General features: G+C 38.3%; 17 protein-coding genes across 20 annotated transcripts; 10 read left to right on the top strand and 7 right to left on the bottom strand.

Moving 5' to 3' along the window:
• The first annotated feature begins 21,640 nt into the window (after positions 1-21,640).
• On the top strand, positions 21,641-22,692 carry LOC123037804. Its single transcript, XM_044460297.1, has 2 exons — positions 21,641-21,800; positions 22,381-22,692. The coding sequence occupies exons 1-2, from the start codon at positions 21,684-21,686 to the stop codon at positions 22,645-22,647; spliced, it is 384 nt and encodes a 127-aa protein (XP_044316232.1). The 5' UTR covers positions 21,641-21,683; the 3' UTR covers positions 22,648-22,692.
• A 7,037-nt stretch (positions 22,693-29,729) lies between these two features.
• LOC108041469 lies at positions 29,730-30,259 on the bottom strand. Its single transcript, XM_017119406.2, has one exon. The coding sequence runs from the start codon at positions 30,212-30,214 to the stop codon at positions 29,828-29,830; it is 387 nt and encodes a 128-aa protein (XP_016974895.2). The 5' UTR covers positions 30,215-30,259; the 3' UTR covers positions 29,730-29,827.
• Positions 30,260-30,629: 370 nt separating this feature from the next.
• Positions 30,630-32,075, top strand: LOC108037434 (glucose-fructose oxidoreductase domain-containing protein 1). Its single transcript, XM_017113990.2, has one exon. The coding sequence runs from the start codon at positions 30,732-30,734 to the stop codon at positions 31,881-31,883; it is 1,152 nt and encodes a 383-aa protein (XP_016969479.1). The 5' UTR covers positions 30,630-30,731; the 3' UTR covers positions 31,884-32,075.
• A 224-nt stretch (positions 32,076-32,299) lies between these two features.
• LOC108037435 (ATP-binding cassette sub-family G member 1) lies at positions 32,300-53,324 on the bottom strand. Of its 2 annotated transcripts, none has more exons than XM_044459695.1 (12): positions 53,267-53,324; positions 41,858-42,274; positions 41,670-41,787; positions 40,388-40,583; positions 39,974-40,119; positions 38,494-38,732; positions 38,283-38,423; positions 37,520-37,824; positions 35,371-35,539; positions 34,107-34,207; positions 33,253-33,411; positions 32,300-33,190 (listed from the first exon to the last, which is right to left on the bottom strand). In XM_044459695.1, the coding sequence occupies exons 2-12, from the start codon at positions 42,231-42,233 to the stop codon at positions 32,846-32,848; spliced, it is 2,295 nt and encodes a 764-aa protein (XP_044315630.1). In that variant the 5' UTR covers positions 42,234-42,274; positions 53,267-53,324; the 3' UTR covers positions 32,300-32,845. The 2 variants fall into 2 exon arrangements, with proteins under 2 accessions (XP_044315630.1, XP_044315629.1); XM_044459694.1 differs by lacking the exon at positions 53,267-53,324 and adding an exon at positions 46,462-47,016.
• Positions 53,325-53,520: 196 nt separating this feature from the next.
• Positions 53,521-54,672, top strand: LOC108040353 (rRNA-processing protein UTP23 homolog). The gene is made up of 3 exons (XM_017117809.2): positions 53,521-53,707; positions 53,763-53,963; positions 54,219-54,672. Exons 1-3 carry the CDS (start codon positions 53,588-53,590, stop codon positions 54,630-54,632), a joined length of 735 nt encoding a protein of 244 aa, XP_016973298.1. The 5' UTR covers positions 53,521-53,587; the 3' UTR covers positions 54,633-54,672.
• A 307-nt stretch (positions 54,673-54,979) lies between these two features.
• On the bottom strand, positions 54,980-56,210 carry LOC108040354 (dehydrogenase/reductase SDR family member 7). The gene has a single exon (XM_017117810.2). The coding sequence runs from the start codon at positions 56,096-56,098 to the stop codon at positions 55,133-55,135; it is 966 nt and encodes a 321-aa protein (XP_016973299.1). The 5' UTR covers positions 56,099-56,210; the 3' UTR covers positions 54,980-55,132.
• Positions 56,211-56,457: 247 nt separating this feature from the next.
• On the bottom strand, positions 56,458-57,603 carry LOC108040351 (exosome complex component RRP40). Its single transcript, XM_044459725.1, has one exon. It carries the CDS (start codon positions 57,498-57,500, stop codon positions 56,802-56,804), a length of 699 nt encoding a protein of 232 aa, XP_044315660.1. The 5' UTR covers positions 57,501-57,603; the 3' UTR covers positions 56,458-56,801.
• A 1,360-nt stretch (positions 57,604-58,963) lies between these two features.
• LOC108040352 (enolase) lies at positions 58,964-62,080 on the top strand. Its single transcript, XM_017117806.2, has 2 exons — positions 58,964-59,096; positions 60,499-62,080. Exon 2 carries the CDS (start codon positions 60,512-60,514, stop codon positions 61,811-61,813), a length of 1,302 nt encoding a protein of 433 aa, XP_016973295.1. The 5' UTR covers positions 58,964-59,096; positions 60,499-60,511; the 3' UTR covers positions 61,814-62,080.
• A 1,112-nt stretch (positions 62,081-63,192) lies between these two features.
• Positions 63,193-76,058, top strand: LOC108043070 (mitochondrial carrier protein Rim2). 3 transcript variants are annotated; one of them, XM_044459907.1, is made up of 7 exons: positions 63,193-63,741; positions 71,227-71,452; positions 71,653-71,723; positions 71,784-71,915; positions 72,222-72,495; positions 72,565-72,782; positions 74,994-76,058. In XM_044459907.1, the coding sequence occupies exons 1-7, from the start codon at positions 63,695-63,697 to the stop codon at positions 75,118-75,120; spliced, it is 1,095 nt and encodes a 364-aa protein (XP_044315842.1). In that variant the 5' UTR covers positions 63,193-63,694; the 3' UTR covers positions 75,121-76,058. The 3 variants fall into 3 exon arrangements, with proteins under 3 accessions (XP_044315842.1, XP_044315843.1, XP_016977102.1); XM_044459908.1 differs by having other exon boundaries at positions 71,227-71,431; XM_017121613.2 differs by lacking the exon at positions 63,193-63,741 and having other exon boundaries at positions 71,232-71,387.
• Positions 76,059-77,788: 1,730 nt separating this feature from the next.
• On the top strand, positions 77,789-79,503 carry LOC108047770. Its single transcript, XM_044460083.1, has 4 exons — positions 77,789-78,105; positions 78,411-78,710; positions 78,960-79,208; positions 79,305-79,503. Exons 1-4 carry the CDS (start codon positions 77,901-77,903, stop codon positions 79,334-79,336), a joined length of 786 nt encoding a protein of 261 aa, XP_044316018.1. The 5' UTR covers positions 77,789-77,900; the 3' UTR covers positions 79,337-79,503.
• Positions 79,504-82,598: 3,095 nt separating this feature from the next.
• Positions 82,599-84,602, top strand: LOC108047768. The gene is made up of 4 exons (XM_044459720.1): positions 82,599-82,912; positions 83,363-83,662; positions 83,911-84,159; positions 84,256-84,602. The coding sequence occupies exons 1-4, from the start codon at positions 82,708-82,710 to the stop codon at positions 84,327-84,329; spliced, it is 828 nt and encodes a 275-aa protein (XP_044315655.1). The 5' UTR covers positions 82,599-82,707; the 3' UTR covers positions 84,330-84,602.
• Positions 84,603-86,621: 2,019 nt separating this feature from the next.
• On the top strand, positions 86,622-102,593 carry LOC108039097. Its single transcript, XM_044459409.1, has 4 exons — positions 86,622-86,908; positions 87,309-87,608; positions 87,922-88,143; positions 102,520-102,593. Exons 1-4 carry the CDS (start codon positions 86,704-86,706, stop codon positions 102,591-102,593), a joined length of 801 nt encoding a protein of 266 aa, XP_044315344.1. The 5' UTR covers positions 86,622-86,703.
• On the bottom strand, positions 88,632-90,891 carry LOC108039088 (the record flags this gene model as incomplete). Its single annotated transcript, XM_044459721.1, has 3 exons — positions 88,632-88,911; positions 88,970-89,146; positions 90,856-90,891. Coding segments are annotated over 3 exons (390 nt in total), but the record flags the coding sequence as incomplete, so codon positions are not given.
• Positions 102,594-103,758: 1,165 nt separating the features above from the next.
• On the top strand, positions 103,759-108,353 carry LOC108047161 (WD repeat-containing and planar cell polarity effector protein fritz). The gene is made up of 7 exons (XM_017127259.2): positions 103,759-104,491; positions 105,461-105,761; positions 105,813-106,763; positions 106,823-107,331; positions 107,389-107,786; positions 107,845-108,004; positions 108,060-108,353. Exons 1-7 carry the CDS (start codon positions 104,077-104,079, stop codon positions 108,173-108,175), a joined length of 2,850 nt encoding a protein of 949 aa, XP_016982748.2. The 5' UTR covers positions 103,759-104,076; the 3' UTR covers positions 108,176-108,353.
• LOC108047163 (39S ribosomal protein L48, mitochondrial) lies at positions 108,270-109,434 on the bottom strand. Its single transcript, XM_017127261.2, has 3 exons — positions 109,322-109,434; positions 109,162-109,260; positions 108,270-108,797 (listed from the first exon to the last, which is right to left on the bottom strand). The coding sequence occupies exons 1-3, from the start codon at positions 109,331-109,333 to the stop codon at positions 108,363-108,365; spliced, it is 546 nt and encodes a 181-aa protein (XP_016982750.1). The 5' UTR covers positions 109,334-109,434; the 3' UTR covers positions 108,270-108,362.
• A 6-nt stretch (positions 109,435-109,440) lies between these two features.
• On the top strand, positions 109,441-112,938 carry LOC108047162 (transmembrane protein 87A). Its single transcript, XM_017127260.2, has 10 exons — positions 109,441-109,657; positions 109,732-109,792; positions 109,876-109,961; positions 110,016-110,201; positions 110,666-110,824; positions 110,886-111,169; positions 111,409-111,624; positions 111,684-111,804; positions 111,874-112,027; positions 112,094-112,938. Exons 1-10 carry the CDS (start codon positions 109,550-109,552, stop codon positions 112,318-112,320), a joined length of 1,602 nt encoding a protein of 533 aa, XP_016982749.2. The 5' UTR covers positions 109,441-109,549; the 3' UTR covers positions 112,321-112,938.
• Positions 112,939-113,233: 295 nt separating this feature from the next.
• Positions 113,234-115,330, bottom strand: LOC108047164 (F-actin-capping protein subunit beta). Its single transcript, XM_017127262.2, has 2 exons — positions 115,101-115,330; positions 113,234-114,833 (listed from the first exon to the last, which is right to left on the bottom strand). Exons 1-2 carry the CDS (start codon positions 115,101-115,103, stop codon positions 114,006-114,008), a joined length of 831 nt encoding a protein of 276 aa, XP_016982751.1. The 5' UTR covers positions 115,104-115,330; the 3' UTR covers positions 113,234-114,005.
• Between the last annotated feature and the right edge of the window lie 1,875 nt (positions 115,331-117,205).

The following is a 117,205-nucleotide window of genomic DNA, read 5'->3' on the forward strand; positions in this document are numbered from 1 at the left end:
TAACTGGGGGTGTGGCTGATTGCAGTTGAAACTAAAGGAGAGAAAAACATAGAGGGCAAAGGATTTAAATATTTCCCAAGCTGCAGTTCCCTTCCTTTTACTTTGTTGCATTTCCTTTTCTGCAAAGAAAACTTTCATTGTTTTTGCAACAAATTGCGGCAGTTCGGCATGTTCTCTGCATTTGCTTTGCTTGCTTTTCTGCCCTTTTTCTTATATTTTCCTCCGTCTCATTTGGCAAAGCTCAACCGGTTTTTCCTATGCAAAGTTTGCCACAATTTCATTCAGAGCACAGAATCAAAAAAGTTCCATGTTGAAATAAAACATATTGATAATTGACAGCTTAATTTTGCACTTATGATTGTTCAGATTTCCCTTGTTAACTTTGTTTATATTTCCCAGTAATTTCATTTGGTTTCCTCTTAATTGTCTAAAACCATATTGATTGTGTTCGATTTGAATGCCTCATTAGCCCAAAAAAAAAATTTTACATTGTCTGATATTGAAATGAAAAGACTTGAATCTCTCTCTCTACATACTATTATACACCTTCAACCTGTCATAATATTAACTGCACTTCACTCTCAATAAAAGCTTGTGCCATAATATTCGACTTCGTAATACAAAATTTGGATTTATTTACTGAACAACTGCAATCGGATGATGTCCTTTGCACTTCCTGCTCTTTCCTCCATTTTCTACCAACTCCCACTTCCGGTCTGAAGTTGTGTGTTATCTGAGCCTTCTCATTTCCTTAGTTTTCCATCCCATTTCCACACATCCCTGTCGAGAGTGTTTATCATTAGTTCACATGACTTGCCATCCTCGGATTCCCACCAGGAACTCCATTCTGAATTCTCTTCATTTGCGTAGTCATACAAAATTAATTAGGAACCGCTTCACACATTAGCAAGTGAAAACTGAAACTTAGAAGGGAATTTAACATGGCACTCGAAGTAATGAGAAATAAGATCGGATTAAAATTACTCATACGCCACCGGCTCCCATTGATTTCGTTAATGAATCACTCTCTTCAGCGCCTGCAGATAAGACTACAATTTCACTTTGGACATTAGTTTCATTAAGCATTCCCGTGAATTATTTCTTTGAAAGTGATGAAAATGAGAAAAAGGTGATCTGGAAAGGAATTTTTATTGGAAGATGCCATTACGGGATTTTTTAGGGGCACACTCCTGATTTGTTGAAGTCACTAAAGGTAATTCGTACCTCAAAGGAAAAAGGTCAAGAAATTCCAAAGTAAATCAAAGGGAGAACATAAAAGAAAATGCAATTTACAATGAAAATCAAGTAGAGTTATTAACTCTGTGCAACTTTTCCCCTTCTTGCCTCTTTTGCTACCCACTTTAAGTACTCCAACAGTGGTCCGTTGAAAACTTTCAACTTGCGCTGAAATTGCATTTAATTAACATTCAGCCACAAGTTATGGAAGGAGGAATCCCGATCCCAAGGATGATTTTATTGCAACAGTTGGTCTTCTGGGTTTTCCCCTCACTTACACACTCATCCACTTTACCCTTTCACCTTGAGTAAATCGAAACTTTTATTTCTTCATTATGGCAGCTCAGATCGATTCCCCACTGCCGCCATGGAATATCCTTCCTGTTTTTCATCACGGATGACATTTCAGTTTACATATCCTTACTCCTCGCCAATTAAATTTCCTTCATTTCTGGCGACGTGTTTTCGGTTTATTTTGTTTTCCTCTTTTAATTGAACGAAGCGAAGATTTAAACGAATTTATTGATGGCAGGATGGCATCGCCCAGGATCGAACACCCCTTTCCGTAAAGAGGGCATGGTCGGTTGCCTGTAACATATTTTATGCATGCCTCAATGGGCGCCCACTGAACAATGTGGCTGGGTTGGTTGGGTGTATGGCAGATGTCTCTATCGAATGGCCCGGATTGTTGAGCGGAGGGTCGCGACAAGTAGCTCACTGGAGAATCGGAGGAAGGGAAGAGAGCTGTGTTATCCGTATGCAAATGATGACTCCTTCGAGTTGGTTGCCCTCTTCCAGTTCGCTATTGTTAACCACCTGCAACATAAACAGCAGCAGCAAGTGCATCTCCTCCACCTCTGAACCCTTCCTTTATCTGCATTCTCATCCTCATCCTCATCCGTCCATAAATCATGCAACACCTTCGAACCATTTCCGAGTGTTCAACTGTCGCACAATTGAGAGTGTATAACAGAGGAGGTGGCTGTGACTTGACTTTCCTTCTGGCCCTCGGTTAACCTCTCTGTTCCCGACAACTTAGATATTCGTGTTCCCCGCAGCATTAGCATCTCAAACAAGGCGAAACATTCAAATTGAAGTGACCCAAGATGAAGGGGAGTGAGTTTATCTCCATTTGGGTGAAGAGAAGAACCTCAACTTGTGATGCATTGGGGTCAGGAGAAGATCGTGAGGAAACTCTTTATTGCCCGGCAAAACAGCGGCTTGGAGTGGGTGAAATAGCTCAAGAATTTTTCACTTTATCCGAGTGTTTCCATTTGCATTTGTAGGTCAAAAGGAATTCCGAAATTTAAACAAGGCAAAGAAATGTGTTAAAGGAAGGATTAGCAAGTGGTGGAATGCCCTCATTTCAGAGCAAAGAGGAAACAAAATGCCTTAGTTTCTCATTGCGGCTTCCATTCGAGTTTCTTCATGTGTAAGTTCAAGGTCAGAAAGAAACCTTGACCGGCTTAAAAGTAAAGGGAAAACATTTCTATAATCTGTGTCCGAACTTGTCTCGCACTGTGAACTCATTAAAAATTCTGAAAGCGGAACTAAAAGCATTTCCCCTGTCGGATAAAAAAGACAAGCGGAGGAGACGAGAGCGAACAACGCTGCGTATGAGTAATGGAATTTTAAGCAGGGAAGGAGATGGGAAATACTATTTAAAGAGGAGCTGAGAGTCTGAAATTTTTGTGAAAATGAAATAGGGCAAAAAAAGAGAAATTTGTAAAGTCAGTAACAAATTGTAAGTTGTTACATGACTTATTTAAATTGTAATTGATATTGATTTTTAATCTTCTTTATTACACAACATAGTAAGTTGATTTAAAATTTCAATAAATTTATCCAAGTCGCTATGGCAATTTTAAGAAATTACCTTGAACTAACTTAATCAAGTAAGTACATCCTTAAATTCCTCTGGCGAGGCAGAGCCTTGCAATTGCTTTAGCCCTCTCAGATTTCATCTCCATTTAGTTGCCCTTCACCGCATATCGGAAAATGACTGAAAACACTTGAAAAATGCTTTGTTTGCTGCCTCATCGGAACTTTAGCGAGTAGCGTGGAAAAATGCTCTCCAATCAACTGAACTCAGCTGCACGGCCACGCCCCCTCGCTATCCTCCTCCCTTTTACCTCTTTTGGGTCCAAAATGCGGGCAATAATGAAAGTGCTGACAATGTAAACCGAACCGAGCCCCAAATTGCAACTGCACCTGGCTTTCCCCCCACTCCCCCGATTTGAAGCCCTGTTGCTCCGCCCATGGCAACCGCAACGCGTTGCTGAAGGACGACGCCAGGAGCAGGACCACAGTTGGGATGAGGAGCAGGGGCAAGGGGATTGGGATCCAAGCTGAAGTCCTGCGTGAGCGGAATTTTAAACGGGTGCCAGGCACAGAATCAGGCAGCATCATCTATCAAAAAAGGAGGTTGCGATGATCGGGGTTAGGTGGAGAAAAGGGTGGAAAAAGGGGCAGAAGGGGAATGCATGCACTTTGACCTGCATCCGCTCATTAATTTTTGGCTTTGTTCGCAGAATTCCATCCAATTTCCTCCCATGCCAAAACAAATAAATTTTGTGGGCCCTGCATTCAAGTGGGCGTGGCATGTCAGTAGTTCCAAATGGAAATGTGCAACCATCACAAATTGCCAGTGAAAACTTTGTGTCAAGGCCTTTAAACCAATTAAGTGTTTGTCGTGTGGGCCAAGTTCGTAATTGGTTTAAAGAGCGGCATATGGTTGCCCCCTTTGAAGTTGAATGTCTGTGGTTACGTGAGGGGAACCTCGAAAAGTGTCACCAACAAACACGAACAGATGGGCAAAATAGGCAACCCGAAAGCAATTGACCCAGAAATTCATCTGCCACCCACCCTCCGATTCTTTCTCGTTTTCCAACCTCAAATCGAAGCCAAAACAGAACGAGAAATCAATAAAAAGGGAGAAGTGAAGGGAGAGCCAAAGGACGAAGGATGCTGCCTGTTTTCCTCGTCATCAAATGTTGCCAGACTTTGTCAACATGTTGCCAGTAACACACTCTCAATGTTGGGATGCAAACTCCAGATAATTCTCGGGGAAAGCTCTCGCTCTCGCTTTTCCTTCGCCATTTCCCACACTCTGTTGCCATAATTTCGAGTCCAACATCCTTTGAGAGCCACAATTTGGGGGAGGTCAGTAGTCCTTAGTCCGCAGTTCGTAGACAGTCCTCCGTGCGTGGTCGAAATTCTGATTATCCATGTCAACGACTCACACATTTAAAATGCGAGGAAAAGTGGGAGGTAATCCACCCAGGACACCCGAATTTAAATTTATTTGGTTTGGGGGCTGGCAAACTTCTTGGAGTTTGTTTGCCTTGCGGAAGCTGGAAACAAAAGTCTCAATTTAAATATCAATTAGAAATGTTTATCGGGGAATAAGGATGAGCCGATCTGAGCCTGTCATCAATCAATGCTCGAATTGCAATTAAATATATATGTAGGAGATGCTTGAATAACATCCTGATTCATGGGTGCAGATCCCTCTTCTGGAAAAAAGAGATTCCCTTTAAAGTCTGATGAAGATGGAAGATTGAAGAGCTTTGTGTGAGCGTTGGCAAACTTTTAATTGATTTGTGTGGCAGGAAAACTTTTCTCTCCATCTATCTCTCGAAGAACATTGTACAACATTTCTGTTAATTTGTTTACCACAGAATAGGAGAGACAACGAAGAAGATGAATCAACAGATAAGCAGAAGGGAAAACTGCGCCATTTTCAAATATATTTCCCTAGGAAATGCGTTTGGCAAAAGTAGGAAAACCGCGGGGAAAACTGCTCAACAAACAAACCGTTGCGGTTCCAGGAATCCGCAAAGCAAACGGAATATTCGATTGAAATATCTGAACAAACAAAGGGATATAAAGAATTCAGGATTAGTTGGTCTAAAAACATTTCGATTTATTGGCAAACTTCTGATTTTTAGTTGGTTTTATCTTTGCTTGTTTGGGCTCAAACTTTGCTAACTTTTTAATTGTTTTTCAAGTCCTGCAGTCATGTAAATTAATTTGGTAATTGTATTTAATATTTTGGCTTATCCTTTTCCTTCGTAAAAAGTTTGGTATTTGGCTTGCCCAAAAAAATTAGTAACTTTTAGTTTGATTGTAAGCCAAAGTTTTCGGTCCTTCACTGAGTTGTTCGTAAATAAATATTTTCATTTGCCTGGCATCATATTTTCAGCATTGTGAGATGACTGAAGTTTTTCAGGAAATTAAATTTATTTTTAGTTTAAGTATTTGTTTGTGTTTAATTGCAGAAGTGGATCAAATTGGAGGGGGCAAACGCTTAAAAATGTTTATTTTTAGAATTTGTATATCTCAACGTAAATAAAATTTGAAGCACCTTTGAGAAATTGCCTTAAATTTCCAAAGACTTCTTTTGATTCTTCGCTAAGCAGCTTAGATCCGAGTTCAGTTTTGTTTTGCTTCTGGGTCACTTGTCATGATTTGTATCGCTTTCCCTCATTTCCCACGCAAGACACAAAGAAAAGGACTCGGAGACAAGGAAAGACTGCAGCTTAGATGGGGGAAAAAAAGAAAAGTTCGCGATAAATGAAAACAAAGTCGGCAGTAAATTTTGCCCACTTCCATTCCGATTTATTTTAACTTTTTTAAATGGGTTTTCCTCCCCTCCGATTTGAGGCCGTGTCACAGTTTTCCCAGGCAACAGATTTGTGGCAGTTCCCCAAATAAAAAGGAAAACTTCCACTTCTGTTTAATTATGAAATGCAGGCAGAGTGAATGAGTGAAACAGGGGGGAGAAGGGCAGCAGTTTTCCATTGTTTGCATTGGCGAGACTTTCCCCTTCCCTTTTCCCAGCTTTCAGTTTAACCACAATTCTGGCGAGGAAAACTTCCGTAGGTCCTGCAGTGATTTTCCTCTTGCTTTGACATATTGAAGCGACTGAAGGGGCGGGAAAAGGAGAAAAGGGGGCGGGGCATCTGTCAATCCCTTGACTTTGTGTCTCGCGTTTTCCGAGTGAGAGGGGAAAGGGGAAAGCGAGGAGCTGGGACGTAGGACCCATTTAAGGCCTCAGTCAGTGGAGCACCCATCGTAATTGCTTTTGTATGCTGTGCGTTTGGCTTACAGCGATGGAAGTGAGACAAGGGAACTAAGCTGGGGAGAAAAAGACAGGGAGATCGGGGTAAAAGAGAGGGCGATATGGGGAGATTCTCCCTTGTTCCCTTTGACTTATTTTCAACCACCGAATAATTTGAAAGCACCAAAAAAGCCACAAAAAAGGAAGCTAAAATTTCCGCCAAGAGGAAAGTAACACACATTAAAACACACACACATATTAACACAAAATGAAAGAGATGGACGAAGAGATAGAAAGAGAGGGGGAGATGCCACAGAAAAAGTTGTATTAAATTATGAGTCTGTGGCGAAATAAATTTGAAAGAATAAAAATTTAAATAATGCGAGGCGCATTTAGCCTAAATACGCAAGATTAGTAAATACGCAACAAAAAGAATAATAAATATCAATTTTAGGCGGATCATAATATATTTCAATAAAACAAAATAGGATATTTTCCCGGTGCATAATGTACTTTAATGCGGAAGGTATTCAAAATATGCTGCTCACTCACCAGAAATTGTTGCCATTTACACGATACTTGAGCAGCCCTCTATAGAGAAGCCCTCTTCCTCACTTCCCAGCTGTCCATCTCCCTCGCTCTCTCCACTTCTCTGTTGGTAATTTCTCTTCTCTATGAATGTGACTGCAAACGGAGAATGTCGAATGTCTCTGTGGACCAACTTTGCTCATCAGTCCGCGTAATTTCGCGGTGCAAGTTTCAAATTTGTCAGTTGTCCAGGAATTATGTGGCTCACTTCCACTTCCACTTCCTCCGTTCTCCTCACATAACTTAAGGAATCCCAATCCTGAGCAACTGCCTCCGGCCGAAACAATCTGTTCAGGTGAAAAGGGAAGGAGGAACTTATGGGGGAAGTTAAAATAGTCTGTCTTCTTTTAGGATCCAAATTAGTTTTTACTTTGGTTTCACTACCATTTTAGTTTTCTGTACTTCGGGTAAAAGTTTTCAAATGAACTTAAGTGAAACCTTTGTACCTTTTTAATGGAATGCGTGAGGCAAGAAACTAGGGTGTTGACCACGGCTTTTGGGTGCGGATATTGTAGTTTCATGCATTTCATATGGCCTAGTAGAATAAAGACAGGCCTGTAATACATTCTAAGATGCCAGAAAATCAAGTTTTCCGCTTCTGTTTAATAGGAATTAGTTCATGGGCTTATAAATATGAAACTGACTTTTGAATTATTGGCATTTTCCCTTATTTGATTCTTAATTCGCTTGACTTCCCATTCGTATTCGAATTTGTATTTGAATGTTTCCATATTCCATATTAATTTTATCCCCTCAAACTCCGTCATCCCACCCGATTTGCTCTACTTTTTCTTGGCCAAGTTTTCCTCCCCATCTTCTCTCGTTGCCCCAATAAATATTGTAAATGATTTTGGCCACAAGCCAGAAAACTGGCAAATTTGGAATTCAGAAACGAATTAAATTGGCAAGCTCGATGGTTTCTCGTTTTCTGACTTTTCCTAAGGACATTCTTAGCATTTTGCCTTCTTTTAATTTCGTTGAAATGTCGCGTGCATCTCAATTCTGGTCTGCTTTCTCCATCGTCGCAATATTTCCCTCAAAAAAGAATTGCCCGAAATAAAGTCGCCTTTCTCCTTGGGTGGAAAAGGGGAGGAGGCCTAGAGGGGGCGTGGTCCTGGCATCTCTCATCTCCCATGCAAAATTTGTAGTTCATGCTTTGTCTCGTCTTCGCTTTTTATCGTTTTTTCGCTTTTGGCCTCGAAATGGTTTACGGTTACGTGAGAAGAGAATTCGGGAAAAGCCAACATGTGTGTGTCTGTCTCTTTCCCTTTGTTATCCCCATCTCTTTCTCTGCCTTAGCATATTGACAGTGGGATTGGAAAGTACGCATGCAAAATACGAAAGCGACACAAAATATTCACTTGGCGAATTGACTTAAGACCCTCTCTTTCACTCGCTTTTCTCCTATACCCGTCTCGCTCTTCTCTTATCCTGCTCACGATTTCTCCGCTTGTGTTTGTTGACATTTCCCGACTCCTTTGTTTTCCCAGCGAAGGATTGGGGGAAATCGAGGAGAAGGGGAGTGTGTGGCATTGGGTCACGTGCGAATTCATCGATGAGGATGGTGATGATCAAGGGGATGATGGAGATGGTTGAGATGATGGGCATCCTTGGAATCCCTAAGAATTCGTGGATTGAGATGCCGACTGCCCTAAGAAAATTATTCAAAGCTTAAAGAGAAATTCGTAACCTTCGCTTAGAGATAAAGAATAAGACCTCATTAGTATCGAAAGTTGTAATTCTGCCAATGAGCATGAAAATATTATAAAATCATTGTGAAATTAATGAGGTCTCTCTTCAATTTATTCTCCTATTTTTTCTTCGTTTGATCAGCTCAGACCACATAATAATCGATAGCAAAGCAAACAAAACCCGCAGCCAAATTGGGAAATCGGCTAAAAGAATTTTGACAGAAAATTCTGTGAAAAGCATTGGTAAAGCGACAGAAAAATCTATCTGAAAAGTTGCCAAATATGCCGAAACGAAATTCGAGTCGTGACAACGAAATCGATCAAATTAAATTGAAAGGCCTGGGGCACAATATGCGCTTCGTTTTCATTTGTATCCATCACCAGAACTTCATCACAGGATTCACTATTATCAGCGAAATTAAAGCTGTCATTTCTATTTTCCACGTTGTCATTTTCAATTGTCATTGCCCAATGCCACGCCCCCACCCGCTTCAGCCGCCCACATTGTTTGCCTGTATAATTTGTTGATTAAATAGCTCAGTTCTGGAAATTGGGGTAACAGATATTTCATCAGGGAAAGGGGGGAATTCGGGGTGGAAGTGGTTACTGCAGCAGCTATAAATTATTTACCGATGACCGCAAATTAAATGTTCCTTTCCCCTGATACTCCTCTTATTTCTGTTAGTTTTGCGTATTTTCCAATTAATTCGGAAATTATTTTCCTAACTGGTAATATGTATATGTATATGTACACCCTTTTCCGATTGTATCGTTACTTTACAAATAATAATATTCGACTGCAATTTGTTTTACAAATATAGCATTACAACGTGTAAGTTTTTAAGCTCGTAAATAATAATGTACTTTATTAAGCGGTTAGCGGACTTACCCATGTAAAAATTTAACCCATACCAACATACCTGGCCACTATTTTCTTCTTTTTTATAGCAATTCAGATTATGAATAACTCCACTCACCTATCAAAGAATACCAGACATTTATCCACACACTTTTCACCATCCCCCCTTCCTTTCCTTGGAATTACATTCTCGTCTGCTTCCATTCCATTTAACTTTGGTCTTCTTGCCAATTACAAATTCATAGACTCAAAAGTTGATTGCCCCACAGGCAGAGTTTCCCCACCTTTCACACCTTTCACACCTGTCCTGCCTTTTGTCTTTTTGGCTACCCATGAATAATTCGAGGCTGTCCGCTGACAAATTGTTTGGCTCGTTAAACGGTGGCCACAAAATTCGCAACGAATTATGCAAATCGCAATGAAATGGACAAAACGATCCTGAAGATTCGCAAACTCTTGGCAGATAATTCATAATTCTGAGAAGCCTTTCTTGTTATACCATATTTGAAGGGCGAGACAGGCGAAGACAGACATTAATTCTGTTTAAATTGTATCCTTGGCTTCCTGTTATCCCTGCCTTGGCCCACATAAATAATTTTTAATGATGTGAAAATGTGTTCCCAGGCACTTTTCCTATAATTAATGTTAACTTCCTGCTAAGGAACCAGGGGGAGAGAAAAGGAAGATAAAAAGCCCAACGGCAAACCGCAAAGAAAATTTAAGTGGAAAGGCTAGTGAAAGGTGAGGAGCTACATGTGTTTGAAATCTTTTCCGGAAATGAAAGATATTCCGGAGAAAAGCTTCTCTCATTCTTTCTTTCACCTTTTCAAATTTTGTTTTCCCACCTGTTTGTATTTTTCGATTTCTCGACACCAATTCAATTTGAGGCTTCACTGCAATATTTCCTGACTTCTCCCAACATTCAACTTCCTTTCCACTTTTTAAATTTCTTTGACATTTTTCCATTTTCTTTGCTCTGCAGTTTTTATTTAGAAATAATTTCCGCTGCATTTTCCGCAAAGAAAGCAAATAATAAGAGAATGGAAAAAGAGGTCCAAGAAAGGTGGAAAACTCGCAAGAATAATGTACTTTACTTTGTAGTCAGAACTCAGGAGAAAATGGTGAGAAGTTTCCTTTTGGTCTGCGAACATAATTTAATGAAGTTCAAAAGGCAATTTCAAAGGACGAAAGTTATTCAAGCGAATTGGGAGGCGAGATTCTTTCTCGGACCTTGAACTTCAGTGGAACCCTTCACATTTCTCTTCTAAATTAACAACTCTCTGAGCTGCAATAATTTATCAAATGAACCCAAAGAGGATTCCAAGTCGGAGTCCAGATCCAGATCCGCATCCACATCCACGTCCTTATCCTGTTTCCATTAAGCATCCCCCGAAGAGGAAAAGACCGCAATGCAGTTCGTGTCCGAGTTCCGTTTTTATGGCAGCCGGAAAAGGCGGAAAAGTGGGTGGAAAAGCAGAGGGTGGCTTAGGAGGGGTAGGGAGAAGAGGGGAGGAAAAGCGGAGGTGATGGAACCTGCACATAGGTAAATTTGTCCAGCAGCGAACTAAATTCCAAACGGAAGTGACACTCTAATTGAGAGCAACGAGCCAACTGGGAGGTGTTTTTGGGTGGTAAAGAGTGGAGGAAGGGGGTTCAGAAAAGAGTGGAAAGGTTGGGAGAAAGTGGGGAAAGTGGTGAGAGGAGTGGAGAAGGATATGTCCACTTGATGCGGGCACTGGGAGTAGCACTAAAAAAAGTAAACTCGTTAATTGCTAAGTGCAAAACCATAAAACGGCTGTGAAGAGAAAAAAAGAGGAAAGAAGAGGGGAAAGGAAAATGGGTGGAGGGAAAACAGTTTGGTTTTTGGATAAATCCGACAATATAAAATGCGAGGAAGGGAAATTAGATGGTAGAATGAATTATAATGCGGGTTTTAAAAGGAGAAACTAAACAGAACCTTCAAATAGTTTTTACAATGGACACTAGGATTGCATATACATTTGAAATGCTAGAGAAGCTATCCACATCCCCAATTACATTATATTATGACAAACATAATCCCATTAATGGATATCCCTTTCCAACTGACTTCGTCCGATTTGCATAGCCCAAGGACTCAGTAAATATCAGGAAAATGTCTTTCATTTTTTCCAAAGCCAAAGAGTGTTCAATGTCAAGCTCACCTTCGCAGGATATTCTTGAATGACTAAATGTATTCGCATTTTCCCTGGCCTGTCATTGGTTTTAGGCGAATATTCCACACAACCTAAACCCAGATGGAAATGCGTTGCATATTTATGAATAATTCAGCAGGGAAGAGTTTTCATCTTGCTTTTCCTATTTGTTTTCCACAAATTGTCAGAATGTTGCCGGGATGACATTGGCACCACGTGTAAACCACCAAGTTCCCAGGAACTCCCTCCGCAGGCCACAAAGTTTGTCCAAAATTGGCCATTCGAATTTATTCATGTGGTTGGTGGAAGGGAAGTATCATCATGCAAATCACTCACTCACATCTTTTCATTCTGCTCTTTTCCTCATTTCCCACCTTAAAGCTTTCCCAGTGGTCAGTTCGCAGCTGGAAAAACTTCGCCCGGCGACAGCTGAAAAAATGACTTCCATTTCATAATTATCGTGGGAGGTTGCCCTGGTCCTTGGGGAAATTGAAAACGAGAGCGAGAAGGTCCTTTCGCACAGCTCAGCTGTGACATTTTTATTAAATTTCCGCCACTTTTCTCCTCTCAGCGGGATGTGAGTTTTCTGGGCTTTAATTAAAGAAATAATCAAGGGGAGTTTTCCCCTAGTAATATATCAAAATTTCCTTCTGCTCCGATTGAACTTTGGGGAGTGACGAGTGTGGAAAAGAGGGATGAGGAGTTGATTAATGAATAGGAAAAAGTGGCCAAAAGGTTACCAAAATATTTGGAGGAGAAAACCGAAGAGAAAAATTAAAACAGCAAAATATTGTACACTTAGAAAACCCTTATTCTCTAAACTTTATTTAATCTGGTAAATTTCACTTAGATTTAAAATATTACGTCCTGGGAAACTCTTTTTTTCATTTCATAAATATCAAAATGGAATTCGTGTTTTCCCCGTTTTTATGTTTGTCTTTCGGAAGTTTATGACTCATCTTGTGATTTCACTGCGGTTCCCGAGTTGATTTACAATTTATGACAAAATATAAAGGAAAATCCTGTTTCAAGGCTGCCAGAATCAGGAATTCAAGGAGGGAGGAAAAGAAAGGACTGCCCTTGGCCAAATCATTTTCATGTTTAAGCATTGACTGAATCTTTAAAGAGTTCATCAGCTGAGTGCAAACAGTTTGAAAATATTTTCCTTTGGCAAGCGAAATGCAGCTGCAAAAAGACAATTAACCAAACAGAACCACAAAAACACAGCCAAAAGAAAACGGAGAGGAAAAGCAGAAGAAGAGGAAATTAATTAACAATTGGGAGTATGAAAATGCAATAAAAATGGATGAAAAACAGTCTGCAGATGCGTTTCTTTTCGCTCCTCACAACAAACAGCAATCAAAGAACACTTTATTGGCACCAAAAATGTTTTCTGGGGATAGAAAAAGTTAAAAAAGGATAAAACGAATTCCCCCTGCTTAATTTATGATATTTTAATAGGAAACCAAGAACTTGAGGGCGGCCCTAATGGGGCGTGGCAGATTTCGTTGTCCGTTCTTGACGCAATTACTGAATCAGGGAAATTTAATTGCTGGTGCAGTGGAGCGAAGAGAGAGGTCCTTGAAGGAGGAGGAGATTGGTCGGTGGACTCTGCGGCTGTTTACCAGTTGATTATCGTCCTTGTCGGCTGTCTGCGCTGTTTGTCCTGCTCCTGTTTGTGACGTGAATAGCTCGTGGTTGCCTTGGCAGGATGTCCTGCATCGTCCTCTCCTCTTGTGGCGACTGCAGATTGAAAACTGTGCTTTGTTCGGTAGCTTCTCCTTCACTCAATAAAGATTACTTCGCTTCAATTGACATTTTAAATCCCTTTACCTACCATCGCTTTAATTACCATGTCTGACCAACATTGATAGGGATTAAACACACTTTTAAGGAGGTAAAGTATTTTTCAAAATTTAAAAACCATATCACCTTGCTACCAGGTAAACAGTTCTGCTGGTAAAACCATTACTGCCCTCCTAAAACCCTTGCTATTTCACCTTTTATCTGATTCCAATTTAAATGCAAGCCCGCATGATATCTCATATGTGCTGCCTCATATGAAGGCCTTAATCCTTTGGCCCTGCTGTTTGCCCGTCCGACAAAATTGGCAAACAGCAGGGCCAAAAATAGAGCAGCTGACCAAATGAAATTCCCATGCACCGCTTTCCTCCACACTTTTCCCTATTAAACCACCTGCTAATTCCCATAGCCGTGATTTGCACACACTTTAAATATGCCAAAGAGTGCGAAAACAGGAATCAGTTGGGGATACTTGCTCTCTATAAATTCCAGAACGCATTTCCCCCCTTTAATCCTCATGTGGTTGGTGGGCAAATTAATGCCGGGCATTCAAGGAAGCACTCACATTCATAACTGCTTCAATATTTGCATTTTTGCGGAATATGTTGGACTTCCCCCTTTTTCAGAACCAAGTTCCACATCGAAGTGATTTCTTTGATATCAATAATTTATTCATTTGTGCAAGTGCAAGAGGAAAAGGGAGGAAAAGCCCGACTACACTGCCTTTTCATTAACAATACACCAGGAACAGCAACTGGCCACGCCCCCAATTTGTGCAGTAGGCGCAATATCCTTCCGTTTTCGAGGTTGGCCAATTGAACCGGAAGTGCAATTGCAGGGGAATGGAGGAAATTTGCGGTTGAGCAGCGATTAAAGCGCCTCAAATGCAATCGAGTGTTGATCCCAGCTCATAATGGGAGATAATTAATTGGAGGGGAGGGTCAATTAGGGGGATATGTTCTCAGTTCGATCCATAACCTCAACTATTATGTTATATTTGCCTTGGCCTACAATGGAAATATTAAGCAAACTTTATGCACTCCTCCAACATTTTCCATCCCATTTGCCGCTTCCGTTCGCTCTCTAGGAACTCAATCCTCCAAACAGGTCAAGTGAAATGCGCTCTATAAACTTTCCACTTTCGCACAACCTACCATTTTCCCACTTTTCTTGTCCCACACATAACACATCAAACGGGGAACACAAAGGAGCTCCAAGTCAAGGGAAAGTGGAACTTGCGACCTGATTCCTGGGCTTCTCCTACTTGGACACGTTCTGGTGCAGATGTATTTGTCTAAGGACTTATGCCACACACACTTTGCCTTCGATTTGAGCCCAACCACCTCTCTAGAATTTATGCAGAATTTACCAGCCACATAGCTGTGAAATTTTTTGATAAATGCTGCCAATTAAGGGAAAGCTTGACAGGAATCGGATTTCCCAGGAAACAGAAAAATAGGAAGAAGGGAGGGGTGGAATACAAGGCTCATATATCGATTCCGATTCGGATTCGGACTCTGGATGAAGTTAGCCATGGGGATTTGGCTTTAAATGCTCCTCATTTATTTTAACACCCAGCGAGAGTCGAAAGCCCAAAGCTCAAATGTAATGGAAGTACACAGAGAGAAATACACATATGTGTATACTATTTTGTTTAATAAAAGTACTACCTCATCATATTGCTGCCTATACGCATAAAAAGCGAAATAAAGTGTTCTTTGTAATATTTAATGTATGTAATAACTACAAGGGTATATAAACTTCGGTTTGGCAATTGAATGTATTGCTTTCACTTAAATATTTCCCATAAAAATAACATTTTTTAAAGCAACTAGACATTTTTATTTTTTAAAACGAATACTTTATTTCACTTAAATATTTAATTTTCAGAAATTAGCTAATATACAACCATTTTGTTTTATTATGGTGTAAGGAATGTGTTTGGCTGGACATTTTTCTACTTTGAGCCACCGCCTGTGGCGAAAATACTGAATAGGGTCCTGCCCACAAGAACTCCTCCTCATTTTCCTACTCAATTTTTTCCTTTTCTTGGGAGGCAAACAAAGGCACAAAGAAAATGGTGAAAATAATCTTGGGCAACATCTGGAGGAAAAGCGGGGGAAATCAGGAGTCGACTGCTCCCTTTACGATTGAGGGCAAGGTTAAGCATTCGGCAGTAAAATGGCAACTTATTGTTCGAAATTGCCACGAAAACAAAGAAAAGGTGGGTGGAGCTTCATTCCTGAGGTTTTCCTTTGGGAAATTCAGTTAGGCGAGGGACAAAACTGCTGTTTTCAGGAAATATTGAAAATGTTTGACCAATCACATAGATTATTCTGGCTATAACCTGGACAATTAGTTGCCTTGTTGATATCTGTGGCTTGCTCTTGGGTCCGCACTGTCATCTCCAATTCTCCTTTAGTTTTCCTGCTCACCAACAGATCCACTTGACCTGCTCCTGTTTTCAGCATCCTCATGAACTGATGTGGTTGCTGTGGTCATCCTGCCATTTCACTTCCATTCCTGACACTCCACTTCAGTTGGACTCCTTGTAATTGTCCTTGTCTGCGTCAGTGAGTTGCTTCTTTGTGTGGTTTTCTAATAACTGATGGAAATAATTGCCTCATATTATGCATGTGGTTGATACATCAAAGGGAACTATTTAATTTATTTAAACGAAGCTCCAAATTAGGAAATTTAATTTGACCATGGCTAAAGAGGTCATTTTGTGCAATTAGTTGAACATTTTTATTGATTTGATTTTATTGTTTTAATATTATAACCATAACAAGTTTTTATACAATAAATAAAGCCACAAAAGCCATAATTTAATTTATAAATTCACATTTAATTAGCTTTTTATCTTTGCCTGAAAATAGGAGTATAGTTTAACATTTACTGCTTTAATCAACATAAGTGATAAAAAAAACTATTACTCTATATTTATAATATCGTATTTAATTTGCGATTATTTACTCATTTAATTAAAAAAGAATTTTAACATTCTGGATTAATAATACATAATTTTTTATACTTAATCATAAGCTTGAATATTTATTCATACTTACAAATTCCATTTTCTAAAAATAAATGCCAGAGAAGCTAATTTCCCAGGGATGACATTTATTACTTTTTAATGAGCAATTTTCCTCGAAGAAAATGCCCCACGTGGCTGTCATTAAGTTGGCCCCGAAAACCTGGCCCAAGACTCAGTAAAACTTGCAACACTTGCACCAACTTTTCAACAACTTCGAAATGAACTCGATAAAATGGCCAAATCATGGCGGAATTTGAGGACATCCTTGGCACGATTACCACAGCAGTCATAAAGGCAAATGATAGCCAAATAAAAATGGTAAACTACAGTTGCCAACTCATGCAAACGTCTTGTCCTGTCTGCGTTTAAATTACTCCTCCACTTGGGCCTGAGGTCAGCGGTCCTCGGATCGGAGGACTTCCAGGATGAGCAAGTGCCACATGGCCACAGAGTGGGCTCAAAGTCGGGCTGTGGTCGCCCCTCGAGCCACTTGAGCCCCAGACCCAAGACAAACTCAAACTTCGGGAAAACTTCGGTTTGGGCTAACATGTTGCGGCTGGGAAAATGTCGCCAGCAGGAAAAGTTGGCCAAAATGCTTAGTTGCATTTGGCTTAAATGCTGGGCAAAATAATCACACCTAACGAAGATTTAAATACCGTCATCAAAGTTGTCGAATGTTAAGTTTTTAAAGTTAGTATGCTCTTGTAAGTATTTTCATTTACTGATAAAATATATTTATTTTTAAATATATATTTTTTTAAGTCACCTTTAAACCAATTTGTATAAAATAAACACACATCAAAATATGAATCATTAATGAACTTCAATGCAGTAAACAAACTTTAAAAAAGCAAGTGAACTTACTATTCTTCAGTTTAAAAATCAATTTGAAATCAACAGGAAATCCCTTCACAAAAATGTTATTTTGCAATTTTCAATAACTAAAATCCGTTTGGATGAAAATTTTGCCATTGACAAAATCCCTGTGATTTCGGATATTCTACGCTCAACCAAACAAAAAAGTTTTGTCTGTCAATTTTCTATTTTCCTATGAAAATAGAAATTTCATATTTTTTTTATATTTTCCATTTAGATAAAAGTGTTTCCGAATCCTTTGTGCATACTCAAAGCAATCTAAACTAATTTCTTGTATGTTTTTTAAGCTTTTAGTTTCGAGCAGGGATTGACAGAGAGTGGTGCTTAAGATAAGTCGCTAAATAAATCAGTTTATGCAACTACAAATGGAGTTTGTAATGCAAATCCTTACGCCAAGCAAAAAGGATTTTCCTGCAGCATTTCGGGGCGGGCTTATCCTTCACTTTTCTCCCAATTCAAGCATTTCGAAGCGCTAAAGAGACCGTGGGGAGAAATTAAGACAATTGTCGAACCGCTTGAACACTTTGGGCACTTGAAGAGCAGCTTGTTGGCGCAGCCGGAAAAATCTTTTCCCATTTTCCCAGCCAAGACTTTGACATCTCCACTTGCATGCGAAATTGCTTTTTGTTAATTGGCGGATAGACAAACTTAAGTCTTACCAATGAGATTAGCTTAGTTCTGAGTTTTAAGTTGCTTTTTGGGTTGCAGCAACTTTTAAGCCGAACTTTGAGCTTATTGCAGAAGCTTACATTTTTTATACAGCATAAAATGTTCATAAGTTAGTTTGAGAGGGTAGAAATTGTTTGAGAAAAAGCGGTTAGCAAATTTTAGTTGCAAAAGTGTTCAAGTGCGAACTTTAGAAAAACAAAGAAATTATTCTCAAAGAAGTTATGTGTTTCTATAAATTCGCCCCCATTTTTCTAAGTCTGCTTTATATTGTTTTTTAGTTTGAGTAAATGCGAATTGCATTCAGGAATCTTTACAATGCTTTCAAATTGTACTTTACACTTCGCAATTATTGGCATTACAACTTTATTTTACCAATAATTTCTGATCACAGGCATAAGTAAGATTATATTAAAGAATAATGTATATTATTTATATACTTTTAATATATACTATATTATAAAGTATTATATAAAGTATATTATTTATACTTTTTTAAATGTTATAATGTATTTTCCCTTTTTCTGAATAGCAAGACTAATCATCAACATTTAACCATTTATTAATGAATTTAAGCAACAGGTTTTAAAAGTGAGTTTTAATCCAAGGACCTCCTGAACTACCAAAGTCGTTTGTCTCCCTTTTTACCTCTTCTGAAGGATGTAAAAATCTCCGTTTTTTTATCCTTTGAAATCTCGGAGGATATGCCAATATTGCCATAGCAAGAGAAATGCACAGCGAATGGCATCGAGTGACTGAATCCTCTTCAAGCCCGCAGGCTGTCATCGCAACTAATCCAATAAGTTCCACTGGCACTATCCTAATGAGCCATTCTATTTGCTCGAGCCCCAGTTGGGCTTGATCCTCCTCCTGCTAGTTCCTCCAGCTCCGCATCCTGTTGCTGGAGGATAAACTTTGCCACGCCGCCTTCCGACGGAGGCAAAAGTTACATTTAATGAACCATCAGGCCACACCACTCCGGGCATCCTGCAGATCCTGGAAGACGAAGGGGGAAGACAATCCCCAGAAGTTAACTTGCAATTTTGCATGTCGCGCAATTAGGCAAAAGTTAAATTGCTTGTCATAAATGTAAAATTTGCTACACAAAAATTGACTTAAGTGAGTGCAGGAGCTTCAGCTCGAAATAAATTTAAGCGGCTTTTGAATTTAAATTGCACTCATAACCGTCGTAACTCCTTGAGCTGTAAAAAGCGCTGAGCCACGCCCCCGGGCAACCCGCCCATAAAGATTATGAAAAGTCGTAAAAGGCCAAAAATATGAATGCGATAGTCATAGTCTGAGCTGGTTCCCAAAAATGGCTCAAATAAAATAAAACAGCAGACTCATGCAGAAAAGTCAGCGCCGCCAACATTTTGTGACATTTTCCGCTGTCAGCACGCGGAAAATTCTGGAGAGGCGAACGGGGTTTTTGATGGGTGTTACACTCAACGAACAAATATCAGTGCACTCGGAAATCACATACATTTCCTTAAATTTTAATTCTTAAGGCTTATAAATAAGTTCATTAAATTTCAAGATAATATTTGAAAATGAATTTTTTCGGATTCCTTAAATTTACAATTCTTTATAAATCTATTTTTAGAAAAGTTATGTTTTCGAAAAGGACTCCTTCAAAAAAATGGTTTTCTGATTTTGAATTTAGTCTAAGACTTTTTTAAGTGTCCTTGTGGTACTGGTAGTTGCTAAGCTCTGGAGAAAGGCCTAAAATATGCGCCGCTGGCTCAACATTTTGTCATATTTTCCAGCTTAGCCGCTGCAAGAAGCTGGCTTCATTATAGAGCAGCTTGAATCTCTCTGCATAAAGTATGAAATTAAAATGCTGGCAACCAAAAAAAAAACAAGAAGTGACAGCAAAAGTTGGAAAGCGTCGACAAAAGCGGAAAATAGAAACCAGCAGAGAGCAACAATTTTTGTTGACTTGTTGGTGGCTCTGGTTTGGTGTATGTTTTGGTGTGCATTAGAGTTCAGTGGTGAGGGGTAATGGGTGTTTGTGTGTGTGTGTGTGTGTGGGGGGGGGGGGCGGATGCTTAGGTCACACCTGTGTCAGTGTGTTAGTGTTGTGTTAAAGTTGAAACTTAATGTGTACAGCTTGTCCGGGGCATTTTGCAGCCCCAAAGTCATGGTTAGTTGAACTTTTCATTGTTGCCATGAACAGTGGCTTTACTGTGGGAATTGTAGGTCCCAAACTTTTCAAGCAGGTACACAAAGAATATTAAATCATTTAAAAATAAATAGTTTTGTAGACGGAAATGCTCTACAGACTAAATAAACTCAGCATTCCGTGGCAATAACAAATGGGGGGCAGATTTAGTTTCTAATTCAAAATACAAGAATTTAACAATTGGTGGAAGATTTAGTTTCCAATTGAAAATATATACATTTTACCAATTAAATAGTATTGGATACGTTTAAAGTGAATTGAAAACAAATTATCTTTATTAAGTGTATATATTTCCCAAATAAAATACCTCAGGTTTAATGTCTCCAATTGATCAACCAAATTTGAGGATATTGCGAAAGAATGGTTTTTTGGGGAAACCCTTTAGAATTATTATTACCACCAAATCCAATTGTTTTAAGTATTATAGTTTAAATATAAACCAACTTGATCATTGGCTACTTCGTCAAACAATTTTTATTTACAAATTTAAAGGCCCCACCATTAAAGTTTACATCCTTGCATCCATGGTAAATAATTCTTTGTTTTTATACCCCTTTTCTGTGGCCGTAATTTATGTTGACATCTCTGACCTCCGAAATATTCCGGTGTTTTTTCTTGAAGACAAATAAACTTACGCAACGAATATGCAAGCGACACAGACCAGAGGTGGCAATAAAATTCGAGAAGGTAAAAACAATAAGGCGAAACATCAACAAACTCGGTCAGCTCGAATATCGGATGGTTTACAGTCTTTGTTTATTTATGATGGCAACAGGGAACCTACCATTTCGGGACACCACTCAAATTAAAGGACCCACAAAAAATGAGATTTTCGAAACGAAATTCCCGGGCTGGCAGGAAAAGCTTTCACCTGCAATTTACCCGCTTGCACTTGCCATAAAACGAAAATTTCATTAGGCCTACCCAAAAAAAGAGCCTGGAAAATAATAGAGCAAAGAGTCTTTTCCTACGATTAGGGCTCCCGCCCATTTCACATTTTTTGTAGTACTTGTTGGGCGAGTATTTTGCCGTAAATTCCGAACCATTTCCATTTTGCACAAAACGTGACTGAGTTTTCCGAACCCGGCCCCTTTTGGAAAAATCCCCGCCCACTGGCTTCCGTTTTTCCGCAGCCTCCGGCTAGGGGAAACTGTAAATAAATTTTATTTTTCGGTCCGCCAGCAAAGTGCATAGAAAGGTCCGGGTTTGGATTCCCGGATAGAAAAGTGCGGGCCGAACCCTTAAAAACGAAACTTTATCTGCATTTAGTACATAAATAATCGAGGTCCTCGCTGCGAGGATTTTAGGGAGGTGAAAAGGCTTTTAGTTGCACTCGGGATGAGTGGACCTTGCTAATTTGTTTTGGATTGATGGACATGCATTTTGCATGAGTTTGGCAATCCTATTAATCTAAATCCCTCAGCAGGCTTTGGATTTACAGTCCGGTATTTTGACGTGCCTGTAATATAATTCAAGGAGAAGCAGTCTGCAAAATCATCTCAAAATAAAATGAAGCATTTTGTGGATATCCATTTTCTTGAAGATTTCTTGGTTATAGAAAAGCACTACGATGCTCGAAACCAACCTTTGCGCGATTCTATTCCGGTCAGCCTACAGAACATTAAGGTGCGTATAATTATATATTTTTCCATATGAAATTTGTAATTTTTTGAACCCGCCTACACATTAAAAACCATTCAGATGGCAATCAGAAATATTTGTATTAAACAAACGCTTGCTCTAGAAACCTTTGTAATAAAATGCATAAATCATATATACGTGAATATACACATGTAATTAAGTATTCAAATTCCCTTGTCTTTAATTATTTTTTTCACTTAATATGTGCAGTTGCATATGCATTATATTTATTTAATGTGTTTTATTTTTTCCCGGATTTTCCTACTAACTGCAATAATTATAACTTATTAAAATTTCAATTTCTGCGGCTTAAAATAATAATGTTTTTTTCTGGTTAAACAAATGGGTATACACATATATCATTTGTAACTTTTTCATTGCCAAAACAGGAAGCTGAAATGTGGCTTAAAATGATTTTTGTTAGGCAGAACAATTGAGCAAATACTTTAAATATTTAATTTCAGAGCTCTTTAAAAAACTTTCTAACATGTGGTATTCATGGTATTTTGAATGTCGGTTTTTTTTTTAAATTTTGCTTTATTTTTTAACTGTGGCTTTTTTACAGGAGCAAAATAACAGCGGACTGTATGAACCATCTTATAGCTCTGGTTTTCTAGATTTTCCCGATCTGAGTCAACCACTGCCGAATGTTTCCATTCGCGAGCAACTGCGTCTGACGTCAGTGAACCGCAGAAAAGTCCTCGATTGGCAGCGCAATCACCAAAAACGTCTCGAGGAAATTTGGCACTCTCAATCTTCTGGAGATCCAAATAGAGACCTGAGTCTAGTTGAGACTAAGTGTGTTAGTCCTGAAAATATATTTTTCCAGTAGGAAGAGCCACTTTCCAACCCTGAAAACGTTGATTGATGGCCATGAAGGAACCTCCTCCTCCTTTTAATATGTGCACCATTGAACAAAACTAATAAAACATTAGTAAACTCAAAGACATGTTTTTTTGTAGCCACAAATCATAGAAAATATTTTTATCAAGCTAAGTTAATAACAGCAAATGAAATGGAAGCGTAGCGCCCAAAAAATGCTTAAACACATGGAATATTTAAACCCATTTTCATAAATATTATAATTAAAATACAATGGCCAACTTAGTGTTGTCCCGATGCTGACTAATTGTTAACAGGTGAGTGCCAAACGTAATTGCAATTTGCGCAGCGTCATTGGGATAATTAAGTGAGTTTTAACTTGTGCACACACAATATTACCATGTCATATTGGCAAAGGCAATGAAGCACTTTAAATGCAAAACTCACAATTGTTCAGTCGAGCCTGCTGAAATCATTTAACGAGCTTGCCAAATTGCCTTATGGAAAATGTTGGGAAAGCGGGGGGGAAATGCATTTCCACAGTCGAATGTCAGGATGTTCAGCTTGTGTCAGGATACATTGATTTATGTCCAGCAGGAGTCGAGAAAGGGAGAGGAAAACAACATGAATCTTCATTTCTGAATCACATTTTATATGGCAGTCCTGTCTGACATTTAGTCAAGTATATGTGCGTGCAAACACAAACAAGGACTTACAGACGCGGTCGAAATAATAGTAATAATAACACAACCTCTTACTTAAATAAGACTTTAATTTATAACATTTATATTCAAAATGGAATAGAATTCATAGACCAAATTCTTCAAGGTTTATGATTAAAGTTTATTAAATAGCATAAAAATCATTTTGAATAAAATGTACCAACAGTAATTTATATTTTTAAATTAACTTTACAAAATGTTTGTTAATAGTTTGTTTTTTCCTATCCTGTTGACCATATCTGTGTTCGAGTGGATCCTTTCATATACATATGTTTCAATTAGTGCATTGCATTCTGACTCTTCATTCAGCTCCACAAAAGGGATCCCACCTTCAAGCTTAATTAAGGCAAGTGACCAGCTTTATGTTCAGCTTTATTTATATATACACTCGCCTGCAAATGCAAATGCGTGTTTTTGTGTGCAATTGTGGGGTTTGTTCAGGGCAACTTCATTTGCAGGACGAGATCCCTGCTAATGGAATTCCCCCAGACAATCCGGAATTCATTCGACTGCGAAATTTCTTGTTTTGATATGTTTGTGTGTCTCTGTGTAAATGGAATTTTATAGTTGCCAGGAGAAGACACTGTATTTTGGCATAAATATTGGTTTCCGTACACTTCCTCTTCTACTCTCTCTTAATTATTTAATGGATCTGTCTGCAGGAAAATTGTTTTACAAAATGTAATCAAATTTGCCTTGTTGGAGGGGATTTAAATCTTATAGGATTGCCGGGGGTTTTTATTAGAAGTGCATTTTTACAAGAGATAAAAAATAAATACATTATTTCTAACCAAAAAAAGGTTTTGGTACCTCAAAACGGCTGAGAAAAGAGTATTATAATTATATTAAAAATTCCTTATTTACTGAGATACAAAAATACGAATTCAAATGTAATATATTTAATTAAATATTTAAGTTTAATGAATGCTCTTATTTATTACAAGAAAAACCCTTCATAAGAAATAATTTAAGAAAATAATTATAAACTGCTATTCCAGTCAAAAATAGCTTAAAGTCTCGAAGAAATTTCCCTGCAGTTAACTGTTAAGGTAACGTCTTCATAACTTCGTGTTATTTGCTTAATGAAATTCCCCCGTCAGCAGAGTACTGCCTGTGCCCCTCACCACTCACCCCTCGTCCTTATCCTCATCCAAGGCTGAGCTTTAGCTTATTGAAATGCTGAACATCGGGGACCTCGGCCACCCACTCCTTGAAGCCTTTCCACCCACCCAATCCACCCCAGGCCCACTTAAGTCATCCCCTTTTCAGCTACAACAATGCAAATATTATTCCTTGACACCAGCTGTAGAAGAGGCGACTTGCCAGCTGCTGTCACAGGATCCCCTTGGTTATATATATATATGTATATATATATGTATATATCTGGGTTGGTTGAGGGCCCTTTTCCCCCGCCCCCTTGGCATTTCCATTTCGTTGCTAATAACTTGTTGCATAACGTGAAATCCCCAATGTCTGCCATAAAGCACTTAATCAAGTTAATAAAAATTGATGGCTGGAGCGCAAACGATTTGTATTTTTACTGCCGGCAGAATACTTTAGCTAGTCGGGCCCTGTGCAATGTGTCAATTTAAAATAAGTGACGAGTTTATACCATCTTGCTCTTCTAGCAATTTAAGTTAATTTTTTTAATATTATTATCTTTGATTAATGTTGCTGCCCAGCAAGAAGTTCGATGTCTGATCTTCAAAGGTATGTTGACCTGGAAAAGAGTAAAAGAATATGAAATATGGTAATTTTCTTATAGTAAATATCTGTATACTTTTTCCAACAGTTGAATATTTTCGCATAGCTGCGCAGTCACCACAATTTTCAGTTTCAGCTTTGCGGACTCTTTAAGGTTAACTACAGCATGGATTTTCAAATGACCATCATCAGTTTCCTAACTTGGTTCGTTTAGTTCAGTTTGACTATATGAATTTGTAAGATGTCTCATACCCTTTTAAATAAATAGTTTATTAAAGGCATTCGAAACTGCACTGAACTCCCTTAAAATACATTTCTCCAACTTCTTAAACTACTCCATGACAATTTCCCATTGGGCTGATGAATGGCATTGTGATTTTCCTGCCAGAAACGTGACATCCGCGTGACTGCCGCGACATATACTTTCCCCAATTCGTGAGTGATACGTGATTGGAAATAATTTAAGCTGCTGCGATAAACCAATTTGCGCAAATTTAAGATGAAAGAGGCGACAGACGGGCAACAGCCACGGAAACGCACACATAAAATGGAAGCATTTTCACAACTGTCATTGAAATGTCAACATAAATCTACTGACATCCAGAGCCAGGTTCTCGTACACTCTCTCTCGTCCTGCTGCTTTCTCCTTTCTCATTTTCTCCATTTCTCCGCCGCTTTCCCCAGCGACTTTTGCGCGCTGCGTGACGTAAATGCTGATGAATATTTCTCATCTGTTGGCTGTGGTTCTCTGGCTGAAGTGGATGGAGAATGAGCTGGCTGGTTTCCCTGCAGTTTTGTATATGTCCTGGATATCCAAAGTTTGCTTCCAGCTCATCTGCACTTGGAAAAATGTGTTGAAACCTAGAAAAAACTAACATGAAAATGGGTCAAAAATTTGACTAACGCTAAAATGAAAATTTTGAATACAGATTTTTAGAGAATCAAACCACAAGTCTTAGGAGGTATGTCACTTTGAAATCGGATTAAATTTGGTAAAGTTATGAACTCTAGAAGTCCAATTTTAAGTCACCCTTTTGCAAGCCGTCGGAAACTTAGAAATAACTAACATGAAAATGGGTGAAAAATTTGACTAACGCTAAAATGAAAATTTTGAATGCAGATTTTTAGAGAATCAAATCACAAGTCTTAGGAGGTATGTCACTTTGAAATCGGATTAAATTTGGAAAAGTTATGAGCTCCAGAAGTCCAATTATAGGTCACCCTCTTACAACTTGTCGGAAACATAGAAATAACTAACATGAAACTGGGTCAAAAATTTGACTAACGCTAAAATGAAAATTTTGAATGCAGATTTTTAGAGAATCAAACCACAAGTCTTAGGAGGTATGTCACTTTGAAATCGGATTAAATTTGGTAAAGTTAAGAACTCTAGAAGTCCAATTTTAAGTCACCCTTTTGCAAGCCGTCGGAAACTTAGAAATAACTAACATGAAAATGGGTCAAAAATTTGACTAACGCTAAAATGAAAATTTTGAATGCAGATTTTTAGAGAATCAAATCACAAGTCTTAGGAGGTATGTCACTTTGAAATCGGATTAAATTTGGAAAAGTTATGAGCTCCAGAAGTCCAATTATAGGTCACCCTCTTACAACTTGTCGGAAACTTAGAAATAACTAACATGAAAATGGGTCAAAAATTTGACTAACGCTAAAATGAAAATTTTGAATGCAGATTTTTAGAGAATCAAACCACAAGTCTTAGGAGGTATGTCACTTTGAAATCGGATTAAATTTGGAAAAGTTATGAGCTCCAGAAGTCCAATTGTAGGTCACCCTTTTACAACTTGTCGGAAACATAGAAATAACTAACATGAAACTGGGTCAAAAATTTGACTAACGCTAAAATGAAAATTTTGAATGCAGATTTTTAGAGAATCAAACCACAAGTCTTAGGAGGTATGTCACTTTGAAATCGGATTAAATTTGGTAAAGTTAAGAACTCTAGAAGTCCAATTTTAAGTCACCCTTTTGCAAGCCGTCGGAAACTTAGAAATAACTAACATAAAAATGGGTCAAAAATTTGACTAACGCTAAAATGAAAATTTTGAATGCAGATTTTTAGAGAATCAAAACACAAGTCTTAGGAGGTATGTCACTTTGAAATCGGATTAAATTTGGAAAAGTTATGAGCTCCAGAAGTCCAATTGTAGGTCACCCTTTTGCAAGTCGTCGGAAACTTAGAAAAAACTAACATGAAAATGGGTCAAAAATTTGACTAACGCTAAAATGAAAATTTTGAATGCAGATTTTTAGAGAATCAAACCACAAGTCTTAGGAGGTATGTCACTTTGAAATCGGATTAAATTTGGTAAAGTTATGACCTCCAGAAGTCCAATTGTAGGTCACCCTTTTGAAATAAATAAAAATATATAAATTAGTGCAGTTGTTATTTCTTTTTAAATAGTTTAATATAATACATTTAATCGCAAAATACAATTCATACCAAACGGTTGCAAACTAAAACGTCCTAAAAGATGCCTGTCAGAGACATTTTCCATTTTTTTTCTGGGCTTGAAAAAGGCTCAGCATAGGTATATGAAATTTGTACATATTATCTTAACTTTTTTTTGGGCAGTGTAAAAGACGAGCCAAGAAGAGAAAGCGGGCTGCGACTCCCAACAGCGAAATGGGCTTGTCAGTTTTGATGAACTATCTTTGGCTGCTCCGCTGGTCCTGTTTCGCTGCTAATGCTAATGCCTCTGACAGAGATCTATGTGCGGTCTGATTCATTCGAGTCCCAAGCCCCGAGTCCCAGTCTCAGTCTCAGTTCCAGACTCATCCTGTCTTGGTGCTCCAGACCTCAAGATGAGGTCACGTACAACTGCGTCGACGTCCGCTTGTTTGGCTTATTAAATGTTTAGTTGTCCTGCCTCCAATTGCAGACATTTTCGGTCTCGTCCAGACCCTGCATTTAGTATTAATCTGGCTTAAATGTGATTAATGTCTGGTTTGCAGAAAGGTTACTGCTTCCCTCAAGAGTCGTGCGGTCTGGCAAAGTCGGAGATAAACTAATCCGGGATCAGCAAGTGTAATCAATATTGCCATTAACATTCAGAATTCAATTAGGAGCTGTGTCTGTGGAGCTTTTGGTCATTTGGGTGTTGTTTCTGATACATTTTAATTGGGTTAGTGAAAACTAGTTTGCGGCAGCTACTTAAAATCATTTATTCTTATCTTGCTGCTGGAGAAACTTGAAACCAGCGTGTCTTTGCAAAATGAAAATCAATTTAATTAGGTTTTATTTATCCACTTTGGAGATTTTAATGATTGAGTTTGGCTCTTAAGGAATTTGTATGCCAACTTCTGAAAATTGAATTTTGGTTTGGGGCTTGTAAAATCTAGTGTTTATCGTTTGGTTAAATTTTAAACGGATATCTAGCATTAATAGATTTTGTACTGAAAACCCATATTAAATGGTTCTCCCAGGCAACCTATCCCCTATTGTAACTAACCCAATTGCTGTCTCAATATCCAGTTCTTCGCTGCAGGGAGTTTGCCCTCCAATCCCCGACATCCCATTTAAGGGAAACCCCCTTCGATTGCACCTTTGATGGCGCCATAACTTAGTGGCTATATGCCCTGAGGTCACAAAGAGCAACATTCATTAGCTGTTTGCTTGAGCCGCTGGGTTTGCCTTAAAGTTGATTGTTTGCCATCTGCTGCTGTGCACTTTGTGGTTTAATTAAAGCCCAAGAATGGGGCTCACACACATGCATGTGGGATGCGGGGAGTGTGGGGAGATGGCAGACAGGCGGCAGCTGCCTTAAACCAAATTACACTAATTGGGTTACCATATGACAGGGCAATGCTTCGACTGTGACATTTGTTTGCCATGGCTTGCCAATGCTTGCATTATGTCCGCCCACATCCTTCGCCCAGACAAACACAAACACACAACAACCCGCAGAAATGGGTGGTGTTGGTGTACACTCAGCATAAAAATCTAGTTTAAAGTTCTGACGAGGATGGTACTCTTTCTATCTGAACTAAATTGTACATTGTACTTCTGTTTCTACCATTCACAATCCTAAATAAAAAAATTTATTGCATACTTTTAAAAAATCAATCTTGGTTTTTCTATTAAAAATTCTATTGTTAAAAACTACAATTTCTAAAATCAAGTTATTCTAGCTGATGATTTGATAGCTTTTTTAACTTTATACCAAAACTTTGTTTTCAAGTGTACCATAAGCCCGGTCGCCAGTAAGTCCTTCACTCCACTGAGCGTTTGCATTCGCAGTTGCCAGCTTGTAATAAGCTGCAGAATCATTTTCCGCATGCCGGCTGCTTTGACAGCTGCAATACCACACATGGCTCAAAGGACCGAAAAGGGGGTAAAGGCGGGTGAGGCGGGGTGAAAGGGCACAGTGAGATGGATAACTGGTGTAGACCGCACTCGAAATGGAGCCCAACGGAATCCGGCTTAGTTAATTGAGTGGACAGTAGTCAGGTCTTTAAAAGTCATATTACACTTAATTTAGAATGATTTGTTAAGCTGTTATCCTAGATCGGATGTACGCCCATTTTTTAACAATGCCAAAATCATTTTAATAATTCAGTTAAGCCGAAAACATTTACATTTACTTTTAAATTTACAAGATTAAGAGTGCTTAATTTTAATTTGAGATAAAAATATAAATAATCATTTGTTGACTACAAAGTGTAATAATTTGTCTTCTTATAAAAGCGCAACAATTTAATGGGACAAATGTAACTTGAATTTAATCGGCTCAAAAGAATAGCTTATACTTCAACGGCAGGCTCCATGGCCAAGGACCTGCTGTTCCCATTTCCCACGGGGTCCATGATGTCCTCCAACATTCGATCAAGGGATTCGGAACCCAATGAATACTCCTGTTTGCGGGCACTGCGATTGTGCATTGCATCTATATAAACGGGGGAGGACTTCCGCTCACTGCTGAAAATGTGCTGTAGGAGACTGCTGATCTGTTCGGATCCCAGGATCTTCGGTTCCTCCGCGGCTGATACATCTATTGCCGCCGTTTCCCGCTGATTTGACATCCTGGCCGGCGATTCCTTTTCGTTTGCAGTCTTAAAATAACGAATCGCCTGCGAGGTGGCTAAGAATCCAGCTGACAAAGAGGTCAGCCACTGAGCAATCGAAATCATTGAATTTGTGTTCGTCTTTGATTTTGAATCGAAACTGAATTTGGATAGTTCGAACTCGATTTTCGATTGCTTTGTTTTTTATTTTTTTTGTATTCTGAAAGAATATTTTTAGCAGTCATAGTTTTTTAAATTTTTTGCGGGTAAATATTGGCGTTAACCAATACTTACTTTTTTACCAAATGGCTAACTCTTTTTGAGCAATGTTGCCACTCAGTCACATCAATTTATAAAATACCAAGTGAATTAAGTTATATTAATTTTCCTTAACATTATTTCTTACTTTTATGTACGTGATATTTAGTCCAAGTATTTTTGTAAGATATATATACATTATATATATTATGGCTATAAGAACAAGTATACATATCGGTGAATAACTCCCACCTCCAGCCAGCTGTTAACGCCCATAGTTTGATCGATGTGGCAGCCCTGGTCGGCCACCAAATAAAAACATTTTGGCTTAAATTTTAGAAGTTACCATTAATATTATTAATTAATTTGATAAATTCGAAAAGCAATGCCGGGCGTAGGAGTGTTCGGGACCGGAGAGATAGCCAATGTTCTGGTGCCGCTGCTGCGAGAAAAGGGATTCGAAGTGCGGGCCATTTGGGGCAGGACCCTAAAGGAGGCCAAGGAGACGGCGGCCACGCAGAATGTGCAGTTCCATACGAACGTCATCGATGATGTCCTGCTGCGCAAGGACGTGGACCTGGTGTTCATCGTGTGCCAGCCCTTTCTGCACGCGGAGATCTCGGTGAAGGCTCTGGGCATCGGGAAGCATGTGGTGTGCGACAAGCCAGCGGGCTTGCACCAGCAGGACGCCCTCAAAATGGTGCGGGCCTCACAGTATTATCCCACTCTGATTTCCCTGGTCAATCATCCGTTGAGGTTCCTGCCCGCCTTCACCCACATGCGTCGCTGTCTGCAGGAGGAGCTGATCGGCTCCATTGGCGACGTGGTCCTCATGGATGTGCGCGTTCAGATGGGCACTCTCTTCCCGGAGAAATACAACTGGATGTGCGATGCCCAAATGGGCGGAGGTGCCCTGAATCTCGTGGGTTCTGTGGTGGATTTGGTCACCTTCCTGCTGCAACAGCAGGCCATCAGGGTTCATGGAGTCCTGCGATCTTACACCAAAACCACGTCGGCCATCAATGGCATACGACAAATCACGGCTCCCGACTTCTGTAACTTCCAAATGGAACTGTCCACCGGAACTCTGGTGACCGTAGCGCTCCATAGTCACACAGTGCCTGCAAAAGCCTTCTCCCAAGAGGTACTCATTTATGGCAGCAAGGGTCACCTGGTCGTTCGTGGCGGCGATCTGTTTGTCCTCAAGGAGGGACAACCCAAAGAGGAAGCTGTCTATGTGGACGTCCAGGATCTGCACTTCGCCACCAATAACTCTTTGTTGCCACGACCCTATATCAAAGGGCTCTGCAAGATGGTGGGCGCTCTAAAAGAAGCCTTTGGCAGCAAGGAGTCCTCCTGGGTAAAAGCTCCCGTTTCCACAGCGGCCACCTTTGAAGATGGCCTCTATGTCCAGGCTGTGGTGGAGGCCATCCGAAAGTCCAACGAAACCAGGCAGTGGCAAAGGGTTCAACTGTCCACTGATAGCCCGCTGAACCACGATCAAATCATTCGATATGCACGCATGTCCACTATGTAAGGGAATCGGTGTAATGTGCAATATCTCCAAGATTCCAATATATATTTTTATATATTTTTTGTGTTAGTCTTTAAGCATTTAAATGATCGGGGCTTTTAAGCCTGCATCACCTCCATCAATGTAGTTAACTTATTTGTATGGCATCAGCATTTTGAACAAATAAAATTGATTTAATTGTTAGACAAATCTAAAGTAAAAAGTTTATTTGATTAATGCTTTACTTTTATTTACATTTTATCCATTTTTTTACCCTGAACCACCTGCTGTAGTTTTGTACCATCCTTTTAAGCTTATTATATATTTTTGTTCAAACATATTTGAACTAAAAGTTCAGGAACTATATGTAATTTACCTAGGAACCTTTATTTTAAATTTCTGCAAAATAAATCTCCCCAAATCATAATAGTAAGCATAAATGATCAATCTACCAAACAATTTATTACAAAATCAAAATAATCTAAAACATTTGCTACAAAAACTAAACATACATATGCCATATACAAATAATTCGAACTTAGGAATAAGATTAAAACTATGCACTAAAGAGACAAAACAAAATGTTGATCACAAATGAATCTTTGTTGCGAACCTAATGTATAATGTAGATGAATATTCAAGATTTGGCATAGCTTGAATTCCTTGCGGGAAACCCAGCTCAGTTGATGAAGTTTACAGGGCAAGATGGAAAGTGGGGTATTTAAATTGTGTTATGATTGATCTTCCTTTTTTTTTTGGTATATCAGCACTTAAACTGGAATAAGCTACCCTAAAGCCTTCTCGCATACAATTTCAAAGAAAAATAAAATAAATAATTAAGCTAGTCGATCAATTAAAACAAACACAAAAAGGAAAAATTATAAATTCAGTTTCGAACTTAAAACAAGAAGAGATTTAAAGACACCCGACTATGTACAGTAGGATTAAAACTGGGGCTTAGCCTTGAGAACAAGATCACAGACATCCTATCGTCTGTTAAGCTTGTGCCAAAGAGTTAGGAGGGTCAGCACGTGCATGACTGCAATCACGGTTCCCATGAGGATCAGACAGTCGGACATGTGCACATCCGATATCATCATGTACTTGAGGAACACCTTTGGACTGCGGAAGTGGCAGTACATCGCAGTCTCCGGACATTCCAGAAAAGGTCGATCCATCCCGTAGATGGCATTCAACGCCCCATGGAACCCAGCTCGGAAATAGCTCAAGTGCCACATCCATCGGAAAAGGGGCGTGATGTCAATATAGCGTGTGCAGAATCCAAAAACGGAGAACATCACCGCCAGAATGGGTCCGAGAAATACGGCAAGCTAAGGTAGAATGATCATTATTTATTTATTTCGGAAATTTAATAATAGAGTGTAACACCCACCTTAGTTGGCAGCGTGGCTCCCACGAAAAAGCCCCAGGCCTGGGCACTTAATGAGGCCATTATCCCGAGCAACATAAAGTAGTAGATCCGGAATGATTCCACAGCATCATTGCCAGTTAGATGTACGCTTATGATGATGTACATGGCGGTACAGAGGCTCTATAATATGAGGGGAATCAAATTAGAAAGTTAGTATGAGAACTCAGGAAAAAAATCGGGATATGGATTTGATAAATGGAATTTTCAAGGAATTTACATTGTGATTATTTAAATTATTATTAATTGTATTTATATTGGATATGAATAGCTTCAATCATATTTCTATTGATTAATGACAGTTCATAGTTATTTTGATCTCACTACCCTATCTAGAATTTATAGAAGTATCATAAAACAGTTTTATTTCTCAATTAACTCAACAGTAAATTTTGTTTATTCGAAAGTTTCATAACAAAGAAAGTGAACAAATTACCCATGCCTTTGGAATTTGAGCTTTCATAATTTCACAGAATTTACAGAGAAATGTTTCGCTTTCATAACTCAATTTTCAAAGACAAACAAAAGAATTTCTTTGTATTAGGCACACGAAAACATTAAATAGTTCTGTATAGATGGAAACTAGAATTTTAACACAATCGCTGCAAAATTACAGGTAGCTTACGCGATTCTGTCACGCAAATGAAACTCAAACTCGAACATCAGCGATTCCACATCGTTAATTTGACTAATGACCGAACCGCAATTCATTAAACCGCAGCCATTTATGACAACTTAGTTTTAAATGATGATTAATGATGCCTGCTTTCGATTCTGATCGGTTTATATAGTTATTTGTGGGCTGAAGTAAGGCCTACCTGGAAGGGTATTTCGAAGGAGATCAGTGAGAGGAAGTAGGGGCCCAGTTTGTACCAGCGATTGAAGTGCTCCCGTGTCAACATGTCAATTTCCAGCGGAACTGCAAATAAAATTAATTGATTAATGCGATTAATATTAATTTCGATGCGATGCGAAGTGTGAGCACGAAGGTGAGTTCATTATATACATATGTAGGTCAGGTCAGTAAACCGAAACCGGTAAAGATCGACTACCCCAGCTCCTCCGATATCTCCTGTCTGCAGCAATTTATTGTAAAATGCTACGAGAATCGCTGGCCAACCGGTTTTATTATACAATAATCGCGAGCTTGTGTCGCTTGTCCATATTTCTTCTGTTTATTAATTATTTGCTCAGGATCGCATTTTTTCGGGGGTAATTGGTGTGAGATATTCAGTAACTTACATGGAAATTATAATTGACAAAGTGGCTTGACTAAGATCTTTTATCGCAAATTTAAACTGGCCTCGTTGGCAAGGTTAATGTTCCTTATCATTTTGTTTGATTAAGTAAATTAGGATGGAAAGGGGCAGAATATAAATTAAAAAAAGGTTCACGTATATAAAGTCGGTAATATTTTTGATGCGAATGGCTTAGCCGCTGAATCGTTAACCTTAATCTTCCTCGCTTTAAAACTTAAATTTTAATTAGTTCATTCACAAAACCACTTTTAATATACCCATTTTGTATATAAATAATGTGAGATTAAGATCTTAACCGCTTTGCAAATTTTTAATTTAATCTGCTTCATGTGTTTTATCATCATTTTTTCTAACTCAAAAATCTCGCCAAACCGTTAAAGTTGTTCAAATCGCAAAGCTTTAATCTTTCGATTTATACCAGCTAATTATCCACTATCTAAGCTAATAATCTTGTTGCCTTTTGGCCAATTAAGACCCACAAAGCTTTTGTGCAAATGACAAAAAAAAAATTATTGGCCAATCGGCATTCCTACAAAATTAAATAAATCGACAAAAATAAAACCGTTGGCAGTTTAGAATGCAGCAAGTCGGAGACAAAGTAAAGTTGCCAAAATAAATGCGCATTGCACAAGAGCAGCTGCAGTCTTTTCTGCCAAATTTGGCGACAAATTTTTTGCATAATTTTGTTAGCCACGAAAGCTATTGAATGGAAACTAGGAGTGGTCAAGTCGGAGGCACTCGAAAACACTCGAGAACCACTTGGAAAAAAGCAATGGGAGGATAAGTATCTTGGAGATAAAAGAGGTATCCAGCAGCTACTTACATGTCAAGACCACAGCCATTTTGCCGGTGTAGACCAAGAGCAGAGTGGATCCATAGAGATACACGTAATTTCCCAGCACACTCTGTGCATTGTTGCCCACGTTCATGTACAGATATCCAAAGACGACTCCAATGAAAATGTGCGAAAAGATGCGGGCCAGCAGAAGAAACTGAAAGAGATACGAGGCATTTAGATATATGACAAACACCTGTGGTAACTTTGATAATTGATTTCAACTAAAGTAAGCTGACTTCCCCACCCTTATCGTATTTACAATTTGATTTTTTATTTGTCTAACGTGTATTAAAATAACTAATTTGTTTGGAAACTTTGTAAAGCCTTTAAGAGTGTTTCTTTAGTTTTAGTTATCCGCTTTAAATATATCATGCTTTTTAATGTCCCTGTTAAAAGTCTTTATCTTCATAGTAACACAAAGATAAATGGTTTCACTTTAAAAGACATTTTAAGAGCCGGTTTCTCAATGTGTTGTTAATAGTGGTCATGTCGATAAACTGACAAATGTCAGTAAATAGTCGATTTTTATCTAACTTAAAGTAAACGATAGCCTATCCTTAACTAAAAGAGAAGAAAGTTGAACATATTGGCTTAGATTGAAATATTGGTAAACATATATTAAATTGTGCTATTTCTATGTAATAATTTCAAGGCTTAAATATTGTGTGGCTATTATTTTGACCTCAACTGTACCTTCGAGTGGCGGCAATAGGCAAACAATCGCTCGTGCAGTCGTGGATGTTGGTCATTAGAACACTCTAAAACCAAATCTATGTGAAGGCTGAGCGGTGGCATTACTTTTTGAGTTACGACCCGCTCGAGTGGGTCCGAGATTCTAGATGGCGCTGTTTGGCCAGTTTGTGTGACACTGACAAGTCAATATCGACGCAGAGGTGCTAAAAGATCTAGTACCCGGGTGCAGTCTCATATGCAGATCCACATTAATCTTGTGCAGGCACATAAAGATGACTTAACTTGCTAATTGGTCGTCTCACAAATTGTTCAATTCCTTATTTCAAACATATGCCAAGTGCTAATTGTGCACATTCAAATGATAAACGTCAGCCATCAATCTCAGTGGCATTTCTGATTCCAAAGTAATTTATTTATTTATGTATTTATTATGGTAAATATTTGAGCCTTTGCCCTGAGTCATTTTCATGCTGGTGGTGCCAACAGGTAAATAAATATTTGGAACGAGCTGGAAAACGTGTCAATTATAAAATAACACAGTTAAAATAATATTTGCTAAGCTAAAATACTTAGTAATTGCCTGGGGAAATCTTACCCAGTTGTGAAAAATTCATTCAAACAATTGTGTTTAGTTTTGTAATGGGACAAGTTCAGAGCAACCAAAAAACACTGTTCATGAATAACTTATAAAGACGCAACTCACAATTAAAAACCTTACTTATGCCCTACATAACACTTTTTATAATGATTATATGTTTAAGCATAAAGCTTTGGAAACCTTCAGCCATATTAATTTGAAATTTTAATAAGAGCCCTATTATCCACCACATGCATGATCTTATATCACCATTAAAAGCATGCATAAGTCCCATTTTCTTTTGATCTTATTTTTTTTTGCAAAATCCGAAAGCGTGGCAAAGTGGCCAACCTCCCAGAAAAAGTTATACTACTTAATGTACACTAAGGCAACAAAGCTCAGCCGTAATTACTCACAAAAAAATGAAAAAAAAATAAAAAGCGGTTATTTAGCCATTAAGAATTGCGCAGAAAACGAGATCAGCAGTAACTGGATTCAGTTTTTTGGAGGACGCCGCACCAATTACCAAATCAACTTGACAGCCCATCAACGTTTAACGCCACTGCCCTAAACCCGGCTTATAAAACAAATTTTTACACATTTAATTCATTCAAATAATTTGAGTAAAGCTGTTATAAGTTTAATTTTTGGGTAATATGAAAAAATTGACTACCATTTGCATTGAATTAATTAAATATTTTAGGAATAACTTAAGCTCGGGACTTTGAAAATTGAAATTTAAATAAAGGTGAATGCCTTATTTAAATTGAGTATTTATGTGCTCACTTTCATTTATAATTTTTTTTTAAATCAATAAATGAAATATATCTTTTATTTTCTTATTATATTTTTCGGTTTACTTACATAGCTTCGTTTGGCACAGATCAGGATGCGCTGCATCAGGAGAAGATATTGCATGAGGAAGGAGGCCGATCTGACTGCACTGGATGGCTTGGCAAGCTCCTTGGCATTGGCAAGTGGCTGCTGTGGATGGTGTTTCTCCAGGCGATCCTGGTCCACAATCTCCGTGGGACCACTGAGTGCCTTGATCTCCTCCAGCGCCAGTTCCTGCGGCGAAGCTTTCACATAATCGAAGCTGGAGAATTGCGCCAGCGCAACTCCCGGCAACTCTGGACTGGATTTTCCCAGCGTCTTGCCGCCAATCTTGTCTGCAATTTCGGGGAGCAGCGGAAGCGGAGGTTAGAGAAAGTATATAATAGTAGTAGACTGGTCTAATAGAGGGAAATTTCTGCACTATTTCGCTGGGAGTAATTGGCTCTTTCCCTGTAGTTATGTGCTTTCTGTATTTGTTGTGAAAGTGTTAATTCAATATGCAAATAGTATTTCTATTAAAGGGTAGCTTGACAAAATGAAAACATTTGTTTATACACATTTGTAGTATCTAGTTTAAATCACTCAAGTAATCAAAAAACTGCACTTAGAAATTAACCAAAACACCTAAACTTTAACAACCAAAACTTTAATGAGACAGTAAAAAGTGTGGCCAAATAAAGATTACTATCTGCTTTTGGGCTATAAAAATATTCCCATAAAGTTTCATTTAAAACTTAAAGTAAAGATCTAGGGAACTATATTACCTGTGGCATGGCAACAGATCAAAACTCACCTTTAATTGTTGCCACGAGGCGTGACATATCGGCACTGTTCATATAGCGATAGCGATCGACATCCTCGTAATACTTTTTATTGGCCGCATGGATTAGTTCATTCAGATCACGTTGATGCTCGCCCACGGCCACTTCCAGCACTTAAATTCAACAGTTGAACCATAGATATAGAAGATATATATATATAAATAATATTTAATCTGCACTTACGGTAGTCGGCTGGATTGTGGTAGCTGGGACAGACGAGCTGCTGATCGGCCAGGAAGGGAACCAGTTCCCTCACAGGTCCCTGGTACATGCAGTGACCATCCACCACCGTGTACAGCTTGTCGAACATCTCGAAGATCAGGGCACTCGGCTGGTGGATAGTGCAGACTATCGTATGACCCTGCGATGCCAGCTTCTTCAGCAAAGCCACACAAGAACTACACGATGAGCTGTCCAAACCCCTGAAATACCAGACAAGAACGACCCACAAAAAATGAGTTAAACTTTCAGAATGACTCAACATGGTTTAAGTGCTGCTGACCTAACCTTTGGAAAGCTCACGAAACAAAAACCCCCATTAAATAATGAGAAAAAGGTAGGAATGACAAAACAGAACATTAAGCAATTGGGCAATCTCAAACTTTAATGGTAGGTGAGATTGCGGCTTGAACTTGAAATTAAACAAATGAAATGAAAGTAACAAACGTGTTTGTTCCCAAAACCCATTAACCGATGCAAGTCAAGCGGCTTTGTACAATTTGATTGACTTACAGTATACAATTTATTAGGCAGGGTCAACAATCGAGTTTATTTAAGTGTTATTAACGCCTAAAGATTTTTTTGAATCGTGTATATACCTAAAATTTAACTTTACAGGTCGTTTAATTACTGAAAAGTGCATTTACAATGTTTTTGATAATGAGAGTCTGAGCTTACTAAATGTCATTCAAGTGATACAAACTAAGCTCTAGGGCTAAAAACAAACATGTTAATAGTCGAATTTACCTAAAAATAGTTATAGTTTCAAGAATTAAAATGATATCTGAGTGATGTGTAAATAGAACTCAGTAATTCTCAGTCATTCTCAGTTGATCTCGTTATATTTGTTGTATTGCTAATTTCCTTTGTTTAAAATATCAAGTCATGAGCTTCATTTAAGGTTTATGGGGTGCTTATTCATATTGCTTTCAAAGGTTTTACCTTGTCATTCTGGGTGAAAAAAGATTTTTTATCTCCACCCAGACGATGTAAGCTATAAATAACAAGCCCTTAATTGCCGTTTAAAACCGATTAAACTCAATCTTTTCGTTCTCCCATCCATTCCTATCAAAGTAATTCCCGACTAATGAACAATTCAATTAATTGCTGGATTATTTGCAAGATAATACAGTAATTAGAAGAATAATCAATATACAAAAATTTAAATAAAAAACCGCTTTCTGCTTATTGAACACCACCAATCAAATCAAATCAAAACTATTAAACGGAATATATAAAAAATATATAGACAATTGATAAGACCTAAAGCCATTAAGACGTTGACAAACTTGACTTGTGGGTCAGCCATGGGATTGCTATTACTTTTCGCTGAATTTCCGCTAGGCAAAGTTTCCTCATCATCATCATCATCATCGCAATAATAACAACGATCATTATCATGGCTACTCTAATTACATAAGTGTGTTCATATAGTGTCACTCACGTCGTCGGCTCATCCAGATATAGTACGGGAGGATTACTTATCAGCTCCAGGGCAATCGCAAGTCGCTTCTTCTGTCCCCCCGAAAGCTTCCCCGTCGGCACATTGTAGCGATGGTCCAGACCCAAAAGCGATAGGATCTGTTTGATCTAGAGAAGATAGCAAAATGTTTTAGATAAGATTGTGGGGAAAAATGTTTGTCAACAGATCTTAAAAATATATTTTTATAAGAAAAAGGAAATTCCAATACCAAAGTTTGTTTTCTAGAGATTTAATTGTTTTTTCTAGTCAAAGTTAATGCTTAACAAAGCATTTCTTTGAATGCTTTTAAAAGTGTATTGTTTTAAATAAAATACAATCCCTTTGATTTTTTTATTAGAATTTATATTATAATTTTAATTAGAAATGATATCTTACCAGATCCATTTTGTAGGCTTTGGTGACCTTGAAGCCCAACTTCAGGTGGGCTGCGAGTAGCATTATCTCCCCCACCAATAACTGAGGTCGCAGCAGATCATCCTGATGGATGTAGCACAACATTTGGCGGAATCTCTCCGAACTGGGAGCCATTGGCTTTCCATTTACCCGTATATTGCCCGACACTCCAGTGGAACTGTAGAGAATGCGAAAAAAAGGAGGGAAATAAAGAGTGAAAATGTGTCGAAGAAATCTCAACAGATAATAAGCAAGCACAGCAATTAAAATAATTATTATAATGTACACGAGCTCAGCATATACCGAGACTGAGACTGGGACTGGGAAAAAAGCCGTATAAACGTCTGAAGCGGACAAGTGAACCGAACTATGTATACGTACCCGACTTTCAAGTTCATAGTTTAGTGACCGATAACGTTTAGCAATGGAAACTCGTGTACCGCTTGGGGCCTACATATTGCCATTACTTTAATCATGATAATTACACAGAAGCAGCAATTTGCAAGTTTTATTTCACAAACATGATTGAAAAGATTTAACCCTACACGTGCGGCGTATATAAAAACTATTTGATTACTAAAATGTTTATATACAAAAGAAAATGCTGTAATAACTGTCAGTTGGCCATCAAAAAAACGATGCGATTAAACATCGATTTCCTTCAAGATACGTCAATTGGCGGCCAATGACTCAGAGATTAGAAACGATCTTAGTCTGAAGTCCTAATTATGCAACTGGCGAGAACTTGAACTGCGGGAGGAAGTGATGGAGATTATGTCCGGGATGGAATGCAAATCAAACAAGCACTTGCTTCTATTCGTCAATTAAATCATACGATTGTGATTTATATTTTAGCATTCATATTTCAGCATTTATATCATATTACTTAAAGATCGCATCCTTCCATCTTCATATTCGTAAGTGCATTTAAGCTTTAACAATCTCTTCTTAAAAGGGGTATTTATTGTATAAACAGCCAATTTAGAATTAAGAAAAAAATTCCATAAATAATGACCACTTGAAAACCCTTTAATCTTTTGCCCTCTATATACAAATTCAATTATATAGTAAGCCAATGCAGCTGTTTTGCCGTCACTTGAACAATGTGTTGATTGATTGAACGATGGCAGTTTATATGCATACCCGATGTTCAATGTGTAATTAAACTGCATGAAACCAGCTTAAATATTGAGCGATATAACCATAAATTAAATGCAAATCTGTGCAGTCTGTGATATTTCAAGTTAAACAGTGGGCCACTCACCAAAAACCGGACATCACATTCAAAAGCGTACTTTTGCCGGCACCCGAAGGACCCATTATGGCAGTCAGTTCGCCAGAGCGAAAGCTGCCATTGAGACCATGGAGGATTTCCTTGGTGACTGTTGGAAGATATAGAAATTAAGATGTTATTAAATATAATTAGTAGCATAATTTATTTTTAAAACCTACCGAATTTCCTTTCCGGAAAGGAGAACTTCCGCACTGTGTATCGCACATCGGAGAACTCAATGTCCACCGGATCGCAGTGATCGAAATTGGCATGCGCCACTGCCTGGTGATAGTTTGGCTTCTGGAATCCATTCAGATCATTGGTTACCTTGCTGGCCAAGTCTGCTCCCGATCCTCTGGACGAGGTCGACGAGGTCTCATCGATGGACAACTCCGAGCTGGCTGCTGTGGTGCAACAATTGATGCCCAGGCAGCCACTGTCGTGATTGCCATGATGACCTTTGTGGCTGCCACCGGAGCTACTACTCGCATCACTGTTTTCCCCACCAACACAGCAGGCGGCATCTGAAGCCTTGATATCTGGCAAGAGTGTCATATTTTCAGGTAATTCCTATGTTTTCTAGTCAGGAAAAAAGGCTGAAAATAAAGACGGAGAAATACATATTTTTAAATGCATTGCAAAACGAAAAAAAGTTCAAGAAACAAGGAAGATTAGGCTTATCATCGCAGAATTGTTTAAATATAATAAGTACGTGTTTAAAAGTCATCCTATTTTAAAAGCAAAGGCGGAGGCTTGTATTTTGTATTATTTTATTTGCTGCTGATGTCTCGATATGTTTAATCACAGCTCTTACTGGCCTAATATCTGCGTATATGTTTGTAAATTTGAAAATTTTCCCCGTAATTATTTCATATATCTGTAATCAGATTGTGCATTCATAATTAAGGGCCTCTCAACAATTTCCCCCACATGTAGAGAATAATAATAGTAGCTCTAGAACTAACGACCTGTTTGCTCGTTGGGGCGTTAACTTCATTTATTGTTGATATCTAACTAACAAATTTGTTGCAGGCAAATTAATTTTTTGGGGGCGTATACACTTTGTTTGCACAACTTAGCCGGACACTCATACAAAGTACTTACATAGTAGAGTCCTATCGCAAAAATTGACAAATGAGTCATTAAATATTCTCTATATATCTCATACATATATTTGTTTTGTTTTCTGGGCTTTTGTTTAAGCCTGATTCGAACAAAGAAAGTTTTTGTAATGTGAAAAGCATATTTGAAAGATGAGTGCGCTTCATTAAGTAAAGTCTGTCAGGCTGATGGATAGACAATATGTTGAAGATTACTTATATCAGATGAATTTCTTGTAGAGTCCATTAAACTTTGAATAACGCCTAGGCTTTTCTATCGGGAATATTTATCAATCGGGTTCCAAAAATAAAGGCATGTAACAAAGTTCTGTTTGTCATCTTTCCTGAAATTTCTCTTTTTTTCAATGACTCGACATTATGCAAAAATAACTATTCACAAAAGAAATCAAATTCAAAACAAATCAAATAAAATCACGGTGCTAACAACAAATATTAAAGTCTTAGTTAAAATTAAATTAGAATTAATTAATAGTTGATTATTCTCCAGTTAGCTAATGTTTGCTAATTTTATGTACCCTTGACTTAGGTCAGTATTTTTCTGCCCGATTTAAGGTTGTCAATTAGTTATATAAACAAATAAACCCGGAGGAAGCGCCTAGAACCTTGTTTTGATATTAATAGATCTATAAATGTTGGTAAATGTTTAAGGTAATAATAACTATCTTAATGCCTTCAACCTTCAACTCAAGAATAAGTATCTGGGCTATGGGGTTTCACACATATTTGCCAACATGCAAATTAGCTTTACTAAGTTCTTACAATTCGGTCAGACTTCCAATACGTTTTTCCGTTTACAACATTAACTTTGGGCGGCTCTTTTTTTAGTCAAGTTGTCTATACATGGATTTTTTGTTTATGTTTGGCCAACAAGTTTCGAGTAGTTAACTGATATTGACTTTGATGTAAAGAGTTTGTGTCTGGCTTGTTAACTGAATGACAAGCCAAACAAACCATCGAAACCATAAGAAACCCGTTTTACAAAAAGAACGGGGTATAAAAACTGCAAAATCATTTTCAATATTTCTTGCAGATTTAAATTAGCCAAAAGTAAAGCGGATCATGTCTAGAGGTGCAATCTGATCTTGGTGCGAAATAGAAGTTCAACTGGTTTTATCTTGAGTGCATTTCTAGTGCAGTTTCATTGAGTTGACAATTTTCATTGATTGGGAGCCGGTCGAACAGACAATTGAGTTCAGCATATGGTCGACTAATTTATGATATTGGGCGAATGACATAATTATATATGTACACATTTTTAGACTGGGTATGTCTATGCATATTAAATTCGATTCGTTTTTGGCTGGTGGAAAAATTGTAGTAGGCACTGAGCTGCGGTCATTCATAATTGTAAACTTTTTAATACTTTATTTTCACTTGTGTTTTTGCTTAGATTGTAAAAAATTGTGAATATAAATATTTTTATAAATATAATTCACATTATTTCTTTTGATTATTGTTTGTTTGACTCAGGGTTCAATGTAAAAATGGTCTTTGCGGTTTAAGTTAAGATAATACTTATATAAAAATGTCTTATATCTCAAAAACTTCAATTCAGCTTACTTTAATGACTCAAACAATAATTGTTTATGCACTTTAAGCTACAAAGATCGTGACATACGTTTATAAGTGGTTCAGAAACACCGAAACGAAACTATGGGAATCCGGGTTTTCATTTTAATTTGGAAAGCTCTCGGCGCAAAGGTCGTTGGGACCTTTAGACATTTCGGTCTGTTCATAACTCAGACAATGCAAATTGCTGATTTGCCGGCTCGTATGGCAAACACATATGTAAAATACGAACAAAAATCGAAAAACGCTCGCCATTTCAATTAAAGTCACGAAACTGAGAGATCATGAACAACTTCAGCAGAAAAATAAAAGTATAAGAGAACTACAATAGAATGAGGCAATTGATCGTTTCGGTTTGGGTACTGCACAGCCACGATAAAAAACTAAAAAAAAAAAAAACTAAGCCGCGCATTACGTATACGACCCCTGGAACCACTATTCGCCTTGCGATAAAGAAAAGTGACATCGCCAAGGCCAGCACGTGGCAAGCTAAATAATGTTAATGGATCAGGGTTTATCTCAGAAAGCCATACTGCGATTCTGTTCTGCCAAACAAATATGCACAAGAACGTCGCAGTAGCCGGCACAATAATAAGTTTGTTTTGATTTCCAATATTTGCCTTTGCCTTTTTCGAGCGTCTGTTTTTTTTCTCGTTTCGAGAGTCGGTCAGCCAATGACCGCTATATTTGGTTTGCTTATAATTTACGAGTGCATTTGTTGGCCATTTGCTTTCATTTGTTCATGCCATCTTTTATATTGTTTTGCTCAGGTATTGAGCAAATTTAAGATGATTGAATCTGAATTTTAGGGGAAAAGCTTTCATAATAAACTTTAACTGAGATATAAATCAGCCTCCCGATCGATACAAATTTCTCCAGCTGTGTTCCAAACAAATTAGAAACACATGCTAGATTAGATACAGAAGTGAATAAATTAGCATAGCACAATCACCGCATCTCCAAATGCAACGACTTAAAATTCAATGCACAAGTCATGAATAAGTTAGCCGAATCACGAATGATATAACTAGAAATGCTGTAAGTGGTAGGATCGCATAATCAAGTGGGAGTGGGTCGCACGATAAAGAAAACCCACCGATTAAGTCGATTCTCAGGCGATGGCCTACATTTTCCAGTTTCAAGTTCCGACTGCGGCGATAGAGAAGGGAATCGAATCGAAAAGACAAACATAGAGTCTGAACGGGAATGCTTTTCGTCTATGAAGGGAAACAAAATTGTGCAGCTGTTAGCCATACACTAAGAATATTAACAATTTCAAGTTCTAAAAAATTATACACCATAAAGAAATTTGAATTATTCATTTTTTCAAATAGTTCCCATTTGCATTAGTTTACCTAATGGTCGTTATTAGTTTACCTAATGGTCGTTATTAGCTTACCATCCTGTTTTTATATAATTATTCTGGTTTCTCTTGCATCTTTATTATAAGTACAAATGTAAAATTTTTTTTACAAATTAAAAAATATTTATTATCTAATAAACAATGCGGAACCAATTAGGCGAACTCTGAAAACTACTTGTTGAAGTGAACGAATTATAACCACTTTAGAACCCGATTTAACTTAAATTATTTTTTAATTTATTATTTTCCCACAAAAGCTAACTTATTTGGTTTTTCTGCTATGTATTTTTCATTTTCCTTTCTATTAAAGGTATAGTTAGTAATTGTTTTTAAATCAAACAAATTTATTTTTGAAGGATTTTTTATTTAAATTTGTTGAAAGTTAAAAGTTTATGGAAGTAGGACATGGAAAACATGTTCAAATGTAGACCTTAATAAATTGTAATTTAAGTTCATAAGATATTAAGAGTTAAACGATTCTTAAAAGCAAATTGAATTCTTTGTTAGCCACAAGAAAATATGTATTCCTTAATTCAATTTTCAATAATTTTAGATTTTTATTTATATCTCTATTTTTTCCAGTGGCGAAGAGGCAATTAGTATTCCTCTGTTCTTTGTCTACACAATTCTTCTGGTGATTCAACTCGCTCCTGCACTCCACTCTTCCGAAAGCTTTCTTTCTTTACTCTTTTAGTGGGTCAAAAGGTAATAATCAGCGGTGCTAACGAACCTGTTCGCTGCAAGTTCTTCAGCTGTTCTTTCCTCGGATTTGGATTATTTTGAGCTCCGTTTATTTCTTTCCTCGGTTATAAAATTTACAAATATTTTCGGTTATTCTTGTGAATCGGGACGTAAAACTTGTCACAGAATGTAATTTATGAATGGAATACACATAATCACAAAGAGTTTTTTGGTAAAGTCAATCCAACTGCAACTCGGAATAATTGCAGTCTCTTTAATTAACCTTTGATTAACATTTGTGCGGACGAACACGCGATGATTGTTTTATTATATTGTTGTTAGGCGCACTTCTTCGGTTTGATTTCTTGATTTCTTAATTCGATTTTGTTGCACTTTCTTCACACTTTTCTCCTCGGCTTGTGGGCTTTGCTTTTGCTTCGTCTTCCATTGAACTTATGCAGATGGGTAGCGACGCGTAAATTAATTTCAATTGCGTGTGTTATACATAATGTGCTTCGATTTTCTGTCTTGCCTGTCTCGATTTTCCCCCGATTCTCGACTATATATATATATATATATATATAATCCGCTGCACGTGCGTTCGCTACGCTCGCTGCCGATCAACTAAACAGCAAAGCGCTCTCCACGAGGCCTTTATATGGGGGACCCACAGTCCGAACCCGACTCAGCTGCTCTGCTCCACCGTACCAGCTGTTGATCGCTCCCAATCTCTCTTTCCCCTGGAGACTCTCTTCTCTCTTTCTTTCTCTCTCTCTGGCCGGCTTCGTTACGTTTTTGCATCGCGATACGTGATTACTCCGGACTCCAAACACCCGGTAATCCACGGAGATCTTGGGTATATGCTATCGGCATCTTTGAAAATTCTAACTGAGGGGCAGAAGTACCTTAAAAAAAAAATTGTATTGTAGTCCGAGAAATGGGTAGATACAACATTCTGCTTTCGTCATTTCTTCTCCCTTAAAAATATTATTTAATTATTTAATTCCTAATCATTGTAAAAATTCTTCTTTCATGTTATTTTTAGCATAACAGATGCCATGATCTCTTAAGCTACTATCAATAGATCCTCCTTTTTAGATCTGCACTTTTAATGAAATCCTACTAAAATAATATCCTTTTTACTGGCTCATTTTTCTGTGAGCCAAAAAACCGGGTGTCAAATAGTCGAATTACGTATCCACCCACAAGTGGTTTGCATATGTTTAATGGTAATTTTAAAGTACCAACCCTGACCCCCATTACGGTCCCGTTAAGCATTACGTACTGGAAGAGATACAGCTCTCTTGGGTAAATTTCCCGATTTCTTTCTGGTTTTTTTCGCCTAACGATCGTTGCGTGGTTTGCACAAGTCAAAGTCAAGTTTTCCCTGTGACGTAGCTTGCTTTTTAAACCCGCTACAATTTTTCTTTTACTGTGAATCATTTTGCGGTGTGCATTGATTAATATGTGGGCTTTAACAAAAAGTGGAAATTTGCGGTTTCTATGGTATTTTTGCCATTTTCCTATCACGGTCGGTTTTATTCGGGTTTTACGGAGCAATTGACGGGAACTGGCATCAATTATTAATAAATCATTTTGGTATAATACATTTGTGGTATTGACTTTATAATTATAGGTTTGTGCAGGGCTGGCTTTGAACAGGGTTTGTGTGATTTAAGGGAGAATGCTGAGCTGGAAATACTTAATTGGGCTAGGATTAGCCGAGTAAATTGGTTTCTAAATAAGCTAGATCTATAGCTTGCTCTATAAGTTTGCTGTGTAAGTACTTTAAATGGGTTTATTCTTTATCTACGAGATTAGGCATTGATTTAAGCGATTAAATACCATTGGCTTTATTACTTGTATAAAAAGTAGACATAGAAAATGCTTTAATTGTAGATATTTATTATGCACATCTTATTACGTACAAAGATTAGGGTATTTATTGTTAGCCAATTATTGTTAAAATCGATTTTTTTATTACCTGTAATCAAAGAATAAACAAGCATTAATGTTCTTCAACAGATTTTATGGAATCGACTGTCCAATAAAAATACATAGATTTTAATAAACTTCGTCCTCACCCTAATATTTCGATTGGAATACTAAGTGCATTTGCTCCCCAAAAGCCTATTTAGCTTTCTGATCACACAGGCCTGAGCAATCCCTTTAATTGTAATTCGCAGCAACCTTTAAATTCAGTAGGAATTATTCAAAGCTCAAACTACCATATAACCCTTAGCCCTACCTTTAAACCTCTAATTACCCTTCATTTTTATACCCTTGCAGAGGGTATTATAATTTCAGTCAAAAGTTTGCAACGCAGTGAAGGAGACATTTCCGACCCTATAAAGTATATATATTCTTGATCAGCATCACCAGGAGAGTCGATCTAGCCATGTCCGTCTGTCCGTCTGTCCGTCCGTCTGTCCGTCCGTCTGTCCGTCTGTCCGTCTGTCCGTCTGTCCGTCTGTCCGTCTGTCCGTCTGTCCGTCCGTTTCTACGCAAACTAGTCCCTCAGTTTTAAAGCTATCTGCTTGAAACTTTCCCAAAAGTTGTATTTCTATTGCAGGTAGTATATAAGTCGGAACGAGCCGGATCGGGCCACTATATTATATAGCTGCCATATAACTGAACGATCGGAAAAGCCATAACTTTGGTGTTTTTAAAGTTAGGAAGTTGGGATTTTCTATGGGTTTTATTTTTGGCTAATCAATCCGACCTACCAAATTTCATAAGGATCGGACGACTATATCCTATAGCCGCCATATAACTGATTGATCGGAAAAGCCATAACTTTGGTGTTTTTAAAGTTAGGAAGTTGGGATTTTCTATGGGCTTTATTTTTGGCCAATCAATCCGACCTATCAAATTTCATAAGGATCGGCCGACTATATCCTATAGCTGCCATATAACTGAACGATTGGAAATGCCATAACTTTGGTGTTTTTAAAGTTAGGAAGTTGGGACATTTTATGAGTATTAAGAATACATCATATGAATAATTTTGGACAATATAATTTATAAAATATTCTGCAAGGGTATATCAACTTCGGCTCCGCCCGAAGTTAGCTTTCCTTTCTTGTTGTAACTACTTTGTTTTTCTCTAAGGGTTGGAAGCAAGCAATTAGAAATGAAAAATCGTTAAATGGGTCATATAAACGTTAATTGGTTATTTAGTTTTCTGCAAGTGGAAAAAAATATGAAACTTTTATAGCCACAAATAGAGGTGATTTAGTTAGGTTCTCAAATAAATGGCGCAGTTGTCATATCTTCACACAGGGAGTAATTAATTTCCCTGAGATAAAGATACATAAGATAGCGATCCGAAGCCCTGAAAATGCAGTTATTTGCCCTGCTTATCAGCACCCAATTATGAGGGGTTTTGTCACCAACAATATCCGTTGATAATGTTGTTTATAAAGTGTTGTTTGTGCATCCAGTGATTAGGCTACCAACTATGTCCTAAACATTTGCTGCAACTCCCACGAACTTTGAGCCAGGTAAGAATTTAGTAATGATGTATACTAAGTCAACACCCTTCATATTTATATATTTAAGGGGATTCCCTTGACACACGTATGATTAATTTAAATTTTATTCGTAACTCGCAATTCGCCAGACAACGTCACGTTTTTTTCCCTGGTGGGAAATTATGATTATGTTTACATATGGACATGAAATTTAATGTGTCGATATCTGACTAGTGAAAAATTTTAATGCCCAACAGACTACAACGTTATCAGTTATTCAATTATTTTTGTATTTAAAACAAATTAGTTCTTTACTATGTTCAGTGGTTTATAGCTTCCTTATCAGTATAAACAAATTTTAAAGTATTTCACATAATAATTGTTTACAAACAATATTTTAATCGAATTAAAGATGTTGTTTAGAAACTATAGGTCTCAAGTTCTTAATCATTTATAAGTATTTGTCGCATGGTTTATAAACTACTCATTAGACACCTACACATTTTTGGTTTATGAGTTAGGATTTAACTAGAAACATGTTAATTCGAACTGAGTAATAATAAAGTCCCGCACTTTTGAATAAATTTTGAGCTTTAGTTATTCTCTGTGCTGTGAAACACAAACGCAAGTTTATTAAATATATAAAAAACTGAATAAGCTTAAAAACAAATTACGGTTTGTTGACAGATTTCAAACTACGTAAGCAGATCACGTTGAAGATGATGACACTGATGATAATGATGAGTCGCGCTATATGTCCCGCGAACTGATTAAGCATCGCGTGTCCCATTCGCGCCGTAAACTTTTGGGTGTACTCTAGCTTTCTATATTCAAAACTCTTAATAAATTTATATAAATCCCAAAGGCCTCAAACCGACACGATGCGGTAGCATGTGACAAACGTACCGAATCTCCCGGTAAAAACCATTTTAAACAAGGGTTCAATCTAGGTTCAAGATCATCTATTTTTCGCATACTAGAAAATATTCAGGGCGACGCTTTTTTTCATCTCAAGAAATATTCCAAGCTGATAGCAAAATTTGAAATTTAATCTTAAAATTGTGAAAGGCAGACAATAATAAACAAACGAACATGAGAAGTCTTTCTTTATGCCGGGCCAGAAATCGCAAGAAAATAAAATCGCATTATTAAAAGTCCACTTTGGACGCCAAATGTTTTGCTAATGAGAGTCATACACCCATACCCACGATAAATATTTATATATATTGATATATACATATGTATTCAAAGATATATAGACAGAACCAAATCGGATTACGTACCAAATGCACAGCAAACACCATTTGGCAACTAATTAAGGTTCTGGGGGATCGAAGGGGAAACGAATCGGAGACAAAAGTCTGGATGTCGTTTCTCAGCCTGATTGACATGCATACACTGCAACAAATGGGGGACAGGAGGGATCCGGATTGGCGTGACGTTAGACAAATGTGAATGGATCAATGAATGAATAAGTTTATGAAGTGCGACGGCTACTTGGCAATTTGGTCTGCTTCCACTCCCATCTCGTTGGATTGCGGATTCTACGATGATCGTGTCGATGGTAACGTAGACCACAGTTGAATGAATTATCAAAGTTATATAAGTAGTTCACTACTTGGAGATGGGTGCTCCAAAAATGTTATGAGATCAGAATTAAACGAACCGTGGATCAAAAGGCGGTAATGATCGTATTTTTTAAAATTAAGAGAGATCCTATACATAACTCCCAATAAAATAAAGTTTTATGATATATCACGCATAATGCGTTACGTTATAAAAAGTTTGGTAACTAAAAATGAGCTTTTCTCAGTTTAAAAGTATTTTTTCAGACTTTAACTTTACCCTTTATTTGTGTTGTCTTCTTTATTGATGTATGACTTTAATTGGTATCATAATTTCAATAGTTAAGTTAAAAAAAAGTTCGGTAAAGAGTGATAAACCTCTCACAACATTTATCACGACAAATCAATTTCTGATTGGTGCTTCCCCCAAACCAAATTACTCGGAACTTCAGTAACTATATTTAACCCAGCACAATGCGAATTGTGTTGTGTTCTTTCCACAACCCCCCTATTTCTCTTCCTCCAACTAGCTCCCCCTTCTGGGGTTAATTATAATGCGTCACTTTCTTTCCAACCACGCAAAACAAGGCGAACAAAAACTGCCGAAAAATCCACCGGAAACGGCGAAAGAAGGAGAGGAGTAATATCAAAATGCCAGACACGCGGGACATGACAGAACTTCATAATAAATCCAATTTTTCCTATAGCGAAAGGTGTGTTCTGAAAGGAATATGAGTACGCAACCGATTTGCATATGAATTGCTCTATGCTTTTGGTCATTTCATTGTCTTTAACCCCCGGCAGGTTGAATAAACTGCAGGAATAAACTGTAAAGTAGGGACTGGTAGAGATGGATGATGATCCATCCAGATCACCGAGGTGGTTGCACCCACAGCTCACAACCTTCAGTCGACGACAGCTGTCAATGGCCCAACCTTCAGAGATTAATGCTGGAAAAGCGAGGAAAAACAATTCTGGATCACACAGCTGCTGCAACTGGCGGCTTTATCGACATGGCATTATAGGCAAACTTGACCAATATTCATAATCGTGTACGGAAAAATAAGGGCGAGAAAAAATGTGTGATTTGCAAATAGTAATTCGAATTTTAAATACAAAGTATGAAAGATAACTATTTAATATATTTGTTTTGATAGGTTCATTACATGATTTTCAAATATGTATTAAAATAAAGTTTTATGATTTTAAGCAATTTTCATTTTTTACATTTTATAATTAATTTTGCAAATATTACATTAAATCTTTTCACCTCTTTTTTTTTGTTTTTATAAGTGTAAGCTTAAAAAATATAAAAAAAAACTTAAGCTTAACCTCTCGGGTAAAACCAATCAACATGATTAGCAAAAAAATCCATCAATTGAATGCCAATTGAGCAGATTGAAAAAACCCAGAAGAAAATGATCAAAGAGGAAAACAAATGAGGGTTAGTGGGTAGGGAGGGGCACTGGGAAAAATAGAAAAACCGCAGAGGGTGTGGGGAAAACTTTATATGCGCCGTAAACAAAAACAGACAAAAGAAAGAAAACCGAAATATTGAAATCGTAAGCGGCACTATTGTATATATACATCGCAATATGTACCGGTATTCTTATAAATAGGGCAATACGTATCAAACAGTTCAAAAGTCCTCGCACACAGAAATATATATATTTTCCTAGTTAATTACTTTAATCACTAAAACTTGGGCTTTGCTCCACTGACTGATGTTACTAATGACTTTCACATTAACTTATACACTTCCAGTACAAAATTACACTTTTCAGTAGGCACAACAGGCATTAAATATAAGTTTTACCTAAGCGCTACTTGATGCGCCTGCAACTGCAGCGGAAGAACATCATACTATACAAAAGGAAATGAAAACAAAACGCTTAATAGCCGCAAAAGAGAGAGTAGGGGGTGATTTGGTTTGTAAGAGGGTTGAAAATGCATTCTCTGACTGGGCGCCAAATGTTAAATAATTTGAATTAAAATAAAAGCACGCTGTTATCTTAAGAGTGCTGTTAGACGCTGTAGAGATGTTAACTCAAAACAGCTGAGTTTTGGCGCTATGCAGCACTGCCTTATGCACGCTGATTTTGTTTTCATTCAGAAATAGTAAATATCCCAAATAATTATGAAAATATCTCGATTTAAGAAGTCCCACAAAACGTTGGTGTTTTTTGCCTCCAATTTCGACTACCGGGAACCCTACCAGGTGCTTATTGATGCCACTTTTTGCCAGGCCGCTCTACAGGTGGGTTTTGCCATAACCAAAGTAGTACAATTTCAAAGAATTGTTTAATTTTTAGCAAAAAATTGGCATAGATGAGCAGATAAGGAAGTACTTTCAGTGTGGAGTTAAGCTACTGACTACCCAGTGTGTTATCCTGGAGGCGGAATCCTTGGGAGGTCCGCTGACCGGAGCCACATCCATTGTCAAGCGATTCCATGTCCACAAATGCGGACACGAGGGAAAACCAGTGGCTGCTGCAGAATGCATTAAAACAATGGTAAAAATGGAATTATCATTATCCTTAAAATAACTACAGTCTTAATTCAGTCTAAGACCATTTGTCTTTCCATTTTGCAAAGAGGATCTAAAATGAAACTATCAAATAATGTTCAAATGTAACTCAATTCAGTCAGAAAATATGGTGCTTATACGGGCACTCATGAGTATATAGAAAATACTATTTCAGATCATTCTTAAGGAGTTAAAATTAATGTAAAACTAGTTCTCAAAAGTTCTCAACTTCCCCTTTCAGACTAGAGACAATCGCTATATAGTGGCCTCGCAGGATCGTCTGCTGCAGGAGAGTCTTCGCAAGATTCCCGGACGTTGTCTACTATATCTGCACAAAGCCACGCCCGTTTTAGAAGCCCCCTCTAAAGCCTCCAAAAAGTGGGTGCAACGCCGCGCCAAGAACTTAATGCTGGGCAAACAGGCCGAGAAAATCGACTACATGAAGGAGAAACAGGGACTAAAGCCAGCCGAAACTGCTCCAAATCCCAAGAAACACAAAGGACCCAAAAACCCCAATCCGTTGTCGTGCAAAAAGAGCAAAAAGGAGAAGGTCAAACAGCCACTCAAGGGAGTGGAGCAGAACACAATAACCAAGGCGAAACGGAAAAGGGTAAAGTTACCCGCTCATGTAAAGGCAGCGTTAGCAAAAGATTAGATTTAATTTCGTAGATAAATATAAGACAAAGAAAAGTAAATTGCATTCTGGTTAAATATCAAACAAATGTAGATGGGGAAGAGGATGTTTAACCAATTCTAATAACGATAAATTCCAGGTTAATAATAGCTTGACAATGACTTCAGATATATTGACATTTAAATAGTTTAGAAAACTAGATTAAACTAAATTAAATCGTTTGTTTAATCCCCAATAGCTCAGCTTATTCTCTCAAAAACAGCTTGTCAAAATTAATATTCAGATATTTACGACAATTTTCAATCGCATCAAGAAAACTTTTTAGCGACCACTGTGCCTGCCCAGATTATTGCAATTCAAACACACACTCAGCTTTATCTTGAGTACATATTTCTACACTCAGATTTATCTTGTGTAAATGTTTATAAACTTGATATAGTTAAGCATTGTGTTGTATAAAAGTTGTCTGAGAACCGATGGGAGGAAGAGGAGGCAGGGGTTGAGGCGTCTTACGATAGATCTCACAGCTTGCCCTCGCGAATCTTGTTGAGCGTCTTCTCGGTCATGAACTGAGCCAGGATCTTGGTCAACGTGGGATTCCTGGCGCAGTAGGCCAACACGTTGACTGGAAACAGACCACACCAGGTGAGATCCATCTTATTGGCCAAGGCCACGGCGAAGAGATCGCCACATCTCTGGGCAGTCATGCGTTTTTGATTGGCCGTACTCAGGCCCACTTTTCCGCCCTGCGATCCTGTAAAGGCCTCCTGCAGGAAGTCGGTGGCGATGGGTCCCGGGGCAAAGATTGATATGTCCAGCTTTCGCATCTCCACTTTCAGGGAAAGCAAGTAGGCATTCAAGGCGTGCTTGGCGGCACAATAGGTGGCTGAGAATGGAACCGGACTGAAGCCGGCTATACTGGACGTGGCCGCAATGTGACCTCTTCCACCGTTCTGTTCCACGAAATAGCGAACCACCAGTCGGCTGAGATGGACGACGGAGAAGACATCCAGTTCGAACAGTTCCCGATCCACCTTGATCTCTATTTCCGTCCAACTGGCTCGCTGCGATCTGCCTGCGTTGTTGACCAGGATATCGAGTCGGTGAAAGTGATTAAGCACCGTGTTTAAGTGTACTTTATGCTCATCTACATCAAGCATATCCATCGGGATGACCAGAACATCCTTGGTGGCCAGGAGTCCCCTGGCCGCAGCTAGACATTCCTCTTTGACCTGCTCCAATTGCTCCGCCCTGCGGGCACTTAGCACCAGTTTCACTCCATGTTTGGCCAAGCTGTTTGCCAGGGCCCGGCCAATGCCACTCGAGGCACCTGTTATCCAAACCACCTGTCCGCGCATCGACGACAAAGAGACTCCGAAGCGGGATTTGTACCACAGGGCCACATTGCAGTCGAGCAGGATCCAGAGGAGCACGTAGCCCACGTAGTACAGCACCAGCAAGAGCAGCAGAAACTCCAGGAAGGTCATCTCGAGTGATTTGGGTGGCGCTGGTGGGTCGAAGAAACCTTTGTCCTCTGCCGCAACGGAAGACACTGAAAGCTGGTTTTCGTGTTGGCCTATCAGAAAAATCACTGCAAAGTGGGTCCGATCGATCAGCTGTTGGTGGGCATCGGAGATGGCGCTGTGACTGTGGACGAGGTTATTATCACCTACTTGGGAGCTTAAAATCCCAATAATATCACTACTCTACTTCTTGAATTATAATGTATTCCACTGCTTTAAATCTGCAATTAAGTTATGATTGAAATGATAGATTATTGTAATCTGTTGTTGTCTTGAACAGTTTCAGTTTCATCTACAAAAAAAATTATATTTTAAAATATTTTTACTAATATTTTTTTTTAATTTCCTTATTGTGCTTACAACAAGTTTTAGTTAATTTTTTCTTTCACATTTTTAACGTTTTCTAGTTATAGTATCCTGAGTTTAGGCATAATATAAGGGGCAACACATCCTCAAATAGTAATAGGTATCACATAGAATATGTATTTCCGATTCCACAATGACTAAAAGCTCTTTTATCAGCTCATCTCTGATAGTTTCCTTTACGTAAACGAAATAAGTCTACCAACACTCCACCTTTGCGCCAACAGTCGCATGAAAACTAAACTGAAACATTTTAGCTTTACGTTTCTTTTAATATAAAATGTAAGTAAACTAAGAACTAATCCTAAGCCTGCAGGAAGTCGCCCAGGTTGTCGCAGATCTTGTCGATTTCCGCATAGCCCGACTGCTCCAGAGCCACAATGGCATTGGCCAGGGCGATGGTTTCTCTCAGGGAATGGGCCTTCAGCCAGATTCTTCCGTTGACTCCCACGGCGATCTCGTAGGGCAATTCCCGGGTCAGAGCGGCGAGGACGGGGCAGTTTTCCCTAAGGAGCATCCTGCCCAGATTCAGGCTGCACTTAAAAAAGAATCCCTCGGCCAGGACTCCCAGTTTGCCACGTTTGCCCACGGAGTTGACGCACACCAGCTCTGGTTCTATATCAGCACTGGCATTGAGGACCCTTGCGTAGATCAGATCCCCGGGATTCAAGTCCGGTCGATTCTTTTTGGTGGCCGCTTCGAAGGCTAGATAAGAAATGGATGCCGTATCTGCTGCGCCGATGTCAACGCGGTATAAATCACCCGCCTTGGAACGCACTATTCCCAGGACTTGATCTCCACGGGCGGGAATGTATCGCCTCTGATAGTTGTCCACCCAAAAAGTACTAGGTTCCTTGTGGCGCAGAGGTCCCGCCTTGCTGGCCACCACCGTTTCGTCCTGTCGGCGCAGTCCTGGTCCCAAAATCACCCGCTTGCTCTTAGCCAACTCCTCAATGGCCGTAATCCGCTCTCCGGGCATCACTATTGTGCTGGTCGTCGTCATTTCGGGGGCTTCTTTTCCGAAGTTAATGAAACTAAAATCCAAACAAAAATTCCGCGTGTGCTCGTTCAAAACATATGGGAAGTTGGAACGTTAGCCAGCACTGTCGTTTGGTAGCCCTGTTTTTAGCAGCTTGGTCCTAACAGTTTGATTTTATCTATGTTAAACCATCGGTTGGTCTGCTTCTGTTAACTTAACATTTGAATTAGTATAAACTAATTTAACATTTTTTAAGTATATAGCGTTCAATTTCCTGGGTATATGAACTTTAAAATCATTTAAAAAACATTTAACTACTTTTATAAGGAATATTCGGTTAAAAATCAAAATAAAGGGTTCAAAAGAAATTATTTAAAATTATTTAGATTTTGTAAATTTTTCCATTCCTTTTTAAAAAAGGAAAAACTATATTTTTGAATATGAATCTTTAAATATTGATTCTATATTCTACAGCGTTTTTTTTTTTTTGAATCTTAAAAGTTTTATTAGTGAGTGGGAGGCAATGCTAACTAACATATGTACAATTATAGCCCCATCAGCTGTTCTGCTATAAACACAATCGTTCGTTTTATTAAAACCATGCCATTAATGTTCTCTAATTTATGGCATCTAAAAAAGCTTAAATCTCAAAAAGTATGTGACTTTGAATGACCTGAGCGTCCAGAAACCGCTGGAAGATGTTTTTACATGGATTTCAGTATTCCTCTTTTCCTGTCACTTTATTGTTTACGCTTTAATTAATGTTTAACTTTGACATTATTTCTGGCTCTCTTTTAGATAGTCATGCGATCCACGGCTGCGTGTGGAAGCCAATGTCTCTAACCTTGTGCGAAGGTCAATTTTTCCCCAAAAAATAGGAATTATTCCAATAAGAACAACAACAACTAAGGGAAAACGCACCCCCACAATCACAATCAAAGCCGGCGAGCACCTGGAAACGCATACATATAATAGAGAGTAAAAGTAAGTGGCTCTCTTTCCCTCTCTCCCTAGAGGTGGGTTTTTTTAGACAAACATCGATGAAATTTAATTTTTTGAATTTACATTTTTAATATATTACAAGTACTTTAGCCAACAAACATCAGCAATCTTTATATCTTATAAAAGATGTAAAAGAAAATAAAATAAATCGACTTATAAACGTACTTGAATTTAAACCTTTTAAATCTAGTGCTAAGATCTAACCTGTTTCCTTGTCTATATAGTTAGCTAAAACATTTTAAAAGATACAATTTAATACGTTTGAACAAATATCTCGTTCAGTCGAATTATTGAAAGTCAATGTTTATATTTAACAATTTTCAAATTCTTCTTTTATATATTTTTATACAATTTCTTTTTGATAATTTAAAAAATGAAAAATATATTTTTTATTTAAAAAAAAGAATTAATCGATATTATTTGCAGCTCTAAGCCATCCCAGCCGCTCCTCAAGTTCCACACAATGGCGCAAATTCTGACGCTCCGGGCTCTCCCCAAAATTCTGTCGTCGCGAACGGCAAGCGATTTCTCAGCGATTTCAGTCGCCCTCAGAAGCAAATCAGCAGCCAGCCAGCTCTCATCTGGATTTAAATTTGTGCAGTTCAGTAAAAGTACTTGGTATGTATAAGTGTGCATTGAGTGTGTGCGAGGGTCCAGCTTAAAAAAATTTTATTAATTTTAATCTGAGAATTATATTATAGTATGCCCCATTGAAAGCCTTAAAAATCAAACAATTAAATACGTCCACTTTCTTTGCGATTATCTAACAAATTGTGTGTGCAAATTTTCAAGTGGGGCCATTTTGTTTTCGTACATTTCCAATCGAATTAATTGCACAAATCAAATAATGCCAATTGACAGGTAATTGTCATATCGCAATAAACAAAATACTTTCGTTTTTTTGCAACATTTCCACGTATTCCGGCTTTGCTATTTGCCTCACTTTGGGTTTGACCTTTAAAAGCAGCTTAGAGGTCATTCGGTTGTTCGCCGAGAGAAAACTGAAAAACTCTCCCACAGAGACGACGGAAAAGCGGTTTTATTTTCGTTTGCGGAAAATGCCGCGCGTGTCAGTGACTTTAAATAATTTTAGAAATATTTAATTGAAATCTGAAGACAAATTAAATATAGAAAAGAGAGGTGGGACTTTGCGAGAAAATTCCATGGAGAAAGTCACACAAAAGTCGGGAATACATTTTGTTACACCACTTGGCGTACATATTGCTGCTATCTTAATCTAATTTATTAACAATACTTTGTGGAAAAATAAACAATTTATGGCTTATTTTCCGTAGGCATTTCATTATTTTTTAAAATTTGTGCACAATTTACCTGTACTAATATCCAACTATTGGATATTGTTTAGCGGATATCTAAAAAAAAGTATCTTGTGTGTAAAGTAATTGATTGTTTATTAATCGACTTTCTTACCGAATAATTATTGAATAGTTTATTAACAATAAAAAATGTCATACTTTTTATTAAACAGTTATTCAAAGTCATTTTTTCCCACCATTTGAAAACAATGCAATTTTTAATATTTTTAAACATTTTCAGATTGAAATCTAAATTTTTGATTATACAGTTTATCGCAGTTCTTCTACTTCTTAAGTATGAAACTAATACAAATTTAACTAAAACCAAACAATTTATACCATTAAATATATGAATATAGTTTTAGGTTCAAATAAATATATTTTATTTACATTTTTAATTCAAACCAATATTTCAAAATTTGTTGGATTATTTCATGATTATTTTAACAAAGTTTACCGAAGTTCCCTTCTTAAATTTCTTAACAAAGTAGTCTTAATACAATAAATAAAGAAAAACTTAATACACTATTAAGTAGTCATTAAATAAAAAAATGGCAGGGATCTCGGGAATATTCTGGAGTTCATCCAGTGCCAATTTTGAATGCCCTTATCTGCGGTTAGCTTGTTTTTTAAATCCATGCCTAGATTAAAATAATAAATAATCGACACTAATTCGCTTTCCTTGTGGACTTTGGTTTTTGCAGTGCCAGCAACGAAATGACCATCAAAGCGATCAAGGCCCGTCAGATCTACGACTCCCGTGGCAACCCCACCGTGGAGGTCGACCTGACCACCGACCTGGGACTTTTCCGTGCCGCCGTGCCCTCGGGTGCCTCCACCGGAGTCCACGAGGCTCTGGAGCTGCGCGACAACGACAAGGCCAACTACCATGGCAAGTCGGTGCTGAAGGCTGTGGGCCATGTCAACGACACCCTGGGACCCGAGCTGATCAAGGCCAATCTGGATGTGGTCGATCAGGCCGCCATTGACAACTTCATGCTCAAGCTGGACGGCACCGAGAACAAGAGCAAGTTCGGAGCCAACGCCATCCTGGGTGTTTCCCTGGCCGTCGCCAAGGCCGGAGCTGCCAAGAAGAGCGTTCCCCTGTACAAACACATTGCCGATCTGGCTGGCAACAAGGAGATCATCCTGCCCGTGCCCGCCTTCAATGTGATCAACGGAGGCAGCCATGCCGGCAACAAGCTGGCCATGCAGGAGTTCATGATCCTGCCCACCGGCGCCACCACCTTCACCGAGGCCATGAAGATGGGCTCCGAGGTGTACCACCATCTGAAGAACGTCATCAAGGCCAAGTTCGGTCTGGATGCCACCGCCGTGGGCGATGAGGGTGGCTTTGCCCCCAACATCCAGTCCAACAAGGAGGCCCTCTGCCTGATCACCGATGCCATCGCCAAGGCCGGATACACCGGCAAGATCGAGATCGGCATGGATGTGGCTGCTTCCGAGTTCTACAAGGATGGCCAGTACGATCTGGACTTCAAGAACGAGAAGAGCGACAAGGCGCAGTGGCTGCCGGCCGATAAGTTGGCCAACCTGTACCAGGAGTTCATCAAGGACTTCCCCATTGTCTCGATTGAGGATCCCTTCGACCAGGATCACTGGGAGGCGTGGACCAACCTGACCGGCTCCACCACCATCCAGATCGTGGGTGACGATCTGACCGTGACCAACCCCAAGCGCATTGCCACCGCTGTGGAGAAGAAGGCCTGCAACTGCCTGCTGCTGAAGGTGAACCAGATCGGCACCGTCACCGAGTCCATTGCCGCCCATCTGCTGGCCAAGAAGAACGGCTGGGGCACCATGGTTTCCCACCGTTCCGGCGAGACCGAGGACTCGTTCATCGGCGATCTGGTCGTCGGTCTGTCCACCGGCCAGATCAAGACCGGAGCTCCCTGCCGCTCGGAGCGTCTGGCCAAGTACAACCAGATCCTGCGCATTGAGGAGGAGATCGGCGCTGGCGTCAAGTTCGCCGGCAAGTCCTTCAGGAAGCCGCAGTAAGCGTAGGCCACTTCAAAATTCCAACCACACCAGCCCCATCGCACGAGATCTGGATCTTGGAGACGGTAGCTGGACGAGGAAGATCCAAAAAGGAGGAGGCGGTGCACGTGTTCGTCAACCCTTTACTTTCGGAATTTGTGTCTGGCGCACAAATGAATCAGAATTAACTTACCAAAACCGTTTGCTGTCTCTATGCTTCGTAATTAGACATTATTATTAATGTTAAACCATGATCTAATCATTATTTATAAAACAAAAAAACTTCAACAGCTTGGAATATCTTTAATGTAGTCGCTGTAATTGTTTTGAAATTATATATTGATCTACACACAACCAAAAAAGACAGTTACACACAATTATTCACTGGTTACTAAATTATTGTTGAGACATAGAACTTAAGCAGAAAACCCAAACCGTTGAAATCATTCACATCGGGCAAACGGTGTTCAATAATCGAGATCCCACGGGAAGATCAACACACATAAAATTATACACATGGAGAGTGCGTACAAATATTCAATTTGTTAGTTGATGTGAAATAAAAATAATTAAAAACCACTTTAAATTGTTTTTTAAATCGTATGGCAGAATATGGCGTTGCCAGATGGATCGATCGAGCTATGTAAAAAATTTGGAAAAATTAAGTGTAGAATTCATCTGGGATCCACTGATTTGTACAAAATATAACTTTTAATATATATAAATATTTACAGGCTGTACTTAAGATACAGATAGGGAAAGCAGACATAGCTACTTTGTCTTTCGGCCGAAGAATATTTTTTTATGTTATTGTATTTGGACTAGCTTTATACTTTGTTTTGCCTAATACATTTACTTTACAGATTCCTCAAATCCGAAAGTATAATTTCTTAGCTTAAAATTCGTAGTCCCTATTTATTTCATCTATAAAAAAAGCTTACTAGAACTAGCAACATGCTTAATACCTGTTTTATCATTTTAAGATTTTAGATACAAGTTAAACATTACCTTGGAAATGTTCAATAAATGATAGGGTACTTTTAGTAGTTATAAATTTATATAAAAACTGTTCGTGTAATTATTAATATTTAAATATATTACAAAAAAATTAAGTAAATTGTATTGCTCTGGAATATATAAAAAAAACCCAATTTGAAATTGAAATGTTCTGTCCGCGCGTTAGTGCTACCGGATATGTTTATTTTTAAATGCCATAAATTTGTTAAGCATATGCTCCGAAAGTTTATTGTTATAAAAGAAAATAAAAAGAATAACAAATGTTTGAGTTAATAACCTCTGCTAGCGTCATACTTTTACACGTTTGAATTTAGCGGAAAACGACTTTTATGATTTTTTAGGGAATTGACGGTTGGTCAAAAGTCTGTGGGGTAAAAGCCGTTTCGCCAACTGGTAACACTGTTCAGCGGAGGAAAAAACGAAATCGGACCCGGATTACTGCATTATTCAACAAACGTTAAAGATCGCCAATTGACTATATCCAACCAGTGCTCGATGAACTTGGCGCCGTGCGCATAACGACCATTGTTTAAGATAACGCTTATCAGTGAATTCGACTGCAGTTGCATAACTTATTGCCAAAAAAAGTAGGGAAAAAATCACAACACCAAAGCAAAAGTTCTCTTCGGAAACGCAAAAAAGTTCAAAAAGGACAAAAGAAAGTGGGAAGGATAAGGGAGAAGGAGAGTGTCGTTCGTGAGCCCCTCCTCCTGGGGCCGCCATCCCCCCTCCCCTGCCCACAACGTGCCTTAAAAAAATACATAATTCATGATTGCTTTTCAACTACAAAAAAAAACCAAATCAAGTGCGCGTTAATTACTCCCAAGTTATTTGATTAAGCCCATAAAAATACAATACGAGTGTGGGATTACGAAAAGAGATAAAATGGCCCAAAACACAGCAGATACTTTCATCCATTTAATTGCCGGCGGGTAAGTAAAGCCCATTAATTCTTGACTTTTTTCCCTATTGCGTCTTATCGCAGGTCATGCCATTAAGGCAAAACCAGTTTGGCTGGGATTTAGTAGTGAATTCGAGGCGAAAACGTCGCAATTGCGATTAGATTTAGTTCACCAAATGTGAATTGAACATTTTTGGCGCCATTGCCAAAAAAAAGAAAGGCCGAAAAGAGCAGTAAAAAAATAACAACCTGATTGTTCAGGAAACACGCTCTGTTCACGTGTTCTTTTATATTTTATTATACGGGAACGACAGCTGGCGAAATCACAACGGAGATAAACGAAAAAAAGAGAAACATAAATTATACTCCTTGCAACAAACAAACACAAATAAACAAAGCGAATCGGTGGCTCTGTCCCTTTCTTTATTTCTCATTCCATTTTCTCGGTTCATTTCCCAGGCAATGTCCAATTGGATTTTTCAACACGCTTGACAAGCTTCAATTATTTTGTTGTTGTTTCTTTTATTACTTTTATTGTTGCTTTTATTGGGGCTATTTTTAGACGCGTCGCATCTGAATTTATTTTTGTTTTTACCTGCACCCTACACACACACTTGCCGGCATTTTAGTTCCTCTGAAGAACCTGTTTTCGTTAGAGAGGGGGGGAAGTGAGATAAAGAATCGGAAAGTCGAGCCCCTGGTCTTTCGGGAAATGTAAATTTAAATGGGGCTTAAATCAAAGTGGGGGCCTGTTGTTGGGCGTTCTTAAAAGCTGTTTATTTTTGTTTATTTTACATAAGCTGTGTTAAAATAAGGATCTTAAATTAATTAGAAAGTGTTAGCTTACTATCTGAATTTTAAAACCCTACCCAAATCTTACAAATCTATCCAATCTAAGCCAATTTTTTTGTGTATTTAACAACCAGACCTCTTGTGAAATTTTTGTGAGGCTTTGTAGAAACAACTTACACATATAAATTAAATTTAAACTAAAACTTATACGTACTTCAAGTTTGGGATGGCTTCGCTTGACTGTATCTTAAGAAGTTTACAAAATTTATTTTATTACAATTTATTAATCCATTCAAATACTTTTTGAGGTTTAATACTCGGAACTCTGATTAAAATTACCTTGACAGTGGCCTTCTTTGTACTTATATAACCTCTGAAAGCAGGTGGCCCCAATATTTCCTCAGAGTGTCAATTCTAATCCCCTCAAAACTTTCTGCAATCAAGTCACTGGGCAATTTGCCGGCCGGCAGCGTAAGCCCACTTATCAACAGCAAAAAATAGTAACGACAACAATGCAGTCTCAATGTGCACAAATTGTCGTAAGACTTCTTCCACCCAAGTACACTCACTCGCATATCTCTGCGTACACCCCAAAAAAATTTCAAAATCTAACTTTGAACATTAACTGTTCGGCCATTTATGCATGTATTTTATTCATTCTTTTTTTAAACAAAACTATGGTTTATTGTCTTCATTGACGTAGAAATATTAGAAATATTCAACAGGGGGTTATATTTTATTTTTAATTTTAAACCTAACACTACGAAAAAGTGTACGCGCAAAAGTCTGCGTACAGCAGTTTTCAACTTTGAGGAATGCAGGATTGTGCGATTTCCGTTAATTTTGTTGTCGCCGATCTACTTTAGAATGTCTAAAAATAGACATTACGCAGTTAAAATGAAACTCTTTCATTATAATAACGAGCATATTGCAACATGGAACAAAAAGGCAAGGAAATTTCTGTTGAGGAGTGGAAAATTATATTAAAAGGTTTTTTGGATGGAAAATCTTATAGAGAAATTGGTGCTTTAGTTGCTAGAACCCACTCATCCATCCAAAGAGTGATAAATAACTACAACTCGGCTGGAAGTATCTTGCCAAAGGCTCGTTCTGGCCGTCCGCCTTTGCTTATAAACCGCGAGCAGAGGAATATTATCAAATCTATTCAGCTCAACCCAAGGACGACAGCTCACCAGGCAAAGCTGAAGGTCGAGGATAGATTTTCCAAAAGAGTTTCCGAAGATACTGTACGCCGGACCATAAAAAAGGCTGACTACCATAGCAGAGTCGCCCGCAAAAAACCTCTCATATCGGAAGTCAATAGACAAAAGCGCCTAACCTTTACTAATGAGTATATTTCCAAACACCAAGACTTCTGGAATAAGATTATATTTCCCGACGAAACTAAATTCTGCATATTTGGAATCAAGGGAAAGGTTTTGGTATGGAGGAAAAGCGGAGAAGCCTCAAATTAAGAAAATTTGGTTGGCACAGTAAAGCAAGGAGGAAGCGGAATAATGGTGTGGGGGTGTATGGCAGCAAGTGGCGTTGGAAAATTGGCATTTATCGAGTTAATAATGGATCAGAAAATCTATATTGACATATTAAACAACAATTTAGAAGAAAGTGCTGAAAAATTAGGGCTCGAAAGTGAATGTTGGTTCCAACAAGACAACGACCCGAAGCATACGGCGCAGAATACCAAGCTTTGGCTGCTGTATAACGTCATAAATCCCAAATGAGCATTTTTGGGATCTTCTTGAGAGGAAAATCCGAAGACACACGATAACATCTAAAAAATGCTCAAGAATGTGATTCTCGAGGAGTAGGGGAAAATAACTGCAAATGAGACAAAAAAAAAGTGGATTCCATCCCGAGACGCCTTACGGAAGATTTGCAGAGAAAAGGATACCCTACCAGTTACTAAAAATAATATTATTTGTGTTTTAAACAGGTGTACGCAGACTTTTGCGGGTACATTTTTGGTAGTGTTAAGTTTAAAATTAAAAATAAAATATAAAACACTGTTGAATAATTTAAAAAAAAATACGTCAATGAAGACAATAAATTATAATTATGTTTAAAAAAAAGAATGGGTTGAATATATGCATAAATGGCCGAACAGCTAGGGTTTAAAGTTAGATTTTGAAATTTTTTTGGGGTGTACGCAGAGATATGCGAGTGAGTGTATATCCGTATCTATATATGCATGTGAGCTGTTTACATATGTGCGTAATATGTACCTTAACTGGGGGAAAAGTGGAGGAATGAAATGCACGTTGCAACTTGAGCTGTCTTAATACCCCAGTTTGTCGCAGACGCCTTCTAGTTGTCGTTAGTTCTGGGGTATCTCGTGTTGGTACACGTTGAAAATGAAAAAAAAAATAGAAACAACCTTGCCTGCCGCACATTGTTATCGCTATAAATAAGTCGCAAAGCAAACAATTAAGCGACATCCATCTAATCAAGCATCAGAAGCCTCCAAAGAGGGGTCTTACATAACCAGAAAATATCAGGATTATAGATAGAACAGGGTACAAATAAATTTAGTTTGGAAATGTATTGTGCAAAAAATATAATAAAGTAAGTGTTTAAGAACCCCTTAAGAAAATGTATATCTTTTTCATACTTTTAGAAAAAAAATGTATGAAATATTTATGATATAATACGAAATATACTTCATATTAGTTGAGCATTTCTAAATATGGGTCTACTTTTCTGACATTTAAAAATTATAATATATGTATTTTAGTTATCCCTGACAATCGGCAATTAGTACCAATTGCGAAACTGGTTCAGACAGCTGAGATCTATTCCCTATAAGTTTTCGATTTGGCACAATATGGTGTGCACATTTCCCTAACCTCCTATACTGTATTGCATTGTGTTTTGCCCACATATTTTGCTGTTATTTGTCTAGAAACAAATCTAAATTGAGCTTGGCAAGCGATTTCGAATTTGTTTTGGTTTTTCAACTAGACGACAGACCGGGCAAATAAACTTTTTCTGGCACACTGACTCAGTTGAAGGCGAATAGATTGCAACAAACGACAGCGACCAAGGTGTTTTCAGGGGGATATTACAGGGGGCTAATGGCTAAACAAACAATGTCACTCAAGCTGCAACTTGGAAATAATCCCCTTGCCTTTCCTTGTCTGCCAGTTATTTATAGCACAGTATTGAGTTTTCTCTTTAATTTTTGAAGGCAAAACTTTTCCATCAGCTGCGATTTGTTTACATTTTTGATGGCTGTTTCTTGCTTGACCAGGCTAAAATATCGAAAATGTTTTCTCCGCTTTTGACTTTTTGTTCCGTTCGTGTTTCCCCGCACGTACGCATATTTTTAGATTTGTATATGCATTCATGAATCTTATTTGAAACTCGAAAATGGCCACTAAAAAGTCTTTTCAAAACGGAAGGTGTTTTCCGGTATGAAAGGAAATAATTTAATGGGCCAGCAAATTAGTGAAAAATAATCTTTTCTTACCACTTGTATTTATAATCATAAATATATATATTTTCATTTGTGAATCACTTGCCAAAGCTAAAATTGTGTCAAGGGCGCCTGTTTTATTATGCTCTTGATCTAGACACAAATTCTAAATGGATATAAATACCAAGCTGTGAGAACTGCGAAAAATCAGGGAAAACGTAGAAGGTCGCGTGCCAAGTTTTATTCGAAAATAATACGATTTTCAAAACACTTAATTCATATCCTAGGAATGCTCAATGATTGTGGTATCTTTAATGTTTAAACTCCATGCAAGCCAAACTAAATTTAGTCCTCCTTTTAACCTTCGATTGCTTTGACCCATAAACAATAACATTGAAAACTTTCCATAGATTTCGTAATCTAAAAAAGAAGCTAAAAGAAGCAGGAGCCAAAAAAACGTGAAAATAAAAACGCCATTGATAAGATGGGAACTTAAGTCTGCGAAACGCAAAAGCCATTGAAATATGCGTACTATACTCTTGGTGTTTGATAAGCAAAGTCTCCCCCCAGGACGTCCTTATCAGCCATATAAATTGAGGTGTGTGGGGGGAGTTTCTTCGAGCAGCCGGACAAAAGTCACCCCAGCAGAGGCTGACGCATTGCCAATGGAAATTATCACACCAAATGCATGTGTTCCATATCTGTATGCCCCATAGACGGTGTCTGCAGAGTCCAAAATTTCCGCTCTTATCTGTGAAACGCGTGTGTTCTTTCGGGGAACAAACGTACCCGCCCGAACAATGTCAAAGAACAGATAAATCGCACATTAACCGGTTGCAAATCGCACGAATTTCGCACAAGCGTCGTTAAAGGCCATCGATCGGGAATAGCTATCTATATAGATGTGAACCTGTGCGGATCGGTCTGAATGTACTTGGCTCCACATGCAAACGCTAATTGAGAACTTCACATGTTTCACACATGAGCAGCAGAATTTATTTTGATCGCTCGAACAATATTTACACAGAATTTAATAAAATGTATATTGCGATCTAGTTTGCATTGGATTTAATCTTAACTCAGGAGAATGACTTGCTTTTTGACTTTTAATTTATTGCTGGGAAAAATGTATTGCAATGTAGTTTGCTCTAAATGATTGGCTTATCAAGTCTAAGCCCTGTAGAAAACTTTAATCTGTATTAATTATATAGTATTTTTAAAGTTCTGGGGGTCTTTTATAAATAATTGTGAAATTAATATGATATCGTTAAATAAACTATACAAAACTTAGTGAAAACAATCTTAAGTTGAGAATACCAAGCACTATAAGCCAGGTTAATATTTCAGCAATAATAAATGTATTCATTATTATTTTCGTTTTTGTATTGCAACATTTAAGCTTTCAATTAATTTGTAGCTCCCATTGTAAACCTCAATATATCACCTCATTCCCAAGTCCGTCAAGTATTCCACTGAAGTCCGACTTATCCTTTCATTGTTTGTCCAATTGTTTGTCTGAATTACTTTCTGTTCGTCTGGCGCACAATTTGCTTTATTTTCGCGTGATGTGCCGTGCGGATGCTAATTGAAATTCAATAGTCGAGCTTCCCGTTAATGCATTGATTAAATGTGATTTAGTTTTATTGACCTGTGAGGGGGGTAAAAGCCAGAAAAAGTATCCAGATTATATTACCAAAAGGCAGCATATGGTGGTGTGTTCTCTTTTCGGGACAATTAACCAAATGTTCCAGGGCAATTATGTCACAGTCGCATACCAGACTCGAAGCGGATCGAGCAACCATACAAGTACTATATGTTCTAATGGACGTAGCCCACTGATAGGCAGTCCTAATGTGGCTGATAAGCGAGGCTGTTTTGTCCGGTCATTGCAATTCATCCGCTGGCAGGCATCAAAGGTTATCGGGAATGAAGCCGGGTCAATCGCCAACCAGTTTGCACCAGTAATCCAATGCCTGGCCGCACAGCAATCGTCGCCAGATTTGCGAAATTAAACGAGGGAAAAGCATTCCCCATTCGCCTACCAATCAGTTGATTAAATTTTTTTTTTTTGTCTAGGATTAAGGGAGACATTCGTGTCTGTCTCTAGAGAATTTCAATCGATCAAACTTTGCAAAGCTTTGTCCGCTTCTTGGTTGCATAACCTTTTCTAGCTTTTCGTAAGTTTATTGCCATCGATTATAATAATTTGGTTTCACGGTTCCCGGTTGCCAACTGCCAATTTACAAGTTTGCGATCACGAGTTATGCTTCTGCAAATATATTCCTAGATAACGCAGTTCGCAGGTGCTGTTTATATTGATAGAGGTAATCAGTGTTGGCATTTGGGAAAGGTCGTGTATAATTAATTTTTGGGGCACTCTTTGGCGTAGGTGTAAACACATTTTTAATCTGCAATTAACTTAAAGTCAAGGTTAGGTATATTTTGTTTACGATACTCTATAAATGATTTATTTCTAGCCACTAAAATCATTCACCCATCATAAATTTAACAAAAATGTTCTCTAAATTTCCTGATGACTGACGCTTGCAAATTTTCTTATTCACACATATATGCCTTTTGCATCTGCTTAATAAATTTTACAATTCAGTAAACAATCATCTGACCTTGCCTTACATGCACTTGGAATTTGAAATGAATTGAAATATAAAATTTTCTATAATTTGCTTTGACCACTTGATGAACAACGCCTCATTCCTCGTGCTCCATGATTTTCCAATCCACAACCCTTTCATTTTGTAGTATGAGAAAAGCTATTCATTTCCGATGCAGCCAATCAAATATGCCCACCACTTAAAATCAAAATGGAAATGGAATGGGACATGCCATTCAAGTAGTTGGCTATACTAGATGCACAGAATGGAAACACATTTTTAGCCAAGGAATTGCGCAAATCGAAGAAATGCAAGTTCTGCTTGCTCGGTTGCCAAATGAGATTTATTTTTGTGTTGCTCACAAGTTGAATATTTGCCATTAAAGAAGGGAAAAAATGAGGAGGCGTAGATCATTTTAAAGAAACAAATGTATTTAAATTAAAGATTCCTGCAATCACTGGATAAGTTGACATATTTGGCAACTCTTTTAAATCTTTTTTGTAAATTAATAAAATATATTTATGTAAGCTCTTAAGCCAATTGGAAAATGAGTTTTTCTACCTGTGCGACATATTTCACATATTCTCCCGCTGTTAACTAATAGCTGCTACTATTTTTAGATGCCCCTTTAAAATAGATTGCTCATATTTAAATTTTCCCTTTATTTTCCTCCATCCAGATCCGCTGGCACAGTGGGCGCCGTGGTCACATGTCCGCTGGAGGTGGTGAAGACGCGTCTGCAGAGCTCAACGGCCTTCATGACGCCGTCGCGTCTCGTCGAGAATGCCGGAGGACCGGCGAACGGTGGCCAATCGGAGCTTTTGCGGCCGGAACAACGACGTAAGCTAAGCACAACGATATTACGTAACAGATCACAGCCACAGGTGATTGGGGGTGTGCGTAGGGTAGTACCAAATTCTTTTTACCTATTCTCTCATACCCATTTACCCATTGCCATTGCCATTGCCATTGCATCCTAACAAGCTTGAGCTCAAGCCCTAAGCCCCAATCAAAAGAGCAGCCTTTAACATCTTCGATACCTTCATCTCCATTGCCACGACTTTAGTTTACATGGTTTAATAATCTATGTCTTTTGCCCTTGCAGATCATGGCCATTTCACATTGCGGCATCTCATCCACAACCCCCAAATCCATGAGCATTATGCAGTGCCTACGGTAAGTAGTGGTTGTGAATTATACAGAGCACAATTGCTGATGGAGCTCTTATATTTCTAGGCATATTGTTCAGAACGAGGGACCCCGCGCTCTGTTCAAAGGTTTGGGCCCGAATCTCGTGGGCGTGGCCCCTTCCCGTGCCATATACTTCTGCACCTACTCACAAACCAAGAACACGCTCAACAGTTTGGGGTAAGTTTATTATAAACGAAGGTGCGGAAAATTGTTCAAAAGTTAATTAATTCCGTTGGTTTAAAAGTTTAAAACATTAAAGGCTTAATGATCCACCTTATTATACTAAAGAACCTATGATAAATATATTGAAGATAGAGTTGATTTACTAAAAAAAACCGACTTGTAATACAAATTAATAATATAATAAGAATAATATAATCAGTTAGAACGATTTAGGCATCCCAAAAGAAGACCGAAATTTTTGGTATTCCCCTACAAAACCATTTTTGAAGTGCCCTAATAAAAATTTAATTTAATCCTCAGATTTGTTGAACGTGACTCGCCATTGGTGCACATAATGAGTGCCGCAAGTGCTGGCTTCGTCTCCTCCACGGCCACGAATCCCATTTGGTTTGTGAAGACGCGGATGCAGCTGGACTACAACTCCAAGGTGCAAATGACCGTGAGGCAGTGCATCGAGAGGGTCTATGCCCAGGGTGGCATTGCCGCCTTCTACAAGGGCATCACGGCAAGCTATTTCGGAATCTGCGAGACCATGGTTCACTTTGTCATCTACGAGTTTATCAAGTCTAAATTGGTAAGTGGGGGGTATTTTATGGTGTTTTCATTTGGTTCTCTTCTAAACTCCAATTTATTTTTACCACAGCTGGAGCAACGAAATCAGCGGCACACGGACACAAAGGGCTCTCGAGACTTCCTGGAGTTTATGATGGCTGGGGCTGTTTCCAAAACTATTGCCTCCTGCATCGCCTATCCCCACGAAGTGGCTCGCACTCGTCTGCGGGAGGAGGGCAACAAGTACAACTCTTTCTGGCAGACATTGCACACGGTTTGGAAGGAGGAGGGCAGAGCAGGACTCTATAGGTGCGTTAAATCTATTATTGATGTGGTTTCTTATTTAATCAGTTATCAAAACAATCGATTTAAACTAAGGGACTTCCATTTTGTGAGCTATTAAAAAGAAATTCCAATCACATGAATAGGAATCCCATTTAATGAGCACTTTCTATTAACATTCATCTCATCATAATACTCATCCACATTGACCTTTCAGTTTATGTCTTAATTAAGCTCATATTTGCTAGGGGTTCCCAGTTTTAATTTGGGTTGACACTTGACTGAATATTTACGGTCTGATGGCCCTCAAAAGTATTTCCCCTGCTGATCCGAGAACCCCACATATTGTTTTTATACCCTTGCAGAGGGTATTATAATTTTGGTCAAAAGTGTGCAACGCAGTGAAGGAGACGTCTCCGACCCTATAAAGTATATATATTCTTGATCAGGATCACCTCCTGAGTTGATATAGCCATGTCCGTCTGTCCGTCTGTCCGTCTGTCCGTCTGTCCGTCTGTCCGTCTGTCTGTCCGTCTGTCTGTTTCTACGCAAACTAGTCTCTCAGTTTTAAAGCTATCGAATTGAAACTTTGCACACACCCTTCTTTCCTTTGCACGCAGTATATAAGTCGGAACGGCCGGGATCGGCCGACTATATCCTATAGCTGCCATATAACTGATTGATCGGAAATGCCATAACTTTCGTGTTTGTAAAGTTAGGAAGTTGAGATTTTCTATGGGTTTTATATTTGGCCAATCAATCCGACTCACCAAATTTCATAAGGATCGGCCGACTATATCCTATAGCTGCCATATAACTGATTGATCGGAAATGCCATAACTTTCGTGTTTGTAAAGTTAGGAAGTTGAGATTTTCTATGGGTTTTATATTTGGCCAATCAATCCGACCTACCAAATTTCATAAGGATCGGCCGACTATATCCTATAGCTGCCATATAACTGATTGATCGGAAATGCCATAACTTTCGTGTTTGTAAAGTTAGGAAGTTGGGATTTTCTATGGATTTTATATTTGGCCAATCAGTCCGACCTACCAAATTTCAAAAGGATCGGCCGACTATATCCTATAGCTGCCATATAACTGATTGATCGGAAATGCCATAACTTTCGTGTTTGTAAAGTTAGGAAGTTGGGATTTTTTATGAGTATTAAGAATGCATTATATGAATAATTTTGGAGAATATAATTTACAGAGTATTCTGCAAGGGTATATCAACTTCGGCTCCGCCCGAAGTTAGCTTTCCTTTCTTGTTTTGTATAATTTTCTATAAGCACCTGGGTTTTTATGTTATATTAATCTTTAAGAGTAAGTCCCATTTGATTCAAAGGGGGTTCCACATATTTTCTTTCTCTCTACGTTTTCATAATGTGTATTTTTAAACTTTTAATATTCAACCTTTAAAAAGAAACAAACATTTAACACGGATGCCGAATTTTTTGCTTGTTCATCGCTAATGAATTATAATGCGCCACCCACGAATTCGTGGCCGTCTCCCCATCGTGAAGTCTATTTAAATTCTTTTGCGTCGCATATTTATACCCGTTACTCGTAGAGTAAAAGGGTATATTGTATTCGTGCAAAAGTATGTAACAGCTAGAAGGAAGCGTTTCCGACCCTATAAAGTATATATATTCTTGATCAGGGTCACTAGCCGAGTCGATATAGCCATGTCCGTCTGTCCGTCTGTCCGTCTGTCCGTCTGTCTGTCCGTCTGTCTGTCTGTCCGTATGAACGCTGAGATCTCGGAAACTATAAAAGCTAGAAGATTGGCATTTTGCATGTAGATTTGAGCAGTTCCTACGCAGCGCAAGTTTGTTTCAAAATGGTGCCACGCCCCCTCTGACGCCCACAATCGCTTATATTTTAAAAATTTAAATATTTCGGAAAAGTAAAAATGCAGTTTTATTGTGTTTATCAATACCTATCGAAATGTAGAAGAAATTTTTCAAATCGGACCATTCGTTAAAAAGTTATGCGTGATCAAAGTTTCTATCTCCATCTCCCTCGCACTCCCTTTACCTGAGTAACGGGTATCTGATGGTCGGGGCACCCGACTATAGCGTTCTCTCTTGTTTTTATTTGTTTACCTTAATTTGATTATCACTAGCCAGCGTGCTCTCACTCGGGGTGTTTTATATTACTATTATGGCTAAGTGTCGACTAATACCTCCACTGCCAACCATACTCAACCATCTGTTTTTATTGTCCAACCCACAGAGGCTTGGCCACGCAGCTGGTGCGACAGATTCCCAACACGGCGATCATGATGGCCACCTACGAGGCGGTCGTGTACGTGCTCACCCGGCGGTTCAACAACAAATCGAACGAGTTCTACGACTTTTAGGGAGTCAGATAGTCCAGTCAGAGAATCCCCATTAAGGACTAGTTAACATACGAGGAGGAGAACCCAATCTGTGCATATGTAGACGCGACTGCTGCAACTTAATTGTAATTGTACCCCTTTTTAGACGATCCAAACCAACGAGCGCAAATTCTTTAGTTAACTAGCTTCTAAGTCACACCAAAACAGAAAATGGAAACGAACTCGATAGACTTAAGACGTTAGACGTTGAACGTTGGCCAATAATGCAAACACGCACCAAGGATCTAAATGCACCATCCAAAACCGAAAAACCCACTTCGCTATTTGCTTTAGAAGGATTTAGCTGTGCAAAGGCCAAACAACGACTTAGGTTCGATGGATTCGCAAAAAAAGAAAACGTTATCAAAATTTGAAAAGGCTGCTATTTAGTTAAAAATACAATATATATTGAATGTATAAATGTGGTTGATATTTTGATATAGTGTGTAAATAGGTTCGATTCGCTCAGAGTGTATTGTAAATAGATGAACTGAGTCGACTGGCGTTGCAATATGGCTCCCCTAGTTTTGTTAGTTTTAAGCACAAAAATGTTGAATCGGCTCGCAGTTGCCAGTAGATGCCGCTATATATAGATATATATATATATATATAGAAACGGATCCGATACGTAACTGTAACCGTAATTTGTAATCGTTTCCGTTAAGTTTCCTCAAATGCGATATACATTTTAGTTACCATTACTCTACCATTATAACTATGAATATTATTATTATTATTATTGCTGTTTATTTAGTCCATTAGCTAGCTAGTTAGTGAGCTCCGCTTAGAGCCGTAGTGCCCCCTCCAAAAAACGTATTTCTTGATAACGAGCAAAGAACGAAGAAAACTACTGTGAATAATTGATTGCAATCTGATTTAATGGAGAAATCAATAAATACAACACTTTTGTTTAAAAATAATTCAGTCGTTTATTGTTCAATGTGCCGGTCGTCGGCTCTGCCGATCGAATGGTTCCTTTATGTCCACCACAATCTTATCATCGACGCAGTCTGCAGACCCTCGAACATAGTTCAACTTTAAGTAGCAGCAGACTGCCGCCAATAAAAACTGTGATGCGATAAGCCGATTCAGCAAAGATAATACTTTTCTGCATAGCTGAAAAGTGATTTATGGGCTTAAAGTCGGTTATTTTTTATTAATCATTCGATTTAAGACCTTAATCTGTACTTACATAGATGGATAAAGATTATGGGATACATTTTAAAGAATTTAAAGAAAAATTGGCTTGTATTAAATCTTAATAAAACTAAAAATCATTCAAATATTTTAGGTATTAGGATGATTATATTTATTTTATACGCAATTACAAATTTACCCAATTGAATTAATAGACAAATTTGTACTTAAAAGACTAACATAGTTTTCAAGCTATTTTACTTTACAAGTAAAAATATAATACATTTTTTTTACACTTAACACTTTTTTTGGTTTAAGTCCAGGCTAAGCTAACAGAGTTTTCTTTACTTCTCAACAATCAGAACTGTACCCATCTCAGGCAACGTTAGCATCCCTTATCTCTTTCAACGTAACTAATAAAAAGTAATATATATTATTTTATGTACTAACAAGATATTTTGAATTATTTAAAAAATTGTAATATTAAAAAAAAAAATGAGGGGATAAAAAAGTTTGAAGAAGCAAACATTACGCATACGGCTCTCAAAATATTCGAAGCATTAATTAAGCTGTGTAATGTTTAGAATCACAGAAAACTTGTAATTTCTTTTTATTCAATGGGCTGCAAACAGAAAAAACAAAAACTTCTTTTATTAAAAAAAATTACTTTACAATTACTTAATTAAAAATTTAACTTTATTCACAAGCTTTATACATTTATTACAAAAAATAAAATCTTTTGAATTGCGATTGTTGTAAATAGTTGGTATAGTCCTAAGGCACAGCCTTATTTTGTTAAATAAATTGTTCTTAAAGAATGCTGCCTTGGAATTTTTAAATTTGACTGGGTAGTGTACTTCAAAAATTAATCTTTGTTTTGATTTAACCATACACTCCATACATACATTAAAATTAAAGATAAATATAATCAAAACCATGTTTTTGTTTGGTCGGAGTAAGCGACCAAAAAAATGTAGATAAAATCATTAGTCGAGAATAACTTACTGTAACCGGACGTTTCTCACTACAAAAAAAAAGAAATAAAAAAGCAAGGTCATGAATAAATTATGATTAGTTATTATCGACGTTTATTTTTTACTAGCTTAGTGCTGATTCAGAAAATAACAATTGAAAGGGTCAATAACGTCTGATTCTAATCTGTAAACTACTTTACAATATGCCCTTTAACTCTTATATTAAAGTTTATAATACAAAATCCTTGTGGTTGTAATCGTTCCTTGAACTTTTATGGTGTCTCCCAAGGATTCTCAATTTTTTGGACTTTAGGTTCTCCAACTAAACTACTTAGTTTCACCACTAATATTGTCATCCCCAAATATTATGCCATTTTATACAGCAGCTTTCTGGTTTTTGGGGGACTTTAAGCACTCGCAAGCCTAGATTACGAAAAAAAACTGCGAGCAATGGCAACAATAATACATTAAAGATTAGAGAGCAACATTTTTTTACGACAAGGGGAACACCAAACCCATTCGGATTTGCGGATTTAACTTTACTTCAGTCTTCATTGAGGCGTTCGCCTTAACAAACTAGTTTTTCTGCCTTAAATTGAAAATAAATTTAAAATTCGGGATAAGAAACCATTAATAACAAATTAAGCGAGAATGTTCTTTAAAAAGTTTGTGGCCTGTGCACTGATCTGCGGCTTTGTGACTGGTGTCCTGGCCAACAGGATAACCCTTGAAAATGATTCTGATTTTGGTGCGGAAGGATCGGGGCACGGGGAATCGCCCTCAACGGAGACATCAAAAAGCCCGTCCACAACGAGCTCTACCGACCTCGTAGAACTATTTTCCTCTCAACAAAATAGTAAAATAAAATCAATCCCATTTTTAAGACAGTTATTTGGTTATAAATATTATTCTATAAATACGTTGTAGTGATTCTGGCAGTAAATGCATACAAAACTGCAATTTATAAGTCAATTTGTAGTCCTATTTACAACCAACTTAAACTAAATTAGAGTGGCACAAATTAGGATAGTCCGATCACTTTGTAAAAACTATAATTTGTTACTTGGTAAACTTTATTAAACCTTATTTTTTACATATGATTAATCTCACAGACCTCTGTTTTCTAATAAAATACTTTCGTTTTGTTTGAATTTCTGGCAGAGAAACACCCCATCATCCGCTTGATTTCGATGCCAAATAACGTAAACCGCTTTAGGGAGGGAACTGAGTTCAAAGCCCAATGCCTCCTCCGTAGTAACCTGCCAAAGTGGATATTCAGCAAACCGCAGGATCAAATCAAGGATCTCCATATTCACATAGATAGTATCTATAAAGATAAAAAGTTCTATTTCATGAGGGAAATTCAGTTTCAAATAACGCGCGAGCACGATAAACTGGAACTAATGTGCTCAGGAATGGAATTTCTTAACTTGGTGGCCAAATTTGTTATCCATGTGGATTGTAAGTGCTCCAAGATGATTCATTTTAGTTTTTAATTTTCTTAACGTTTAATTGTGGAATAAACTCACAACCCTAGTTATTTAAATGTCTGAACGGCTAGCAATCCAACTTTGAAGTATATTTAAATCACCTTAAATCATGGATATGCAGCCCAGCTCACGATAATTTTCAATAGTTCATTTGGAAGGTGACACAATTCAAAGCCTATTAATATTTTCCTTTGATATACATTTATACTCCATTTGTAAGTTTTCGGTTGGGAAGACAGTGGCAACCAGAAAGAGATTGTCATTGATGACGTACCGGATGACGTGAAGGATCCTGGTTTGCAAGCCAATTCCTCGAGCAAAGCACCGAGCTGCGATTCGGATGGCGATTCGGAAGCGGGATCAATTCTCGGCATGCAGGTGGCCATTGGCGTTTTGGTCCTGACTGTTTTGGTCCTGGTGGTCCTGCTGTTTGTGGTTTCTCGAGCTACCGGACGATTGTCTATTGGCGGTGAGTCTCATTATTTTTACTCTGCGCTCATCAACTGCTTAAGTACTCGGTCTCAAATCTCTCACATTTCCTTTTTTTATTTTGTAATGTTTACAGGCTCAAAACCATCCGAAACCAATGACAACTAGCAGAATTCAAGCGCTAAATGCTTACGGATAAGTTCCAGTTAAATGTGCCTCGTTTGCTGATAGCGAAAGAAAAAATTGAGACATGTAATGGCCAATCTTCAAGGCCTTGAATTATATACTATGAATTTATATAAAATAATAATAATACATTAAAAATGTCAATTTTATTATTTACATTTTGTCTAGCCATTTTTATTTTCATTCTCATTTTGCATTTTCTTATTCCTAGTTTTATAAATTCAATCGTAGCAAGCATAATTTCCTATGCTTGCTTAGTTTGACTCCATTCATTGCCAATATTTTGCCTTTGACAATTAATTTTTAGTAATTTTAAGTAAATATATATAGTTGGAAATGAGTTGTTAAAACGATGAAGCTTTTATTTAGAGTGATATCCATCTAATCATGTGGGAATTGCAATTGTATGATTCATAACTTTGGATTATAGTAATTTAATCTAATTTGAAGTTATAGATTATCTATGTTGGTTTTGTATCGACCTTGTTAAACAATAATTGTAGTGTTATTGAATTACTCAAGGTCATACGTTGGTTATATTTTAATTTGCGTTGCGTTGCACACTTTTGACCAAAATTATAATACCCTCTGCAAGGGTATAAAAACATTTTTAGGTAAAGTTATAACTTAGAGATTCATTTGACGTGAAAAGTAAGTCTTAAATTTACGGCAATTTATTTATCTAATTCATGATAATTATACACTGTAAAGACAATAAAGTAAAGTTTTCAATGAAATATTAGTTAGATATCATTATTTATAATAGCTATAATATTAAAAGAGGAAAATTCGAACTATATATGTAAGATTTGAGGTGTGGATACGAATTGATTGATAGTTCCCTTATAGTTAGTTCAATTACTTAGCTATTTTTATACCCTTGCAGAGGGTATTATAATTTTGGTCAAAAGTGTGCAACGCAGTGAAGGAGACATCTCCGACCCTATAAAGTATATATATTTTTGATCAGGATCACCTCCTGAGTTGATATAGCCATGTCCGTCTGTCCGTCTGTCTGTCCGTCTGTCTGTTTCTACGCGAACTAGTCTCTCAGTTTTAAAGATATCGAATTGAAACTTTGCACACACCCTTCTTTCCTTTGCACGCAGTATATATGTCGGGTACAAATTTACCCAATTGAATTTATAGACAAATTTGTACTTAAAAGTCTAACATAGTTTTCAAACTATTTTACTTTACAAGTAAAAATATAATACATTTTTTTTACACTTAACATTTTTTGGCTTAAGTCCAGGCTAAACTGCTAGCAGAGTTTTCATCACTTCTCAACAATCAGAACTGTACCCATCTCAGGCAACGTTAGCATCCCTTATCTCTTACAACGTAACTAATAAAAAGTAATATATATTATTTTATGTACTAACAAGATATTTTGCATTATTTAAAAAATTGTATTATTAAAAAAAAAATGAGGGGAAAAAAAAGTTTGAAGAAGCAAACATTGCGCATAAATTACTTTAATATTACTTAATTAAAAATTTAACTTATTTACAAGCATTATAAAAGTATTACAAAAAATAAAATCTTTTGAAATGCGATTGTTGTAAGCCCAATAAATTTTTTAAATTGTTTGTATAGTCCTAAGGCACAGCCTTATTTTGTTAAATAAATTGTTCTTAAAGAATGCTCCCTTGGAATTTTTAAATTTGACTGGGTAGTGTACTTCAAAAATTAATCTTTGTTTTGATTTAACCATACACTCCATACATACATTAAAATTAAAGATAAATATAATCAAAACCATGTTTTTGAATTATTCTGTTTTGACGGAGTAAGCTACCAACAAGAAAGGAAAGCTAACTTCGGGCGGAGCCGAAGTTGATATACCCTTGCAGAATACTCTGTAAATTATATTCTCCAAAATTATTCATATAATGCATTCTTAATACTCATAAAAAATCCCAACTTCCTAACTTTACAAACACGAAAGTTATGGCATTTCCGATCAATCAGTTATATGGCAGCTATAGGATATAGTCGGCCGATCCTTATGAAATTTGGTAGGTCGGATTGATTGGCCAAATATAAAACCCATAGAAAATCCCAACTTCCTAACTTTACAAACACGAAAGTTATGGCATTTCCGATCAATCAGTTATATGGCAGCTATAGGATATAGTCGGCCGATCCTTATGAAATTTGGTAGGTCGGATTTATTGGCCAAATATAAAACCCATAGAAAATCTCAACTTCCTAACTTTACAAACACGAAAGTTATGGCATTTCCGATTAATCAGTTATATGGCAGCTATAGGATATAGTCGGCCGATCCTTATGAAATTTGGTGAGTCGGATTGATTGGCCAAATATAAGACCCATAGAAAATCTCAACTTCCTAACTTTACAAACACGAAAGTTATGGCATTTCCGATCAATCAGTTATATGGCAGCTATAGGATATAGTCGGCCGATCCCGGCCGTTCCGACTTATATACTGCGTGCAAAGGAAAGAAGGGTGTGTGCAAAGTTTCAATTCGATAGCTTTAAAACTGAGAGACTAGTTTGCGTAGAAACAGACAGACGGACAGACGGACAGACGGACAGACGGACATGGCTATATCAACTCAGGAGGTGATCCTGATCAAGAATATATATACTTTATAGGGTCGGAGACGTCTCCTTCACTGCGTTGCACACTTTTGACCAAAATTATAATACCCTCTGCAAGGGTATAAAAAAATGTAGATAATATCACTAGTCGAGAATAACTTATTGTAACCGGATGTTTCTCACTACAAAAAAAAGAAATAAAAAAGCAAGGTCATGAATAAATTATGATTAGTTATTATCGACGTTTATTTTTTACTAGCTTAGTGCTGATTCAGAAAATAACAATTGAAAGGGTCAATAACGTCTGATTCTAATCTGTAAACTACTTTACAATATGCCCTTTAACTCTTATATTAAAGTTTATAATACAAAATCCTTGTGGTTGTAATCGTTCCTTGAACTTTTATGGTGTCTCCCAAGGATTCTCAATTTTTTGGACTTTAGGTTCTCCAACTAAACTACTTAGTTTCACCACTAATATTGTCATCCCCAAATATTATGCCATTTTATACAGCAGCTTTCTGGTTTTTGGGGGACTTTAAGCACTCGCAAGCCTAGATTACGAAAAAAAACTGCGAGCAATGGCAACAATAATACATTAAAGATTAGAGAGCAACATTTTTTTACGACAAGGGGAACACCAAACCCATTCGGATTTGCGGATTTAACTTTACTTCAGTCTTCATTGAGGCGTTCGCCTTAACAAACTAGTTTTTCTGCCTTAAATTGAAAATAAATTTAAAATTCGGGATAAGAAACCATTAATAACAAATTGAGCGAGAATGTTCTTTAAAAAGTTTGTGGCCTGTGCACTGATCTGCGGCTTTGTGACTGGTGTCCTGGCCAACAGGATAACCCTTGAGGATGATTCTGATTTTGGTGCGGAAGGATCGGGGCACGGGGAATCGCCCTCAACGGAGACATCAAAAAGCCCGTCCACAACGAGCTCTACCGACCTCGTAGAACTATTTTCCTCTCAAGAAACTGGTAAAATAAAATCAATCCCATTTTTAAGACAGTTATTTGGTTATAAATATTATTCTATAAATACGTTGTAGTGATTCTGGACAGTAAATGCATACAAAACTGCCATTTACAAGTAAATTTTTACTCCTATTTACAACCAACTTAAAATAAATTAGAGTGGCACAAATTAGGATAGTCCGATCACTTTGTAAAAACTAGAGACAATGTTTGTCAGCATCATCAAAATTTATATGATAGTTCAATCATAAAACTTGATTATACTTATAATTTCAATACTTCAATATTAGGTCGAAGCAAAGCAAATAATGTAAGCAATATAAATAATGTACAGTATATTATAATTTGTTACTTGGTAAACTTTATTAAACCTTATTTTTTACATATGATTAATCTCACAGACCTCTGCTGTTTTCTAATAAAATACTTTCGTTTTGTTTGAATTTCTGGCAGAGAAACAGCCCATCATCCGCTTGATTTCAAAGCCAAATAGCATAGGCCGCTTTTGGGTGGGACATGAGTTCAAAGCCCAATGCCTCCTCCGTAGTGACCTGCCAAGGTGGATATTCAGCAAACCGCAGGATCAAATCAAGGATCTCCATATTCACAGACAAAGTATCTATAAAGATGAAAAGTTATATTCAATGCAGGAAATTCAGTTTCAAATAACGCGCGAGCACGATAAACTGGAACTAACGTGCTCAGGAGGGGGATTCCCTTACTTGACGGCCAATTTAATTATCGATTTGGTTTGTAAGTCATCTTAGAGATTAATTTTAGTTTTTAATTTTCTTACGGTTTAACGGTGGAATAAACTCACAACCCTAGTTATTTAAATGTCTGAACGGCTAGCAATCCAACTTTGAAGTATATTTAAATCACCTTAAATCATGGATATGCAGCCCAGCTCACGATAATTTTCAATAGTTCATTTGGAAGGTGACACAATTCAAAGCCTATTAATATTTTCCTTTGATATACATTTATACTCCATTTGTAAGTTTTCGGTTGGGAAGACAGTGGCAACCAGAAAGAGATTGTCATTGATGACGTACCGGATGACGTGAAGGATCCTGGTTTGCAAGCCAATTCCTCGAGCAAAGCACCGAGCTGCGATTCGGATGGCGATTCGGAAGCGGGATCAATTCTCGGCATGCAGGTGGCCATTGGCGTTTTGGTCCTGACTGTTTTGGTCCTGGTGGTCCTGCTGTTTGTGGTTTCTCGAGCTACCGGACGATTGTCTATTGGCGGTGAGTCTCATTATTTTTGCTCTGCGCTTATCAACAGCTTAAGTACTCGGTCTCAAATCTCTCACATTTGCTCGTCTTGTTTTGTCATTTTTACAGGCTCAAAACCATCCGAAACTAATATCAACGAGCAGAATTCAAGCGCCAAATGCTTACGGATAAGTTCCAGTTAAATGTGCCTCGTTTGCTGATAGCGAAAGAAAAAAATTGAGACATGTAATGGCCAATCTTCAAGGCCATGAATTTATATCAAATATGAATAATACATTAAAAATGTAAATTTTATTGTTTATATTTTGTCTAGCCATTTTTATTTTCATTCTCGTCTTAATTTAATTCGGGATAAGAAACTATTCTTGCTTATTTCCTATGCTTGCTAAGTTTGAATCAATTAATTTTTTGTAATTTTAAGTAAAAATATATAGTTGGAAATAAGTTGTGATGAAGCTTTTAATTGGAGTGATAAATGGGTATCATGTGTGTCTATTACTTCCCTTTTTATGTTGCATTAACATTGTATTGCTTTTGTATGATTCATAACTTTGAATTATAGTAATTTAATCTAATTTGAAGTTATAAATTATATTTATACAACAAAAATGTGTAGGTAAATTTACAGTTTAGAAATTAATTTGACATGAAAAGTATGACGATTTCTTAAAATTTACGGCAAGACATGGAGGAGGCAATATAATGGCTTGGGGGAGCTTCACGTTTTAGAACGTTGGACCGTTGCACAAAATTGACGGGATTACATAAGGAAGGTTATTTAAGAATTTTGCAGGCCCAGCTTCCCAATTTTCTTGACCAGTGTGCGTATCCAGAGCATAAAACTTTTCAGCAAGATGGGGATCCCAAGCACACTGCGAAAAATGTAAAAGAATGGCTTGGAAACCAAAATTTTAAGCCAGCGCAAAATTCCGACCTCAATTCAGTTGAAAACCTATGGTCAATTGTGAAGCGACGGCTCGGACTGTATCAATCAGCCCCATCCAACCTAAACGATCTTTGGGGGCGTATTGAACTAGAGTGGAATAATATTCCGAAAGGAATTGTTGAAAATCTAGTTGCGAGCATGCCAGAACGTATAAAAAATGTCATAGAAAATAAGGGTCTATGGACAAAGTATTAATAATGCATTTCTTCTATTCTTTCACGGATAGTACAAAACTGAGTACATGCCATTTTTTTTTTGTTTTTGAATTATACCTATGCCATTGCCTCTGTTTCTATTTTGCTATTTACGCATAATTGTTACAAATAAATATAGATATTCAAGAAAAAAAAGGTTTTGTCATTTACTAATAATAAACGAATGATTTCTTTTTTATGCGCGCTCAAACACGAAAATGTTGATCGTGGAATCACCTTTGCTCCCCACTATATATTCTTGATCAGCATCACCAGGAGAGTCGATCTAGCCATGTCCGTCTGTCCGTTTTTACGCAAACTAGTTCCTCAGTTTTAAAGCTATCTGCTTGAAACTTTCCCAAAAGTTGTCTTTCTATTGCAGGTAATATATAAGTTGGAACGAGCCGGATCGGGCGACTATATCATTTAGCTCCCATAGAAACAAACTGAAAAACAATTCAAAAAAATTATAACATTGTTGTTTTTTATTTATTTTTTTTTTTTTTTATGTTCTCCGGAATTTGTTAGTATTTAGATAATGTGGAATTACGGCTTTAATTAAATTAAAATCGGACAACAATATCATATAGCTGTCATAGAAACATAGACAAAATGCAGCGCAAAATCGTCATAGCTTCATTGTTTTTAGTATTATAGGCATAGAAATCGAAATGTAGTTGATTTGTGATAACTGCAGGGGTATATAAACTTCGGCTTGCCGATGGTTGATGGTTGTTGTCATGGACGTGATATTTTTGTGATGTTTGCTGTCTGGAACTGCTCAAGTGTGGTGCAAGTATTGATTACAAGAACACTGTGGATAGGACTTGATTGAAACTTTCCTTAAACTTAGTTCGATTGCTTAGAAGTTTTTTTTAAATATCTCTTGACTTGGCACACGCTCTGAGAGGGGCGTAGGAATTTTTCAAAAGTTAGCGTCGATTGGTATTTTAAACGACAGAAAATAATTTGGTTCATGTCATGGCTAACGAATTGGTTTATGTAATGGAGCGGGCGGCACTTTTAAATCCCTTTAAACTGCAAACTGTAATGCGATTTACTCAAAAACTGTGAATACAATTTTTATCAAATTTTCCAGAAACATCACTGAAGTATCCCTACATATACATTTTGGCACACGCTCTGTCAAGGACTTTATTTCTAATTCAATTTTTTAGCAGCCCCCATGTTCCAAATTCAGGCATCGCTGCTAAATCACAAACGCTTATTTGTCGCAAATCAGAATTAATTTACGACAAGGGAGCAGAGCTTTTTGCCGCCCAGCCTGATCGGCAGACTTCAATTTACTTCAGTCTTCATTGAGGCGTTCGCCTAAATACATTAGTTTTTCGGCCTAAAATTGAAAACAAATTATAAATTCGGGATAAGAAACAATTAATAACAAATTGAGCGAGAATGTTCTTTAAAAAGTTTGTGGCCTGTGCACTGATCTGCGGCTTTGTGACTGGTGTCCTGGCCAACAGGATAACCCTTGAGGATGATTCTGATTTTGATGCGGAAGGATCGGGGCACGGGGAATCGCCCTCAACGGAGACATCAAAAAGCCCGTCCACAACGACCTCTACCGACCTCGTAGAAATATTTTCCTCTCAAGAAACTGGTAAAATAAAATCAATCCCATTTTTTCTATTAATCAATCCCATATTATTCTATAAATACGTTGTAGTGATTCTGGACAGTAAATGCATACAAAACTGCCATTTACAAGTAAATTTTTACTCCAATTTACAACCAACTTAAAATAAATTAGAGTGGCACAAATTAGGATAGTCCGATCACTTTGTAAAAACTAGAGACAATGTTTGTCAGCATCATCAAAATTTATATGATAGTTCAATCATAAAACTTGATTATACTTATAATTTCAATACTTCAATATTAGATATTATAATTTGTTACTTGGTAAACTTTATTAAACCTTATTTTTTACATATGATTAATCTCACAGACCTCTGCTGTTTTCTAATAAAATACTTTCGTTTTGTTTGAATTTCTGGCAGAGAAACAGCCCATCATCCGCTTGATTATGATGCCAAATAACGTAAACCTCTTTATGGAGGGAATGGAGTTCAAAGCCCAATGCCTCCTCCGTAGTGACCTGGCAAGGTGGATATTCAGCAAACCGCAGGATCAAATCAAGGATCTCCATATGCACAGTCAAAGTATCTATAAAGATGAAAAGTTATATTCAATGCAGGAAATTCAGTTTCAAATAACGCGCGAGCACGATAAACTGGAACTAACGTGCTCAGGAGGGGGATTCCCTTACTTGACGGCCAATTTAATTATCGATTTGGTTTGTAAGTCATCTTAGAGATTAATTTTAGTTTTTAATTTTCTTACGGTTTAACGGTGGAATAAACTCACAACCCTAGTTATTTAAATGTCTGAACGGCTAGCAATCCAACTTTGAAGTATATTTAAAACACCTTAAGTCATGGATATGCAGGCCAGCTCAAGATAATTTTAAATAGTTCATTTGGAAGGTGACACAATTCAAAGCCCATTAATATTTTCCTTTGATATACATTAATACTCCATTTGTAAGTAGGTTTTGACAAGGGTTGGATTATTTTCTAATTTATGTCTCAAATGTACCACAATTCCTTTTAGATAAAGCGTGGGAAGACAGTGGCATCCAGAAAGAGATTGTCATTGATGACGTACCGGATGACGTGGTGGACCCCGGTTTGCAAACAAATTCCTCGAGCAAAGCACCGAGCATGCAGGTGGCCATTGGCGTTTTGGTCCTGACTGTTTTGGTCCTGACTGTTTTGGTCCTGGTGGTCCTGCTGTTTGTGGTTTCTCGAGCTACCGGACGATTGTCTATTGGCGGTGAGTCTCATTATTTTTACTCTGCGCTTATCAACAGCTTAAGTACTCGGTCTCAAATCTCTCACATTTCCTCTTCTTGTTTTGTCATTTTTACAGGCTCGAAACCATCCGAAACCAATGACAACGAGTAGAATTGAAGCGCTAAATACTTACGACTAAGTTCCAGTTAAATGTGCCTCGTTTGCTGATAGCGAAAGAAAAAATTGAGACATGTAATGGCCAATCTTGAAGGCTTTGAATAATATATACACACATTAAAAATGTCAATTTTATTTTTGGATTATAGTAATTTAATCTAATTTGAAGTTATAAATTATTTTTATACAGAAAACATTTGTAGGTAAAGTTACAGTTTGGAAATTCATTTCAGTATGTTAAGTTCTTAAAATTTACGGCAAGATAAATATCTTACCAATTCTCATTCATGATAATTATACAATTTGAAGACAATAACGTAAAGCTTTCAATGAAAAATATCATTATTTTATTGGAAATCCAAGGCTTTTCTGGCTTTGATTAATTGCGAATAGAGGACAAGGTCAGAATTTTGCGCAGTGGAATGTATGATGAGCATTTAGAAACGCTTTGTCATCAGTTTATCTTCTCGGACTGGCCGCTAATTTCGAAGCACAAGGATGTCGGGCGTCTTTCGTTATTTTCGTCGAATGCCTCGAAGGTGAACACCACCTTATAGCGACCATGCACATTGGGGATTCGCACATTGTCCAGCTCCATGCTCATCAGAAAGGGATTGTACGTAATAACGGTCTAGAGCAGGGATACATATAAGTGAAAAATAAATAATAAATTATACCACTGCACCCACGTCCTTCGTATTGATGCACTTCTCCTCAATCTCCGCGCGGTTCGCAATGTTTTTGTTCCAATTCGTGAACCAGTATATATTCTCGTTGAACATTATGGCGCAAAAGTCCGGCGAAAGAATGCTGTAAATCGTGGGTTCCCAGGTGCCGCGGTTGAATTTCATCACATGGAACCTGGCCTGAAAGGGAGGATCAGTAACACTCGAAACATTTTCATCTGCCAACGATCGCCCCATCCACCTTATATAGCGAAATTTCTGGTAATTGCGGGCTAACGTTAGCGTTACACCGCCGTGTTTCCAGATAACATCCAAAGGCCTCCCCCAGCCCATGAAAGCGAAAAGAAACCATATGGTTAATTTTTTTGTCAAACTACAATCAAATTGGGCTGATAACAAGTGATTCCAGTGAAAAACAAGAAAGGAAAGCTAACTTCGGGCGGAGCCGATGTTAATATACCCTTGCAGAATATTCTGTAAATTATATTCTCCAAAATTATTCATATGATGCATTCTTAACACTCATAAAAATCCAAACTTCCTAACTTTACCAAAGTTATGGCATTTCCGATCAATCAGTTATATGGCAGCTATAGGATATAATCGACCGATCCTTATGAAATTTGGTAAGTCGAATTGATTGGCCAAAAATAAAACCCATAAAAAATCCTAAATTCACAAACACCAAAGTTATGGCATTTCCGATCAATCAGTTATATGGCGGCTATAGGATATCGTCGGTCGATCTCGGCCGTTTCGGCTTATATACTGCGTGCAAAGGAACGAAGGGTGTGTGCAAAGTTTCAATTCGATATCTTTAAAACTGAAAGACTAGTTTGCGTAGAGACAGACAGACGGACAAACGGACATGCTTATATCAACTCAGGTCGCGATCCTGATCAAGAATATATATAGTTTATAAGGTCGGAGATGTCTCCTTCACTGCGTTGCACACTTTCGACCAAAATTATAATACCCTCTTCAAGGGTATACAAATAAAATTATTTCAGGCTTTATTTTCTGGAATCACTTGTTATCAGTTATGATTTGTTATGGTTTTTTTCGCTTTTATAAAAACTGCGCCATGTGCGTATAGATTTCTTCACTTTATTTTAATTTGACATACAAATAATAAACCAGGCCAATCAAAACATATTCTGCCCAAATATTCCATAAATTTAATCTCTAATTTTTTATGAAAGCGAAAAGAAACCATATGGTTAATTTGTATGTCAAACTACAATCAAATTGGCCTGATAACAAGTGATTCCAGTAAAATAAAATAAAACAAGAAAGGAAAGCTAACTTCGGGCGGAGCCGAAGTTGATATACCCTTGCAGAATATTCTATAAATTATATTCTCCAAAATTATTCATATGATGCATTCTTAATACTCATAAAAAGTCCCAACTTCCTAACTTAACAAACAGCAGAGTTATGGCATTTCCGATCAATCAGTTATATAGCAGCTATAAGATATAGTCGGCCGATCCTTTTGAAATTTGGTAGGTCGGATTGATTGGCCAAAAATAAAACCCATAGAAAATCCCAACTTCCTAACTTTACAAACACCAAAGCTATGGCATTTCCGATCAATCAGTTATATGGCGGCTATAGGATATAGTCGTCCGATCCTTATGAAATTTGGCAGGTCGGATTGATTAGCCAAAAATAAAACCCATAGCAAATCCCAACTTCCTAACTTTAAAAACACCAAAGTTATGGCTTTTCCGATCGTTCAGTTATATGGCAGCTATATGATATAGTCGCCCGATCCGGCTCGTTCCGACTTATATACTACCTGCAATAGAAAGACAACTTTTGGGAAAGTTTCAAGCAGATAGCTTTAAAACTGAGGGACTAGTTTGCGTAGAAACGGACGGACAGACGGACAGACGGACAGACGGACAGACGGACAGACGGACGGACAGACGGACGGACAGACGGACGGACAGACGGACAGACGGACATGGCTAGATCGACTCTCCTGGTGATGCTGATCAAGAATATATATACTTTATAGGGTCGGAAATGTCTCCTTCACTGCGTTGCAAACTTTTGACTGAAATTATAATACCCTCTGCAAGGGTATAACAAGAAAGAAAAGCTAACTTCGGGCGGAGCCGATCGGAAACGATCGGAAATGCCATAACTTTGATGTTTATACCCGTTACTCGTAGAGTAAAAGGGTATATTGTATTCGTGCAAAAGTATGTAACAGGTAGAAGGAAGCGTTTCCGACCCTATAAAGTATATATATTCTTGATCAGGATCACTAGCCGAGTCGATCTAGCTATGTCCGTCTTTCCGTCCGTATGAACGCTGAGATCTCAGAAACTATAAAAGCTAGAAGATTGGCATTTTGCGTGTAGATTTTAGGAGTTCCTACGCAGCGCAAGTTTGTTTCAAAATGGTGCCACGCCCCCTCTGACGCCCACAAGCCACAAGCTGTGGCCACAGTTTTGATGATATTATGATATATATGATATTATATTGTATTCGTGCAAAAGTATGTAACAGCTAGAAGGAAGCGTTTCCGACCCTATAAAGTATATATATTCTTGATAAGGGTCACTAGCCGAGTCGATATAGCCATGTCCGTCTGTCTGTCCGTCTGTCTGGCACCCGACTATAGCGTTCTCTCTTGTTATACCCTTGCAGAGGGTATTATAATTTTGGTCAAAAGTGTGCAACGCAGTGAAGGAGACATCTCCGACCCTATAAAGTATATATATTCTTGATCAGGATCACCTCCTGAGTTGATATAGCCATGTCCGTCTGTCCGTCTGTCCGTCTGTCCGTCTGTCCGTCTGTCTGTCCGTCTGTCTGTCCGTCTGTCTGTTTCTACGCGAACTAGTCTCTCAGTTTTAAAGATATCGAATTGAAACTTTGCACACACCCTTCTTTCCTTTGCACGCAGTATATAAGTCGGAACGGCCGGGATCGGACGACTATATCCCATAGCTGCCATATAACTGATTGATCGGAAATGCCATAACTTTGGTGTTTGTAAAGTTAGGAAGTTGAGATTTTCTATAGGTTTTATTTTTGGCCAATCAGTCCGACCTAACAAATTTCATAAGGATCGGCCGACTATATCCTATAGCTGCCATATAACTGATTGATCGGAAATGCCATAACTTTGGTGTTTGTAAAGTTAGAAAGTTGGGATTTTTTTTATGGGTTTTATATTTGGCCAATCAATCCGACCTACCAAATTTCATTAGGATCGGCCGACTATATCCTATAGCTGCCATATAACTGAACGATTGGAAATGCCATAACTTTGGTGTTTTTAAAGATAGGAAGTTTGGATTTTTTATGAGTATTAAGAATGCATCATAGGAATAATTTTGGAGAATATAATTATAGAGTATTCTGCAAGGGTATATCAACTTCGGCTCCGCCCGAAGTTAGCTTTCCTTTCTTGTTTTTAATTACGATTAAGTAACGTTTAAAATGAATTCAATAGCGCCTCGACATACCACTAATATTACCTCTTATCTTTGAAACTAGTTGGTGGACTGATTACATGATGATGATTTTAAATGATTTGATACTCTAGTTTTTTCTCTTAAATCAATTATAACTAAATTGTTAGTAAAATGGATTTACAAATCGTCAGGCAGCTACCTGGACGAAGGAGCCAGTCCATTTTGTCAAGTATTGGTCTTGCTGATCCACAAACTCGATCAATTTGTCCCTTCCAACAAAGACGACGGTCCAAGGTAACTCCGAGGTACGTCACCTTATCTCCGTGCTCGAGCCTATTCCCATCAATGTAAAGGCTATGCGAACGGCCAGACGGGAGAGCAAATGTGGCATGCACTCAAATTGGTCCAAGAATGTCTGGACCGTCGGGAGGCAGACGCAGTGGTGCTACCAGCTGCAAGAAATGCAGTGTCATCTGCACATGTGGCCAGGAGTGTACCACGAGCAACTGGGTTTGGAAGATCCGAAGTGTAAATTGTGTGCAGATCTAATAATATGTGAATATTACTTCCCCTTTTGTGTTGCATTAACATTGTATTGACTCATGACTTTGTATTATAGCAATTTAATCTAATTTGAAGTTATAAATTATTTTTATACAAAAAAACATTTTTAGGTAAAGCTATAGCTTAGAGATTCATTTGACGTGAAAAGTAAGTCTAAAATTCACTGCAATTTATTTATCTTACCAATATAATGAATAACAATTCATGATAATTATACACTTTAAAGACAATAAAGTAAAGCTTTCAATGAAATATTAGTTAGATATCATTATACCCTTGCAGAGGGTATTATAATTTCAGTCAAAAGTTTGCATCGCAGTGAAGGAGACATTTCCGACCCTATAAAGTATATATATTCTTGATCAGCATCACCAGGAGAGTCGATCTAGCCATGTCCGTCTGTCCGTTTTTCCGCAAACTAGTCCCTCAGTTTTAAAGCTATCTGCTTGAAACTTTCCCAAAAGTAGTCTTTCTATTGCAGGTAATATATAAGTCGGAACGAGCCGAATCGGGCGACTATATCATATAGCTCCCATAGGAACAATCGGAAAAACAATTCAAAAAAATTATAACATTGTTGTTTTTAATTTTTTGTTGATGTTCTTTGGGATTTAGTAGTATTTAGATAATGTGGAATTATTAATTATTATCTTAATTAAATTATAAAAATCGAAATGTAGTTGATTTGTGATAACTGCAGGGATATATAAACTTCGGCTTGCCGAAGTTTAAAATTTCTCTTGACAGGACACACGCCCCCTCACAGAGAGTAGGATTTTTTCAGAAGTTAGCGTCGAATTAATGTTTTTTTGTGATGGTTGTTGTCATGGACGTGATATTTTTGTGATGGTTGCTGTCTGGAACTGCTCAAGTGTGGTGCAAGTATTGATTACAAGAACACTGTGGATAGGACTTGATTGAAACTTTCCTTAAACTTAGTTCGATTGCTTAGAAGTTTTTTTTAAATATCTCTTGACTTGGCACACGCTCTGAGAGGGGCGTAGGAATTTTTCAAAAGTTAGCGTCGATTGGTATTTTAAACGACAGAAAATAAGTTGGTTCATGTCATGGCTAACGAATTGGTTTATGTAATGGAGCGGGCGGCACTTTTAAATCCCTTTAAACTGCGCAAACTGTAATGCGATTTACTCAAAAACTGTGAATACAAATTTTATCAAATTTTCCAGAAACATCACTGAAGTATCCCTACATATACATTTTGGCACACGCTCTGTCAAGGACTTTATTTCTAATTCAATTTTTTAGCAGCCCCCATGTTCCAAATTCAGGCATCGCTGCTAAATCACAAACGCTTATTTGTCGCAAATCAGAATTAATTTACGACAAGGGAGCAGAGCTTTTTGCCGCCCAGCCTGATCGGCAGACTTCAATTTACTTCAGTCTTCATTGAGGCGTTCGCCTAAATACACTAGTTTTTCTGCCTAAAATTGAAAACAAATTATAAATTCGGGATAAGAAACAATTAATAAAAAAAAAAGCCGAAAATGTTCTTTAAAAAGTTTGTGGCTTGTGCACTGATCTGCGGCTTTGTGATTGATGTCCTGGCCAATAATCAGAGTAAGGATAAGGATTATAAGCTCTTCGATTATGTGGAAGGATCGAGGCACAGGGAATCGCCCACAACAGAGAAATTAAAAAATCCGATCACACTTGGTTCCACCGACTTTGCAGAAATATCACTCTTTCGAGGAGTATAATATAAATCTAACGACTTTCAAGAATGTTATCTGATTGTAAATATTGAGGGTGATAAATATTGGGATCCTGATCCAATGCTTACAAAGGCTGAAAAAATGTCTTGCCTTCTTTTTTCTTTAAAACCCAATTTTTAGTAAGCGGAATGAAAAAAAAATGTTTGCGAAAAAACTTTATAAGAAAACTTTATTTTTTAATAAGATTATAAATATTACGCCCAAGTAACGAATATCTCACAGACCTTTCCTGTCTTCTAAATAAATACTTTTGTTCTGTTTGAATTTCTGGCAGAAATGAAGCCCTTCATCAACTTGATTTCGGAACCAAATAGCGAGGGCTACTTCAAAGAGGGAACAGAGTTTAAAGCCCAATGCGTCGTTTTTAATGGAGAGCCAATGTGGAACTTCAGCAAACCGCAGGATCAAATCAAGATCAGCGATACTTACATATTACATAATAAAATAAAGGAAATTCAGTTTCACTTGACGCCCAAGCACAATAAGATGGTACTAATGTGCTCGCACTCGGATTCTCCTGATTTGATGGACCAATTTATTATCAATGTGGAATGTAAGTGATCCATGATGTTTAATTTTAATTTATAATTTTCTTATAGTAGTAAATGGAGGAATTATTCACAAATGAAAGTTAATTTAATGGCTTAGCAGCTTGCCAACCAATTTTGAAGTAAGCTGAGCAATCCAATCTCCAATGTTTAAGTATATTTAAAACACCTTAAATATGGAGCATAAATAAGATCGTTTCAATAGTTTAGTTAGAAGGTGACACAATTTAAGGGCTATAAATATTTGAAAGACCAATATAATGTCTAAGATGCATAACGGCCATACGTTGGATTTGCAAAATGCAGCTTGTTTTCTGGTGGCGACGAAAATTCCGTAAAAATCTAAAAATATATTAATATATAAAAATATAAAAATATATAGATTATATTGGTAATACATATATAATCCATTTTTAAGTTGGTTTTGGAAAGGGGTTGGGTTATTTTTTAATTTATGTCTCAAATTTACCACAATTTCCTTTTGGTAAAGCGTTGCATGGTGGCATCCAGAAGCAGAATGTCATTGATTCCTCGAGCAAACCATCGAGCCGCGATTCGGATGGCGATTCGGAAGCGGGATCAATTGTTGGCATGCATGGTGGGATCCAGAAACAGAATGTCATTGAGGACGTCTTACAAACCAATTCCTCGAGCAAATCGAATGCGGGATCAATTCTTGGCATGCAGGTTGCCATCGGCGTTTTGGTCCTGACTGTTTGTGGTGTCTCAATAGACACCATCTATTGGTGGCAATAGACAAATTGGCGGTGAGTCTCATTATTCTTACTTTGCGCTTATCAACTGCTTAAGTACTCGGTCGCAAATCTCTCACATTCCCTCTTCTTGTTTTGTCATTTTTACAGGCTCGAAACCATCCGAAACCAATGACAACGAGTAGAATTGAAGCGCTAAATACTTACGACTAAGTTCCAGTTAAATGTGCCTCGTTTGCTGATAGCGAAAGAAAAAATTGAGACATGTAATGGCCAATCTTGAAGGCTTTGAATAATATATACACACATTAAAAATGTCAATTTTATTTTTGGATTATAGTAATTTAATCTAATTTGAAGTTATAAATTATTTTTATACAGAAAACATTTGTAGGTAAAGTTACAGTTTGGAAATTCATTTCAGTATGTTAAGTTCTTAAAATTTACGGCAAGATAAATATCTTACCAATTCTCATTCATGATAATTATACAATTTGAAGACAATAACGTAAAGCTTTCAATGAAAAATCAGTTAGATATCATTATTTTATTGGAAATCCAAGGCTTTTCTGGCTTTGATTAATTGCGAATAGAGGACAAGGTCAGAATTTTGCGCAGTGGAATGTATGATGAGCATTTAGAAACGCTTTGTCATCAGTTTATCTTCTCGGACTGGCCGCTAATTTCGAAGCACAAGGATGTCGGGCGTCTTTCGTTTTTTTCGTCGAATGCCTCGAAGGTGAACACCACCTTATAGCGACCATGCACATTGGGGATTCGCACATTGTCCAGCTCCATGCTCATCAGAAAGGGATTGTACGTAATAACGGTCTAGAGCAGGGATAAATATAAGTGAAAAATAAATAATAAATTATACCACTGCACCCACGTCCTTCGTATGGATGCACTTCCGCTCAATCTCCGCGCGGTTCGCAATGTTTTTGTTCCAATTCACGAACCAATATATATTCTCGTTGAACATTATGGTGCAGAAGTCCGGCGAAAGAATGCTGTAAATCGTGGGTTCCCAGGTGCCGCGGTTGAATTTCATCACATGGAACCTGGCCTGAAAGGGAGGATCAGTAACACTCGAAACATTTTCATCTGCCAACGATCGCCCCATCCACCTTATATAGCGAAATTTCTGGTAATTGCGGGCTAACGTTAGCATTACACCGCCGTGTTTCCAGATAACATCCAAAGGCCTCCCCCAGCCCATGAAAGCGAAAAGAAACCATATGGTTAATTTTGATGTCAAACTACAATCAAATTGGGCTGATAACAAGTGATTCCAGTGAAAAACAAGAAAGGAAAGCTAACTTCGGGCGGAGCCGAAGTTGAAATACCCTTGCAGAATATTCTGTAAATTATATTCTCCAAAATTATTCATATGATGCATTCTTAACACTCATAAAAATCCAAACTTCCTAACTTTACCAAAGTTATGGCATTTCCAAACAATCAGTTATATGGCAGCTATAGGATATAATCGACCGATCCTTATGAAATTTGGTAAGTCGAATTGATTGGCCAAAAATAAAACCCATAAAAAATCCTAAATTCACAAACACCAAAGTTATGGCATTTCCGATCAATCAGTTATATGGCGGCTATAGGATATCGTCGGTCGATCTCGGCCGTTTCGGCTTATATACTGCGTGCAAAGGAACGAAGGGTGTGTGCAAAGTTTCAATTCGATATCTTTAAAACTGAAAGACTAGTTTGCGTAGAGACAGACAGACGGACAAACGGACATGCTTATATCAACTCAGGTCGCGATCCTGATCAAGAATATATATAGTTTATAAGGTCGGAGATGTCTCCTTCACTGCGTTGCACACTTTCGACCAAAATTATAATACCCTCTTCAAGGGTATAAAAATAAAATTATTTCAGGCTTTATTATACTGGAATCACTTGTTATCAGTTATGATTTGTTATGGTTTTTTTCGCTTTTATAAAAACTGCGCCATGTGCGTATAGATTTCTTCACTTTATTTTAATTTGACATACAAATAATAAACCAGGCCAATCAAAACATATTCTACCCAAATATTCCATAAATTTAATCTCTAATTTTTTATGAAAGCGAAAAGAAACCATATGGTTAATTTGTATGTCAAACTACAATCAAATTGGCCTGATAACAAGTGATTCCAGTAAAATAAAATAAAACAAGAAAGAAAAGCTAACTTCGGGCGGAGCCGATCGGAAACGATCGGAAATGCCATAACTTTGATGTTTATACCCGTTACTCGTAGAGTAAAAGGGTATATTGTATTCGTGCAAAAGTATGTAACAGGTAGAAGGAAGCGTTTCCGACCCTATAAAGTATATATATTCTTGTTCAGGATCACTAGCCGAGTCGATCTAGCTATGTCCGTCTGTCCGTCTCTCCTTCTGTCCGTCTGTCTGTCCGTCTGTCTGTCTGTCCGTATGAACGCTGAGATCTCGGAAACTATAAAAGCTAGAAGATTGGCATTTTGCGTGTAGATTTTAGGAGTTCCTACGCAGCGCAAGTTTGTTTCAAAATGGTGCCACGCCCCCTCTGACGCCCCCAAGCCACAAGCTGTGGCCACAGTTTTGATGATATTATGAAAATTTTAATTGATATGTATTTGTTTCGTCAATAAATATCGATTGGCCTAATAAAAGTTTGCCACGCCCACTCTAACGCCGAAAAACCCATTAAACGCTTAAGCCTGGCTAGCGCCTACATTTCCGCCTTTCATGGCCCGTAGCGCCATCTAACGGATGACTTTGGAACAGCTGGCCAAGGTGCTATTTCGAGCGGCGAAAAATATACAAGAAGGCATATTTATATTAAGTTGTTTAGCTGAGTAACGGGTATCTAATAGTCGAGGCACTCGACTATAGCGTTCTTTCTTGTTTTTAATTACGATTAAGTAACGTTTAAAATGAATTCAATAGCGCCTCGACATACCACTAATATTACCTCTTATCTTTGAAACTAGTATACACCTATAGGTGGACTGATTACATGATGATGATTTTAAATGATTTGATACTCTAGTTTTTTCTCTTAAATCAATTATAACTAAATGTGCCTTCTAGAAATTGTTAGTAAAATGGATTTACAAATTGTCAGGCAGCTACCTGGACGAAGGAGCCAGTCCATTTTGTCAAGTATTGGTCTTGCTGATCCACAAACTCGATCAATTTTTCCCTTCCAACAAAGACGACGGTCCAAGGTAACTCCGAGGTACGTGACCTTATCTCCGTGCTCGAGCCTATTTCCATCAATGTAAAGGCTATGCGAACGGCCAGACGGGAGAGCAAATGTGGCATGCACTCAAATTGGTCCAAGAATGTCTGGACCGTCGGGAGGCAGACGCAGTGGTGCTACCAGCTGCAAGAAATGCAGTGTCATCTGCACATGTGGCCAGGAGTGTACCACGAGCAACTGGGTTTGGAAGATCCGAAGTGTAAATTGTGTGCAGATCTAATAATATGTGAATATTACTTCCCCTTTTGTGTTGCATTAACATTGTATTGACTCATGACTTTGTATTATAGCAATTTAATCTAATTTGAAGTTATAAATTATTTTTATACAAAAAAACATTTTTAGGTAAAGCTATAGCTTAGAGATTCATTTGACGTGAAAAGTAAGTCTAAAATTCACTGCAATTTATTTATCTTACCAATATAATGAATAACAATTCATGATAATTATACACTTTAAAGACAATAAAGTAAAGCTTTCAATGAAATATTAGTTAGATATCATTATACCCTTGCAGAGGGTATTATAATTTCAGTCAAAAGTTTGCAACGCAGTGAAGGAGACATTTCAGACCCTATAAAGTACATATTTTCTTGATCAGCATCACCAGGAGGGTCGATCTAGCCATGTCCGTCTGTCCGTTGTCTTTCTATTGCAGGTAATATATAAGTCGGAACGAGCCGAATCGGGCGACTATATCTTATAGCTCCCATAGGAACAATCGGAAACAAAAATTCAAAAAAATTATAACATTGTTGTTTTTAATTTTTTGTTGATGTTCTTTGGGATTTAGTAGTATTTAGATAATGTGGAATTATTAATTATTATCTTAATTAAATTATAAAAATCGAAATGTAGTTGATTTGTGATAACTGCAGGGATATATAAACTTCGGCTTGCCAAAGTTTAAAATTTCTCTTGACAGGACACACGCCCCCTCACAGAGAGTAGGATTTTTTCAGAAGTTAGCGTCGAATTAATGTTTTTTTGTGATGGTTGTTGTCATGGACGTGATATTTTTGTGATGGTTGCTGTCTGGAACTGCTCAAGTGTGGAGCAAGTATTGATTCCAAGAACATTGTGGATAGGACTTGATTGAAACTTTCCATAAACTTAGTTCGATTGCTTAGAAGTTTTTTTTAAATATCTCTTGACTTGGCACACGCTCTGAGAGGGGCGTAGGAATTTTTCAAAAGTTAGCGTCGATTGGTATTTTAAACGACAGAAAATAAGTTGGTTCATGTCATGGCTAACGAATTGGTTTATGTAATGGAGCGGGCGGCACTTTTAAATCCCTTTAAACTGCGCAAACTGTAATGCGATTTACTCAAAAACTGTGAATACAAATTTTATCAAATTTTCCAGAAACATCACTGAAGTATCCCTACATATACATTTTGGCACACGCTCTGTCAAGGACTTTATTTCTAATTCAATTTTTTAGCAGCCCCCATGTTCCAAATTCAGGCATCGCTGCTAAATCACAAACGCTTATTTGTCGCAAATCAGAATTAATTTACGACAAGGGAGCAGAGCTTTTTGCCGCCCAGCCTGATCGGCAGACTTCAATTTACTTCAGTCTTCATTGAGGCGTTCGCCTAAATACACTAGCTTTTCTGCCTAAAATTGAAAACAAATTATAAATCCGGGATAAGAAACAATTAATAAAAGTTGACCGAAAATGTTCTTTAAAAAGTTTGTGGCTTGTGCACTGATCTGCGGCTTTGTGATTGATGTCCTGGCCAATAATCAGAGTAAGGATAAGGATTATAAGCTCTTCGATTATGTGGAAGGATCGAGGCACAGGGAATCGCCCACAACAGAGAAATTAAAAAATCCGATCACACTTGGTTCCACAGACTTTGCAGAAATATCACTCTTTCGAGGAGTTGGTAATATAAAATCTAACCACTTTCACGAAAGTTATCTGATTGTAAATATTGAGGGTGATAAATATTGGGATCCTGATCCAATGCTTACAAATGCTGCAAAAATGTCTTGCCTTCTTTCTTCTTTAAAACCCAATTTTTAGTAAACGGAATAAAAAAAATGTTTGCGAAAAAACTTTATAAGAAAACTTTATTTTTTAATAAGATTATAAATATTACGCCCAAGTAACGAATATCTCACAGACCTTTCCTGTCTTCTAAATAAATACTTTTGTTCTGTTTGAATTTCTGGCAGAAATGAAGCCCTTCATCAGATTGATTTCGGAACCAAATAGCAAGGGCTACTTCAAGGAGGGAACAGAGTTTGAAGCCCAATGCGTCGTTTGTGATGGAGAGCCAATGTGGAACTTCAGCAAACCGCAGCATAAAATCAAGATCAAGGATACTTTCTTATTACATTTTAAAACAAAGGAAATTCAGTTTCACTTGACGCCCGAGCACAATAAGATGGTAATAATGTGCTCGCAATCGGATTCTCCTGATTTGATGGTCCAATTTATTATCAATGTGGAATGTAAGTGATCCACGATGTTTAATTTTAATTTATAATTTTAAAGTAGTAAAAGTAGTAAATGGAGGCATTATTCACAAATGAAAGTTAATTTAATGGCTTAGCAGCTTGCCAACCAATTTTGAAGTAAGCTGAGCAATCCAATATCCAATGTTTAAGTATATTTAAAACACCTTAAATATGGAGCATAAATAAGATCGTTTCAATAGTTTAGTAAGAAGGTGGCACAATTTAAGGGCTATAAATATTTGAAAGACCAATATAATGTCTAAGATGCATAACGGCCATACGTTGGATTTGCAAAATGCAGCTTGTTTTTTGGTGGCGACGAAAATTCCGTAAAAATCTAAAAATATATTAATATATAAAAATATGTAGATTATATTGATCTTTGGTAATACATATATAATCCATTTTTAAGTTGGTTTTGGAAAGGGGTTGGGTTATTTTTTAATTTATGTCTCAAATTTACCACAATTTCCTTTTGATAAAGCGTTGCATGGTGGCATCCAGAAACAGAATGTCATTGATTCCTCGAGCAAACCATCGAGCCGCGATTCGGATGGCGATTCGGAAGCGGGATCAATTGTTGGCATGCATGGTGGGATCCAGAAACAGAATGTCATTGAGGACGTCTTACAAACCAATTCCTCGAGCAAATCGAATGCGGGATCAATTCTTGGCATGCAGGTTGCCATCGGCGTTTTGGTCCTGACTGTTTGTGGTGTCTCGAGCCACTGGCAATAGACAAATTGGCGGTGAGTCTTATTATTTTCACTCTGCGCTTATCAACTGCTTAAGTACTCAGTCTCAAATCTCTCACATTTCCTATTCCTGTTTTGTAATGTTTACAGGCTCAAAACCATCCGAAACTAATATCAACGAGCAGAATTCAAGCGCTAAGAGCTTACGACTAAGTTACAATTAAATGTGCCTCATTTGCTGATAGCGAAAGAAAAAAATTGAGACATGTAATGGCCAATCTTGAAGGCCTTGAATTTATATCAAATATGAATAATACATTAAAAATGTCAAGTTTATTGTTTATATTTTGTCTAGCCATTTTTATTTTCATTCTCGTCTTAATTTAATTCGGGATAAGAAACAATTCCCAATTTTATAAATTAAATCGTAGCAAGCATAATTATGCTTATTTTCTATGCTTGCTAAGTTTTAATACATTCATTGCCAATGTTTTGCCTTTGACAATTCATTTTTTGTAATTTTAAGTAAATATATATAGTTGGAAATAAGTTGTTAAAACGATGAAGCTTTTAATTGGAATGATACCCATTTAATTATGTGTGTCTATCACTTCCCCTTTTATGTTGCATTAACATTGTATTGCTTTTGTATGATTCATAACTTTGGATTATAGTAATTTAATCTAATTTGAAGTTATAAAAAATTTGTAATTTGTAATTGCGGGCTAACGTTAGCATTACACCGCCGTGTTTCCAGATAACATCCAAAGTCCTCCCCCAGCCCAGAATTTATCAGAAATGAGATTTGACTGACATAGACAGTTGGAAAAGGTAGTTTTTTAACCGACTATAAATATATTTTTGTATAAATAATCGCCTTTAACTGCCTCCATTAAGTAATATATAATATATAATATATGGTCGATACAAATTGCTCTTAATACTCTGGGGAGTTTTACAGAATTTCGTGGTGTTGGTTTTTAGTTAGTTACTATTTATATAGTATAGTAATACTTTTTATATATATATACTATTGTTGATGACTATTTATTTTACCACTAATATTAAGTCTATCAGGAACTAAGTGCACAGACTTGCTAATAGGTATTATTAAACCCCTTATCAATCGAAATACCATTTATTTTTTCAGCCTACTAATAAAATATTTAAATAATTTGCAAAGATAATTTTTGAGAAATCGAGCATGTTTATGGTGTGAGTCAAAGCTAAGATGCAAGCAGTTTCTTGCATTACGACCTCGAGTGAAGGTTTCCACCACTCTAAAAATCGAACCTATTCCCCATCTCCAGCAACGTAACCCATCCTCAAACGTAATTATGCCCCATTCGTAGCAGCGTAAGCAAGTCGCTTACGTTTCGACACATCGATACTATCGTCAGTGGTTAGCCCAGCTCTAACGTTTCGAGCAACAAGTTTATTTTATTTTCATAAACAAAGTTCGTTTAAAGGCTAAAAGCGAGGATATAGTGATGTTTTGTGGCATGTATTATGTGCCCCTTTGATTGCGCGACAGTGAGCATCTAAAGAACAGCGTAATTAACCCGGATCTAAGGAATTGCAACTGGAGCAGCTGAAAGAGGCACACGCCAACAAATCGAGATCGAGATCGAGAATTAAGTTGACACCCATTCCGCGGCCATGCAAATCGAAGCGATCGAGTTGAGCTGATCGAATAGGTCCGGAAACATGCTGCTCAGCGAGACCCACTTTTGGACGACGCTGCGGGAGGAGGTGCGCATCAAGAGCCAGGATCTGGGGGCCTTTCGCTATCTTCGCCAGCGGGACAAGGATCGGGAGCAGCAGGACCTCACTTTTCTGGCCAAAAGGGACTACACCGAGCGTCGCAATGGATTGGCGGTTCTGAAGAACAGCAGCAGGAAGGCGGCCGGACGGTTGAAGGACAACCTCAAGAAACTGGAGGATCTGCTGCGGCAGCACAGGATCATCCACTCCGAGTGGCAGGATGCAGCGCAGGTCCTTCTGCTGTTCGCCCATGGACTAATAGCCCACATCTGCGTGGATATATACACGGGGGACATCCTGCGGATGGTCTTCGAGAAGTATCTGGTGGGCAAACTCGCCTCGGAGGTCATCACAGATGGTGAGCACATCATGCATGTGGGGTATATCACATGTGCATTATTTTCCCTTTTGAAAACCACAAATATCTCGCGCATTTTCATATCTACCCTATCCATGACTTAAGGGGGTTCCATTAATCTTCATTTCTGGCTGTAAATCTCACCAGCTCATTTGCAAAAAAGACTCAAAAATCGTTTGAATTCATTTAAATATGAACCCCTTTTATTGCAAAACCCAGTTAACACGCTACATTTAATGTCTACTCTACGCATAAATTATGGGTGTTCTCTTAACCATCATTAAAAGTAACTTGAGTGAGTAAATCACTAAGAAACTGTATGGTTTTCTTGAAAACTTTTTATTAAATGCAATTTTTAATGATTTTTACTCGTTGCAATACTAAGGATTAAGAAATAATCGAAAAATAAGTATTTAAAAATGCATTAAATAACCAACTTGTTCATTTAAATTCGTAACCTTCTTTACAACAATTTACAAAACCCTTTTTTAAATGAAAATGTTTCTTCAATTTATTTCCGAGATTAATTTAGAAGTATCTACAAGAACTATTGGATTATGTAAAAGTCCCCAATTTCAAAGACTTGCTTGCGAGTCTATCAAACTAAGCAGCCCAAATGTGTACTTCAGGGTATAGCTACTTTTATATAGTATCTTGGCCTTGCACTTCAGACCGCTGCTCGCTGCTTGTGCAGTTATGGAGAAATTTGCATTGGCAACAAGTGCGACTTGATTTGCACTTTCCCACACCAACACAGCCGCACGCACACATGCAGGGGCATGCAATTATTGTAATTTTTAATTAATCTGCTTGCTTGTTTTGTTGCCTGTAAATATGCGAACCCCGCTCTGCGCCGGGCCCCTTGATTCCCCAATCCCCCAACCGCCAGCTTTCCATGTTTTGTTCGAGGCACTCATTCAGCTTTGTCGCTTGTGTCTTTTTTGTCCGCTGTGGTCTTGTGCTCGTCAGCTTTTTTCACCCGTTCCCACATCGTCTTGGCCTACAATACCAACCAGCTGACGGTGGTGCATCTGCAGCGGCCGAATGCGCGATCGCAGGGGCCGGAGAAGATCGCCAACATGGATCCGCGGATCTTCCACGTGATCATTCCGGGCGCCACGGAGCGCAAGCTATCCCGCCACCTCACTGTCAACAGCAGCTTCGATCTGTTTGTGGTCTGGACGCAGTCCTCGCAGAACGAGGTGTATCCCTGGAGGCCAACGATCAGGGATCAGGATCGAGCCAACATACATGTGTTCAAAATTAAGGGGTAAGTATCTCAATTCCTTTATCAAAAGCTCTCTCTAATCGGCTTCTTTAGTTTGCAGCTGGAATCAATTGCCTATTGCTGGTCGGAGAACGACCCGTTGTGCGTGGACTTCCTGCGAAGCAGCGAGAGCCAGATCATCACCCTGGAGCAGAAGGTTTCCCGCAAGGGCGACATAAGCGCCGAGATCTGCTCCTACGAGCTGGCTGCCGGCAAAATGCAGCGCACCGCCATTACCTCGATCCCAATGGGCGCCCAGATCTGCTCCTTCGCCTTCAGTCCCGACCAGGAGAAGCTCTTCCTGGGCAGCATCGATCGCAACATCTGCCTGCACGACCTGGTCCAGCAGTCGACGAAGTACGCCAACCAAATCGAGATCGTGCCCAACCAGTGTGCCTGGCACTGCGACTCCGCCATGCTGTGCGTGGCCAACGAACGATCTGTGCTGCAGTGCTTTGATCTGGCCCTGGCGACCATTGGCCATCAGCTGGTCAGCGAGACAGTGACTCCGTCGAGTCTCTTGGACTTGTCGCACTACTTTGTGGCCCAGCCAACGCTGCTGAGCGTCGCCTTCAGCCGGAAGCCTGATCTGGCCACTTTTAAGCACACCTACGCCCAGACTGACTGCCTGCTGTTGCTGATCTACGAGCAGGGACCGCTCGCCTGCATGCGCATCTTTGGCGGCACTGGCATGCGCGGGGATATCCACAACTCCGGCCTCACTGCGGACGTGATTGCGGACAAGTATCTGCGGCTGCAGCAGCCAGATAGGGCGGTGAATGTCCTGGCCGCCCTCAACTGGGAGACATACGGAGCCATGTGTCTGATCACGCTGCACAAGATAGCCAACTACGTGTTCTTTGGCGGGGATCAGCGAAGGCCTCGCATCGAACTGATGGCCCGAGCCCTGAAGACTTTCGCCCACACGCTTTCTGAGGAAACGAAGGATGAGTTTAGCGACCAGGTGTACGACCTGAAACGTCGCTTTTGCTTCTTTCTGCTGCGGTGAGTTTAGCTTGACCACATATCTTAAGATTGGTACTAATTTGTTTGGATATCCTCAGCAAAAACCTATTCGCAGAGGCCCTTGAAATTGCCCAGGATGTGGCCGATTATGATATCTTCATGGACCTGTACAATCTAACGAAGTGCATCTCTAGCCTGGGTGAATTCGCCCAGGTGGCGTTCAGTCAGGCAGCTGCCATAATTCATGAAGAAGATCGTGCCAATGGCAATCTCAGCCTGACTTGCGACCTGCGATCGGAGTCGGCCTGTTCGCTGTCCACCTGCTCGGATTTATTGCGAGGTCAGGGAGCGGCATCAGGACCAGCCACAGGTTTAAAGCCAGTGCAGCCGCAGATTCAGCAGGTCCTAAAGAACTATGTGCCACCGCTGCCCTCGTTCAAGTCGAAGGTCTTCAATGCTGAGATGATCAAGATCAACATTCCCAAACCGGAGTTGAGGCCGCCGTTGCCGAAAGTTTCGATAGCACCACCAATTACATCGCTGGCTAGTCTCTCCTTGAAGAGCAATAGTCAGCATCAGGCATCTGTGAAAAGTATAAACTCAAATGGTAAGTAAATGTTCGATAAAACATTTATAAAACCTCCAAAAACGTTAATGATTACAGGTAATGTGTGGTCCCAGGATGTCCCCGATCAGACAGTGGGTCTGCCGATGGCCGGCAGTCCGATTCCTCGTCTCCAGCCTCCAAACAACCCGGATCAAAGCACCCAACTTGGTCAACTCAATGTAATGCCAACATCGCCTCCACCGGCAGCAGCCTATCAGCCCAAGTTTTACCAGCACCCGCTTGTCTCTGGCAATATACCCGCCATGCTGACCTCAGTGACCAGTGAGGACTACCAGAAGCGCCTTCTGCTTAAGAAACCCACGGCATCCATATTGTCCAACCCGGCAAATCCTGCTCCCACGAATGGAGAGGCAGTCACGCCAACTGCCAAGTCACAAACGGCCGAAAAGAACAAAGTCAAATTCTCCGATACAATACAAGTTGCTGTGGTGCCGGTAAGACGACCTTTAAATAATAAAGTTATATGTTTTAAAGTGCTTATTACCCCCACAGGAGATTCCTCGCAAGGAGAAGCCCATGCCGCCGAAGAGAAATGGTTATTCCAGGCCTGCTCCACGGCATTTGACCAATCCTAAAAAGGAACTGGCCGACAGTTTGCCGCTTTGTCATCCCAACGATGAGTATCTAAAGGATTTTAATCCCATCACCACAAGTAAGTTGATTGTTGGAATATATGCTGTACCCTTAATAAAATTTACTCATCCAAGATGTGAACAAGCCACCAATCCGACGGCGCGAAGAGGAACCCAAGCAGAGCAGCAGCAAGAGCGCCAACTCCTCCTCCTCGTCCTCCATCAAAGTGGTCCACTTCGGTGTGGTATAGTACTCCATAGAGCAATTCCCAGTCTAACACCATTTCTTGCTTAAGAGCGTCTTCCACTAGTTTGTAACCATTGCCGTCCCAGTTAGTGCAAAGCTTTAAATAGGAAAGTTTTTATTCATAGGTTCTCTCTACACTTTACACAGGTTACTTATTAAAATAAATGTTTGCCAAATCGGAATGACGCCACCTACTTCTTCCTGGAGGTGGTGGGCCCGCCCATGCGTTCTAGTTCGTCCTTGAGGTCGAGCAGCTCCTTATCCGGCACATAGCGTCGCTCCTCGCAGTCGTCGGTGTGCTCCTGGACCCTCAGGCTGACTCCTTCGGGCAGGGCTGCCTGGGCGAGGCGCAGGAACTGCGGATAAACCGGTGCATCCACGTTGTTTAGCTGCAGGTTGCGCTCGTAGGTGGTCAGCTTGTACTCGGACTCGATGACCGTGGAGTTGGGTCTCAGCCGCTGCACCTGCGTCTGCTGAGGCGGCAGGGCATAGCATTCGGAGACGTCCAGGTCCAGGTACTCGGCCACTCCATGCAGGAACCTCTGGTAGCTTTCCAACTGCGGATAGTCGTAGCCCTTGATTTGGACATTCAGGCTATCGTACTGCGGGAATTTCGGTTTGAGGGACTGTAATTGGGAAAAGGATGGTTTTAATGAGGTAATAATAGGATTTATGGGTTGTGTATTTAGAGTTACTGTCATATCATCTGGAGATTCTGAAAATCAAGCAGATCCGTTTAAGTATTTGGATTGTAAAGGACTATCTTCCAAACTTAATTTGGTTATTATCAAGATTGCAGAGAAATAAAAACATCAAATGGGAGACAAGCGAGATGTCATAGTGAAATCACTTGCTAACGAAGAACAGAGGCCTAGTTCTTTACAAACAATGTTTATAGATTCGAATTGATTTCCTTATTTTTGGAATATATAAAACAGCCTGCAACAGAACTAAAACAAATGTAAAAAGATATATGAATGAGGAACTCACCTCCAGATAATCCGGCTCATAAACATTGCCGCTGTTGCTCCTCACTGCCGTTGTTGTTGCTTTCGGCACTTGCAGCGTTAAACGCACACTTGGAATCAGCTGAAATCACAAAATAATATAATTTTATTTAATAATTTAATAAAATTGTATGTTTATTTACCCTGCGTAACATTTTTGGTGTTTCCAATTGGCAGTCAAAGTCAGGTTATATCACCAGCTGATGTCGTGCAGCCACACTGAAGGGCGGTCCGCGGTTTTAATCTCAATCTAGGTACGGTCACACTCGGCCACACAGCCAGCCGAATTGAAGAGAAATATTGTTGTATTTACTTAGTCCCATTGTACGCACACAAAACACGTAGTAGTCGCTCATTTCGGGATCGGCACAATGCAGGGAACGGCAACGATATTGGTAGTTGCGTTGGCGCTACTTTTTGGCCCCGATAAGACAGCCGGAAAATCGGATCCGGGCATTGTGGAAATCCTGGTGACCACGGTAAGAACATTGCACATATGTAGTGTAGCAAATAAATACCACTGTGGTGCAATCCCTTTGCCTTATCCTTCCAGGACATGCCCAGCATCCGGGAGCAGCGTCCACTTTTGGCCGACACGAAAATCTACGCTCAAAGTGAGTATTTGCGACGGAGAACGCGTGACGAATGCTTTTGATTTTTATTAACCCCTTTCCACACCCGTTCTGAATGGTTCCAGTCAAGGGCTGCAAGTCGCAAGTGGAAACCAATCTGACCGTTACCTTCCGGCTGACGGAGCACCCCTGCATCTTCGACGACCGCATGGTGAGTACTGTGTTTCTATCCCTCCAAATGTCTATTTATAACCACCTCATCCAGCTCCAGGTGATCGCCAAAGACAGTGCCCTGCAGAGCAACAACACCAAGTTCGAGGTCACCAAGACGTATCCCTGCAATGGGCTCATTGTCCTGGCGATGGACAAGGGAAAACCTGCCGGAGGAGGGGAAGCACCTGGAACGCCGGAACCCAAACATCCCATGTTGGAGAACAAACATCCACTTTCGGTAAATGCGATGTGAATCAGCGAAACCTGCTGTAGACAGCAATTAGCAATCGACAAGCTAAAACATTTGTGGTTTCCTTCTTATCAGTACCAGCTTATCGTTTCTCCAAAAACAGGGTACTTTAAAGCGATGTAGGGCATATGGTATCTTGAGCCTGCTTGAAACCTTTCACTTACCATAGTAAATAGACTCCCGGTGAAATTTCTGCACTGAAGAAAAAATTCAACAGAAAGACAAATTGATATAAATCTCACATATCATTTTGTAGCAGCTACAAGCCTATTATCTTAATACGTTATTACAAAGGGTTACTTTAAAAGAAACATTTTTTTATATCCCCTAAAGTATCAATGGGTATCACCAGGTCCACTTAGGCTTTTTAAAATAGGTTTACTTTATTAAGGGAAGCCAAAATGCAGATAAAACACCACGCTGTTATTAACCCACTTTTCATTTTCCTTCAGCCCACAACAAACCCGATTGCAAGCGTTAAGAAGGATGGCATCTACGAGATCGAAGTGCTCATTGCAGTGCCGCCGACCGCGCAGTTCAGTGCGGTGGTGCACCTCCAGTTCCTGGGACCGCACGGTTATATCTCGGCTATAGATTGGCCATTCCTGCCGGTAAGTGATGGGTAGTTTAATATGTTCACTATTTATACTAAACGTTTAATTGCCCCTTCAGTTCTATTTAATCATGTGCATTGTTTACGTGATATTTGGAATTATTTGGCTCTTTGTTTCTTTCGCGCAATGGCGGGATTTACTGAGAATTCAGTTCTGGATTGGTGGCGTCATTCTGCTCGGAATGCTCGAGAAGGCCTTCTTCTACGCCGAGTACCAAACGCTGACGAACAAGGGAGTAGCAGTGCAGCATGCCGAGCTGGTCGCCGAGTTTGTGTCCTGCGCGAAGCGCACTCTGGCCAGGATGCTGGTCATCATTATGAGTCTGGGCTTTGGAATTGTCAAGTGAGTGATACAAATAACAGATTCATCTGTTGCGGAACAGCAAAACCCGTTTCTAATTAATTAATTCAGAAGCAGTTGCAGATAGTGGACGATTAAATCAGTTTTAATTTATTTATCGTTAGTTGGAAAATCCAATTACAGTATTAGCGCCCACTTAGATAACCTTAGTAAAACAGGGAGACTTTAGGTTTTCCATGATAATATTCGATAATATTTCTTACTCTACTCCATCTTTTTAGACCCCGTTTGGGACCCATGCTGCATCGGGTTGTGGGCATTGGAACCCTCTACTTTGTGCTGGCCTGCGTGGAAAGCTATTTGCGTATCACCAATGTGAAGACCGACCGCAGTGAACTGCTGGTGGCCAGCATTCCCCTGGCTGTTCTGGATACGGGAATATGCTGGTGGATCTTCACATCTCTTGTGCAAACCACTCGCACACTCAGACTAAGGAGGTGACTAAGTGAAAGATTTGACACTCAAAACAAATATAATATATATATATATGTTCCAGGAATATGGTTAAGCTATCGCTGTATAGGCACTTTACCAACACGCTGATCTTTGCTGTTATCGCTTCCGTCATCTTCATGCTCTTTGCGTTGCGTTTGCGTAGCACTGAGAACTGTACGCCTGTGAGTTGATTAGCATAAATGGTTAACTGGGTTTTACTGATTTAAAATGGATTTTCACGCTTCGTTTAGGGCTGGCGTGACATCTGGGTGGACACTGGCTTTTGGCACATTCTGTTTTCGGTGCTGCTGTTGGTGATTATGATACTATGGCGACCCACGAATAACAACCAGCGGTATGCATTCACACCCCTGCTGGATAATCCAGAAGACGAAGACGACGAGGGTAAGTTAGAGTTTGGAAATTTCTTGTAAACCGTGACTAATTAAATCATTCTTTGTTTTTTGACAGACGAAGAGGATCAGTTTGTGGCTGATGCCTATGGCGTGAAAATGCGCGGACAAAATGGAACGCCGAGGACGTCAACCAACTCGCGAAACGCCACGACAACCGAGGAGGACGACCTGCGCTGGGTGGAGGAGAACATACCCTCCTCAATGGCGGACTCGGCTCTACCTATCCTCGACTCAGATGAGGAGATCATCAACACCAAGTTCGAGGTTTCGAAAATGCAATAAGCTGTGACTTTCGCTGGACCGAAGAGACTTTCTACGCATATTTTTGCACATTCACACATCCGTGTCACCCGCCAGCAGCAAAGCTCCCCATGTGCTATGTATTTTTTATTTATATTCGCCATCGTAGAGGGGAACCTTTACTGCTGGACAAAATTGCCGTGCTGCGCTGACACTGATCTTCCAATTTCGAGACACTTTGTCCGGTCACGCCTTCTGAACCCGTGTAAAATATTGTATGTAATTGTAGTTCCTTCTACGCGCACGTCCTCCCCTCTAAATAAATCTAACTTATTCATAATACCTAGCCTAAGTTGTAGATAACTACGCGACGAACCCCAATCTTAATTTATAAACTTCGATTTCGATTCTACTGTTGATCCCTTAAGTACACTTGCTAATGTGTATAAGCGAGTAAGTTGTTGTCGCCTCATTGTATATAGTTGGTAAAACAAAACAAACTAAACTATCTATATAAATGTATGAGTATTATGTAATAACTATGATAAAATGCGACTTTGCAATGTCGGGATAAACTTTAACTTGAACTTTTTGCTGATAATTGAAAAGATTAAAGAGTAGATGTCTAAGTAAGCACACGATCACTTGCGTCACACACACCTCAACGTATTTAAATATATTTTTAATCAAACGGTTTAAGATTTTCATAAATAAATGCAATCGTATCTTAAAGGTAGCCATGAACCAAAAAAATAATGTTTTCTTTTACTCCTTATCTCTCTTCATACCATTTTCGTATTTCTTGTGACAAGAACCTATTTTCTTTGTCAAGACCGATAACACAAGTTTGTCCCGGTAAATTAGATAAAAGCAATTGAAGGAATGGAAATTCCCCTAAATGTAATATTTGAAGAATATACATTTGTGTATTCCCCCCAAATTGAAACGCCAAAAGTAATAATTCAATATTTATTAGTTTTCTCTTTGTATAAAATTTCTCTTTGCCTTCCAAATTTTGGTTAAAAAAATATTAAGTAAAGAAGAGAAGGTAATGTGCATTTCCTCAGATAATACAATCACAAAGCGATTTCAGTTTATATTTGCTTCGAGCTCCTTAATGGTTAGAGCACACACATACACAAAGTCACAATTAAGAAACACAATATTTATTCGCGTTAGAATTAAGAACGGGCTGCAAATGAATGCGAAACTCAAATGCCTCGACTTCAGTGCAAATATGCAATATTACAAATAAGATACAAATACTTATGGATACTGTCTTGAGGGCGGCGAAGTTGGCATTTTCGGCTGAACTACTGGATGAAGCGCGACTCTAAATTAGCAACAATGTGGGAGGACAGTTGAAAACGGGCGGGCAAATTTACATTAATATGTTTCTCGTGGTGTAACAATTTTCTCATGTAACAAATTTACTGCCTAGAAATGCGTATATAATATTTTTAGTCTGCTTAATTCGGTCCAGGCTAAGCGAAGTCCCACCTACTGTATGAAAGAGTGTGAATAGTAGGGAATTGGGTAGATGAAGCCTAAATATTATGGAAATGATAATGGTGGCATTCATTTAGATAATATTTCGAGGGCAGCAGTGCCTTACAATTCGCATATTATTTTACTCTCTTCAGGAAACAGTCGTGTATTAAAGGACCTCGTAGCCTAGTTCTGCATGGTTGATTTATGTGGAAATTCAGCCTTTAGCCGCTCAGTGCTTAGTTCGATTCGGGCTTGACATTGCGCCGCAGGATGGCTGCTGCGAGGTCCTGTTTCATGGCCGCCTGCTGGCGCTGGTCGGCTAGCGATTGTGTGCTCCTCAGCCCATTCACAATGTCCTTGGTCTTGCCGAAGTAGATCTCGTTGAGCGTGTTCCTGATCTTGTTCTCCATCTCCTCGACCATTTTGCCAATGTTGGCGATGTGTGGCGAGGACTCACTGACGTTGGCATCCTGTTCCTGTTGGCGGGTGAGGGATCCACCCAGGTTCATGGTTCCCGAACCCTGTTTGTTGGTCTGCAGCCACAACATCGCCGTGGAGGTGAGCTTGTAGTGGGCCGTCCGGCCAGTGGTCTTCTCCTGTACTTCCACTACGTGTATGGAGTCCCAGCATCCACGGATCATCTTGCTGCCATCGCCGGCCTTTTTGATGAGTATAACAGCGGCGAATCCATGGTCCAGATCCCATAAATACACAGAGGAGACTCCGCCCTCGTAGTACATCTCCCTGTACTGATCGAAGGCATAGTTTGCCTCGATTTCCAGCTTTCGCAGTCGCTCCGAGGGCATTTGGCCATCCTCCAACGGGGGATAGTAGGAATTCGACCAGGGGGACCGGTAGGAGTCCCCATCTCGGTTATAGTCACACAACAGGTAGTCCTTGCCGTGCTCCTTGTCCTTGGCTATCTTCAACGGCTGATCCACGGAGGAGAGCAAATCCTCGCAGAGATCGGGAGCCAAATCAATCAGATCGATGAGGTTCTTCTCGATTTGCTGGGGCGGCAGTCGTCGCATTAGATCCAGAGCACAATCCATTTGCATTTCCGACTGAAAGAGATACATAGGTTTTCAAATTGAGTCACTGCGGCGATAAGAGAGCCCCCAAAAGCCTTGGATTTCAGACTGCCAACCGGCAAAGGGGATTACCATATATGGGCATTACTTCAGGTCACAGGCCGCCGCCCTAAATAAATGTTTTCCTTTTGATATTTTCAGCATAAAACCAATTTTTCTTTTACAAAGGGCGGCACCTACTAAAATCCACCGTTTGTTGGCCCGTTTTTTTTTGTTACCATTTACTATAGTATTACTCACCATTTTGATACTTTTTGCTTTCCCTTTGTTTCGATAGACTTTAAACTTCTCTTAGCTCTGACTTAGTTCGTTGGGACAAGCCGATCTTAACTCTAGCTAGGATTAGACGTTTTTATTGCAAGTAATTGCACTAAATTGACTTTTTTCTTTATTATTAGGATTGGTTTCTTTTATATTTTTGCTGTGGTGGTCGGGTGTGACCATCTACGCGAATATACCCACAAAAAATTAGTAATTATTATTTAAAATACCAGAAATCATTCCCACATCCGAGACTCAAACCGACATCGGAAGTCTCTTCTCTTTGAATCAACGGAAATTTAAATGTTTGTTTTTAAACTGGTTAAAATGTAAAAATAAATTTTATTGCCAAAAATCGACTGATTTGAATTTGGCTGTGAATGTCACCCCATTAGAAATTTTATAACGAATTCAATGAGGTATGGCATTCCAACATCTGACAATTGTTTCTCAGGGTTTTGGTCAAAAAACAGAAATAAAAGTTTTTTCCGGATCACCGGATTTTGGCATTTTGGCAATCGAATCCACGGAGATATGACATTCCAACATTTGACTACTGTTCCCCAAAACTTGAGTGGATTTATTCCGGATTTTGGCCATAAAAAAGCCCTTTTTTGTTATAACTTGCCCAAAATACGACGCACAGCCAAAAGAATGACTGTTTTGTGAAGCTAAGGATCTAAATAATCGATTCCTGGATAATTTGAAAAAATATTTTTTTGACCGATTTTCGTATTTTTTATAAGGGGTAACACTATGATTTTTTGCCAAAACTGGACCAAAATTAAATTTTTTAGCTGAAAATACCATTGGATTGGAAATTTTGTAACGAATTCAACGAGGTATGACATTCCAAGATCTGACCACTATTTCCAAGAGTTTTGATCAAAAACCCGAAATAAAAGTTGATTTTTCCGGATCTTTCGGATTTTGCCATTTTTCATAAGGGGTTACATCATGAATATTTGCTAAAAATCGACTAAAATTAAATTTTTTATCTGTGAATGCCATTCGATTGGAAATTTTATAACGAATTCAACGAGGTATGGCATTCCAACGTGAGACTATTATTTCCCATGGTTTTGATCAAAAAACCGAAATAAAAGTCGGTTTTTCCGGATCTCGGGATTTTGGCATTCTTTATAAGGGGTTACATCATGAATATTTGCCAAAAGTCGACTGAAAATAAATTTTTTAGCTAGGAATGCCATACGATTGGAAATTTTATAATTAATTCAACGAGCTATGACATTCCAACATTTGAGCATTAATTCCCAGGGTTTTGATCAAAAAACCAAAATAAAAGCTGATTTAATTTTTATTAAACACAAAAATCAAAATACCCATTTCCGCTGAAATGAAACCATGCGAAGTCTTTGTTTTTATTATATTTTAGCAACAAGTTTATTGAATTTAGTTTCGTTCATATACTTTTTATGCTTAATTCCATTCTGGTTGCCCACTTTCATTCCGTGTTTTGTGAGTTTCTGTTACAATGCGTTTGGTTTTCGTTTTCTGTGACTGTTGGTTTTAGCTTACTCGTAGTTTTTTAATATGTTACACAAAAATGTATGGCATAATCGTAAATTTTTTATCCGAGTGTTCATGTTTAAAATATATTCAATCTGCTTCGCTTGCGTATCCTTCAGATATACACACATACATATTTAGAAATCATATGCCTGCTTAGAAAATGTGGTTTATTCGTTTCTTCTGCCTCGATCCTTAGATTTCTTGATTTTTTACATCAGCTTTAGCCAAATATGCGTGTGGGTTTTTGCTTCGTTAGTAAGTAGTTCAATAAACTTAATTAATCGCTTTTGGTTTTAGATTTCCGCTTTAAATACGCTTTTAAGGTGTATACTTCGACCATATACATAAATGTAAAATCTCAGACTTTAATTTTTAACTAAGGTGCACTACATACAGAAATCGTTCAGAGAAATGTGAACTAAATCGAAGGTTTCTTGTTTGTCGCAGCTTAAGTTTTTATTTCGCCTGGGTAAACTGTTACAGGTGTTTGTTAAATAAGGGCAGGTTTTACTAATCTCGAATAACTTAGATAATTATAATTTGTATTTCTT

This window comes from Drosophila rhopaloa, unplaced genomic scaffold (genome assembly GCF_018152115.1).
Source record: "Drosophila rhopaloa isolate 14029-0021.01 unplaced genomic scaffold, ASM1815211v1 contig_2, whole genome shotgun sequence".
Taxonomy (NCBI): domain Eukaryota; kingdom Metazoa; phylum Arthropoda; class Insecta; order Diptera; family Drosophilidae; genus Drosophila; species Drosophila rhopaloa.

Bases quoted from the DNA above. Each gene is read 5' to 3' on its own strand.
- LOC108041469 (XM_017119406.2), bottom strand. From the start codon at position 30,214: ATGATTTCGATTGCTCAGTGGCTGACCTCTTTGTCAGCTGGATTCTTA.
- LOC108040353 (XM_017117809.2), top strand. From the start codon at position 53,588: ATGAAAATATCTCGATTTAAGAAGTCCCACAAAACGTTGGTGTTTTTT. The intron at 53,708-53,762 runs GTGGGTTTTGCC...TTTAATTTTTAG, and splicing joins TTTGCCAGGCCGCTCTACAG to CAAAAAATTGGCATAGATGA. The intron at 53,964-54,218 runs GTAAAAATGGAA...TTCCCCTTTCAG, and splicing joins CAGAATGCATTAAAACAATG to ACTAGAGACAATCGCTATAT.
- LOC108037434 (XM_017113990.2), top strand. From the start codon at position 30,732: ATGCCGGGCGTAGGAGTGTTCGGGACCGGAGAGATAGCCAATGTTCTG.
- LOC123037804 (XM_044460297.1), top strand. From the start codon at position 21,684: ATGAAGCATTTTGTGGATATCCATTTTCTTGAAGATTTCTTGGTTATA. The intron at 21,801-22,380 runs GTGCGTATAATT...GCTTTTTTACAG, and splicing joins TCAGCCTACAGAACATTAAG to GAGCAAAATAACAGCGGACT.
- LOC108047162 (XM_017127260.2), top strand. From the start codon at position 109,550: ATGCAGGGAACGGCAACGATATTGGTAGTTGCGTTGGCGCTACTTTTT. The intron at 110,202-110,665 runs GTAAATGCGATG...ATTTTCCTTCAG, and splicing joins AGAACAAACATCCACTTTCG to CCCACAACAAACCCGATTGC. The intron at 111,625-111,683 runs GTGACTAAGTGA...TATATGTTCCAG, and splicing joins CGCACACTCAGACTAAGGAG to GAATATGGTTAAGCTATCGC.
- LOC108040354 (XM_017117810.2), bottom strand. From the start codon at position 56,098: ATGACCTTCCTGGAGTTTCTGCTGCTCTTGCTGGTGCTGTACTACGTG.
- LOC108039097 (XM_044459409.1), top strand. From the start codon at position 86,704: ATGTTCTTTAAAAAGTTTGTGGCCTGTGCACTGATCTGCGGCTTTGTG. The intron at 86,909-87,308 runs GTAAAATAAAAT...AATTTCTGGCAG, and splicing joins ATTTTCCTCTCAAGAAACTG to AGAAACAGCCCATCATCCGC. The intron at 88,144-102,519 runs GTGAGTCTCATT...TAATGTTTACAG, and splicing joins CGGACGATTGTCTATTGGCG to GCTCAAAACCATCCGAAACT.
- LOC108037435 (XM_044459695.1), bottom strand. From the start codon at position 42,233: ATGACACTCTTGCCAGATATCAAGGCTTCAGATGCCGCCTGCTGTGTT. The intron at 41,788-41,857 runs GTAGGTTTTAAA...ATCTTCCAACAG, and splicing joins CTTTCCGGAAAGGAAATTCG to TCACCAAGGAAATCCTCCAT. The intron at 38,424-38,493 runs GTAAGTGCAGAT...GTTGAATTTAAG, and splicing joins CCACAATCCAGCCGACTACC to TGCTGGAAGTGGCCGTGGGC.
- LOC108040352 (XM_017117806.2), top strand. From the start codon at position 60,512: ATGACCATCAAAGCGATCAAGGCCCGTCAGATCTACGACTCCCGTGGC.
- LOC108047768 (XM_044459720.1), top strand. From the start codon at position 82,708: ATGTTCTTTAAAAAGTTTGTGGCCTGTGCACTGATCTGCGGCTTTGTG. The intron at 82,913-83,362 runs GTAAAATAAAAT...AATTTCTGGCAG, and splicing joins ATTTTCCTCTCAAGAAACTG to AGAAACAGCCCATCATCCGC. The intron at 83,663-83,910 runs GTAAGTCATCTT...TCCATTTGTAAG, and splicing joins TTTAATTATCGATTTGGTTT to TTTTCGGTTGGGAAGACAGT.
- LOC108047163 (XM_017127261.2), bottom strand. The intron at 108,798-109,161 runs GTGAGTTCCTCA...TCCCAATTACAG, and splicing joins ATGAGCCGGATTATCTGGAG to TCCCTCAAACCGAAATTCCC.
- LOC108047770 (XM_044460083.1), top strand. From the start codon at position 77,901: ATGTTCTTTAAAAAGTTTGTGGCCTGTGCACTGATCTGCGGCTTTGTG. The intron at 78,106-78,410 runs GTAAAATAAAAT...AATTTCTGGCAG, and splicing joins ATTTTCCTCTCAACAAAATA to AGAAACACCCCATCATCCGC. The intron at 78,711-78,959 runs GTAAGTGCTCCA...TCCATTTGTAAG, and splicing joins ATTTGTTATCCATGTGGATT to TTTTCGGTTGGGAAGACAGT.
- LOC108047161 (XM_017127259.2), top strand. From the start codon at position 104,077: ATGCTGCTCAGCGAGACCCACTTTTGGACGACGCTGCGGGAGGAGGTG. The intron at 104,492-105,460 runs GTGAGCACATCA...TGTGCTCGTCAG, and splicing joins CTCGGAGGTCATCACAGATG to CTTTTTTCACCCGTTCCCAC. The intron at 105,762-105,812 runs GTAAGTATCTCA...CGGCTTCTTTAG, and splicing joins CATGTGTTCAAAATTAAGGG to TTTGCAGCTGGAATCAATTG.
- LOC108040351 (XM_044459725.1), bottom strand. From the start codon at position 57,500: ATGACGACGACCAGCACAATAGTGATGCCCGGAGAGCGGATTACGGCC.
- LOC108043070 (XM_044459907.1), top strand. From the start codon at position 63,695: ATGGCCCAAAACACAGCAGATACTTTCATCCATTTAATTGCCGGCGG. The intron at 71,724-71,783 runs GTAAGTAGTGGT...TTATATTTCTAG, and splicing joins AGCATTATGCAGTGCCTACG to GCATATTGTTCAGAACGAGG. The intron at 72,783-74,993 runs GTGCGTTAAATC...TCCAACCCACAG, and splicing joins GGCAGAGCAGGACTCTATAG to AGGCTTGGCCACGCAGCTGG.